The sequence below is a fragment of the Pelobates fuscus genome, chromosome 1 (genome assembly GCF_036172605.1).
Source record: "Pelobates fuscus isolate aPelFus1 chromosome 1, aPelFus1.pri, whole genome shotgun sequence".
In the NCBI taxonomy this organism is placed as follows: domain Eukaryota; kingdom Metazoa; phylum Chordata; class Amphibia; order Anura; family Pelobatidae; genus Pelobates; species Pelobates fuscus.
The window spans coordinates 4,865,519-5,004,252 of NC_086317.1; the positions used below are offsets into that span (position 1 = coordinate 4,865,519).

General features: G+C 47.1%; 1 protein-coding gene across 1 annotated transcript; it reads left to right on the forward strand.

The window, feature by feature from the left end:
- The first annotated feature begins 40,892 nt into the window (after nucleotides 1-40,892).
- IGSF3 (immunoglobulin superfamily member 3) lies at nucleotides 40,893-112,781 on the forward strand. The gene is made up of 11 exons (XM_063445883.1): nucleotides 40,893-40,988; nucleotides 43,706-43,842; nucleotides 74,254-74,634; nucleotides 81,900-82,307; nucleotides 84,497-84,886; nucleotides 90,210-90,611; nucleotides 99,166-99,570; nucleotides 106,614-107,015; nucleotides 108,127-108,549; nucleotides 110,330-110,728; nucleotides 111,380-112,781. The coding sequence occupies exons 2-11, from the start codon at nucleotides 43,794-43,796 to the stop codon at nucleotides 111,628-111,630; spliced, it is 3,510 nt and encodes a 1,169-aa protein (XP_063301953.1). The 5' UTR covers nucleotides 40,893-40,988; nucleotides 43,706-43,793; the 3' UTR covers nucleotides 111,631-112,781.
- The last annotated feature ends 25,953 nt before the right edge of the window (nucleotides 112,782-138,734 follow it).

Here is a 138,734-nt window from a genome sequence, read left to right on the forward strand (position 1 = left end):
TGAACTGATACATCAACACAAACAAACCTTTCATGTTTTATTTATTTGCCTTTTTTGTTCCTTTAATGTTATGCTCCACTGTGGACTACACACTCCCCATACACTTTAACGCCCTTCACACTGGGCGCAGTACTGATAGGCCCTAGGAGGCTTCAATGGCATACCACGAGCTCTTACCAGCCACGCGAGCGCCACAAGCACTCACGAGCTCCATAACCACTGCATGCGGTTGTTGAAGTTGTTGTGATTGAAGTATTCTTTTAAAGGCATACACTGGACCCATAAAGCAGTTTAGAGGGGGGAGGGGCAACAGAGCACTCATGGCTCCATAGCCACTGCATGCGGTTGTTGAAGTTGTTGTGATTGAAGTATTCTTTTAAAGGCATACACTGGACCCATAAAGCAGTTTAGATTTTGTTTAATAGAAATGTACACTTTTATAAATTAACCTGGTAACACCCCCCTAGCTGTCATTCAAACACCCAGTCCTGTTACTTCCTGGTTTGGTTAGTTCAGTGCCCAGAGCACCTGCCTTGTAAAGACTTCTCATTGAGCTCCATTGGGAAGTCTGTGATTGGACAGCCATAGAAAGACTGGGTGGGGATAGAAGGCGAGAGCTTGTAAAGGCTGCAGACAAGAGATTTTCAGCTTTTGTAAGCTGTTTTTAGATATAACTCCAATAAAAAAAATGAATAATTAAAAGGACACTATTGTCACCTGAACAACTACAGCTTATTGTACAGTATACAGCTTATTGTACAGTATACAGCTTATTGCATTTGTTCTGGTGAGTAGAATCATTCCCTTCAGGCTTTTTGCAATAAACACGTTTTTTTCAGAGAAAATGCAGTGTTTACATTACAGCCTATAGATACCTCCACTGGCCACTCCTCGGATAGCTGTTAGGGGCAGTGCTTCCTGAGGCAGTGCTGCACAGTGTGACAGACATTCAGTGTCTCCACCCTCTGCATGCAGACACTGAATTGATTCAATGTATCTCTATAAGGAGATACTGATTGGCTAGGGCTGTGGTTGACTTGTGCTGGCTCTGCCCCTGATCTGCTTCCTTGTCAGTCTCAGTCAAGCCTATAGGGAAGCATTGTGATTGGCTCAGACAACCACTTCTGATGATGTCAGCCAGGCAAGCAGGTCAGGGGCAGATAGAGGCAGAACCAGAAGCTGCAGAGTTGAATTCAGGGAGGCTAGATGGTGGTTTTAACACTACAGGGTAAAGAATACATGTTTGTGTTCCTGATCCTATAGTGTCCCTTTAAATACATGCACAGTTTCATTGGAGCTATATCTATATAATATATCTGAAAGGCCTCCATATTTCAGAGGTAGAAAAATAGAAGTAAACAGAACATGTGACTGGTGAATAAGGCAATTTAAAAACTTACAGAGCTATTCACTATCGTGAGAATTCAAAATTAATTTGAAACAATTCTCACTGCCCGCTGTACATTCAGTTCGGCTACTTCGGCCTTGAATTTGAAATGTACTTTGAATTCTCATTTTAGTAAATAGGCCTGCTAGCAATCTGTTGTGAGCTGGGAAAATGATAAAAAAATGAGAATTAGGCCACAAAAGAAACAGACAAAAATAATCCAACTGATTTAATAAATGGTACAGAAACACCCTCCCCGACAAATCGCCCAAAACTGTGCCAAACATTCTGTAACACTTTGATAGATGTCCCACTTTGTGTCCAAAACAAACGATGATTAATCTCATCTAGATGGTGGATGAAGAGGAAAGAAATCTCGCGCATGGATCTGAGGGTTCTGGAGGAGATTGCAATAAAGGGGTTAGCGCGCACAAACTGCGATCTCTACATTTAATGAGTGAACGCCGACTACACCCCTGGGGCTTTAAAGACAAGAGAGAGACCAAAGCCTGCGCTCAGTGTTTGATAATCTCTGACACTGACATTTCCCAGCAATGTCTAACCGGCAAAGTTTCCGATTTCCCCCACTCTGAAATTTCCTAATGATGAAAACGCAATCCGCTGGGGAGAGAGCTCAGAAACAGGGGGGAGGGAAGAGAGAGACGGGAGATGAGAGCATTTCAAGCAGAAGAAAGGGAGGGGGAGATATCTAAATAAGCAAAAGGAACTGGAGACCTCAAGCAGGATGCAAGAAAAGAGTTAGACATGAGGGGAAAGACAGACAGAAAGAACAAGAGGGGATACAGACAGAGAGGAGAAGAGAGAGGACATAGACAGAGAGAGATGACACAGACAGAGAGAGGATACAGACAGAGAGAGGGGATACATAGAGGGGATACAGAGAGAGAGAGAGAGAGATACAGACAGAGAGAGGATACAGACAGAGAGGAGACGAGAGAGGACATAGACAGAGAGAGATGACACAGACAGAGAGAGGATACAGACAGAGAGAGGGGATACAGACAGACAGAGGGATACAGACAGACAGATGATACAGACAGGGTATACAGACAGAGAGAGAAGATACATAGAGGGGATACAGAGAGAGAGAGAGGGAGATACAGACAGAGAGAGGATACAGACAGACAGAGGGATACAGACAGACAGAGGGATACAGACAGACAGAGGGATACAGACAGACAGAGGATACAGACAGAGAGGAGACGAGAGAGGACATAGACACAGAGAGAGGATACAGACAGAGAGAGGATACAGACAGAGAGAGGATACAGACAGACAGAGGGATACAGACAGAGAGAGGGATACAGACAGACAGAGTAGGGGATACAGACAGAGAGAGAGAAGATACATAGAGGGGATACAGAGAGAGAGGGGGGGGATACAGACAGAGAGAGAAGATACATAGAGGGGATACAGAGAGAGAGAGAGAGATACAGACAGAGAGAGGAAACAGCGAGAGAGAGGATACAGACAGCGAGAGGATACAGACAGCGAGAGGAGATACCTAGAGGGGATACAGATAGAGAGGGCGGATACACACAGAGAGAGACTACAGATAGAGAGAGGATACAGACAGCAAGAGGATACAGACAGCGAGAGGATACAGTCACAGACAGCGAGAGGAGATACCTAGAGGGGATACAGATAGAGAGGGCGGATACAGACAGAGAAAGGATTCAGACAGTGAGAGGAGATACAGACAGAGAGAGGGAAAGAGAGTATACAGACAGAGAGAGGATACAGACAGAGAGAGACTACAGATAGAGAGAAGATACAGACAGAGAGAGGGGATACAGAGAGAGAGAGAGGGGATACAGAGAGAGAGAGAGAGATACAGACAGAGAGAGTATACAGACAGAGAGAGGGAGAGGGAGTATACAGACAGAGAGAGGATACAGACAGAGAGAGGATACAGATAGAGAGCGGACACAGACAGAGAGAGGATACACACAAAGAATGAAATGTTGCCATGTTTTTATTAAACAAACTATGTAAACATTCACAGTGCAGGTGGAAAAAGTATGTGAACCCTTGGATTTAATAACTGGTTGAACCTCCTTTGGCAGCAATAACTTCAACCAAACGTTTCCTGTAGTTGCAGATCAGACGTGCACAACGGTCAGGAGTCATTCTTGACCATTCCACTTTACAGAACTGTTTCAGTTCAACAATATTCTTGGGATGTCTGGTGTGAATCACCGTCTTGAGGTAATGCCACAGCATCTCAATCGGGTTGAGGTCAGGACTCTGACTGGGCCACTTCAGAAGGCGTATTTTCTTCTGTTTAAGCCATTCTGTTGATTTACTTCTATGCTTTGGGTCATTGTCCTGTTGCAACACCCATCTTCTGTTGAGCTTCAGCTGGTAGACAGATGGCCTTAAGTTCTCCTGCAAAATGTCTTGATAAACTTGGGAATTCATTTTTCCTTCGATGATAGCAATCCGTCCAGGCCCTGACGCAGCAAAGCAGCCCCACACCATGATGCCCTCACCACCATACTTCACAATTGGGATGAGGTTTTGATGTTGGTGTGCTGTGCCTCTTTTTCTTCCAAACATAGAATGTGACGGCAGATAAGAACCATTCGGCCCATCTAGTCTGCCCAGTTTTCTAAATACTTTCATTAGTCCCTGGCCTTATCTTATAGTTAGGATAGCCTTATGCCTATCCCACGCATGCTTAAACTCCTTTACTGTGTTAACCTCTACCACTTCAGCTGGAAGGCTATTCCATGCATCCACTACCCTCTCAGTAAAGTAATACTTCCTGATATTATTTGTAACCCTTTGCCCCTCTAATTTAGACTATGTCCTCTTGTTGTGGTAGTTTTTCTTCTTTTAAATATAGTCTCCTCCTTTACTGTGTTGATTCCCTTTATGTATTTAAATGTTTCTATCATATCTCCCCTGTCTCGTCTTTCCTCCAAGCTATACATGTTAAGATCCTTTAACCTTTCCTGGTAAGTTTTATCCTGTAATCCATGAACCAGTTTAATAGCCCTTCTTTGAACTCTCTCTAAAGTATCGATATCCTTCTGAAGATATGGTCTCCAGTACTGTGTACAGTACTCCAAGTGAGGTCTCACCAGTGTTCTGTACAATGGCATGAGCACTTCCCTCTTTCTACTGCTAATACCTCTCCCTATACAACCAAGCATTCTGCTAGCATTTCCTGCTGCTCTATTACATTGTCTGCCTACCTTTAAGTCATCTGAAATAATCACCCCTAAATCCCTTTCCTCAGATGTTGAGGTTAGGACTCTATCAAATATTCTGTACTCTGCCCTTGGGTTTTTACGTCCAAGATGCATTATCTTGCACTTATCCACATTAAATGTCAGTTGCCACAACTCTGACCATTTTTCTAGTTTACCTAAATCATTAGCCATTTCAGCGGCGGCCGGACGGGATGCTGGAGGTGCGCGCCCGGCGCGGGCCAGGAGGCCCCCGAGGCGCTTAAGCCCAGGAGATGTGCCGGAGGTCAGAGGCACTGGCGGGCTGGAGGCGGCTAGGGAAGGCCGCAGCAGGCTCAGAGGTTGCCTGGTCAAGGCTCCGCCTCCCAGTGTGCGGCCGGGGACTCGGCGCGGTGAGGCTCGACGGGCGGCTGCCCAGGATGTCGCCGGCGCACCCCCCAAGCTGGATGGGGTCGTGCGCGGAGCAGGAGCCAAGATGGCGGCGGGACGGCCCGGTGCGGAGCCCGGCGGGGCGGGGTCACGGCCCAGGAGGGCGCCCCCATCGGTGGTGGCAGTGGACGGCGGCACACGGACCAGGACGGTCCAGGACACAGCAGGCAAGTGCAGGGGGCCCTTCTGGGGGCCCTCTTGGCGAGGGGGTCGGAGGGGGAGCGCGGTCCAGGTCGGTTGAGCGGGTGGAGAGGGGGGAGGGCAGGCGAGTTTCCCATGGAGAGCAAGGGTCGGGTAGGGGGGTCCCAGGAGGGGTGCCAGATGCCTCACAGGGGTTCAAAAGGGGTGCAGAGGGGTCAGGCTTCGGTGGGGGGGGCCTGGGGTCACCGGGTAGTTCCCAAGGGGTGCAGGGGGGGCGCAGGGGTGGCGTTGGGTGGTAAGGATAAGGCCCCGCGTTCCGGTCGGGCAGTCGTAGCCACCTCTGGGAGCGGGGTGCCGCAGTCTGAGGCTTTAAGGGGTTCTGGGGGCCGCGTCCCTGGTCTGGGTGGCGGGCGTGGGGAGGCCGGGTTGGGTAGGCCGGATTGGTTCTGGGGGCGGGCGGGCTGCTAGGTGGGGAGCTAGGGGAGGGCAGGCCCCGGGGGTGGGTACGGTTCGGAGTCTAGTAGCGTCAGCCCTTCGCCGGTTAGGGTCCCGAGGGCACGCAGAATCCATAGGAGGTCCCAGCGCAGGCGCTCAACTTCGGGCAGTTCGGCGGGGGCGAGGTCAGGGTCCCCCAGGCTGCATCGACGGGGGATGGCATCTAGGGTCGACGGTAGGAGCCGTAGTCCGTGGGCGGGGCTATCCAGGCCTTGGGGGCGCGACAGCGGGGCGACACACGACGGGAGGCCTTGGCGGATGGCAGGCGCTCCCCGGGTCGGGACGGGAAGGTGGTTGGGGGAACAGTATGCCTTGCCCAGGACTTCTTCTCCTCTTTTCAGGTCCCCCGAGCCGCTCCTCTTCAGTGTTTTCAAGGCACCAGGTGGGCTCCCTGGTTGGCGGGATGTCGGCGGATGTCGCTCATCCTGGACATGCAGTGATGGACAGCGCAGCCCTGGGTATCTCCGGTTCGAGGGGCTTGGCCGGTGAGTCTACTGAATCGCTACAGTCCAGTGCGTTAGTGCAAAAACTGCAATCCCTACTCCACTCACTGGGAGCGGGGGGTGGTACACAGGGTAGCGTAGGGCCGGTGTGGGCGCAGGGGGCGGCGGAAGCGGGGTCCGGTCTAGGGTCCCCGGCGGCGGCTGCGGGCGGGGAGCGAGCGGGCGGAGTTGACGGGAGGGGTGCCGGACGTGACGAGGCAGCATGCGTATGTGTCGTTCGCGGGCCCGCTGGGGGTGCACCTCAAACAGGAGGTGAAAGAAAAAATCTGGAAAGGGGAATTTTGTGAGATTTTTTCCCTTCTTCCTTTGGAGGACTTTATTGACCTCAAGGACGAGGACAAGAAGGACGACAAAAAGGAGGAGGAAGAGAAACGGCGGCGGTATCGCAAGATACCGAAGTCTTTTGGTAACTGGCTGAGGGCATTCTGCGTCCTGGCCAGCGTGATCGGGGAGAAATCACCGGGCTCCTGCTCATCCCTGTTTTGCTACTTGGACGGCATATGGGAGGCATACCGCACCTATGGCGGATTGGCATGGTGGCGGTATGATGAGCAGTTCCGGCAGCGATTAGCGGCTAATCCGGGTATGAGGTGGGACCAAATGGACCTGCCTCTCTGGATGAAGCTCATGATGGCGCAGAAGGTGCAGCCCTTTCAGCACGCGGCTGGCGCTAAGGGTCAGTCCACCTCGTCGGCCACCTCGCTGGCTCTTTAATGAAGGTCAGTGCAAGTGGGGTGCGGCCTGCCGCTTTAAGCATGAGTGCTCGGGCTACGGAGGGGCACACGGGCTCCAACGATGTTTCAAGAAGGGGAAGTCTGGGGGGGCAGGAGCGCCTGCCGCGGTCGGCGGCGGGACTTCCGTTGCCCCAGGGCCTAACTCCGGTGAAGCTAGACGCGATGGAGCCCTGGCTAAGCTGTTACGGTAACAGGGCGGATGCGGAGCTGCTTCAGGCGGGGTTTGGGCAAGGGTTCGTCATTCCTTTTTTGGGAAAGGGACGGTACGGCGTGTCCTCGTAATCTCAAGTCTGTAGCAGAATTTCCGGGGGTGGTTCGGGAGAAGCTTGACAAGGAGGTGCTGTTAGGTAGGATGGCGGGACCGTTCTTGGCGCCGCCACTGGAGGGCCTCAGGGTTTCCCCTCTCGGGGTGGTCCCCAAGAACGAATCAGGAAAGTTTCGGCTCATTCACCACCTTTCCTATCCCAAAGGGGAGTCGATGAACGACGACATCGATAGGGACTTGTGCTCGGTCTCGTATGCATCATTTGACCAGCGCGTCGAGCTGGTAAAGAGAGCCGGGCGTGGGGCCTTACTGGCCATGGTAGATATCGAAGCCGCTTTTCGGTTGCTCCCGGTGCACCCGGCATGTCACCACCTGTTGGGGTGCTTCTTCGAAGGGGGCTACTTCGTGGACTTGTGCCTCCCCAAGGGGTGTTCCATTTTGTGCTCCTACTTCGAGAAGTTTAGTTCGTTTCTCGAATGGGTGGTGCGGGTTGAGGCGGGGAATAGAGCGGTGGTGCACTACCTGGATGACTTTCTGTGTGTGGGGCCCGCCAGCTCTCCCGCGTGCCAGCACCTGTTGAGGACCATTGAATGGGTGGCGGGCCAATTTGGGGTGCCGCTAGCGGCTGATAAGACGGAGGGCCCGACCGAGTGCCTCAGTTTCTTGGGTCTGGAAATCGATTCAGTGCGGGGGGAATGCCGGCTGCCACTGGCAAAACTAGAGGGGCTGCGCTGTGTGGTGGCCGAGGTGCGGCGGGCGCAGAAAGTAACCCTGCGCCGCCTGCAGTCGCTGATTGGGATGCTCAATTTCGTTTGTAGGGTGATACCCATGGGTAGGGTGTTTAGCCCGGTGTTCTTTCGGCAGGGGGTCGTGTCGACGGCTGAGCTGGAGCTGTTCACCGACGCGTCGGGTAGCGTGGGCTTCGGGGCCTACTTCAGCGGGAACTGGTGCGCGGAAAAGTGGCCAGAGGCGTGGGGGCAGAGCCCTCTCATGCGTAACCTGGCTTTTCTAGAATTGTTCCCGTTGGTGGTGGCGTTGGCTCTGTGGGGAGATCGGCTGAGGGACCGGAAGGTAGTCTTCTTCTCGGACAACATGTCTGTGGTGCACGCAGTCAATAACCAATCAGCGGCGTCTAAACCGGTGGTGGCACTGCTGCGTCACTTTGTTTTGTTGTGCATGTCCCTGAATGTAGTCTTTCGCGTGTGCCATGTGCCAGGGTATTTGAACGAGGTATACTAACGAGGTATCCGGGTATACCCCTGCCGTGGTTACTTATGGTTGGCACTTATTCGGTTCAAGTTGGAGAGGTTGGAAACTGTCATTATATATTTGTATTAGTTATGTTGGGGTCATTGCCCTTTATTAAAAGAAGGATACGGATGCAAGGGGCGGAAGGTGGGGGCAATGACCCATGTTTATATGTTAATTTATATGTTAATTTATTGCTATCATTATTATGATTGTTATTATTAAGCAGTACTATCGTTATATTATTATATTTGTTTAATAAATCTGTGGACAAATTTTCCCATATACCATAGTGTCAGTGTGTTATTGGGTTAGGTATGTGGGGGTTCTGTCCAAGGTTCCGACAGCCCATATGTCGACTATACACCGGTTTAGTTTAGTGTTTTACGTATTGTAGATTCGCTAACAGGGATGTTAGCATTTGCCAGTGACTTTTGTAAGTCTTTAGCTGACACTCTAGGATTCTTCTTCACCTCATTGAGCAGTCTGCGCTGTGCTCTTGCAGTCATCTTTACAGGACGGCCACTCCTAGGGAGAGTAGCAGCAGTGCTGAACTTTCTCCATTTATAGACAATTTGTCTTACCGTGGACTGATGAACAGCAAGGCTTTTGGAGATACTTTTATAACCCTTTCCAGCTTTATGCAAGTCAACAATTCTTAATCGTAGGTCTTCTGAGAGCTCTTTTGTGCGAGGCATCATTCACATGACACCTTTAATTCTCTTCTTCGCCCTGCTGTGGCCACCCCCAAAACTAACCTTACTTCTGATAACTTTGCATGTTACTTCACTGACAAGATTGAACAGCTAAGGAAAGAATTCTCCCCTCCTTGCCTTTCTGTTTCTCAATCACACATAGATCATGCCTTTCCTACCTTTCAGACATTCTCCCCAGCTACTGACCAAGAGGTGGCTGCTCTTCTTTGCTCCTCTCGCCCCACCACTTGCCCGCTCGATCCTGTCCCATCTCACCTTATCAGATCTCTCTCCACTTGTCTCGTGCCTTCTCTAACACACATCTTCAACTGCTCGCTCTCTTCTGGCATCATCCCTGCTGACCTTAAACATGCCACTGTAGTACCTATACTAAAAAAAACATCCCTCGACCCATCCACCCTCTCTAACTACCGTCCCATATCCCTGCTCCCTTTTTCCTCAAAGCTTCTGGAAAGACTTGTCTTTACCCGTGTGTCTCATTTCCTCAATTCCAACTCTCTCCTTGACCCCCTTCAATCTGGCTTCCGCCCTCTCCCCTCTACAGAGACTGCCCTTATCAAAGTCACTAATGACCTAATCGCAGCTAAATCTAAAGGCCACTACTCCATACTAATTCTTCTTGACCTCTCAGCGGCCTTTGACACCGTTGATAATGCTCTCCTTCTTCAAACTCTTCAATCGCTTGGTCTCTGTGACTCTGTCCTCTCATCTCTCCCAACGCTCATTCAGTGTCTCCTTTTCTAATGATACCTCCTCCCCTCGCCCTGTCTCAGTTGGAGTCCCCCAAGGCTCCGTCCTTGGTCCCCTTCTATTTTCTCTTTATACTGCCTCTCTTGGCAAACTTATTACCTCTTTTGGATTCCACTACCACCTGTACGCTGATGACACCCAGCTATACCTCTCCTCCCCGGACCTCTCCCCTGCCGTCCTGCAACGTGTCACTGCTTGCCTTTCTTCCATCTCTGACTGGATGTCCTCCCGCTTTCTGAAACTCAATCTCTCTAAAACTGAGCTCCTTGTCTTTCCTCCTCCTAATACTGATCCTCCTCTTTTGCTCTCCCTTCAAGTTTGTGGTACCAACATCAGTCCATCCTTGCAAGCGCGCTGTCTTGGCGTCATACTTGACTCTGGTCTCACCTTTGAGCCTCACATCCAGCATGTTGCCAAATCCTGTAGATTCCATCTTAAAAACATAGCCCGCATCCGCCCCTTTCTTGCACCAGATACTACCAAGGAGCTTGTCCATGCTCTAGTAATTTCCCACATGGATTACTGTAACCCTCTCCTGATTGGTCTTCCCAAAAGCCGTACTGCACCCCTACAGTCCGTAATGAACGCTGCTGCTAGACTGATTTTCCTCTCTAGTCGTTTCTCTCACACCTCACCCCTCTGCCAGTCCTTACATTGGCTTCCTGTATGCTATAGGAGTCAATTCAATGTACTAACTCACACCTATAAAGCACTGAACAACTCTAGCCCCTCTTATATCTCCTCACAGATCCATAGGTATGTCCCTTCTCGGTCTCTCCGCTCTGCCCGTCACCACCTCCTGTCCGTTGTCCGCACTCGTACGGCCAACTCGCGCTTGCAGGACTTCTCGCGGGCGTCTCCCTTCCTATAGAATAGCCTGCCTACCGCCATCAGACTCTCCCCTAGTCTTGCATCTTTTAAGAAGTGCCTTAAAACCCATCTCTTTAGGAAAGCTTATGGCCTCCAAGACTAACCAATACCTCACATACCTGTCTCTTGCCCTCTCCTAAAGGGCAGTCCACCTTATTTGATTGCAAATTCCTGTCCTAATGTGTTTTACACCCCACCTCCTATAGAATGTAAGCTCGATCGAGCAGGGTCCTCTTCAACCTATTGTTCCTGTAAGTTTATTTGTAATTGTCCTATTTATAGTTAAATCCCCTCTCATAATATTGTAAAGCGCCACGGAATCTGTTGGCGCTATATAAATTGCAATAGTAATAATAATAATAACATCAGACAATCAGGCAATGCTTCTTGTGAAAAGCAAACCAAGAACTGGTGTGTGTTTTTTCTAGGGCATGGCAGCTGTAATCAACACCTCCAATCTCATCTCATTGATTGGACTCCAGTTGGCTGACATCTCACTCCAATTAGTTCTTGGAGATGTCATTAGTCTAGGGGTTCACATACTTTTTCCACCCGCACTGTGAATGTTTACATGGTGTGTTCAATAAAAACATGGCAGCATTTCATTCTTTGTGTGTTATTAGTTTAAGCAGACTGTGATTGTCTATTGTTGTGACTTAGATCAGATCACATTTTATGACCAATTTGTGCAGAAATCCATATAATTCCAAAGGGTTCACATACTTTTTCTTGCAACTGTATATTTTCTGAGTACAGAATGGGCCCTGTAGCAGAGCCCTAGTCCTGCCCTGGACACCATCTGAGAGGAAATAAATTGCATTCTGCTCAAAAATACGGTGCCGAACCGTAAGACCCCCGATACCCACTACAAATTTGGAAACCGCTTATTAACCTTTATCCTGCAGCGCTCAATGGCCCTTTGATCGCGCGCGCACCTCCAATAGTTACGGGCCACCATTTCAAAACAAACCACACAGACCCATGGGTATATAACCAGCAAGCGCGCTAAATCCCGCTTAATTAAATCCCCAAGGCCGCACGCTGGCCGCGCTCCCAGATCATTGCCCCCGAGGTGTATGACCAAGATGTCCGGGGGCCCCAATAGAGTAGAAAGCTGTACAAGTTCCCAGAAGAAGCCATCGCATGCCCTGGATTCCAAACCAACAGACATCTGCTGACTCCACCGAAAGGCCGAGACGGATCCCTCCAGGTCGTACCCCTGCCCTTAGATGGGCCCAATAAATGTAGGAATGGCCGATCAACCAGACCCCTAGGGCGGACCCTGTGGAGAGAGCGCAGGGGAAAAAAGGGCGCGCAGGTGGGAACCTCCCCGATTCCCACCTACCAATCCTATGAATAGCTTGCTCAGATAAACCCAGCCAGGAAGCTTCAGTCGCTGCCCCAATCCGGAAGGAGTGACCCCCGAAATCCTTACCGGAATGCCCAATTGCTCCAGGGCCTTCCGAAAGACCCGAATGAACTGGAATCTAGACAGATAACTCCCATCCCTGTGAATCAACAGCGGGCCCACAGCCCATGGGCAAACCAAACAATAACCTTGAAAGCACGAAGCGGGACACGCCACTGACCCCTCGATAGCCCAAATGGCAACCCAAAACCCCCGGCCGCAGACATCGGTCTTTGAGTGACGCAGGAGGAATCAAACCACCCCATCCGAGTTTGAGACATACGCAAATAGAATCCCCCCCGGTATCCGTTTACTGGGGTTAACCAATGCCCCGATCCTTAGAGCCCCAAAAAAGACAAACGTAAAGGCTACCTTGAACAGCATCACCTCAAACTCCGACAGACAGAGCTGAGGAAGGACCGACAAGAGTCCCAGCAGCCATGCCCCTGAAACCGGCCTGCGAGAATCACAGAACCTCATAGCGAGAACCTCAACTATGGTGACGTCTGGCACTCTGACCCGACAATTTGCCCGAAACGAACACCGGGGAGGACCCCATGGCCTCCCAAAACCAGAGCAGGCGGAGAAGACCCTGGACCCGGGCCTCGACAGAGCCAAAAACCCCAAACTCCTGTTCCATGGCCTGTCAGTTTCCCTACGCCTTACCATACCGGGACCAGGTTGCATCCGACACCGATGACAAATCCACGCACTTACTCGTTCAGACCAAGGGACCACAGCTCCGCTGGGCAAGGGACACTCTCCGTATTGGCTTCCTGAGCAGCCGCCTGAAACGCCTGCCACTGTGAACGATAAAGAGCATCCGCTGGAATATATTTTACGCCCAGAATGTGCACAGCTCACCAAGCCAGACCACCAGCGGGGAGGAGGCTGTTAGATTGTTAATGGCTAACACTACCCCCAGATTGTCGCAATGGAAAACGACCCGCCGGTCCCTAAGAACTGTCCCCTACAGCTGGAGAGCTAAAACAATCATGAACAGCTCAAGGAACACTAGGTTACTTGTCAGACCAGCAGAATGCCATGTGTCCAGCCAGGGCTCTGCACACCAATGCGTATCAAGTATGGCACCAAACCCCACCGACCCAGCCGCATCTGTGAACAGATTAAGCACTGAGTTCAGAACTTCCGGCTGCTGCCAGTAGGACCTCCCATTGTACCCGCTGAGGAAAACATCCCATACTGTAAGGTCTTCCTTAAGGCCCGAGTAAGGCGCACAAAGTGATGGGGCTTTGTAATCTCAGCCGCGGTCGCAGTCAACCGGCGATTGAAAACCCTTCCCAAAGGCATAATCCGGCACGCAAAGTTCAGTTTGCCTAAGAGAGATTGTAACTTCTGGAGCTTTATTTTTCGAAGGCCCTTTGCTTCCTCAACCGCCCTTCGCATGTCCCGCACCTTATCCAAGGCCCACAGTTTTGTCGGGGGCCAAGGGGACCCCAAAGGAACAAGCCACATCCGCAACAGATTGCAGGACCTGAGCACACACTGGAGACCAGGCAGGCCCTACACACAAAAAAATCATCAAGGTAGTGAAGAACGGACTTGTGCCCCGACTCCACTCTCACCACCCATTCCAAAAAGGAACTGAAGTATTCAAATTAAAAACACAAAATTGCGCACCCCATAGGTAGGCACATGTCCATGTAGAAGTTCCCTTCAAAGGTACAACCCTGGAAGTGATGACACTCCGGGTGAACCGGTAGGAGTCGGAACACTGATTCCAGATTGTCGCAGCACTCACCCTTGGTCCGTCGCCGCCCGCGGTCCCCTCTCCCCTTACCTGTCAGCGAGCGGCGTCCTCTCCTCCTCCCAGCGGCAGCATGTATAACGTTGCACGCTGGGAGCCGGCACTAATATCTGAACGCCGGGGTCACTCATGTGACCCGGCGTTAAAGCTACAGCACACTAATCACGGTGGGAGGTATAGATACACCCCACGTGTGATTGTTAATTCTGATTGGAAGTTATCCAATCAGAATTAAGCACAGGATTTAAATACTTACCTTTTCTTGTCTCTCTATGCCCTGTTGTGGTCTTTGATACCTGTATTGCTTTTTGCTCGTGTGTCTCTCTGGTTACCGTATTTTTGGCTTGTTATTCCGATTCTCCTGCTTTCTCCATTCCTTTGACCTCGGCTTGTTTCTCATTCTCCTGTTTTCTGGCTCCCTTTACTTGGCTTGTCTCCTGACTATTCTTAGCGTGCTTAACCCGGACATTCTAAGGACCGGTATTGCACCCTTTACTATCTGTGACCTGTTAGCGTGTTAGGTTCCCGAATCGTAACACAGATCGGTTTTAGCCATCAGTGCCACTGCGGCTCTCACCATCCTAACTACCGCATCGAACGATGCATATGACACCCTGCAGAGCTCCGCTGCGATGTCATCATTCACCGAACCCCCATGAGGATGCGACAAATGATGGATCAACCGAAACTTGCCCGGTTCCTTCTTGGGCACCACGACCAGGGGTGAAACCCGGAGATTCTAGAAGGGCGGCTCCGGAAAGGGGCCCGCCATGCGTTTGTTTTTCCCACACTACTGGCGGGTGATCCCTCACTGACTGGAGGTTACGACAAGAACGGGTCCCCTCTCGTTGCCGGTGTGGGATCCAAAACCCGACCCTGAAACCCTCGAGCAGCAATAAAGGCTTAGACAAGGGGGCATTGAGACGTCGCCCACTGGCGTCCTCGCCCTTAGTTCCCAAGGCTTCCCCTTTGTCACCAGTCCTGCTCCGCTTAAAGCAGCAGGAAGCAGGGTGGGACCCTCCTCACCCCGAGCACTCATGTTTAACCCCTTAAGGACCAAGCTTCTGGAATAAAAGGGAATCATGACGTGTCAGACACGTCATGTGTCCTTAAGGGGTTAAATTTACAACTGTGGTGGAATCTCGGTAAAAATAAATTTAGTAGGCCGAGATTGCCACGTGGTATGTGCACGTGCATATGCTGATGTATCGGTCGGTTGGTTGCACGTGGCAACGATACAATCAGTAGTGTAAGGAGCATGTGCAGGAATACAGGATATACGAGTATTACCCTCCTCCATTGTGCTGGGCAAGCCAAGTGGTCAAACAGGAAAGTTAGTATTTATTCTGTTGATTGGGTTAGAGTACATGTAGGTGGAACTGATTATAGGAGGAGCTATATGTCAATATAAGTGTCAGGGCTCCGCGGGCAGCGGTGAGGGGAGGCTGCAATCCTCTCGCAGCACTCACCCTCGGTCTGTCGCTGCCTGCGGCCCCCCCTCCTCTTACCGGTCGGCGAGCGGCGTCCTCTCCCCTTGACACGCCGCTCGCGTCCTCTCCTCCTCCTCCCAGCGGCAGCATGTCTAACGCTGCACGCTGGGAGCCAGCACTGATATCAGTACGCCGGGGTCGCTCACGTGACCCGGCGTTAAAGCGACAGTGCAACAATCACAGTGGGGGGTATAGATATCCCCCACGTGTGTTTGTTAATTCTGATTGGAAGTTATCCAATCAGAATTAAGGCAAGGATATATATACTTACCTTTCCTGTCTCTCAGTGCCCTGTTGTGGTCTTTACTTTATAGTATTGATACTGAACATGTGCTTTCTGGTTACGTACTCTCTGGCTTGTTATACTGACTTTGTGACTTTCTCCTACCCTTTGACCTCGGCTTGTTTCTCGTTATTCTGTTTTCTGGTTCCCCTTACTCGGTTTGTCTCCTGACTATTCTGTGTGTGCTTAGCCCGGCCACTCTAAGGTCCGGTACTGCACACTTTCTGTGTGTGTGTCTGTGTGTGTGTTAGCGTGTTGGGTTCCACCTACACTGTACGACCAGGACTCAGATTTTAGCTGTTTTTGGTGACATTAGTCCCTCTGAGTCCCGGTCGGTGAATCGAATAAAGAATCTCTTCCTTCCTGAAGAAACCTGTGTCCATCTCTCTGTGCTTGGCTTCTGTCAGTTTCTCCGGTATCATTTGGTGCATTGGCCGGGAATCTCATGGTTCAACGGTAGCTGAGAAACAGAGGTGTGAGACGGTCTATCTTTGCCCACGATCTCTACGGCTGCACCCCTGAACTTTTGCGTGGACCTCCCTTCGTCTCGGCGCCACTGGTCTGTTGTCCAGGAGATCATCGGCCTCTACGTAGTAAGTGCTGGGGTGCCCCCGTCGATGAGTGTGAACTCAGGTTCAGGAATGAGGAGGTAAGACGACTACTGTTTTAGACGTTGGACCCACTAGGGGTATTGGATACCGATTGTGCGGTAGGCCCATAAGGGGTTTGTATCTGGAATTGTGTATGGAATTGGCCCCCTCAGTAGAGGGAAGGAGTGAAGGCGCACCGCTCGTAATTAAACGCCCTGTAGTCAGCTCGTTTAATCTTGGTTTGGAGTCAGGCTGGGTGCTGTGTAAATAGCCCAAGCTGGACACCGGTGTCTTGTCTAGACTAGCGTATCTAGGGTGTATATTTCGTTCGTTAGGTCAGAGGGACCGGGAGACTAAGCGGAGCATGTTGTATATTCTGTCCGCTAGATCTCAACCTATCTTGGCTAAGTGGGAAGGCGTGTAAATTTGGAACCCACTAGACTATTGATAGAGTAGATAGATCAAGAGGGTTCTGTTGTAAATTCCGCCCTCTAGTTCGCTATATGTGGTGCTTGGGCAGCGACGGCTAACCAAAATGGATGTAAATAGTTTTAGGTAGTCCCTTCGAGGTACTGGCCAATAGATTAGTTGGGAAACTGTAAATATGTTAAAAATTATTGTAGTAGAGTGTATATCTTGCTAGATAACGTGAGCTCTGCCGTCTGGCGAGAGTGTGAATAGTGTGTAACTGTATCATAGCGCACGGTACCATAACCATGTATAATTACTGATGCTGTAAATAACCACTAATAACTGTCGTTCATGTTGTATGTTAAACATCATAACCACTACTAACTGAACTGTGACTTTAAAAATTGTACTTTAACCAATTCTAACCGTACTATAACTACTGTTTGTAAAGACGATGTTACTAGTGCATGTTATAGACGGGTAATTTAAATATTGAGAATTATAACGTGGGTGACTGTATAGTTTCGCCAAAAGATACAGTAATAGTTATTTAGTGACTGGTGTAACAGCTGTGTGTGTACGGGAATTCCCCGAGTGTTTTGTTGTGTGCGTTTGGCCTAGTAACCGTACCACGTGGTGCTGTTGCCAAGGGGAACGGGTGTGACTGTTGGAAGTGTGTTTATTTGCTTCTGTTGGACACGACGCTCTGTTGCTAAGTATGGGTGTGTCGGATTCAAAGATCATTGATCCCTTAGAATGCATGTTAAATGTCAGGGTACCTGCTGTCTCTACCTCTGTGGAGGTGAGACACTTGGACGTTCTTCCTCGCAAAAGGGTTGAATCACTCGTTCCTCGCGGTTCCCTCGGTCGTTTACACGCCGGCCGCGAGGGATCCACTTCCTTTTATGACGCGGCGTTCAGTAGCTGACGTCATGACGACAACCCAACCCGATCTGTCAATCAAGCCCCAAGCACGAATGAGGATTCGTCGGGGGCGTGATTACCTGTTTGAATCAGGGTATAAAAGAGGGCTTTCTACGTTTGTTCATTGCCCTGTCGTGGTTCTAGCTTGTCTAGTCACTCAGTGCTCTTGTATTCTGTTAGTTTCTTTGGTTTTGACCCGGCTTGTCTGTTCTACCTCGTTTACCTCTATTACCCTTTGACTCGGCTTGTCTCTCGTTTACCTGCTCTCTTGTTCCCTCGACCTCGGCTTGTCTCTAGACCATTCTTTACTACTACTTACGTTAGTCCGGCCATTCTAAGGTCCGGTATACGTACCCTGTACCTGTTTGTACTCTGCGTGTTGGATCCCTGTCCCGATCCTGACATTACGACAGGGCCATGGATCCTGCAGGTACAAACACTCAGGTTGGTTCTTCCGATTCTAGATTTGATGCCATGGATTACAGAATAGACCAGATGGCTCTAGCGCTGCAAGCTTTATTATCTCGATCTAGTAATCCACCGGAGGAGATGCGAGCTACGTCCATCCCTCCTGTAAGTTCAGGTCTAGAAGTAGCCACTGTAGGTGCTTCTTCCCGTATTACACCTCCTGTACGTTATGGTGGTTCTCCGGAGAAGTGCCGTGGTTTCTTAAACCAAATTGGTATTCATTTTGAATTACAACCTCGCTCTTACCCTACAGATAGGGCAAAGGTTGGATTCATTATCACACTCCTCATTGATAAGGCTCTGAGATGGGCCAATCCTCTGTGGGAGAATGAGAACCCGTTAGTCTATAACTATAATGCCTTTGTCGCTGCTTTTAGAAGAACTTTTGACCCTCCAGGTAGAAAGGTCAATGCAGCTAGATTACTATTGCGCCTTAGACAAGATGACCAAACCCTTGTGGATTATGCACTAGAGTTCAGGTCTTTGGCGGCAGAAGTTAAGTGGAATGAACAGGCCTATATAGACGTATTTGTAAACTGATTATCTGATGTAATCCTAGACGAGGTGGCTACTAGAGAGCTCCCTGAAAATTTGGAGGATTTAATTTCTTTTATTTCTCGTATTGCCGAACATTTAAGAGAGAGACAGAACACTCGTGATAATATTCGTAGACCTTCCTTTAAACTAGCGCCTTTATTTCAAAGTCCTCAAACCACTATCCCAGTTTTTTCTGAACCTATGCAAATAGGCAATACTCGCCTCTCAGAAGAGGAGAGACAGTACAGAAGAAAGGAGGGATTGTGTATGTATTGTGGAGTAAGAGGGCACCTTCGCCTAAATTGTCCTAATCATCCGGGAAACGCTCGCACCTAAGTTTCTCTAGAGGACAGGCCTTGGGTGTTTCTATTTTGTCCTCTATACACAATTATAAAGATCACAGGCTTCTACTACCTGTTTCCTTAGCTTGGGAGAAGGGAGTACTAAAAACTATGGCATTGATAGATTCCGGAGCTGCTGAGAGCTTTATCGACCAAGTTTTTGTTTCTAAACACTCTATCCCATCTCAGCTAAGAGATACTCCCTTGGCCGTTGAGGCCATAGATGGTAGACCATTATCTGAACCTATGATTTCTCATGAGACTATACCTGTTATTTTGACTGTTGGTATCTTACACGAGGAGGATATATCCCTTATGCTTATCTCTTCCCCTTCTGTTCCTATAGTTCTGGGGTATCCATGGTTAAAGAAACATAACCCTATTATTGATTGGGAGCTAGGGGAGATAACTTCATGGGGTCAGGGTTGCTAGGACAGGTGTTTACAGAAAGTCTCACCACTTTGCGTAGGTAATACACCGGTTAACTCCACCCAGTCTACAGACTTACAAACACCGTCTCGATACATAGATTTAAAGGCAGTCTTTGACAAGAAGAATGCTGATACTTTACCCCCACACAGGTCCTTTGATTGCATGATTAATCTCCTACCTGGTACTATGCCTCCGAGGGGCAATGTATATCCTTTATCCACTAAGGAGAACTTAGTCTTAGAGGAGTATATCCGTGAGAATCTAGACAAGGGATTCATTAGGAGATCATCCTCGCCTGCCGGGGCCGGTTTTTTTTTTGTGAATAAAAAGGATGGCACGTTAAGGCCTTTCATTGATTACCGAGGTTTGAATAAAATAACTATCAGAAATGCATACCCAATTCCCTTGATTACTGAGCTCTTTGATCGTTTAAAGGGTTCCAAGATTTTCACCAAGTTAGATCTCAGAGGGGCGTATAACTTGGTGAGAATTCAGCAGGGAGAAGAGTGGAAAACAGCGTTCAATTCTCGATATGGGCACTATGAGTACACGGTAATGCCTTTTGGGCTCTGTAATGCACCGGCAGTATTTCAGGATCTGATCAATGAAGTTCTTAGGGAATTTCAACAGGATTGTGTTATTGTATATTTAGATGATATACTAATACACTCTAGAGAAATTGAGACCCATCACAGACAAGTCAGAAGGGTATTGCGCAAACTCCTACAACATGGGTTGTACTGCAAATTGGAGAAATGTAGTTTTGATCAATCTCAGATACACTTTCTTGGTTACGTGATTTCTGGGGAAGGCTTTAAAATGGATCCGGATAAACTCCAGTCTATTTTAGATTGGCCATTACCTAGGGGTCTCAAGGCCATTCAGAGGTTTATTGGATTCTCCAATTATTATAGGCGCTTCATTAAAGGATACTCTTCCATTATTGCTCCTATTACCAATATGACCAGACAGGGGGCTGACACTAAGACTTGGTCTACTGAAGCTCTCGTTGCCTTCAAGACACTTAAGGAACTTTTTGCTTCTGCACCAATTTTAGTTCACCCCGATACAACTTTACCTTTCCTACTCGAGGTAGACGCCTCAGAGACAGGTATAGGTGCCATCTTGTCTCAAAGGTTAGGCGTGGATAAACCATTACATCCATGTGTTTTTTTTTCCAAGAAACTATCTGGGACTGAAAGCAGATATGATATTGGTGACTGGGAACTACTAGCTGTTATCATGGCCTTAAATGAGTGGAGACATTTATTGGAGGGGACCTTGCATCCTGTTACTATCCTGACGGATCACAAGAACTTGTCTTATATTGGGGAGGCCAAGCGCTTATCCGCCAGACAAGCTCGTTGGTCCTTGTTCCTCACCCATTTCAATTACGTGCTCACTTATAGACCTGGTTCTAAGAACTCTAAGGCCGATGCTTTGTCTCGCCAACATGAACCTTCTACTATATCTGAGACGGTTTTCTCTTCTATAGTTCCCAAGTGCAATATTATCGCCAACACTAGCCTCAGGATTCATTCTCCGTTGCTTGCCGAGATTATGAAGCTACAACATCTGGCTCCTAGACAGAGTCCTGAGTCACGGCATTTTGTTCCTGTTGAACTCCAACTAGAACTGCTACAGTGCTTTCACAATAGTAAGGTGGCTGGGCATCCTGGCATTCGTAAGACATGTTCCCTAATAGCCAAAGATTTCTGGTGGCCCACCTTACGTAAAGATGTTAGGGATTTCGTCGAAGCATGTGAGGTCTGTATGAAGACTAAACGACCTCAGACGCTTCCATGTGGGCTTTTGCATCCCTTGGAAATTCCCGAGAAACCATGGACCTGTTTGGCTATGGACTTCATTGTCGATTTACCTGTTTCTAAAAGACAGACTGTGATTCTCACGGTGGTTGACAGGTTTACTAAGATGGCTCATTTCGTGCCCTTACCTAAACTTCCATCTTCCCCTGAACTGGCTGAGATATTCGCTAAAGAGATATTTCGTTTACATGGGATACCTTCCGAAATTGTTTCTGATAGAGGTTCCCAATTTGTTTCCCGTTTTTGGAAGTCATTCTGCTCTCAAATGGGTATCAAATTGAATTTCTCTTCTGCCTAACATCCCCAGTCTAACGGAGCTGCTGAACGCACTAATCAGAAGATCGAACAATATTTGCGTTGTTTCGTTTCCGAACACCAGGACGATTGGGTTGGTCTGATTCCTTGGGCAGAGTTCGCACACAACAATCTCGTTTGTGATTCTACTCGTTCTAGCCCCTTTTTCATGAATTATGGCTTTCATCCCTCCATTCTTCCCTCGGTTTCTCCTTCCCAAGGAGTACCGTCGGTTGATGTTCATGTTGCCAATCTGAGGAAGTTGTGGGATCAGACTCGACAAATTCTTCTGCATAATTCCATGTTGTTCAAGAAACACGTTGATAAACACAGAAGGTCGGCTCCAGTCTTTGTTCCAGGGGACAGGGTATGGTTGAGTACCAAAAACATTCGCTTGAAGGTTCCTTCTATGAAATTCGCTCCTCGTTACATTGGACCTTACAGGGTCCTGACTCGTATTAACCCAGTTGCGTATCGTCTGGCTCTTCCATCTGCCTTACGCATTCCTAACTCCTTTCATGTTTCCTTGTTGAAACCCCTAATATGTAACAAGTTTTCCACCACTGCATCCTCTCCTCGCTCTGTTCAGGTTGAGGGACAAGAGGAGTATGAAATCAACTCCATCATCGATTCTCGTATCTCCCGGGGGAGGTTACAATATTTGGTTGATTGGAAGGGATATGGTCCTGAGGAGAGGTCTTGGATACCTCAGGAGGATGTGCATGCGCCTCGCCTCCGCAGGGCTTTTCACTCCCGTTTTCCATCTCGTCCCGGTTCCTTCCGCCCGGTGGGCGTTTCTGAGGGGGGGGGTTCTGTCAGGGTACCTGCTGTCTCTACCTCTGTGGAGGTGAGACACTTGGACGTTCTTCCTCGCAAAAGGGTTGAATCACTCGTTCCTCGCGGTTCCCTCGGTCGTTTACACGCCGGCCGCGAGGGATCCACTTCCTTTTATGACGCGGCGTTCAATAGCCGACGTCATGACGACAACCCAACCCGATCTGTCAATCAAGCACCAAGCACGAATGAGGATTCGTCGGGGGCGTGATTACCTGTTTGAATCAGGGTATAAAAGAGGGCTTTCTACGTTTGTTCATTGCCCTGTCGTGGTTCTAGCTTGTCTAGTCACTCAGTGCTCTTGTATTCTGTTAGTTTCTTTGGTTTTGACCCGGCTTGTCTGTTCTACCTCGTTTACCTCTATTACCCTTTGACTCGGCTTGTCTCTCGTTTACCTGCTCTCTTGTTCCCTCGACCTCGGCTTGTCTCTAGACCATTCTTTACTACTACTTACGTTAGTCCGGCCATTCTAAGGTCCGGTATACGTACCCTGTACCTGTTTGTACTCTGCGTGTTGGATCCCTGTCCCGATCCTGACATTAAAGAACTTTAAAAAGGGATACAATGTACATGATTTTGGAATAAAGATGTCCCCAACATGCCTGACTACTTTATGTAGTAGGGAATGGCCTACCCTGGTGGCTGCATGGCCTCCACGTGGTAGTCTTGATCCTAATCTGGTGCAGCGCGTACACGTGGCTGTATCAGGTAGGCCTGAAATTTACGGCCAGTTTCCGTATATTGATTGTTGGAAGCGGGCCGTAGATGACTTGCCAAAATGGATCAGGGTATGCAACGAGGAGCAATGTCGCCTCCTGTTGGCCAGAACTCATTTGTCCACCAAGGCCGTGATTACGCCCATTCTGGACACGACCCCTGAGTCAGAGATCCCCTTGCCACCCCCTTACTCCTCCTCTACAGAAAGAGGAAGAGGAGGCACTGCTAGTAATACTACTCCCCTTGCTCCGTTGTCTCCACCTACCCCCTCCTCTAGCTCAGAGTCTACCCCACTTGCTTTAAACCCTCCCCTTCCGGTGCCTACCCCTATTAACCCCACCTATCCAGATTTGGCGTCATTTCTGATTCCTGGTCAGGCTCCTCCCAGCCCAGCCCGGAATATTCTACTTACTGATCTTCCCTTCAGTAAAGAAAAAGCGACCGGAACCCATAACTGACCTTCCTCAACGAAGCCCCATACTAACCCGACAACTGACCGGTACCCTCCAACCCCGACATTATCAAATGCCTCTCCGACTGACACTGGGCCCGACACATATTAATGGTGAGGGCCAGTTACAACATGCTGATCCCTGTCTATGTTCCCTTTACCACTACCGATTTATTCAACTGGAAAACCCATAACTCCTCCTACACAGATAAACCTCAAGCCATGACAGATTTGATTACCTCTATAATCCAGACGCATAATCCCACTTGGGCTGATTGCCAGCAATTACTTATGACATTGTTTAATAACGAGGAAAGAACTCGGATAAATCAGGCGGCAATTAAAGCGCTTGAAGAAGTGGCCGTACTCAAAATCAGGCCAACCCGGCAGCATGGGCCGCAGCCCATTATCCAAACACAGATCCGAATTGGAATGTTAATGGCGCAGATATGGCCCGTTTAAGAGCTTACAGGGACGCCATTATTGCTGGCATGAAAGCCGGAGGAAAAAGGGCGATCAATATGTCAAGGACGGCTGAGGTATTGCAGAAATGTGATGAGTCGCCCAGTGCCTTTTATGATCGATTATTGGAGGCATACAGGTTGTATACCCCCTTTAATCCAGAGGCTCCTGAGAATTCCCGGATGGTTAACTCTGCCTTTGTCAGCCAGGCCTATGGAGATATAAAGAGAAAATTAAAAAAGTTAGAAGGGTTTGTAGGGATGTCTATAACTCAACTAATAGAGATAGCAAATAAGGTTTATATGAATAGGGAGACAGAGACGAAAAAGGAAGAGGAGCGAAAGATGAGAAGGAAAGCAGACATATTAGCAGTAGCTATCGCGGGTGTAGATAGAAGGGAAAAGGAAGTGTATAGGGGAACTGAGAAAAGCAAGAATAAGTGGAATAGGGAGCCTTTAAGTAGGAACCAATGCGCATACTGTAAGGAAGAAGGGCATTGGAGAAGTGAGTGTCCATTGAGGGAACAATATGAGAGAGATAGAACAAGGGCAGGATATAGTAATAATTATAGAGGCAGAGCGAGAGGAAGAGGAGGCCCTGGAGGAAATGGTGGGAATAATAGAGGAAGCGTTCATGGGGATAGGTATTACCCAGCAGCGCAGAGACCCCGAGAAAGAGAAGATAGAGACTTCTTGGGTTTGGCTGACACTGTCATGGAGGACTATTGATACCGACCGGGCTCCATCCCCCTTGGCCGAGTGGAGTCTATGGTCGATGTAGCAATAGGGGGGAAAAGGAGTTCTTTCATGATCGACACTGGTGCTGAACATTCTGTGGTGACTAACCTAGTCGCTCCTCCTTCAGGAAGAACTATCACTGTAATAGGAGCAACTGGGAGGAGTGCTGCTAAACCGGTTCTTAAAAGTCGACTCTGTACACTGGGAGGCCACATAGTAAAACATCAGTTCCTTTACATGCCTGAATGTCCAGTCCAACTTCTAGGACGAGATTTGTTATCGAAGTTACAAGCACAGATAACATTTCTGCCTAACGGAACGATATCCTTGAAGTTTAATGGACCCTCAGGTATAATGTCAATATCAATACCGAAAGAAGAAGAGTGGCGACTTTATACAGTGTTGACCAGCCAAAACCCTAGGAGTGATGAATCCTTGTTTAACCCCTTAACACCGCAGCCAAATGTACAAGTTGTGAACGAAACAAAATGTAAACAAAACCTGGCATTTGCGCTATATGTCTGTCAAACCGTAATTCACCTCTTTCATATTAAATGCACCCCCCCTTATTATATATCATTTTATTCAGGGGAAACAGGGCTTTCATTTAATATCAAATATTTAGCTATGAAACATAATTTAATATGAAAAACATGGGAGAAAATAAGATTTTTTTTTATTTTTTTAGTTCTACATGACATTTTAACTGTCAATGTCATAATACTGTTTGCTTTAACTGCAATAAAATACACATATTTGTATTCAGCAAAGTCTCACGTGTAAAACAGTACCCCCTATGTACAGGTTTTATGGTGTTTTGGGAAGTTACAGGGTCAAATATAGCGTGTTACATTTGAAATTGAAATTTGTCAGATTGGTTACGTTGCCTTTGAGACTGTATAGTAGCCCAGGAAATAAATTTACACCCATAATGGCATACCATTTGCAATAGTAGACGACCCAAGGTATTGCAAATGGGGTATGTCCAGTCTTTTTTAGTAGCCATTTGGTCACAAACACTGGCCAAAGTTAGCGTTAGTATTTGTTTGTGTGTGAAAAATGCAAAAAACGCCAATTTTGGCCAGTGTTTGTGACTAAGTGGCTACTAAAAAAGACTGGACATACCCCATTTGCAATACCTTGGGTTGTCTACTATTGCAAATAGTATGTCATCATAGGGGTAATCTTCATTCTTGGGCTACCATAGGGTCATAAAGGCAACGTAAGCAATCTGGCGAATTTTAATGTGAAAAAAATGAAACACAAGCCTTATATTTGACGCTGTAATTTTTGAAAACACCATAAAACCTGTACATGAGGGGTACTGTTGTACTCGGGAGACTTCGCTGAACACAAATATTTGTGTTTCAAAACAGTAAAAAGTATTGCAGCAGTAATATCGTCCGTGTAAGTGCTGTTTGTGCGTGAAAAATGCAAAAAACGTCACTTTTACTGGCGATATCATCGTTGTAATACATTTTACTGTTTTGAAACACTAATATTTGTGTTCAGCGAAGTCTCCCGAGTAAAACAGTACCCCCCATGTACAGGTTTTATGGTGTCTTGGAAAGTTATAGGGTTAAATATAGTGCTAGCAAATTAAATTCCTTATACTTTCGGCATGGGTTGTCAGGCAGGTCCCGCTAATTGTAATTAATTAGGATACCTAATTATGTAAAATTATTACATAAATATATGTGTAGAATTAATATATGTATATATATACATATGTGTATATATACGTATATATATATATATATATATTTTTTTTAATATTTTTATTTATATATAGGTATATATATAGTGATATATACGTATATATTTATGTATATAGATATATATATTGTTTCGTTCTACGTGTATTTTGATATAAATATATATATATTAATATCACAATACAGTTAGAACGAAATAAAACACATCTATATATTTTTTTATATTTTATTTTTAATTATTTTTTTTATTTAATTTTTTTACGTATTTACATATTTATTTATTTTATATTATTTATAAATATATATATATAACAATAATTATATATATATTTAATCAGTATCAGTCTACGTGTAATTTGATATTAATATATATAATTATATATATATTAAAATACACCTAGACGGTGTATGTGTATGTGTGTATATATAGGAAAAGGGGAAAAGGGACTGTCCCTAAATAGCGAAAGGTATCAAAAAAATTACTTTAATAAATTGAGATAAAAACACACACACCAAAGACTAACAAAGTAGCTGTACACTACTGCCTCAATAATGGATAATTGGGGCAGACGAGGTGACTGTAACTACATTTGCTGGGTGTACATAGACGGAAAGACAGTGAACAATCAAAAAGGACACACATATATATAAAAACATGAGCTGATATCCCCCTCGGGAAAAACCCTGTGTTAAAGAGTGTGTGTGTATAGAACAGGGTCCCAATGGGTATATAGTAGGATATAGCTCAACAAACAGCACGTTGCTTACACGAGAAGGGTATGTTAACGGTCTAAACAATACCCATAATGAAGTTAGCTTATATGGCTCGTATGTGCCTTGGTGAGCACTTCGCTAGAATAGCGATAAAGTTGTACAGTTGCTAGTATCAATGGCTGCAAGGGCTAACAACCCCCTAGGTAATTTCCCTGCGTAACAATAAAGTGCAGCAGGGTCCCCAATGGGTATACAGGAGGGTAGAGCCAAAAAATAATAATAAGTAAGCAGCTACTATTCTAGCGAAGTGCTCACCAAGGCACATACCAGCCATATAAGCTAACTTCATTATGGGTATTGTTTAGACCGTTAACATACCCTTCTCGTGTAAGCAACGTGCTGTTTGTTGAGCTATATCCTACTATATACCCATTGGGACCCTGTTCTATACACACACACTTTAACACAGGGTTTTTCCCGAGGGGGATATCAGCTCATGTTTTTATATATATGTGTGTCCTTTTTGATTGTTCACTGTCTTTCCGTCTATGTACACCCAGCAAATGTAGTTACAGTCACCTCGTCTGCCCCAATTATCCATTATTGAGGCAGTAGTGTACAGCTACTTTGTTAGTCTTTGGTGTGTGTGTTTTTATCTCAATTTATTAAAGTAATTTTTTTGATACCTTTCGCTATTTAGGGACAGTCCCTTTTCCCCTTTTCCTTTTTGCTTGCATTCTTTACGTAGGGTTATCCCCTGTACTGTCCCGTTATTATACAATTGATTACTAAAGGGCTTTTTTCTTATGTGTGTATATATATACTTAGATCATATATATATAATATATATATATATGATCTAAGTATATATATATATATATATATATTTTTTTTTTACACTTTTAACTTTATTTTATTTTATTTTCAGCCAGCAGGGGGACCAACTGTCATTACAGTTGGTCCCCCTGCTGGCAATGCCTGAGCCAGCTATACCGGCCATGTGATTGTGAGGTCCTCGCAAGGACCTCACTCTCACATGACCGGGAGGGACCGGAGGAGGCAGATCTGCCGCGGGGGGGCTCCCTGGGAGTCCCCCCCAACCGCGATCGCCGGCGTGGGACCACCGGCGACCAGGTAAGTTAAAAAAAAAGGCGGGCGTATATTTACGTCCTGCGGCGTTTAGAGCCGCTTTTAAAAGGACGTAAATATACGTCCGCCGGACTTAAGGGGTTAATATACCAGGAGTGTGGGCAGAGAGTAACCCACCAGGACTTGCTCGCAATATCCCACCTATACGGATTGAACTAAAACTTGGGGTTTATCCAGTGAGCCTAAGACAATACCATATTCCCCAAAAAGCAAAGAAGAACATACAGTCTTATTTGGATAAGTTCATAAGGTATGGTATCCTAAAATTCTGTACTTCCCCCTGGAACACCCCATTGTTGCCTGTTGAAAAGCCTGGGACAGATGAGTATCGCCCTGTGCAGGACTTAAGAGCAGTCAATGATGCGGTAGTAAGTATACATCCAGTTGTGCCCAATCCATATAACCTGCTTGCCTTAATTCCAGGTGGGGCTACTTACTTTACAGTTTTGGACCTTAAAGATGCCTTCTTTTGCCTACGAATTGCTACAGAAAGCCAGTGTATCTTTGCATTCCAATGGGAAAATTCTGTAACGGGCTCGAAACGCCAGATGACTTGGACAAGATTGCCCCAAGGGTTTAAAAATTCACCTACCCTATTTGGATCAGCATTAAGTCAGGACTTACTAGACTTCAAGTCCATCCCAGGAGAATGTGTATTACTACAATACGTAGATGATTTGTTGATAGCGGCAGTTACAAAAGAGATATGCCAGCAAGCAACACATGATTTACTGCACATTCTTTGGAAGGCAGGATACAAGGTGTCCAGGAAGAAAGCTCAGTTGTGTCAGCCAACTGTCAAGTATCTGGGATTCCATATCTCTGAAGGTCAAAGGATAATGGGGTCTGAGAGAAAAGAAGCTGTATGCCAAATACCAACACCCAAGAATAGAAGACAAGTGCGAGAGTTCTTGGGGCAGCAGGCTTCTGCAGGATATGGATTCCCAGTAATGCGATATTGGCGAAACCCCTTTATGCAGCTATAAAAGTCACAGAACACGATCCCTTCCTGTGGACCATCGAACAGCAGAAGGCAATTGAGGATGTTAAGAAGGCATTGATGAGCGCCCCAGCATTAGGTCTACCTGATCATACACGTCCATTCTACTTATATGTACACGAGCAAAGAAGGATGGCTGTGGGAGTACTGACACAGTACTTGGGATCATGGCAACGACCTGTTGCATATATGTCTAAACAACTGGATGCAGTGGCCAGTGGTCTTCCACCTTGTCTAAGAGCCGTAGCTGCCGCCGCCCTGCTGGTAGCCGAAGCTGACAAGCTCACTCTGGGTCAGGAACTCTACGTGCGAGTCCCGCACGCAGTACAGACGTTGCTAGACTATAAAGGCAATCATTGGTTTAGCAATAGCCGTACGACCAAGTATCAAGCCATGTTATGTGAGAACCCGAGAGTGCATCTTGAAACTGTCAATACCTTGAACCCAGCTTCCCTTTTGCCACAACCTACTGAGAGTCAACATGATTGCCTGGAGGTGATGGATGAAGTGTTCTCAAGCAGACCGGACCTTTGTGATTTTCCCATCCAGAACCCCGATGTCCAGTACTATACGGACGGCAGTAGTTACGTGAAAGAAGGGATTCGCTACGCAGGATACGCAGTGACAACCATAGACAAGGTGATAGAAGCTCGGCCATTGTCAAAAGGAACATTGGCATAGAAGGCAGAATTAATCGCACTCACACGAGCGTTACAATTGGCTGAAGGATTGAGGGTAAACATCTATACAGACTCAAAGTATGCATTTTTAACCACTCATGCCCATGGAGCCTTGTATAAAGAAAGAGGACTACTGAACTCAGAGGGTAAATAAATCAAGTACGCAGCTGAGATGTTACAACTATTGGAAGCCGTAATGTGGTGGAATCTCGGTAAAAATAAATTCAGTAGGCCGAGATTACCACGTGGCATGTGTACGTGCATATACTGGTGTATCGGTCGGTTGGTTGCACGTGGCAAAGATACGATCAGTAATATATGGAGCATGTGCGAGAATACAGGATGTAGTATTCCCCTCCTCCATTGTGCTGGACAAGCCATGCGGTCAAGCAGGAAGTTAGTTCTTGTTCGTTTTGATTGGTTATGAGAATGTGCGGGTGGAGCTTAATATGGGAGGAGTTATGTGCCTATATAAGGAGCCTGCACTATTGTCCGGGGCTCAGAACTTGTTGTATTTTGGTGACACTAGTCCCTCTGAGTCCCGATCGGTGAACCGAATAAAGAATCTCTTCCTTCCTGAAGAAACCTGTGTCCATCTCTCTGTGCTTGGCTTCCGTCAGTTTCTCCGGTATCAGTATGGGAGCCGAAGGAAGTTTGTATCATACATTGTCGAGCGCATCTGAAAGGTGATGGTGATGTGGTGAAAGGAAATCGGATGGCAGATAATGCAGCCAAGCGTGCCGCTGAATCGGGACAACAGGAATATGTGGAGTGTATAGCTGCTCTCATACCGACCCCTCTGTCTCAGTGGACTCCAGTTTATACAGCTCAAGAAGAAGAGTGGTTAAAGACTGAAGCTGGAAAATACTTGGAGAATAATTGGTATCTGTTAGAAGATGGAAGGATAGTTATTCCAGCATTGCTAGCTGTAGAAATTGTCCAGAACTATCACAATGGGACACATTCCGGGAGAGATAGTATGGAAGAATCTCTTAGGAAGCATTTTTACATACCAAGATTGTCCAACTTGACTCAAGCCATTGTACGAAGATGTGTTATGTGCTCCCTATGTCCGATCTCCAAATAGACTACACGGTAATGCCTAAATCCGGCGGACATTGTTACCTACTAGTAGCTGTGTGCACCTACTCAGGATGGGTAGAAGCATGTCCCACTCGAACAGAGAAAGCAGGAGAAGTTGTGCGATTTCTGTTGCGGGAAATAATACCCCGATATGGACTACCATGTTCTATGGGATCAGATAATGGTCCAGCCTTTGTTCACCAGTGCCTACAACAACTGACTCATATGCTTGGTATTAAGTGGAAACTTCATACGGCATATAGGCCTCAGAGTTCTGGGAAAGTGGAAAGGATGAACAGAACTATTAAGAGCCAATTGGCAAAAATGTGTCAAGAAACCCAACTCAAGTGGAATGTTCTTTTGCCAATAGCTCTGTTGCGCATTCGTAGTACACCTACCAGAAGGATGGGTCTTTCACCTTTTGAAATTATGTATGGGCGTCCACCTCCCGTACTTAGTAACTTAAGGGGGGATTTGAGTCAGTTGGGAGAAGGAATTACCCGGCAGCAGGTTGTAGAGTTGGGTAAGACTATGGAGGAGGTACAGAAATGGGTACAAGATAGGTTACCTGTGAATATTTATCCACCTGTCCCTTCTTATCATCCAGGAGACCAAGTTTGGATAAAGGAGTGGAACAGTGTACCGTTGGGGCCAAAGTGGAGGGGTCCTTATGTTGTTCTTTTGTCTACCCCAAAAGCTATAAAAGGTGGCCAAAGTGATTCCATGGATTCATCACTCCAGGGTTAAAACCAGCAGCAGCAGATTCTTGGCAGGCTACACCAGATCCTGAGAATCCCTGCAAGATCCGGTTGAAGAGAGTGACACAGTTGGATTGAAAGTGATTTTTGAGAAGAGTTCTGTTACAAGGGAACATCAACAAAAATCTACAAGTAGGTGTTTTGACGGCCACAATAAAGCCTGACCACCTGCCTACGTTTCATAGCCAGAGTGTCTTGAAGGGATCTCTGTGAAGGAAAGTGAGGATCAGAAGGACTCCATTCCCTGCAGCCCTCACATCCTGGAAGCTGAGGTGCCATCGCACGGTCGAAGAGTTAGGAAGAAGATGTCAGGAGTGATATGTTTGATAATGTATTTATGTGTGTTTTTAATTATTCAGGAAGGTACCGACACACCAGGCTGTGAGGTTTGCATTAAGACTACGAAAACCGGCAATCACATCTCTCAGACCCTTATTTGGCATTCCCAGTATGAGTGTAAAGGACATGTATCTAAGTGTAGATACTTAGGCATAGATTATAGTGTATGCCATTTAGAAGCAGGAGAACCTAAGTGTTTTAGCCCTGAGTATCAACCCCGTACAATTTGGTTGACTATTCGGAATGGAGACTCACAGGGGACCCTGATAAATAAGACCATACTAGAAACCGTACATTCTCCAGGTGTTTTGCTATTTGATGCACGTAAGGCGATATCAGGTGGTAGAAAACCGTGGAATGTATGTGGTGATCTTAAATGGGAAAGAACGTATGGGTCTAATGATAAGTATATTTGCCCCAGTAGTAAGTATAAATATATAGATCCAAAATGCCCAAATAAAGAATACAATTATTGTCCGTATTGGTCCTGTGTGGGGTGGGCAACCTGGGGACAGACAGTAGATAAGGATATGATCATCACTAAGTTGCCTACCAAACCATATTGTAAGTCTAGAGAGTGTAACCCAGTCCATATACTTATCAATGACCCAGAACTATTCATAGATAGGTTTGGGAACTTATTTGGGTTCCAGATATATGGAACAGGTTTGGATCCTGGGACAATATTATTTATAGGAATAGAGACCGATACTGTGGCAACCCAGACTCATCAGGTCTTTCATTCCTTCTATGAGGAGATGAGTGTGGAAAATAAGATCCCCCATAATGCTAAGAACCTGTTTATTGATCTAGCCGAAAGCATTGCTGGTAGTCTTAATGTAACCAACTGCTATGTGTGTGGAGGTACTAATATGGGAGACCAATGGCCATGGGAAGCAAAGGAGGTAATGTATTCCGGTTCTGAGACAGTTGAACAGTTAATATCTTCTCAAACTGATTATCAAGTGAGTGTTAGAGGTAAATCTGAGTGGCGATTAAAGACCTCCATTATAGGTTATGTTTGCATAGCAAGGAAAGGAATAATGTTTAATACATCTGTAGGAGAATTGACTTGTCTAGGGAAAAAGGCTTATAATGATGATACAAAAGATACAACTTGGTGGTCAGCTTCAAATGTCTCAGAACCACCTAATCCGTTTGCAATTTATACCAGTTTAAAGGATGTGTGGTTTGACTTATCTGCTACATCTAGTTGGAAAGCCCCAGCAAATTTGTACTGGATCTGTGGTAAGAAAGCCTATTCGGAGTTACCACAGGACTGGGAAGGGGCATGTGTATTAGGTATGCTCAAGCCATCCTTCTTCTTGTTGCCAATTGAAACAGGAGAGACTTTGGGAGTTAAGGTATATGATGTAAATCATAGAAAGAAAAGGGGACCCCTAGAGATAGGTACCTGGGAAGATAATGAGTGGCCTCCCCAGCGTATTATAGATTATTATGGGCCAGCTACGTGGGCAGAGGATGGTACTTATGGATACAGAACCCCAATATACATGCTTAACCGTATCATAAGATTACAGGCAGTGGTTGAGATAATTACCAATGAAACATCACAAGCGCTTAATCTCCTAGCAAAGCATAACACTAGGATGAGGACAGCCGTCTACCAGAATAGATTAGCCTTGGATTACCTATTGGCAGTAGAGGGAGGTGTATGTGGGAAGTTTAATCCAAGCAATTGTTGTCTTCAAATAGATGATGAAGGGCAAGCAATAGCTGAGCTTACTAGCCATATGGTTAAACTAGCACATGTGCCTACTCAAGTATGGAAAGGGTATAATCTGAGTAGTTGGTTTGGTAATTAGTACGAGCAGCTTGGAGGACTCAAGGCACTGGTAGGTGGAGTCATGCTAATCTTGATGCTATGCCTCCTCCTGCCGTGTCTGATTCCTTTGGTAGTTAGGTCTGTGCAGAGCATTATAGAGAATATAGCAGAGAGAAAGGCTGCTGCACAGATAATGGCTGTTTGCAGGTACAAGGCTTTAACACGTACAGGAAGAGGAATGCTGAGGGGTTCGTATCTCTAGAGAGTCGCAAAGTCTAGTCTGGTTTATGGCAACTTGAGGTGTAAGCAAACCCTGATTAAGTGATGCATCTGGGTTTATGAAATATCTGAAGCATCAAAGGGGGGAATGTGGTGGAATCTCGGTAAAAATAAATTTAGTAGGCCGAGATTGCCACGTGGTATGTGCACGTGCATATGCTGATGTATCGGTCGGTTGGTTGCACGTGGCAACGATACGATCAGTAGTGTACGGAGCATGTGCGAGAATACAGGATGTAGTATTCCCCTCCTCCATTGTGCTGGACAAGCCATGCGGTCAAGCAGGAAGTTAGTTCTTGTTCGTTTTGATTGGTTATGAGAATGTGCGGGTGGGCTTAATATGGGAGGAGTTATGTGCCTATATAAGGAGCCTGCACTATTGTCCGGGGCTCAGAACTTGTTGTATTTTGGTGACACTAGTCCCTCTGAGTCCCGATCGGTGAACCGAATAAAGAATCTCTTCCTTCCTGAAGAAACCTGTGTCCATCTCTCTATCTACACTACACTACAATCAGTAGTGTAAGGAGCATGTGCAGGAATACAGGATATACGAGTATTCCCCTCCTCCATTGTGCTGGGCAAGCCAAGTGGTCAAACAGGAAAGTTAGTCTTTATTCTGTTGATTGGGTTAGAGTACATGTAGGTGGAACTGATTATAGGAGGAGCTATATGTCTATATAAGGGACCTACACTGTACGATCAGGACTCAGATTTTAGCTGTTTTTGGTGACATTAGTCCCTCTGAGTCCCGGTCGGTGAATCGAATAAAGATCTCTCCCTTCCTGAAGAAACCTGTGTCCATCTCTCTGTGCTTGGCTTCCGTCAGTTTCTCCGGTATCACAACCAGTGCCGAACTTGCATTGGTTATCGTTGTATTGCCAACAGCATCCCGCTCTGCGTTGACTAGCCAACGCTGCGGGCGAAGTCCCCACGCCGGCTCCCCCAAGAAAGGACGAGAGTCCCCCTTGATGCGAAGCCAGGCGAGTCATGATCGCCAGCCACAGGCCGATGCCCATTTGATCCCAGCCCGGGGCAGGCCGGACCGCCAACCGTTGGCGGAACTGCTCGTCGTACCTCCACCATTCCAGCCCCCCATAAACCCGACATGTGTTCCAAATAAGGTCTTGGTAGCAGAAAAGGGAAGAGCATTTTTCTGGTGCCCGTTCCCCGATCACGCTGGCCAAAATGGAAAAAGCCGTAATCCAGTTTCCAAAGGTTTTCGGTATCTTTCTATCCAGGAAACACTCCTTCTCCTTGTCAGCCCCCTTGGCATCCTTATCCACCTGAGGCAAGTGGATAAGGAGGGAGGGAATATATCTCCATAAACTCACCTTTCCAAATCTTTTCCTGTACTTTAAGTGCAGGCCCAGTGGGCCGGACCAGCACATGTAAGCCGCAAGTGGAGGGTGGCCCCACCACCACAGGATCCACAGCCGCTACCACAGGATCCGCGGCTGCCATTACAGGAACCTCAGGCAACAAAACTCGCGATGTGGGCGCTGGGCCCAGCGAGGCCCCATTACCAGGGGATGGGGGTCGACATACCGACCACCGATTGCTCCCCAACCAAACCGGACAGGATCTACAGAGGATGGCAAGGGGGCGCAGCCCGAGTGTTACAGTCCCACGCATCCAGAAAACCCTGCATACTCTTAAGAAAGATACCCCAGTTTTAAGACCCCTCAGCGCTTGCGCCCCCAAGACCGACCCCACCCTGCTGGAATACTCACCGACAGTTGGAGGAAACGTAGGCAAAAGAGGAACCGAACCAGACGCCTCTAGCGGAGCTGGCTCCACGGGAACCGCAACCACGAGAAGAACCGCGCCAGTCACAGTGTCGTAGGAACGGGCGCTAAAGGGGTCATGTTCGTTTCCCAGGCACCTCGTGTGCTCATGGCCGTAAAGCGTCCAGCCCTGGTGAACTTGGGGGTCGTGGAGGCAGAGCTACTCCACGTAGCCGGGCCGCGTGGCATTTAGCCCGCGAGCCTGAGGCAGGGCTCCTGCTCCTTCCTTGGGCCCGACCCTCACGAGAGGGGCTGAAGCGGGCTGGGGGCCCCGCCGAGTGGCACGGGAGACCGTGAACGTTGTCGAGAGACCATGACAGCACCCTGCAACCTCGCCAGCTGGACCTGCAAGTGCCGGCCACCGTCCTGGAGGGCCTCAGCCCTGATGGCAGCAAGGATGCTATCAATATCCATGCCCTGGCTGTGTAGCAAGCTCTGGTAACACAAAACCTGAGACAGGGACCTGGGAAGCTGTTATCAAAGCTGTTATTTTAAGATGGCTTAAGTCAGGAGGCAAAATGACTACCTATTGCTATATGACTTCCTATCCCTTATCCATTTCCTATATCACTACCCCAGATTACACCTACACTCACCACAACCACACACGCCTCTTATCCGGCTAGCATTCAGCCAATAAATAGCCAAGTAAATAGCCCACCTCCTCCCCAGTAACTGGCCGACACACAGGTTTATCTGCCACGCATGGATTAGAGGGAGAGGGAGAGGTGGGCAGTCTGTGAGAGAGAGAGAGAGAGAGAGAGAGGTGGGCAGTCTGTGTGAGAGAGAGGTGGGCAGTCTGTGTGAGAGAGAGAGGTGGGCAGTCTGTGTGAGAGAGAGAGGTGGGCAGTCTGTGTGAGAGAGAGAGGTGGGCAGTCTGTGTGAGAGAGAGAGGTGGGCAGTCTGTGTGAGAGAGAGAGGTGGGCAGTCTGTGAGAGAGAGAGAGGTGGGCAGTCTGTGTGAGAGAGAGAGAGAGAGAGGTGGGCAGTCTGTGTGAGAGAGAGGTGGGCAGTCTGTGTGAGAGAGAGGTGGGCAGTCTGTGTGTGAGAGAGGTGGGCAGTCTGTGTGAGAGAGAGGTGGGCAGTCTGTGTGAGAGAGAGGTGGGCAGTCTGTGTGAGAGAGAGGTGGGCAGTCTGTGTGAGAGAGAGGTGGGCAGTCTGTGTGAGAGAGAGGTGGGCAGTCTGTGTGAGAGAGAGAGGTGGGCAGTCTGTGTGAGAGAGAGAGGTGGGCAGTCTGTGTGAGAGAGAGAGGTGGGCAGTCTGTGTGAGAGAGAGAGGTGGGCAGTCTGTGTGAGAGAGAGAGGTGGGCAGTCTGTGTGAGAGAGAGAGGTGGGCAGTCTGTGTGAGAGAGAGAGGTGGGCAGTCTGTGTGAGAGAGAGAGAGGTGGGCAGTCTGTGTGAGAGAGAGAGAGGTGGGCAGTCTGTGTGTGAGAGAGAGAGAGGTGGGCAGTCTGTGTGTGAGAGAGAGAGAGGTGGGCAGTCTGTGTGTGAGAGAGAGAGGTGGGCAGTCTGTGTGTGAGAGAGAGAGGTGGGCAGTCTGTGTGTGTGAGAGAGAGAGAGGTGGGCAGTCTGTGTGTGAGAGAGAGAGAGGTGGGCAGTCTGTGTGAGAGAGAGAGGCGGGCAGTCTGTGTGAGAGAGAGAGAGGTGGGCAGTCTGTGTGAGAGAGAGAGGTGGGCAGTCTGTGTGAGAGAGAGAGGTGGGCAGTCTGTGTGAGAGAGAGAGGTGGGCAGTCTGTGTGAGAGAGAGAGGTGGGCAGTCTGTGTGAGAGAGAGAGAGGTGGGCAGTCTGTGTGAGAGAGAGAGAGGTGGGCAGTCTGTGAGAGAGAGATGGGCAGTATGTGAGAGAGAAAGAGAGAGGTGGGCAGTCTGTGAGAGAGAGAGGTGGGCAGTCTGTGTGAGAGAGAGAGGTGGGCAGTCTGTGTGAGAGAGAGAGGTGGGCAGTCTGTGTGAGAGAGAGAGGTGGGCAGTCTGTGTGAGAGAGAGAGAGAGGTGGGCAGTCTGTGTGAGAGAGAGAGAGAGGTGGGCAGTCTGTGTGAGAGAGAGAGAGGTGGGCAGTCTGTGTGAGAGAGAGAGAGGTGGGCAGTCTGTGTGTGAGAGAGAGAGAGGTGGGCAGTCTGTGTGTGAGAGAGAGAGAGGTGGGCAGTCTGTGTGTGAGAGAGAGAGGTGGGCAGTCTGTGTGTGAGAGAGAGAGGTGGGCAGTCTGTGTGAGAGAGAGAGGTGGGCAGTCTGTGTGAGAGAGAGAGGTGGGCAGTCTGTGTGAGAGAGAGAGGTGGGCAGTCTGTGTGAGAGAGAGAGGTGGGCAGTCTGTGTGAGAGAGAGAGGTGGGCAGTCTGTGTGAGAGAGAGAGAGGTGGGCAGTCTGTGTGAGAGAGAGAGAGAGGTGGGCAGTCTGTGTGTGTGAGAGAGAGGTGGGCAGTCTGTGTGTGAGAGAGAGGTGGGCAGTCTGTGTGAGAGAGAGGTGGGCAGTCTGTGAGAGAGAGAGGCGGGCAGTCTGTGAGAGAGAGGTGGGCAGTCTGTGAGAGAGAGGTGGACAGTCTGTGAGAGAGAGGTGGGCAGTCTGTGTGAGAGAGAGGTGGGCAGTCTGTGTGAGAGAGAGAGAGAGGTGGGCAGTCTGTGTGAGAGAGAGAGAGGTGGGCAGTCTGTGTGAGAGAGAGAGGTGGGCAGTCTGTGTGAGAGAGAGAGAGGTGGGCAGTCTGTGAGAGAGAGATGGGCAGTATGTGAGAGAGAAAGAGAGAGGTGGGCAGTCTGTGAGAGAGAGAGGTGGGCAGTCTGTGAGAGAGAGGTGGGCAGTCTGTGAGAGAGAGGTGGGCAGTCTGTGAGAGAGAGGTGGGCAGTCTGTGAGAGAGAGAGAGAGAGAGGTGGGCAGTCTGTGAGTGAGAGAGAGAGAGGTGGGCAGTCTGTGAGAGAGAGAGAGAGAGGTGGGCAGTCTGTGAGAGAGAGAGAGAGAGAGAGAGGTGGGCAGTCTGTGAGTGAGAGAGAGAGGTGGGCAGTCTGTGAGTGAGAGAGAGGTGGGCAGTCTGTTAGTGAGAGAGAGGTGGGCAGTCTGTGAGTGAGAGAGAGGTGGGCAGTCTGTGAGTGAGAGAGAAAGGTGGGCAGTCTGTGAGTGAGAGAGAGGTGGGCAGTCTGTGAGTGAGAGAGAAAGGTGGGCAGTCTGTGAGTGAGAGAGAGGTGGGCAGTCTGTGAGTGAGAGAGAAAGGTGGGCAGTCTGTGAGTGAGAGAGAGAGAGAGGTGGGCAGTCTGTGAGTGAGAGAGAGAGAGAGGTGGGCAGTCTGTGAGTGAGAGAGAGGTGGGCAGTCTGTGAGAGAGAGAGAGGTGGGCAGTCTGTGACAGAGAGAGAGGTGGGCAGTCTGTGAGAGAGAGAGAGGTGGGCAGTCTGTGAGAGAGAGAGAGAGAGAGGTGGGCAGTGTGTGTGAGAGAGAGGTGGGCAGTCTGTGTGTGAGAGAGAGAGAGAGGTGGGCAGTCTGTGTGTGAGAGAGAGAGAGGTGGGCAGTCTGTGTGTGAGAGAGAGAGAGGTGGGCAGTCTGTGTGTGAGAGAGAGAGAGAGGTGGGCAGTCTGTGAGAGAGAGAGAGAGGTGGGCAGTCTGTGAGTGAGAGAGAGAGGGCAGTCTGTGTGAGAGAGAGAGGTGGGCAGTCTGTGAGAGAGAGAGAGAGAGAGAGGTGGGCAGTCTGTGAGAGAGAGAGAAAGAGAGAGAGGTGGGCAGTATGTGAGAGAGAGGTGGGCAGTCTGTGAGAGAGAGGTGGGCAGTCTGAGAGAGAGAGAGAGAGGTGGGCAGTCTGTGAGAGAGAGAGAAAGAGAGAGAGGTGGGCATTATGTGAGAGAGAGGTGGGCAGTCTGTGAGAGAGGTGGGCAGTCTGTGTGTGTGTGAGAGAGAGAGAGGTGGGCAGTCTGTGTGTGTGTGAGAGAGAGAGAGGTGGGCAGTCTCGGTGAATTGAGGGTGTGTCTCTTTTTGAGAGAGGTGGGCAGTCTCTGTGAATTGGGGTGTGTCTCTTTTTGAGAGAGCTGGGCAGTCTCGGTGAATTGAGGGTGTGTCTCTTTTTGAGAGAGGTGGGCAGTCTCGGTGAATTGAGGGTGTGTCTCTTTTTGAGAGAGGTGGACAGTCTCTGTGAATTGGGGTGTGTCTCTTTTTGAGAGAGGTGGGCAGTCTCTGTGAATTGAGGGTGTGTCTCTTTTTGAGAGTGCTGGGCAGTCTCGTTGAATTGAGGGTGTGTCTCTTTTGAGATAGGTGGGCAGTCTCGGTGAATTGAGGGGGTGTCTATTTTTGAGAGAGGTGGGCAGTCTGTGAATTGGGGGTGTGTCTCTTTGAGAGAGGTGGGCAGTCTCTGTGAATTGGGGTGTGTCTCTTTTCGAGATAGGTGGGCAGTCTCTGTGAATTGGGGGGGTGTCTCTTTTTGAGAGAGCTGGGCAGTCTCTGTGAATTGGGGTGTGTCTTTTTGAGAGGTGGGCAGTCTCTGTGAATTGGGGTGTGTCTCTTTTTGAGATAGGTGGGCAGTCTCTGTGAATTGGGGGGTGTCTCTTTTTGAGAGAGCTGGGCAGTCTCTGTGAATTGGGGTGTGTTTTTGAGAGAGGTGGGCAGTCTGTGAATTGGGGTGTGTCTCTTTGAGAGAGGTGGGCAGTCTCTGTGAATTGGGGTGTGTCTCTTTTTGAGATAGGTGGGCAGTCTCTGTGAGTTGGGGGGGGTGTCTCTTTTTGAGAGAGCTGGGCAGTCTCTGTGAATTGGGGTGTGTCTTTTTGAGAGAGGTGGGCAGTCTCTGTGAATTGGGGTGTGTCTCTTTTTGAGAGAGGTGGGCAGTCTCGGTGAATTGAGGGTGTGTCTCTTTTTGAGAGAGGTGGGCAGTCTCTGTGAATTGGGGTGTGTCTCTTTTTGAGAGAGGTGGGCAGTCTCTGTTGAGAGGTGGATCTGGGCTTGGCTAGCGATTCATTGTGAGTTGTGGAGCTGGGAGCTCTGGGTGTGGAGCTCTGTTGCTTCAGGCATTATCAGGTATTGTTACTGTGTGTTACTCTCAGAGCTGTATGTGTGTATAGAACTGTGTGTTACTCTCAGAGCTGTGTGTGTTTGTAGCACTGTGTGTTACTCTCAGAGATGTGTGTTTGTAGCACTGTGTGTGTGTGTGTGTGTATAGCACTGTGTGTTACTCTCAGAGCTGTGTGTGTAGCACTGTGTGTTATTCTCAGCACTGTGTGTGTGTGTTTGCAGCACTGTGTGTTCTCAGAGCTGTGTGTGTAGCACTGTGTGTTACTCTCAGAGCTGTGTGTGTAGCACTGTGTGTGTGTGTAGCACTGTGTGTTACTCTCAGAGCTGTGTGTTTGTAGCACTGTGTGTTACTCTCAGAGCTGTGTGTGTGTATAGCACTGTGTGTTACTCTCAGAGCTGTGGGTTTGTAGCACTGTGTGTGTGTGTGTGTTTGTAGCACTGTGTGTGTGTGTTTGTAGCACTGTGTGTGTGTGTTACTCTCAGAGCTGTGTGTGTAGCACTGTTTGTTATTCTCAGCACTGTGTGTGTGTGTTATTCTCAGAGCTGTGTGTGTAGCACTGTGTGTTATTCTCAGCACTGTGTGTGTGTGTTTGTAGCACTGTGTGTTATTCTCAGAGCTGTGTGTGTGTTTGTAGCACTGTGTGTTATTCTCAGAGCTGTGTGTGTGTTTGTAGCACTGTGTGTTATTCTCAGAGCTGTGTGTGTGTTTGTAGCACTGTGTGTTACTCTCAGAGCTGTGTGTGTGTTTGTAGCACTGTGTGTTACTCTCAGAGCTGTGTGTGTGTGTGTAGCACTGTGTGTTACTCTCAGAGCTGTGTTATTCTCAGAGCTGTGTGTGTGTGTAGCACTGTGTGTTACTCTCAGAGCTGTGTTATTCTCAGAGCTGTGTGTGTGTGTGTAGCACTGTGTTACTCTCAGAGCTGTGTGTGTGTGTAGCACTGTGTTACTCTCAGAGCTGTGTGTGTGTGTAGCACTGTGTGTTACTCTCAGAGCTGTGTGTGTGTAGCACTGTGTGTTACTCTCAGAGCTGTGTTACTCTCAGAGCTGTGTTACTCTCAGAGCTGTGTGTAGCACTGTGTGTTACTCTCAGAGCTGTTACTCTCAGAGCTGTGTGTGTGTGTGTGTAGCACTGTGTGTTACTCTCAGAGCTGTGTTACTCTCAGAGCTGTGTGTGTGTGTGTGTAGCACTGTGCGTTACTCTCAGAGCTGTGTTACTCTCAGAACTGTGTGTGTGTAGCACTGTGTGTTACTCTCAGAGCTGTGTGTGTGTAGCACTGTGCGTTACTCTCAGAGCTGTGTTATTCTCAGAGCTGTGTGTGTGTAGCACTGTGTGTTACTCTCAGAGCTGTGTGTGTGTAGCACTGTGTGTTACTCTCAGAGCTGTGTGTGTGTGTGTGTGTAGCACTGTGTGTGTGTGTAGCACTGTGTGTTACTCTCAGAGCTGTGTGTGTGTGTGTGTGTGTGTGTGTGTGTGTAGCACTGTGTGTGTGTGTAGCACTGTGTGTTACTCTCAGAGCTGTGTGTTTGTAGCACTGTGTGTTACTCTCAGAGTTGTGTGTGTCACATAGTACAAGCAGAATTAATCTACACATCCTGATCTGTATCTTTTAATAATCACTATTCCTAAACAGTGGTTTTATTTGTGTTTGTACTCGGTATGTAACACTGTGTGTCCTGTGTTTAGTATGGTGTTTGTGTGTTTCTATGTACTCGGTATGTAACACTGTATGTCTGTGTTTTAGTATGCTGTGTGTGTATTTGTGTCCTCTGTGTGCTTAGTGTATTTTTAACTCTGTTAGTCCTTTGTTTTAATATGGTGTGTGTCTCTAGTTGTTAACGTTGGATATATGTGTAATAAAATGCATTGTTTTAGCATGTCTGTGTGTGGATATAAATGTTTAGCGTATGTGATTTATTGTGTGTAGTTCTGTGCATGTTTGTGATCTGTGTTGTTGTAGTTTGTTTGACTTGTGGTGTGTGATGTAGTGCATAATTGGATTAGTGTTGGTAATGATTGTCTATCATGTAGATAATGCCAGTAATTGGGGAGTGTGGGAAATGTACCTTTACTGAGATTAGTGTGTGTATGTGAAGCAGGGACCAGTCTGTGTGGTGGGCATTGTAACATGCTGATTGATGTGTGTACCGGTGATCAGTCTGTGGGTTAGATAATATTATATTGTCCTGTAGTTTGTTTTTACATTTTGCCTCTATTTTTGGATTTGTGTGTGTGTGTGTGTGTATGTATGATGGATCAGTCTGTGGGTTAGATAATATAATATTGTCCTGTAGTTTGTTTTTACATTTTGCCTCTATTTTTGGATTTGTGTGTGTGTGTGTGTGTGTGTGTGTGTGTGTATGATGGATCAGTCTGTGGGTTAGATAATATAATATTGTCCTGTAGTTTGTTTTTACATTTTGCCTCTATTTTTGGATTTGTGTGTGTGTGTGTGTGTGTATGATGGATCAGTCTGTGGGTTAGATAATATAATATTGTCCTGTAGTGTGTTTTAACAAGTTTCGTCTATTTTTAATTAATTATTAATTTGTATTTGTGTGTACCAGTGATCAGTCGGTGGGGAAGACTATATAATATAGTACACGTTGTGCCTACTTTTGATTAGTGAACCATGCTGTGTATGTCCCTTCTTGTTTTTGTCTCTCCTGTCCCCTGCCCCAGTCCCTGCTGAAGGGACTATTTTAACTTATGTCTCTCTGTATAGGAATAAGAGCAGCGAAGGAGAGTGGAAACCTCACTGCATCTGGACACTCGCCCAATTGGCATACATGGCACAGTGATCCACAGACACCATGGGCGCAGCTGGCATTGCAGTAATCCTCTCTGGGATTCTTGTAGTGGGTGAGTGATTACACTGGGAGTATTATCTGGGGTCTCTGGGGCACTCAACTTCATTATATGGCTGTGCACTGATTGTCTTCTTAGGATGGCGATGTTTGCTCTGTATGGAGGATCAGGTGGTGACGGTTTCCCTTAGTGGAGGACCCGTTGCCCTGTGTTTGGAGGACGGGATGGTGACGGTCGCCCTGTGTGTGGAGGACTGGGTGGTGATGGTCGCCCTGTGTGTGGAGGACTGGGTGGTGACGGTCGCCCTGTGTGTGGAGGACTGGGTGGTGACGGTCGCCCTGTGTGTGGAGGACTGGGTGGTGATGGTCGCCCTGTGTGTGGAGGACTGGGTGGTGACGGTCGCCCTGTGTGTGGAGGACTGGGTGGTGATGGTCGCCCTGTGTGTGGAGGACTGGGTGGTGATGGTCGCCCTGTGTGTGGAGGACTGGGTGGTGATGGTCGCCCTGTGTGTGGAGGACTGGGTGGTGACGGTCGCCCTGTGTGTGTGGAGGACTGGGTGGTGACGGTCGCCCTGTGTGTGGAGGACTGGGTGGTGACGGTCGCCCTGTGTGTGGAGGACTGGGTGGTGACGGTCGCCCTGTGTGTGGAGGACTGGGTGGTGACGGTCGCCCTGTGTGTGGAGGACTGGGTGGTGACGGTCGCCCTGTGTGTGGAGGACTGGGTGGTGACGGTCGCCCTGTGTGTGGAGGACTGGGTGGTGACGGTCGCCCTGTGTGTGGAGGACTGGGTGGTGACGGTCGCCCTGTGTGTGGAGGACTGGGTGGTGACGGTCGCCCTGTGTGTGGAGGACTGGGTGGTGACGGTCGCCCTGTGTGTGGAGGACTGGGTGGTGACGGTCGCCCTGTGTGTGGAGGACTGGGTGGTGACGGTCGCCCTGTGTGTGGAGGACTGGGTGGTGACGGTCGCCCTGTGTGTGGAGGACTGGGTGGTGACGGTCGCCCTGTGTGTGGAGGACTGGGTGGTGACGGTCGCCCTGTGTGTGGAGGACTGGGTGGTGATGGTTGTAACGGCTACCCAGGTAGTAAGGGGGGTATCAGCCGTTGGAGACGTCCTTTTCCTGACAAGCTGCTGTGTAGTAATGGAGCTCTCAATCCCATCCACGAAATCCAAGGGCAGAGTCAGGCATAGCTGTAAACTGGAACAGCGTAACGGTACAATAAATCCCCTCCAAGAACGAGACGTTTTGAAAGGTCAAGCAGAACTGATGTTTATTGACGGATCTCTTTTTTTTTATGCAATACTGCCCTGGAAAGGGCTACACCTACATAATTACCACAATAACCAATCACATGCATGGTACAACCCCCATGTCTCCTCATGTTAACACGCACACAATTTTACCCAAGTTCTGGATGTACCCCAAAAACAGGAGGTACATCTTTAAATTCGGTATCCTCAGATAGTCCTGGTTCAGGGGAACAACATATCCAAAATCCGGCTCAATCAGTTAAAGGGTTCGGGAGTTATGGCTCTTTGAAGTTTTGACCGACCGCACAGATTTTCTAGCCGAAAAGAGTTCCACAAGTTTTGGCCTTGCAGCCGTTCTCCGTTCGTGCGTTAAAACCCCACGAAACCCTTGCCATCCACAGCTATCTCGGGGTTCGCCGGAATCCCCATGTAAGGTTTAGTCTTTCTACCGAACGGCCGGTCGGTCGGTAGTTCCAGCACGAATCTACGTTGTCCTAGAGGTCTCAGCGGTGTTCGCCTGTTTGCGTATCCGTTTTTAGTTCCAGGTGATTGCTGGCAAACACCGCTGTTCGTGCGTAAGATGGCCGCGAACACGTGTAAAGTCCCGAAATGGCGGCCACCTATGCTTAACACAAAGGATTCGTGCTGAACCATGCGGACGGCTGAAATAGAGCTGGGAGGTGAAATATCACTTAATTGCACACCAGGGTGGTCCGGTGTTCGGTGGTTTGGATTCATTCTTTGGTAATAGTGGTTCACATGTAACAAGCAATTCGGTCTTTTGTATGTCCAGAATTCATAGTTCCGTCACAACGGTTGCCCTGTGTGTGGAGGACTGGGTGGTGACGGTTGCCCTGTGTGTGGAGGACCGGGTGGTGACGGTCGCCCTGTGTGTGGAGGACCGGGTGGTGACGGTCGCCCTGTGTGTGGAGGACCGGGTGGTGACGGTCGCCCTGTGTGTGGAGGACCGGGTGGTGACGGTCGCCCTGTGTGTGGAGGACCGGGTGGTGACGGTCGCCCTGTGTGTGGAGGACTGGGTGGTGACGGTCGCCCTGTGTGTGGAGGACTGGGTGGTGACGGTCGCCCTGTGTGTGGAGGACTGGGTGGTGACGGTCGCCCTGTGTGTGGAGGACTGGGTGGTGACGGTCGCCCTGTGTGTGGAGGACTGGGTGGTGACGGTCGCCCTGTGTGTGGAGGACTGGGTGGTGACGGTCGCCCTGTGTGTGTGGAGGACTGGGTGGTGACGGTCGCCCTGTGTGTGTGTGTGTGTGTGGAGGACCGGGTGGTGACGGTCGCCCTGTGTGTGTGTGGAGGACCGGGTGGTGACGGTCGCCCTGTGTGTGGAGGACCGAGTGGTGACGGTTGCCCTGTGTGTGGAGGACTGGGTGGCAATGTAAATTTAAAAAAATGTTTTGGATATATTAGAAAGACAAGATTGATGTTTTAACCACGGAGTGAATGGTTAATCTGGTTGGTGATGGAATATTGATAATTAGTCTTGCAGCTCTCCGGAAAGGTAAGGATTATTGTTAATAATGATGTATTCTCTTTAAGTCTGGCAGGGATGGGGTTAGTGAGAGAGGCGCTTTGTGTTCCAGCAAGGCAGGGAAGGGATTACTGAGGTTAGTGAGAGAGGCACTCTGGAGTTTTGTGGCAGGTAAGAGGTTAATGTGGTTCCTGGCATTAATGCCGGCATGTCTGTGGAAGGGAAGAGGTTACGGTGATTCTTGAGACGGATATGTTGTGTACCTCTCTGACACGGAATTGGTTACTGTGGGTCTTACGAGGCATATTCTGTGGGACTGTGGCAGTGAAGGGGTTACTGTAAATCCTGAGAGGCATACTCTGCAGGTCTGTGGCAGTGAAGAGGTTACTGTGGGTCCTGAGAGGCATAATCTGCAGGTCTGTGGCAGTGAAAAGGTTACTGTAGATCCTGAGAGGCATACTCTGCAGGTCTGTGGCAGTGAAGAGGTTACTGTGGGTACTGAGAGGCATACTCTGCAGGTCTGTGGCAGTGAAGAGGTTACTGTGGGTCCTGAGAGGCATGTTATCTACATGTCGTCTCTGGCATAGAAGTGGTTACTTTGACCCAGGGGGTTGATGATTTACAGGTCTGGCAGTGAAGGTGTTACTGTGGTCTCTGGCAGGGAGATCCGAGGGGTTAATCTGCATGACCTTGGCTGTAAAAGGGTTTCAGGAAGGAGGAATTGTGCAGATCTCTGGTGGTGAACGGGTTGCATGATGGGGAATTACTCAGACTCCGTACGATGATTATCTCAGTGAGTCAGGGGTCGGACAGGGCTCCAGGTGCCATTCCTCGCCCACTCCTGCCCTGTGGGCACATTGACTCCACATGTTCAGCGATGCATGGCTCAGTCAGTTTGTTCCCATTGATATAACAATTATCTGATATTAAATAACCTGGGAATCTCCATCCAGAAGACCCAGCATTTTCACAGGCTGGTTCTTCTGTTGAACCAGGGATATTGTGCAAATAGGGTCTTTCTTTACCAGTAAAATATAAATCTCTGACCAGTTAACAATGTAATCTGTTACTGTGGGAAATATAATTAAGGGGGTGGAGATGGGTGGGGGGGGCGTAGCAGGAGGTAGTAGGGGTGGGGGGGGCGTAGCAGGAGGTAGTAGTGGTGGGGGGGGCGTAGCAGGAGGTAGTAGTGGTGGGGGGGGCGTAGCAGGAGGTAGTAGTGGTGGGGGGGGCGTAGCAGGAGGTAGTAGTGGTGGGGGGGCGTAGCAGGAGGTAGTAGTGGTGGGGGGGGCGTAGCAGGAGGTAGTAGTGGTGGGGGGGGCGTAGCAGGAGGTAGTAGTGGTGGGGGGGGCGTAGCAGGAGGTAGTGGTGGGGGGGGCGTAGCAGGAGGTAGTAGTGGTGGGGGGGGCGTAGCAGGAGGTAGTAGTGGTGGGGGGGGCGTAGCAGGAGGTAGTAGTGGTGGGGGGGGCGTAGCAGGAGGTAGTAGTGGTGGGGGGGGCGTAGCAGGAGGTAGTAGTGGTGGGGGGGGCGTAGCAGGAGGTAGTAGTGGTGGGGGGGGCGTAGCAGGAGGTAGTAGTGGTGGGGGGGCGTAGCAGGAGGTAGTAGTGGTGGGGGGGGCGTAGCAGGAGGTAGTAGTGGTGGGGGGGGCGTAGCAGGAGGTAGTGGTGGGGGGAGGCGTAGCAGGAGGTAGTGGTGGGGGGGGCGTAGCAGGAGGTAGTAGTGGTGGGGGGGCGTAGCAGGAGGTAGTAGTGGTGGGGGGGGCGTAGCAGGAGGTAGTAGTGGTGGGGGGGGCGTAGCAGGAGGTAGTGGTGGGGGGGGCGTAGCAGGAGGTAGTGGTGGGGGGGGCGTAGCAGGAGGTAGTAGTGGTGGGGGGGGCGTAGCAGGAGGTAGTAGTGGTGGGGGGGCGTAGCAGGAGGTAGTAGTGGTGGGGGGGCGTAGCAGGAGGTAGTAGTGGTGGGGGGGGGCGTAGCAGGAGGTAGTAGTGGTGGGGGGGGCGTAGCAGGAGGTAGTAGTGGTGGGGGGGCGTAGCAGGAGGTAGTAGGGGTGGGGGGCGTAGCAGGAGGTAGTAGTGGTGGGTGGGCGTAGCAGGAGGTAGTGGTGGTGGGGCGTAGCAGGAGGTAGTAGTGGTGGGGGGGGCGTAGCAGGAGGTAGTAGTGGTGGGGGGGGCATAGCAGGAGGTAGTAGTGGTGGGGGGGGCGTAGCAGGAGGTAGTGGTGGTGGTGGGGGCGTAGCAGGAGGTGGTGGTGGTGGGGGCGTAGCAGGAGGTGGTGGTGGGGGGGCGTAGCAGGAGGTAGTGGTGGTGGGGGGGGCGTAGCAGGAGGTGGTGGTGGGGGGCGTAGCAGGTGGTGGTGGGGGGGCGTAGCAGGAGGTGGTGGTGGGGGGGGCGTAGCAGGAGGTAGCGGTGGTGGTGGGCGTAGCAGGAGGTGGTGGTGGTGGGCGTAGCAGATGGTAGTAGTGGTGGGGTTGGGGGGGGGCGTAGCAGGAGATGGTGGTGGTGGGGGGGGGCCGTATCAGGAGATGGTGGTGGTGGTGGGGGCCGTAGCAGGAGATATATATAGTATATATGGGGGAGATAAGAGATGGGTATGTGTAGACACTTACTCACAGACGTTCATGTTTTTTCTTTGAAAGGCTGGTTGTGTGTTTAATGTGGTTTTTACCTGTCTGGACACAGCTGAGTCAATTAACCTGAGTCTGCTTATCTTTGTGCACCCCAGCTGTTCCCAGTGTCTTCTCCTACCAGTAATCCCTGTGAGTTTGGGATTTACAGAGGGTTACTGTACATTTACCCAGTGTGCCCTGCTCTATATTACGTCTTACATTAAATCTGATATGTTTTATGTGGGGTTGAAATATCACGTTATCCAATTTTAAGAACAAGTCTTTCCATTTCTTTGAAGCTGTGTCTCTGGAGAGTTTATAATTGTTCGCTCTCTGGGCCAGACTAGCAGAAATTTATGGGAAACCAAATGCTGAAAGACATTAATTCACCCCTTTCCTGGGGTAAAAAAAACATGTAGCGCACACTACAGTAAAGAGGAGAGTAATGGATCATTGCATGCAATATAAACACAGTGGAGCATGGCGTCCCCTCTGTTGGCTGACGAGCTTGGCACAGCGTCCCCTGTGTTGACTTGGCACTGTGTTGGCTGACCTGGCTTGGCACAGTGTCCTCTCTTGACTTGGCACTGTGTTGGGCTGACTAAGATTGGTATGACATCCCCTGGGGTTGCTTTGCAAGGAGTCCCCTTTTTTGGTTGACCTGGCCTAGCACGGCATCCCCTGGGGTTGCTTTGCAAGGAGTCCACTTTTTGGTTGACCTGGTCTAGCACGGCATCCGCTGTGTTTGCTTGGAACGGAGTCCCCTTTTTGGCTGACCTGGCTTGGCACGGAGTCCCCTGTGGTTGCTTGGCTGTCACGGCTTGGTACCGCATCTCTTGTGTCCGGCAGTGTGGCTGGGCACTGGGATCAAGTATTCTATAACGCTGTCTTGGACGTTCTCGTCTTGCACTATTCCATATTGGGTAGTTAGGGCGTATTGACTTGTGCTGCTATGATATGATGCTACTATGGCAACTTCACATTGGGGATGTTACGTTGCTATAGTAAGTTATGTGATAATATACATCTCTGTTTCTAGTCACATGACGTTACAAACAGAGCAGTTTGGGAGATCTATTATATTAATGTAATAAAATGGACTCTGTGAGTGGTACATGGATAGAAAAGCATATTCCCACATACACACACAGACCCAAGTTTGTGCCCCAACTCTACTTCTGCGTTAGCAGGAAAAAGTTTAATATCTAAATTTGTTTGTTGATAACCACTTACGTTACAGGTGCATAATAGTGATAATTAGTTAGGGTAGATTTAAACTCGCCTTTCTAAATTCACTGGGTTTGGTTTTCCAGCCACATCCACTGCAAAAAGGTATAGGAAATGAGGTGTACAGTCAGGTACTCTCCATAGACAGACACTGGCAGTAATATCCCCCGGGTACTCTCCATAGACAGACACTGGCGGTAATACCCCCAGGGTACTCTCCATAGACAGACACTGGCGGTAATACCCCCCGGGTACTCTCCATAGACAGACACTGGCGGTAATACCCCCCGGGTACTCTCCATAGACAGACACTGGCGGTAATATCCCCCGGGTACTCTCCATAGACAGACACTGGCGGTAATATCCCCCGGGTACTCTCCATAGACAGACACTGGCGGTAATATCCCCCGGGTACTCTCCATAGACAGACACTGGCGGTAATACCCCCCGGGTACTCTCCATAGACAGACACTGGCGGTAATACCCCCCGGGTACTCTCCATAGACAGACACTGGCGGTAATACCCCCCGGGTACTCTCCATAGACAGACACTGGCGGTAATATCCCCCCGGGTACTCTCCATAGACAGACACTGGCGGTAATATCCCCCGGGTACTCTCCATAGACAGACACTGGCGGTAATACCCCCCGGGTACTCTCCATAGACAGACACTGGCGGTAATACCCCCCGGGTACTCTCCATAGACAGACACTGGCGGTAATACCCCCCGGGTACTCTCCATAGACAGACACTGGCGGTAATACCCCCCGGGTACTCTCCATAGACAGACACTGGCGGTAATACCCCCCGGGTACTCTCCATAGACAGACACTGGCGGTAATATCCCCCGGGTACTCTCCATAGACAGACACTGGCGGTAATACCCCCCGGGTACTCTCCATAGACAGACACTGGCGGTAATACCCCCCGGGTACTCTCCATAGACAGACACTGGCGGTAATACCCCCCGGGTACTCTCCATAGACAGACACTGGCGGTAATACCCCCCGGGTACTCTCCATAGACAGACACATGGCGGTAATACCCCCCGGGTACTCTCCATAGACAGACACTGGCGGTAATACCCCCCGGGTACTCTCCATAGACAGACACTGGCGGTAATATCCCCCGGGTACTCTCCATAGACAGACACTGGCGGTAATATCCCCCGGGTACTCTCCATAGACAGACACTGGCGGTAATATCCCCCGGGTACTCTCCATAGACAGACACTGGCGGTTATATCCCCCGGGTACTCTCCATAGACAGACACTGGCGGTAATATCCCCCGGGTACTCTCCATAGACAGGTCATGGGGTCGTGCCTGCCTTGTTCAAACAATGACCTCCTGCTCAAAGTGAAGTCAGTAGAGATATATATCTGGAAGATTTTTTTTGCTCAGAGCCTGGATCAAACCCCTCCAGGATAAACCACTTGTAATCTTCCAGCATGAATCATCAACTCCCCTCTGAACCGAAGCAAATGCCCTGCAGCAGTGCTTCAGGATGGACTGGCGAGCATGGCCTGGAGTGTGGAGGCTGTGATACGTCATAATGTGAGGATCCCACAAGCGGGCCCTGGATTGCTCTGTCTGTATACGGTGCGCGTGGTGCATTCGGTGCGCGTGGTGCATTCGGTGCGCGTGGTGCATTCGGTGCGCGTGGTGCATTCGGTGCGCGTGGTGTACATGGTGCATACGGTGTATGTGACACTAGTTGTATTCATGTTTTATGCATTTTTTTCTTGGTGCTTTTCCCAGTTGTACCTATTTATTCCCGTTTTTTTTCTTTATATTTGTTTTTATTCCCTGACAAGTTTATTTAGTAAAGTGAGAATTCAATGTGAATTTCAAATTTAAGACCAAAGTGACAGCAAATATATTCTAAACGTAAATGTAATATTCACTTTGAAATCTAAGTGTGTGTGTGTGTTCTATCTCTATCCAAATAGGTACAGATAGCATTCAAAGACTTCCAGATAATGAAATAAAACTTTGCTTTTATTGCTCAAAGTTTAAAAAAATCAACGTTTCAGTTTGCACTCTTTTCATCAGGATTCCCATGTGAAAAAAAATTCATGTGAAAAAAGAATCCTACACTTTGATGTGATAAAGACCTTATACAAATATTAATATTTTATTTATTTAATTTTTTTCTTTTTTCATATATATATATATATATATATATATATATATATATAGAGAGAGAGAGAGATGTGGTAAAGATGAATAATTTTTGCGCATTAAAGAATAGGCACCATAGCATTCAGGGTTGAGTAATAGTTTTAGAAAATGTTACATGTATGGACCTGAGAGTGGATGCCACATTCTATACACCCTGTACATTGTGTTTATATATTAGTGTTTTCATTCAGTGCTCCCAGATTCATGTACCAGTCTCCCCTCCAGCAGTGTGACGTTCAATCTAATTTAATAAAGTATTCTGGGTGTAATATGCTTTATTGGATACGTGCCCTGCTGGCTCACAGACTAGCTTTGACGTGGTACTACCCCTCTAGCGCCCGTGGCATTCCGTGGAGTGTTGAGTTCGAGATGAAAGGAGTCCGATTAGATGAATGCGATATGATCAAATATTTTATGGGGAGGGGAGAAAATCATCAAATGTTTTCCGATTGAAACTCTCTGACTATTGATGGATAATGCTTCAGATGACTTTCTGGGTGTTGTGGGAATTGCTAGGGATGGATTATATTATCAAAGTAGAGCAATCACTATGGTAACTGTTGGGATGTTCCTAATGATTGCACTAGTTTCCACGGCGACTGCCCCACTTCGAGTACTGTGCTCTAGTTTTCTATTACTGCCATTATTTATAAATGTGTGGTGTTTTGTTTTGTAGTCTGGGAGCGGATTGTAATCCCATATGCAGTAATATGTGCGTGTTCAGTAAATGATTTGTCTAATGATCTCGATCTGCGCGGCTCCATGCTGTGTGCTTTCTAGATCTGCTGTTTGTATTTCAGCTTCTTTTTAATGGCTGTTTTATTGCCTGTTTTCCACATTCAGGTCTCTCTGATTTGTGTCCTTTTTGTTGCGTCTCTGGTCAGAATTTCGGTGGGACCTGAAATGGTCATTTCTGGGTGATCTAAAAAGGAAATGCTAAATCGTCAGCTTCCAAGAACGTCTGAATTTATCCCGACACTCTCTTTATGGATTGTGGATCCTTTAAGACATGTATTATAACAAGTTGTTAGTTTATACCTCCTGCGGTTACAGCTCTGATATAAACACTATATATTACTGTCTGGTGTCATGTCAGCTATGTAAACACGTAATCTCTGGCCTCCATTTAATAAACTGGGGGATTAGCTGTAATTTCCTGTTACTTGTGGTAGCTATGGCTGCCGCGTATCAGTATAGTAAATATGGGCAGATTTACAGAACGTATTTAATGGCAGCTTGTCCTCTGGGTCCCAACCTTCATGACTGTTCAATCAGTTAATGGACGTGGGATTACCCCAGTCCGTGTCCTCAGTTTAGCTGGAATATATCATCACCCTTTGCCATGGGCAAATTGTCCTCAGTCTGTGTGCGATATCGGACCTTGAGTGACTGACAGTCACACTTTGTGTTCACGCTTTAAAACCTTTAACAATCAGGTTCGTCCTAATGCAGAATCTGTTCAAATCTGGAGAAGAATGACATGGCCAATTCCTGTCTAAAGAGACTGGCCGTCTGCTGTAAAATGTCCATTGTTTTGTGGTCACCCAGCTGCTGGTCTTGCTGCCGTTTGGGATAGTCTATAAATATAATGTTGATCTGAAAGTTAGTTTTGTGGTGGTTGTGGTGCGTTTGTATTGACTGGCGCTGTAGACTGTGGTATGAAGGGCAGACTTCTTCCGCTTGGTTTGCCTGTCCTAGAGGTGTCCTGGGGACTTTCAGTAATAGAGAGATGGGGCAGTGATGTCCTTGCAGTGAGCGGTTTTGTTTATTTTGCTATAAACGCAGTGCGTGTAAATCGATGGCGTTCTGTTCACTGAATGAATATTTAATGCGGTCTAATGTACCGCGGAGTCCAGAATTTACTCACCTTTTCTTTTGTGTTTTAACCCTGCACTCGCCTGTCTTGTTAGCCGTGCTGTAACTGTTGTAAAAGCTTAATAACCTACAAATGATCTACCGTAGCTTTCAGCTCTGCCACCCTAAACACATCTATAGGGATCTTCCACCCGCCTGCCACCCTAAACACATCTATAGGGATCTTCCATCCGCCTGCCACCCTAGACACATCTATAGGGATCTTCCATCCGCCTGCCACCCTAAACACATCTATAGGGATCTTCCATCCGCCTGCCACCCTAAACACATCTATAGGGATCTTCCACCCGCCTGCCACCCTAAACACATCTATAGGGATCTTCCATCCGCCTGCCACCCTAGACACATCTATAGGGATCTTCCATCCGCCTGCCACCCTAAACACATCTATAGGGATCTTCCATCCGCCTGCCACCCTAAACACATCGATGGGGATCTTCCACTCGCCTGCCACCTTAAACACATCGATGGGGATCTTCCACCCGCCTGCCACCCTAAACACATCTATAGGGATCTTCCACCCACCTGCCACCCTAAACACATCTATAGGGATCTTCCACCCGCCTGCCACCCTAAACACATCTATAGGGATCTTCCACCCGCCTGCCACCCTAAACACATCTATAGGGATCTTCCACCCGCCTGCCACCCTAAACACATCTATAGGGATCTTCCACCCGCCTGCCACCCTAAACACATCTATAGGGATCTTCCACCCGCCTGCCACCCTAAACACATCTATAGGGATCTTCCACCCGCCTGCCACCCTAAACACATCTATAGGGATCTTCCACCCGCCTGCTACCCTAAACACATCTATAGGGATCTTCCACCCGCCTGCCACCCTAAACACATCTATAGGGATCTTCCACCCGCCTGCCACCCTAAACACATCTATAGGGATCTTCCACCCGCCTGCCACCCTAAACACATCTATAGGGATCTTCCACCCGCCTGCTACCCTAAACACATCTATAGGGATCTTCCACCCGCCTGCTACCCTAAACACATCTATAGGGATCTTCCACCCGCCTGCTACCCTAAACACATCTATAGGGATCTTCCACCCGCCTGCTACCCTAAACACATCTATAGGGATCTTCCACCCGCCTGCCACCCTAAACACATCTATAGGGATCTTCCACCCGCCTGCCACCCTAAACACATCTATAGGGATCTTCCACCCGCCTGCCACCCTAAACACATCTATAGGGATCTTCCACCCGCCTGCTACCCTAAACACATCTATAGGGATCTTCCACCCGCCTGCTACCCTAAACACATCTATAGGGATCTTCCACCCGCCTGCTACCCTAAACACATCTATAGGGATCTTCCACCCGCCTGCTACCCTAAACACATCTATAGGGATCTTCCACCCGCCTGCCACCCTAAACACATCTATAGGGATCTTCCACCCGCCTGCCACCCTAAACACATCTATAGGGATCTTCCACCCGCCTGCCACCCTAAACACATCTATAGGGATCTTCCACCCGCCTGCCACCCTAAAGACATCGATGGGGATCTTCCACCCGCCTGCTACCCTAAACACATCTATAGGGATCTTCCACCCGCCTGCCACCCTAAACACATCTATAGGGATCTTCCACCCGCCTGCTACCCTAAACACATCGATGGGGATCTTCCACCCGCCTGCCACCCTAAACACATCTATAGGGATCTTCCACCCGCCTGCCACCCTAAACACATCTATAGGGATCTTCCACCCGCCTGCCACCCTAAACACATCTATAGGGATCTTCCACCCGCCTGCCACCCTAAACACATCTATAGGGATCTTCCACCCGCCTGCCACCCTAAACACATCTATAGGGATCTTCCACCCGCCTGCCACCCTAAACACATCTATAGGGATCTTCCACCCGCCTGCCACCCTAAACACATCTATAGGGATCTTCCACCCGCCTGCCACCCTAAACACATCTATAGGGATCTTCCACCCGCCTGCCACCCTAAACACATCTATAGGGATCTTCCACCCGCCTGCCACCCTAAACACATCTATAGGGATCTTCCACCCGCCTGCCACCCTAAACACATCTATAGGGATCTTCCACCCGCCTGCCACCCTAAACACATCTATAGGGATCTTCCACCCGCCTGCCACCCTAAACACATCTATAGGGATCTTCCACCCGCCTGCCACCCTAAACACATCTATAGGGATCTTCCACCCGCCTGCCACCCTAAACACACCTATAGGGATCTTCCACCCGCCTGCCACCCTAAACACACCTATAGGGATCTTCCACCCGCCTGCCACCCTAAACACATCTATAGGGATCTTCCACCCGCCTGCCACCCTAAACACATCTATAGGGATCTTCCACCCGCCTGCCACCCTAAAAACATCTATAGGGATCTTCCACCCGCCTGCCACCCTAAATACATCTATAGGGACCTTCCACCCGCCTGCCACCCTAAATACATCTATAGGGTAAAAAAGGGGGGTAAGGTTAGCGCTAATAATATATTAAACAGGCAGCGACCTTTAGAGGGTAACCCTCTAACCCTCTATATAAGAGATATACAGTAAAGGAAAAAAAAGGTTGCGCCAAAGATAAAATGGATCAAATAAAAGTAAAAACAACAATACAATAAAAATATAAATAGGTATAGTCCAAAATGGTTTGTCAGTTCCAATAGGTGTCTTGAGGTAAAGTAGGTATAGTCACTAATTCCGCTGTGGGGGTAGATTCTCTTGTTGTAGTATTTTCTACCGTCTCGTAATATGGAAGACACAAGGTGAAAAAGACTAATCGTGCGGAGTGTATACACTTAATGTGATAGTATAAAAATGATATATGTTACACTCACATTTAGTTGAGCTATAGCCAGCTCGGGGTTTGTAGGCATACAGCGGTATAATCCCCGCTGATGGGATATATTGTTGCTTGTCCTCCAAGGGGTACGTCCAACTCTCAGGGGAAGAGGGAAATAAAAACAGCAGATAGTGCTCTCCGATTGATTGATTAAAAGGTGGTGAATAAAATAAGATAAAATATACTCACCAATAAAGTGCAGATCACACTGCACTCAGGTAATAGCGTTAGTGGTATAATCCCCACTTCAGGACATGTAGAATAAAAATGCCAGGAAAAAAATAAATAAAATAAAATAATAGTAATAATTGTGTATATAAAATGATAGTGGTACACTAATTAGACCAAAAAATCATTTATTATAAAATAACACAATATAAATAACCATTTAACGCGTTTCACCGCTGGGGCTTTATCAAAAATGGAATAACATATTACCTGGCACATAAAGAATTTATATAGGTACTGGTACTTTAAAAAATGGCGCCAAGATGACATCATTGTTCGGCAGCCAGTTAAAATCATACAATTAACATTTCACATAAAATAAGTAAAAGCTTTAAATAAGAATATGCATCATATTCCTTAATGTACCTTATCCTTGTGGGTTACATTCTGTTCAAAACCGAAGTCTTAAAACATAGATTTGAATAACTTTTAAAAATTGCGCGTCACGTGACTCGCACAGCATCTTGGGGAATGTAGTGTGCTGTCTAGTAGACAGCCACTAGAGGTGGAGTTAACCCTGCAATGTAATTATTGCAGTTTATGAAAAACTGCAATAATTACACTTGCAGGGTTAAGGGTAGTGGGAGTTGGCACCCAGACCACTCCAATGGGCAGAAGTGGTCTGGGTGCCTACAGTGTCCCTTTAAGTCATCAGAAATAATCACCCCTAAATCCCTTTCCTCAGATATTGAGGTTAGGACTCTATCAAATATTCTGTACTCTGCCCTTGGGTTTTTACGTCCAAGATGCATTATCTTGCACTTATCCACATTAAATGTCAGTTGCCACAACTCTGACCTTTTTTCTAGTTTACCTAAATCATTTGCCATTTGGCTTATCCCTCCTGGAACATCAACCCTGTTACATATCTTAGTATCATCAGCAAAAAGGCAATAAAATGTGAGCAGGATATTGTTTTGCTGCACAGTGATATAGATAGATTGGGCAACTGGGCACTAAAAAGGCAGATGACATTTAATATAGAGAAATGCAAAGTTATGCACTTCGGGGTTAAGAATGCACAAGCAACTTACACCCTAAATGGTAGTGAACTAGGGATAACCACACACGAGAAGGATTTGGGAATTGTTATAGACAACAAATTAGGTAGCAATATGCAATGTCAATCTGCCGTTGCTGAGGCCAGTAAGGTTTTGTCATGTATAAATAGGGGCATAAATTCTCGAGATGAAAATATAATTTTGCCTCCTTATAAATCGCTGGTAAGACCACACCTTGAATATGCTGTGCAATTTTGGGCATCTGTTTTAAAGAAGGATATCATGGCACTAGAAAAAGTGCAGAGACGAGCTACAAAATTGATAAAAGGAATGGAGCATTTTAGTTACCAAGAAAGGTTAAAAAATTTAAATCTCCTTAGTTTGGAAAAACGACGCCTCAGAGGGGATATGATAACATTATACAAATATATTCGGGGCCAGTACAAACCATTGTCTGGAAATCTATTCATAAACAGGGCTATACATAGGACACGGGGTCACACATTTAGGCTGGAAGAAAGGAGATTTCATCTAAGGCAAAGAAAAGGGTTTTTTACAGTAAGAGCATTAAGGATATGGAATTCTCTGCCGGAAGAGGTGTTTTTGTCAGAGTCTTTACAGATGTTTAAACTGCAATTGGATAAATCTTACAAAAACATAACATACAGGGATATAATTTCTAATTAGTGGGGTAATAGCTGCTTGATCCAAGGAGACATCTGACTGCTATTTTGGGGTCAAGAAGGAATTTTCTTCTATTTTGTTGCAAAATTGGAAGCGCTTCAGACTGGGTTTTTTGCCTTCTTTTGGATCAACAGCAAAAACATATGTGAGGAAGGCTGAACTTGATGGACGCAAGTCTCTTTTCAGCTATGTAAGATATGCGACCTGCCACATTAAACACATCTATAGAGATCTGCCACCTGCCGCCTGTCACCCTAAACACATCAATAGATATTCCGCCCACCACAATAAACACAGGGATACTGGGTAATAACTCGCCTTACCCCATAATCACACAGTATACAGAGCGCCCCCTGCAGCCAGGGATTCTGGGTAATAACTCGCCTTACCCCATAATCACACAGTATACAGAGCGCCCCCTGCAGCCAGGGATTCTGGGTAATAACTCGCCTTACCCCATAATCACACAGTATACAGAGCTCCCCTGCAGCCAGGGATTCTGGGTAATAACTCGCCTTACCCCATAATCACACAGTATACAGAGCTACCCCTGCAGCCAGGGATTCAGGGTAATAACTCGCCTTACCCCATTATCACACGGTATACAGAGCGCCCCCTGCAGCCAGGGATTCTGGGTAATAACTCGCCTTACCCCATAATCACACAGTATACAGAGCTACCCCTGCAGCCAGAGATTCTGGGTAATAACCCGCCTTACCCCATAATCACACAGTATACAGAGCTACCCCTGCAGCCAGGGATTCTGGGTAATAACCTGCCTTACCCCATAATCACACAGTATACAGAGCCCCCCTGCAGCCAGGGATTCTGGGTAATAACCTGCCTTACCCCATAATCACACAGTATACAGAGCTCCCCCTGCAGCCAGGGATTCTGGGTAATAACCCGCCTTACCTCATAATCACACAGTATACAGAGCGCCCTCTGCAGCCAGGGATTCTGGGTAATAACTCGCCTTACCCCATAATCACACAGTATACAGAGCTACCCCTGCAGCCAGGGATTCAGGGTAATAACTCGCCTTACCCCATAATCACACGGTATACAGAGCCCCCCTGCAGCCAGGGATTCAGGGTAATAACCCGCCTTACCCCATAATCACACAGTAAGCAGAGCTCCCCCTGCAGCCAGGGATTCTGGGTAATAACCCGCCTTACCCCATAATCACACAGTATACAGAGCTCCCCCTGCAGCCAGGGATTCTGGGTAATAACCCGCCTTACCCCATAATCACACAGTATACAGAGCGCCCCCTGCAGCCAGGGATTCTGGGTAATAACCCGCCTTACCCCATAATCACACAGTATACAGAGCTCCCCCTGCAGCCAGGGATTCAGGGTAATAACCCGCCTTACCCCATAATCACACAGTATACAGAGCTCCCCCTGCAGCCAGGGATTCAGGGTAATAACTCGCCTTACCCCATAATCACACAGTATACAGAGCGCCCCCTGCAGCCAGGGATTCAGGGTAATAACCCGCCTTACCCCATAATCACACAGTATACAGAGCGCCCCCTGCAGCCAGGGATTCTGGGTAATAACCCGCCTTACCCCATAATCACACAGTATACAGAGCTACCCCTGCAGCCAGGGATTCAGGGTAATAACCCGCCTTACCCCATAATCACACAGTATACAGAGCGCGCTCTGCAGCCAGGGATTCTGGGTAATAACTCGCCTTACCCTATAATTACACAGTATACAGAGCTCCCCCTGCAGCCAGGGATTCAGGGTAATAACTCGCCTTACCCCATAATCACACAGTATACAGAGCGCCCCCTGCAGCCAGGGATTCAGGGTAATAACCCGCCTTACCCCATAATCACACAGTATACAGAGCGCCCCCTGCAGCCAGGGATTCTGGGTAATAACCCGCCTTACCCCATAATCACACAGTATACAGAGCTACCCCTGCAGCCAGGGATTCAGGGTAATAACCCGCCTTACCCCATAATCACACAGTATACAGAGCGCGCTCTGCAGCCAGGGATTCTGGGTAATAACTCGCCTTACCCTATAATTACACAGTATACAGAGCTCCCCCTGCAGCCAGGGATTCTGGGTAATAACCAACCTTACCCCATAATCACACAGTATACAGAGCTCCCCCCTGCAGCCACGGGTTCTGGGTAATAACCCGCCTTAACCCATAATCACACGGTATACAGAGCTCCCGCCTGCAGCAAGGGATTCTGGGTAATAACCCGCCTTACCCCATAATCACACAGTATACAGAGCTCCCCCTGCAGCCAGGGATTCTGGGTAATAACCCACCTTACCCCATAATCACACGGTATACAGAGCGCCCCTTGCAGCCAGGGATTCTGGGTAATAACCCGCCTTACCCCATAATTACACAGTATACAGAGCGCCCCCTGCAGCCAGGGATTCTGGGTAATAACTTGCCTTACCCCATAATCACACGGTATAGAGAGCGCCCCCTGCAGCCAGGGATTCTGGGTAATAACCCGCCTTACCCCATAATCACACAGTATACAGAGCTCCCCCTGCAGCCAGGGATTCTGGGTAATAACTCGCCTTACCCCATAATCACACAGTATACAGAGCCCCCCTGCAGCCAGGGATTCTGGGTAATAACCTGCCTTACCCCATAATCACACACTATACAGAGCTCCCCCTGCAGCCAGGGATTCTGGGTAATAACCCGCCTTACCCTATAATCACACAGTATACAGAGCTCCCCCCTGCAGCCAGGGATTCTGGGTAATAACCCGCCTTACCCCATAATCACACAGTATACAGAGCTCCCCCTGCAGCCAGGGATTCTGGGTAATAACTCGCCTTACCCCATAATCACACAGTATACAGAGCCCCCCTGCAGCCAGGGATTCTGGGTAATAACCTGCCTTACCCCATAATCACACACTATACAGAGCTCCCCCTGCAGCCAGGGATTCTGGGTAATAACCCGCCTTACCCCATAATCACACAGTATTCTGAGCTCCCCCTGCAGCCAGGGATTCTGTGTAATAACCCGCCTTACCCCATAATCACACAGTATACAGAGCTCCCCCTGCAGCCAGGGATTCTGGGTAATAACCCGCCTTACCCTATAATCACACAGTATACAGAGCTCCCCCCTGCAGCCAGGGATTCTGGGTAATAACCCGCCTTACCCCATAATCACACAGTATACAGAGCTCCCCCTGCAGCCAGGGATTCTGGGTAATAACTCGCCTTACCCCATAATCACACAGTATACAGAGCCCCCCTGCAGCCAGGGATTCTGGGTAATAACCTGCCTTACCCCATAATCACACACTATACAGAGCTCCCCCTGCAGCCAGGGATTCTGGGTAATAACCCGCCTTACCCCATAATCACACAGTATACAGAGCTCCCCCTGCAGCCAGGGATTCTGTGTAATAACCCGCCTTACCCCATAATCACACAGTATACAGAGCTCCCCCTGCAGCCAGGGATTCTGGGTAATAACCCGCCTTACCCCATAATCACACAGTATACAGAGCTCCCCCTGCAGCCAGGGATTCTGGGTAATAACCCGCCTTACCCTATAATCACACAGTATACAGAGCTCTCCTGCAGCCAGGGATTCTGGGTAATAACCCGCTTTACCCCATAATCACACAGTATACAGAGCTCCCCCTGCAGCCAGGGATTCTGGGTAATAACCCGCCTTACCCCATAATCACACAGTATACAGAGCTCCCCCTGCAGCCAGGGATTCTGGGTAATAACCCGCCTTACCCTATAATCACACGGTATACAGAGCTCTCCTGCAGCCAGGGATTCTGGGTAATAACTTGCCTTACCCTATAATCACACAGTATACAGAGCTCCCCCTGCAGCCAGGGATTCTGGGTAATAACCTGCCTTACCCCATAATCACACAGTATACAGAGCTCCCCCTGCAGCCAGGGATTCTGGGTAATAACCCGCCTTACCCCGTAATCACACAGTATACAGAGCTCCCCCTGCAGCCAGGGATTCTGGGTAATAACCCGCCTTACCCCATAATCACACAGTATACAGAGCTCCCCCTGCAGCCAGGGATTCTGGGTAATAACCCGCCTTACCCCATAATCACACTGTATACAGAGCTCCCCCTGCAGCCAGGGATTCTGGGTAATAACCCGCCTTACCCTATAATCACACGGTATACAGAGCTCCCCCTGCAGCCAGGGATTCTGGGTAATAACCCGCCTTACCCCATAATCACACAGTATACAGAGCGCCCCCTGCAGCCAGGGATTCTGGGTAATAACCCGCCTTACCCCATAATCACACGGTATACAGAGCTCCCCCTGCAGCCAGAGATTCTGGGTAATAACCCGCCTTACCCCATAATCACACAGTATACAGAGCTCCCCCTGCAGCCAGGGATTCTGGGTAATAACCCGCCTTACCCCATAATCACACAGTATACAGAGCTCCCCCTGCAGCCAGGGATTCTGGGTAATAACCCGCCTTACCCCATAATCACACAGTATACAGAGCGCCCCCTGCAGCCAGGGATTCTGGGTAATAACCGCCTTACCCCATAATCACACAGTATACAGAGCGCCCCCTGCAGCCAGGGATTCTGGGTAATAACCTGCCTTACCCCATAATCACACAGTATACAGAGCTCCCCCTGCAGCCAGGGATTCTGGGTAATAACCTGCCTTACCCCATAATCACACAGTATACAGAGCGCCCCTTGCAGCCAGGGATTCTGGGTAATAACCCACCTTACCCCATAATCACACAGTATACAGAGCTCCCCCTGCAGCCAGGGATTCTGGGTAATAACCCGCCTTACCCCATAATCACACAGTATACAGAGCTCCCCCTGCAGCCAGGGATTCTGGGTAATAACCCGCCTTACCCCATAATCACACAGTATACAGAGCTCCCCTGCAGCCAGGGATTCTGGGTAATAACCTGCCTTACCCCATAATCACACAGTATACAGAGCTCCCCTGCAGCCAGGGATTCTGGGTAATAACCTGCCTTACCCCATAATCACACAGTATACAGAGCTCCCCCTGCAGCCAGGGATTCTGGGTAATAACCCGCCTTACCCCATAATCACACAGTATACAGAGCTCCCCTGCAGCCAGGGATTCTGGGTAATAACCCGCCTTACCCTATAATCACACAGTGTACAGAGCTCCCCCTGCAGCCAGGGATTCTGGGTAATAACCCGCCTTACCCCATAATCACACAGTATACAGAGCTCCCCCTGCAGCCAGGGATTCTGGGTAATAACCCGCCTTACCCCATAATCACACAGTATACAGAGCGCCCCCTGCAGCCAGGGATTCTGGGTAATAACCGCCTTACCCCATAATCACACAGTATACAGAGCGCCCCCTGCAGCCAGGGATTCTGGGTAATAACCTGCCTTACCCCATAATCACACAGTATACAGAGCGCCCCCTGCAGCCAGGGATTCTGGGTAATAACCAGCCTTACCCCATAATCACACAGTATACAGAGCTCCCCTGCAGCCAGGGATTCTGGGTAATAACCCGCCTTACCCTATAATCACACAGTATACAGAGCCCCCCCTGCAGCCAGGGATTCTGGGTAATAACCCACCTTACCCCATAATCACACAGTATACAGAGCTCCCCCTGCAGCCAGGGATTCTGGGTAATAACCTGCCTTACCCCATAATCACACAGTATACAGAGCGCCCCTTGCAGCCAGGGTTTCTGGGTAATAACCCGCCTTACCCCATAATCACACAGTATACAGAGCGCCCCCTGCAGCCAGGGATTCTGGGTAATAACCCACCTTACCCCATAATCACACAGTATACAGAGCTCCCCCTGCAGCCAGGGATTCTGGGTAATAACCTGCCTTACCCCATAATCACACAGTATACAGAGCGCCCCTTGCAGCCAGGGTTTCTGGGTAATAACCCGCCTTACCCCATAATCACACAGTATACAGAGCGCCCCCTGCAGCCAGGGATTCTGGGTAATAACCGCCTTACCCTGTACAGTAATTAGACTACTGAGCGAGTTGGAGAATTAGAGCTTGAATGAGGCTCTATAACCTCTCAATAACCCTACCCCAAAGGCCAACTAATATCCCTGTCATTTAAGGCTTCCGTTGAATAAACATTAAAGTTTACATTAAACACCCCCATTTTTCAAGGAGCAGATGTAGTGATGGCTTTTATCTTCTAGCCAAGCCTACTAATGAGTCAGTTTTGTGGAAAAACGGGTCAGACTGGAGTTTGTCATCACAGTAATGGCTGTCACTTTCTGTTTGTCTCTCCCCTGCCTGCTGCATCATGTCTTCTGCCTTATCGGATGCACGTATTGCTGAATGTCTGCGTACTAAGCTGTTCATGCGTTCCTTATACCATCCATGACTTATTATAATTATTATTTGTATAGCACCGATATTGCTGAAGAGAAATTCGAAGCATTTTGATTTCACCCTACCTATGTGTTTCAGATAGCGGTGTTAAATGATTTATTTTTGCAGCATCTTATTGAAAACTCTTGTCGTCTGTCATCTCTCTCGGCTCAGTCACACTCGCTGCCCGTTAGACCTCTTAGAAGACTGCCAGCTGCCCTCCCCGTGTTAGCAGGTGCCAGCCTGGCAGCTGCAGGAGTAGCCCAAATCATTTCCTTCCAAACCATTTCTCTCAAACAGCCCCCTCCATCCAGCCTCAAACCTGCTGTGGGCGGAATGTATAAAAACACTAAAATACCCAAATACTGCGTGGATATACAAACCGTGGCTTCTCCTGGAATGTCAACGTATAGAGCGATGTCACTTCATCACCATAGAAATCTGATTATAGATGAAATGCGCAAGCCTTTCATTCCCTGGTAGATTTTACCATTTCTAGATGAGCAAAGAGAGATGGAGATTTTCCTTTGTTACTTTACATTGCTGCCTCCCCCGTTGTTAATGGACCACTCTAGGCACCCAGACCACTTCAGGTTAATGAGGTGGTCTTGGTGCCAGGTCCAGCTAGCTTTTACCCTTTTTTTTTTTTTTTTATAAACATAGCAGTTTCAGAGAAACTGCTATGTTTATACTGAGGGTTAAGCCAGCCTCCAGAGCCTCTAGTGGCTGTCTCACTGACAGCCGCTAGAGGCGCTTGCGTGCTTCTCACTGTGAAAATCACAGTGAGAGCACGCAAGCGTCCATAGGAAAGCATTGTAAATGCTTTTCTATGCGACCGGCTGAATGCGAGCGCGGCTCCTGCCGCGCATGCGCATTCAGCCGATGACGTCGCGAGGAAGAAGAGGAGGAGGAGGAAAGCTCCCCGCCCGGCGCTGGAGAAAGAGGTAAGTTTAACCCCTTCCTCCCCCCAGAGCCCGGCGGGAGTGGGTCCCTGAGGGTGGGGGCACCCTCAGGGCACTCTAGTGCCAGGAAAACGAGTATGTTTTCCTGGCACTAGAGTGGTCCTTTAAAATATTAAAGGTATAAAAAGCTAAAAAGCTCGTGATTGACGTGCTTCCCAACTAACCCCTTCATATAGAGAAGCATTGAGGGGACACTGAGCATGCTCGGCAATCACCGAGCTTCCCAACTAACCCCTTCCTATAGAGAAGCATTGAGGGCACACTGAGCATGCTCAGCAATCACTGAGCTTCCCAACTATCCACTTCCTATAGAGAAGCATTGAGGGCACACTGAGCATGCTCAGCAATCACTGGGCTTCCCAACTAATCCCTTCCTATAGAGAAGCATTGAGGGCACACTGAGCATGCTCAGCAATCACTGTGCTTCCCAACTAATCCCTTCCTATAGAGAAGCATTGAGGGATACTGAGCATGCTCAGCAATCACCGTGCTTCCCAACAAACCCCTTCCTATAGAGAAGCATTGAGGGCACACTGAGCATGCTCAGCAATCACCGTGCTTCCCAACTAATCCCTTCCTATAGAGAAGCATTGAGGGCACACTGAGCATGCTCAGCAATCACTGAGCTTCCCAACTATCCGCTTCCTATAGAGAAGCATTGAGGGCACACTGAGCATGCTCAGCAATCACTGAGCTTCCCAACTAATCCCTTCCTATAGAGAAGCATTGAGGGCACACTGAGCATGCTCAGCAATCACTGTGTTTCCCAACTAATCCCTTCCTATAGAGAAGCATTGAGGGCACACTGAGCATGCTCAGCAATCACTGAGCTTCCCAACTATCCGCTTCCTATAGAGAAGCATTGAGGGCACACTGAGCATGCTCAGCAATCACTGAGCTTCCCAACTAATCCCTTCCTATAGAGAAGCATTGAGGGCACACTGAGCATGCTCAGCAATCACCGTGCTTCCCAACTATCCGCTTCCAATAGAGAAGCATTGAGGGCACACTGAGCATGCTCAGCAATCACCGTGTTTCCCAACTAACCCCTTCCTATAGAGAAGCACTGAGGGGACACTGAGCATGTTCAGCAATCACCGTGCTTCCCAACTAACCCCTTCCTATAGAGAAGCATTGAGGGGACACTGAGCATGCTCAGCAATCACCGTGCTTCCCAACTAACCCCTTCCTATAGAGAAGCATTGAGGGACACTGAGCATGCTCAGCAATCACCGTGCTTCCCAACTAACCCCTTCCTATAGAGAAGCATTGAGGGACACTGAGCATGCTCAGCAATCACCGTGCTTCCCAACTAACCCCTTCCTATAGAGAAGCATTGAGGGGACACTGAGCATGCTCAGCAATCACCGTGCTTCCCAACTAACCCCTTCCTATAGAGAAGCATTGAGGGGACACTGAGCATGCTCAGCAATCACCGTGCTTCCCAACTAACCCCTTCCTATAGAGAAGCATTGAGGGACACTGAGCATGCTCAGCAATCACCGTGCTTCCCAACTAACCCCTTCCTATAGAGAAGCATTGAGGGGACACTGAGCATGCTCAGCAATCACCGTGCTTCCCAACTAACCCCTTCCTATAGAGAAGCATTGAGGGACACTGAGCATGCTCAGCAATCACCGTGCTTCCCAACTAACCCCTTCCTATAGAGAAGCATTGAGGGCACACTGAGCATGCTCAGCAATCACCGACCTTCCCAACTATCCGCTTCCTATAGAGAAGCATTGAGGGCACACTGAGCATGCTCAGCAATCACTGTGCTTCCCAACTAACCCCTTCCTATGGAGAAGCATTGAGGGCACACTGAGCATGCTCAGCAATCACTGAGCTTCCCAACTATCCGCTTCCTATAGAGAAGCATTGAGGGCACACTGAGCATGCTCAGCAATCACCGAGCTTCCCAACTATCCGCTTCCTATAGAGAAGCATTGAGGGCACACTGAGCATGCTCAGCAATCACTGTGCTTCCCAACTAACCCCTTCCTATGGAGAAGCATTGAGGGCACACTGAGCATGCTCAGCAATCACTGTGCTTCCCAACTATCCGCTTCCTATAGAGAAGCATTGAGGGCACACTGAGCATGCTCAGCAATCACCGAGCTTCCCAACTATCCGCTTCCTATAGAGAAGCATTGAGGGCACACTGAGCATGCTCAGCAATCACTGTGCTTCCCAACTAACCCCTTCCTATAGAGAAGCATTGAGGGATACTGAGCATGCTCAGCAATCACTGAGCTTCCTATAGAGAAGCATTGAGGGCACACTGAGCATGCTCAGCAATCACTGTGCTTCCCAACTAATCCCTTCCTATAGAGAAGCATTGAGGGATACTGAGCATGCTCAGCAATCACCGTGCTTCCCAACAAACCCCTTCCTATAGAGAAGCATTGAGGGCACACTGAGCATGCTCAGCAATCACTGTGTTTCCCAACTAATCCCTTCCTATAGAGAAGCATTGAGGGCACACTGAGCATGCTCAGCAATCACTGAGCTTCCCAACTATCCACTTCCTATAGAGAAGCATTGAGGGCACACTGAGCATGCTCAGCAATCACTGGGCTTCCCAACTAATCCCTTCCTATAGAGAAGCATTGAGGGCACACTGAGCATGCTCAGCAATCACTGTGCTTCCCAACTAATCCCTTCCTATAGAGAAGCATTGAGGGATACTGAGCATGCTCAGCAATCACCGTGCTTCCCAACAAACCCCTTCCTATAGAGAAGCATTGAGGGCACACTGAGCATGCTCAGCAATCACCGTGCTTCCCAACTAATCCCTTCCTATAGAGAAGCATTGAGGGCACACTGAGCATGCTCAGCAATCACTGAGCTTCCCAACTATCCGCTTCCTATAGAGAAGCATTGAGGGCACACTGAGCATGCTCAGCAATCACTGAGCTTCCCAACTAATCCCTTCCTATAGAGAAGCATTGAGGGCACACTGAGCATGCTCAGCAATCACTGTGTTTCCCAACTAATCCCTTCCTATAGAGAAGCATTGAGGGCACACTGAGCATGCTCAGCAATCACTGAGCTTCCCAACTATCCGCTTCCTATAGAGAAGCATTGAGGGCACACTGAGCATGCTCAGCAATCACTGAGCTTCCCAACTAATCCCTTCCTATAGAGAAGCATTGAGGGCACACTGAGCATGCTCAGCAATCACCGTGCTTCCCAACTATCCGCTTCCAATAGAGAAGCATTGAAGGCACACTGAGCATGCTCAGCAATCACCGTGTTTCCCAACTAACCCCTTCCTATAGAGAAGCACTGAGGGGACACTGAGCATGTTCAGCAATCACCGTGCTTCCCAACTAACCCCTTCCTATAGAGAAGCATTGAGGGGACACTGAGCATGCTCAGCAATCACCGTGCTTCCCAACTAACCCCTTCCTATAGAGAAGCATTGAGGGACACTGAGCATGCTCAGCAATCACCGTGCTTCCCAACTAACCCCTTCCTATAGAGAAGCATTGAGGGACACTGAGCATGCTCAGCAATCACCGTGCTTCCCAACTAACCCCTTCCTATAGAGAAGCATTGAGGGCACACTGAGCATGCTCAGCAATCACTGTGCTTCCCAACTAACCCCTTCCTATGGAGAAGCATTGAGGGGACACTGAGCATGTTCAGCAATCACCGTGCTTCCCAACTAACCCCTTCCTATAGAGAAGCATTGAGGGCACACTGAGCATGCTCAGCAATCACTGTGCTTCCCAACTAACCCCTTCCTATGGAGAGGCATTGAGGGGACACTGAGCATGTTCAGCAATCACCGTGCTTCCCAACTAACCCCTTCCTATAGAGAAGCATTGAGGGCACACTGAGCATGCTCAGCAATCACCGTGCTTCCCAACTAACCCCTTCCTATGGAGAGGCATTGAGGGGACACTGAGCATGTTCAGCAATCACCGTGCTTCCCAACTAACCCCTTCCTATAGAGAAGCATGTGTTTTTTTCTGCCTAGAGTGCCCCTTTAATCTGGTTTTCTGTTATTAATTGTCATTTCCTGTCTCCAGTGCTCTGATAACCTCACTTTATTTACTGGCATGATTTGTACAGCACCTACACTGGGGGACAGGCGTCAGTTATCAACTTTAACACCTCTCTGTTGCTGACGTTGATCCAAACGGATCATGAAAACTCACATTTGAAGTGTAATTACTTGTCCCTTGAGATGACCTTATGTCCTCTGTAAAGCTCTATTTGCTCCCAAGAGAATTCTCTGTATTGACTTTAGAAAAACATTTCTTATCCATTAAAACTGGCTTTTCCTGTCTCCACCGTTATCCACCCCCACCCCTCTGAACAGGCTATCTATTGCTTTTATTTTCCCGGAGAGATGGCGTTTCCCATTGGATTCTTCGAGTTCTACTGAAACAACCAACTAGGGTCTTCCATGATTTACCAGCTTCTTATTGATGTTTCTTGTCTTTCTGTCTGAGGACCATCCACTGCTAGCCATTAACCATTTCTCCATGACACTGCCCTTTCACGGTTCTCTCTGCTCTTACAGAGTCTCTCGAACGTTACATTTCCTGCAGGGTTCTGTTCTGGAGCTCCTGACAGGTGGCCTTTGTTGTCTCCTGACATCCATCTTGCATTGGATGGAGGTCCTCTGTCTCTGGCTGTGTACAACCTGCACCCTGACTTTCACTATCCTTTAACTCTTGTTTTGGTCAACGATGATGCCATTGGAAGCTGATAATGTTTGTATTTCCACCTCTCCTGTGCAGTTCCTCCTGGGTTCCAGCTATCTGCATCCTAAAATATAGCAAATCCCCCACTTCATTCTAATACGAGGTCAGCTGAGGTTTTATTTATTGCAGCCTGCCGTAAAATGCTTTCACACTTGCCCGTCTCGCCAAGTTACAAAATGCTGCAGCCTATATTTTCTTTTACGTCACTCTTTAACCCTTCACCCCTCAGTCCCCTCTGCCGCTCTTTAACCCTTCACCCCTCAGTCCCCTCAGCCGCTCTTTAACCCTTCAACCCCTCGGCCGCTCTTTAACCCTTCGACCCCTCGGCCGCTCTTTAACACTTCGACCCCTCGGCCGCTCTTTAACCCTTCACCCCTCGGCCGCTCTTTAACCCTTCACCCCTCAGTCCCCTCAGCCGCTCTTTAACCCTTCGACCCCTCGGCCGCTCTTTAACCCTTCGACCCCTCGGCCGCTCTTTAACACTTCGACCCCTCGGCCGCTCTTTAACCCTTCACCCCTCGGCCGCTCTTTAACCCTTCACCCCTCAGTCCCCTCAGTGTTTATAGTTTGTCTGAAACTTAATGCAAAAAAACCTGTCCTGTCCCATCAGATGCTCCTGAGCTTCCAATCTAATTCCCAGTCCCGCGTCGTATTCTACGGTCATAGACTGGGATGGATCCTGACTGATATTTACTGTATATGAACGGGAATCTTTTTCGTTTTCCTCAGGAATGTCATTTTTCCGGCTGTATATTTTCTCTTTCCCTCTCGGGGTGTACTGTGCAATCTGACGAACCCTCCCTGTTAGAGCGAAGTCCCTGGCGTCTAATTCCTCTGTGACACACCGCTCACTCTTCATGATAAATTTGTCCCTTTTGTTTTTCTGACGAGCAGGGGCACAGTGACAAGGACACACAATGGCAGCGAGCGTCACGTTAATTGTACACTTATTATAACAAGGTGGCCAGAAATAGAAGCAGCCATTATTGGGGAGGAACTCAGCCATTACCAGGCAGCCACACAGGAACAGCTGGCTCTGTGCAGCCTGAAGACAGCTCCTATCACCCTCAGGCACCCACTGAGAATCACAGGGTCTTCAGTCACCTGTTGTGTGAAGACCCCCTGCTATATTGTACACACTTTGTGCATGTTGCGTATATTCAGTGTTTTTCTTTTGATCCTATCGCTATATTTATTATTTTTACATTATTTGGGGTTCTCTCCTCCCTCTGCCCCCTTTATAGCTGCAGCAGGGTTTCCTGCCATGGTTATAGGCTGCATTGCTATGCTGTATTTATGCAGATTTTAAAACTGATAATATTTAATTAAATACAAAATCTGCTTTGCTGACAGACAGCTTGTAACACACCTCTGGCCTCGAGCGCGCGGCCTCTGATACCTGGCCCCTAGTGCGCGCCCACTAACTTGCAGTAGTTTATGTACCAACACTCACTCTCTATTTGGGGCAAAGTAGGACTAATCCAGAAAGTGTACATGGGGGCTTGTAGATAATTAATCGGTGAGGGCATTAAAAAAGTGAAAGTCTAGGTAAAATAATTATTCTTATTGTATATATGTTTTGACACACGCACAAAGCGAACATTGTTTTTGTGCTTAGTGTCTATTTAACGCAATATAAAATATATATTTCAGAAATGTGCACCTATTTTTTTTTTCAATGTCTGCAGAATTGCTGCCCCTTTTGCTTTATTATAGATGGGACCTGGCGGCCTCCCCTCCTTTATTTTAGGGAGTCTGGCCTTCCACCTTCTCATCTTCTAGGCTCACACCTTATTATAGAGGGATCAATGCTGCCCCCTTCCTACCTTATTAAAGGTGGATTCATGGTGCTCCTGTCACCTTATTATAGAGGGATGCATACTGCCCCCATCCCACCTTTTTATAGATGGGTCCATTCTGCCCCCAACCCACCTTAATAAAGAGGAGTCCATTCTGCCCCCAACCCACCTTAATAAAGAGGAGTCCATTCTGCCCCCAACCCACCTTAATAAAGAGGAGTCCATTCTGCCCCCAACCCACCTTAATAAAGAGGAGTCCATTCTGCCCCCAACCCACCTTAATAAAGAGGAGTCCATTCTGCCCCCAACCCACCTTAATAAAGAGGAGTCCATTCTGCCCCCAACCCACCTTAATAAAGAGGAGTCCATTCTGCTCCCAACCCACCTTAATAAAGAGGAGTCCATTCTGCCCCCAACCCACCTTAATAAAGAGGAGTCCATTCTGCCCCCAACCCACCTTAATAAAGAGGAGTCCATTCTGCCCCCAACCCACCTTAATAAAGAGGAGTCCATTCTGCCCCCAACCCACCTTAATAAAGAGGAGTCCATTCTGCCCCCAACCCACCTTAATAAAGAGGAGTCCATTCTGCCCCCAACCCACCTTAATAAAGAGGAGTCCATTCTGCCCCCAACCCACCTTAATAAAGAGGAGTCCATTCTGCCCCCAACCCACCTTAATAAAGAGGAGTCCATTCTGCCCCCAACCCACCTTAATAAAGAGGAGTCCATTCTGCCCCCAACCCACCTTAATAAAGAGGAGTCCATTCTGCCCCCAACCCACCTTAATAAAGAGGAGTCCATTCTGCCCCCAACCCACCTTAATAAAGAGGAGTCCATTCTGCCCCCAACCCACCTTAATAAAGAGGAGTCCATTCTGCCCCCAACCCACCTTAATAAAGAGGAGTCCATTCTGCCCCCAACCCACCTTAATAAAGAGGAGTCCATTCTGCCCCCAACCCACCTTAATAAAGAGGAGTCCATTCTGCCCCCAACCCACCTTAATAAAGAGGAGTCCATTCTGCCCCCAACCCACCTTAATAAAGAGGAGTCCATTCTGCCCCATCCTACATTAAGAAAGAAGAATCCATTCTGCCCCATCCAATGTTATTATAGAGGGCTCCGTGCCTTTATAGAGTGATCTATTCTACCCCCATCCAACCCTGTTATAGAGAGGTCCATTCTTCTAGCCCATCCTACCTTATTATAATGCATTTAATACTTTGATTTTTTTTTTTTTTTTTTAAACAGGTGTGTCTTGGGCCCAACGAGAGGTGGCCATCCAGCCAGGGCCCCTATACCGCACTATGGGCTCCCAGATCAGTATCTGGTGTAAGGTGCGTGGCTACCAAGGCCCCAGCCAGCAGAATTTCAGATGGTCTGTATACCTGCCCTCTGCTCCAGACCGGGAGGTACAGGTGGTCACCACTGAAGAGGATCCTTCTTTCTCCTACGCCATCTACAGCCAGCGTGTTCGGAGTGGAGACATCTACGTGGAGAGACTGTCGGGTGACCATAGCCTCTTACAAATCCGTCAGCTGCAGGAACGAGACACTGGAGAGTATGAGTGCCACACACCAAACACCGATCCATCATTCCACGGGAGCTACAGTGCCAAGGTCAACCTTGTAGGTAAGTCATTACCACAAGTGAGTCCAGGTCTTTACCTAGGAATGTAAAATAAATGTTATGTGATTATTTAGTAACCTTCCATGAAATTCACGTGTCCTGATACTTACATACCCAAATCCTAGATCAGTGGTTCCCAAACCTGACTTCAATGCACACTATGGGTTGAACAGCACCGTGGGAAAGCCACTTTCTATAACTTGGTCAGAGAACGAAAAGCATAAATTATAAGGAAGTTATAATCATAGTGCAAAAAGTAAAAAACAAATGGTTCGCGGTGCCAGGACACCGTCGTCAGGAGCAATTGCTTAATTACTTTAATTACTTCCTTATAATTTCTGCTTTTGGTTCTCTGACCAAGTTTGGGTAAGTGGCTTGCTCACGGTGCTGAGGTATTTATAGGGAAAGATTTATCGCGGTTCAGGTTGATACTAGTGAGGCTTTTGACCCTCCAACCCTCATCTTTACCTTTTTACCTCCTCCTATACCCCTTAATTTGCTCCAGGGTTCTTTTTATATTGATGTGAAACGTTGAGGTTCCTGCATCTATTCAGTCTCTTGACACTGAATGTGCTTCTATTTTGAGACACTGTTGCCACCGTTCCCTTGAGCATTACTTAGTCTCTCCCGCTTATACCTGTACATATTTGAGGGTTATTCCCTCCATTCAGGAGCTCAACTGTAGGCACTATTATTTTAGAGAATATCCACTAGCCCTTGCGTCTTTTCTGGGCTTTTGGATTATTTTCTTAATTCTGATTCATCCAGTTGTTTGTTTTAAGGAGAATCTTGACCTTGCACAGAAAGTAGTTTGTTTTGTGGTTTGCGTGGCCATATGGTTTTCATTATTTAGATGTGTGGGTGACTTCCTGCTGCACCACTGACCACCAACCCCACCGTCTGGCCTGGAGATGGCTCATTACAAAGACACGTGGTTTGTGGAATCTGTAAACACACTTTATATAAATATTTTTTTACTTAAAGCAATTCTCCTATTCCCCTCCCCCAACTCACCGTTTATTTTAATATCCCCTTCCCTCCCAGCTGCTCCCTCACATATTAATAGTTAATGGGAGATTATCTGGAATATTCTCCTCGAGCGCAGCTGAGTGAACAATCTCAGGGGACCATAAACCGGTGTCTGATGGGGGGGAGCTGCAGACAGCTGGAGAATCCCTCTAGGAACTGATCAACTTAGTGTTCAGGAAATGGCAATAATCTCTCGGCACTATCCCATTCTGGCATTTTAACCAGCTGCGGTCAGGGTGCGGTCTTCGCATGACAGATGGTGGTGGCTTTTAGGACATGCGTTTCTAATTCACTAAAGTGGGAATTGTCTAAGATTGAAAAGAGAATTGCAGATTCGAAGCCTTTAAACCCTGACTTGAAAAATAGCCACATAAATATAAATATATAATAAATAAAAATATATAAATCTTTGTTTTCTTAAAATGTGCAATTTTCAGTTTATTAAATAAATGCACAGGTGTGTCTCTAGGTGAGCTGTGCTGAGATTTTGGGGGTTTTGGTTTGTAGTACAACGAATATGGCACTGTTCTTTGTACTGGTTTGTGGTACGTGATTTGTCTCCTCCAGTGTTCAGAGTCGAGTTAATATTCGTAGCCCTCAATCCCCTCTATGCGGTCAGCTTTGGGGTAAAGGGCTAGTAAGTCCCCGGCCGGAAATTAAAGGCTAATGGCTCCACTGCCTGTTAATGCCCCATTACTTACATGAGGCCGGTGAAATAGCTCAATCTGTTTTAACCCTTGGGTCGCAAGTTCAAATCCCGGCAGGGTTGACTCAGCCCTTCATCCTTCCGAGGTAGATAAAATGAGTACCATTAAATTGGGTGATAGTAACATCCCCAGGATGTGCTTGGAAACCAGAGTAATCTGAATGTACCTTTCCTGGTAAAATACTTTGTTATTATTATTATTATCTTGGGTTAAAGCTTGTAAATGTGAATCCAACCTCATTGCTGCAGTTTTCCAATCTATCAGGTTATTCACTAAAGAAAAATTCTAAATTGATTTCAGATTCTCGGTCAAAGTAGCCAAATCTGGAAACCTACATGACTTTGAGAGTTTCTCCAATTTGACTATTATAGAATTTCCCTTTAAATTCCCACTTTGATGAGTAACCCTGTGTGAACCTGGCTGCAGTGATATGAGTAACCAGCACTACCTTGTTTAAAATATAGTGGTCTCTCCTGATTGTGCCGTGCCACCAGCTTGCTAGTTGCCACTCTAGAAAATTCCTGGTACCAGCCGTCGTGGGAGGAGACAACTTTCATCCTTCAATGTCAAGACGGGCATTTGTGTTTGTTTTTTCTAAAGAAAATCATTATTCACTTTTCCAGTTAAATGAATAATCAATCTTTATATCTTTTTTAACATTGCTTTGTTTTATATTTGCTGCGTTGGATCTTTTGTTCCCGTAATCTTGGCATTCTCCCTCTTCCTGCATTACTAAATTTCATATAAAAATAAATAATATAAATATAGTATAGTTTTATTTAAAAACTCCTAATCTAGACAAAAGCTAATGGGGGTTTAGTTAGAGTATCTGATCATACATTGCATAAGCCTGCCACAACGTCAATGTACCCCATTTTGGGCAGGTCTTACTCTACCAGCCTAATGCCTGCTCTTATGAGATCAATCCACTTACTTGGGAAAAGCATCCTCCCAGGACTCATATATATTTTGTCTGTTTTAATAAGCACTTTATCTTTCTTTTCCATAAAATGGTTTGGTATGGTGAGTAAATATGGTGTCTGGGTAGCATGCCCACTGAGTTCCATCTTTTATCTCAGTCCTTAGCGCCAGGAGTTCCTGACTGACAAAGGGTGATGTTACCAACTATATTTACAAAAAAAATCAGAATAGAACAATCATTATTAAATTGTTGCTTCCAGGTGATAAGGCGCAGACAAACATGGCGCTTTCTGTGTTTTATACTATGCCATCTCTTTGTATACTCTGGTAATGGTGCCAACCGTAACTCTGGCAGGAGTACAGGGACAGGCTATTGGTGTGACTCTGGCAGGAGTACAGGGACCGGCTATTAGTGTGACTCTGGCAGGAGTACAGGGACAGGCTATTAGTGTGACTCTGGCAGGAGTACAGGGACCGGCTATTAGTGTGACTGGCAGGAGTACAGGGACCGGCTATTAGTGTGACTCTGGCAGGAGTACAGGGACCGGCTATTAGTGTGACTCTGGCAGGAGTACAGGGACCGGCTATTAGTGTGACTCTGGCAGGAGTACAGGGACCGGCTATTAGTGTGACTCTGGCAGGAGTACAGGGACCGGCTATTAGTGTGACTCTGGCAGGAGTACAGGGACAGGCTATTAGTGTGACTGGCAGGAGTACAGGGACAGGCTATTAGTGTGACTGGCAGGAGTACAGGGACCGGCTATTAGTGTGACTCTGGCAGGAGTACAGGGACCGGCTATTAGTGTGACTCTGGCAGGAGTACAGGGACCGGCTATTAGTGTGACTGGCAGGAGTACAGGGACCGGCTATTAGTGTGACTCTGGCAGGAGTACAGGGACCGGCTATTAGTGTGACTGGCAGGAGTACAGGGACCGGCTATTAGTGTGACTCTGGCAGGAGTACAGGGACCGGCTATTAGTGTGACTCTGGCAGGAGTACAGGGACCGGCTATTAGTGTGACTCTGGCAGGAGTACAGGGACCGGCTATTAGTGTGACTCTGGCAGGAGTACAGGGACAGGCTATTAGTGTGACTGGCAGGAGTACAGGGACAGGCTATTAGTGTGACTGGCAGGAGTACAGGGACCGGCTATTAGTGTGACTGGCAGGAGTACAGGGACAGGCTATTAGTGTGACTCTGGCAGGAGTACAGGGACCGGCTATTAGTGTGACTCTGGCAGGAGTACAGGGACAGGCTATTAGTGTGACTGGCAGGAGTACAGGGACCGGCTATTAGTGTGACTCTGGCAGGAGTACAGGGACCGGCTATTAGTGTGACTCTGGCAGGAGTACAGGGACCGGCTATTAGTGTGACTCTGGCAGGAGTACAGGGACCGGCTATTAGTGTGACTCTGGCAGGAGTACAGGGACCGGCTATTAGTGTGACTCTGGCAGGAGTACAGGGACAGGCTATTAGTGTGACTCTGGCAGGAGTACAGGGACAGGCTATTAGTGTGACTCTGGCAGGAGTACAGGGACCGGCTATTAGTGTGACTCTGGCAGGAGTACAGGGACCGGCTATTAGTGTGACTCTGGCAGGAGTACAGGGACCGGCTATTAGTGTGACTCTGGCAGGAGTACAGGGACCGGCTATTAGTGTGACTCTGGCAGGAGTACAGGGACCGGCTATTAGTGTGACTCTGGCAGGAGTACAGGGACCGGCTATTAGTGTGACTCTGGCAGGAGTACAGGGACCGGCTATTAGTGTGACTCTGGCAGGAGTACAGGGACAGGCTATTAGTGTGACTCTGGCAGGAGTTAAGGGACCGGCTATTAGTGTGACTCTGGCAGGAGTACAGGGACCGGCTATTAGTGTGACTCTGGCAGGAGTACAGGGACCGGCTATTAGTGTGACTCTGGCAGGAGTACAGGGACCGGCTATTAGTGTGACTCTGGCAGGAGTACAGGGACCGGCTATTAGTGTGACTCTGGCAGGAGTACAGGGACCGGCTATTAGTGTGACTCTGGCAGGAGTACAGGGACCGGCTATTAGTGTGACTCTGGCAGGAGTACAGGGACCGGCTATTAGTGTGACTGGCAGGAGTACAGGGACCGGCTATTAGTGTGACTCTGGCAGGAGTACAGGGACCGGCTATTAGTGTGACTCTGGCAGGAGTACAGGGACCGGCTATTAGTGTGACTCTGGCAGGAGTACAGGGACCGGCTATTAGTGTGACTCTGGCAGGAGTACAGGGACCGGCTATTAGTGTGACTCTGGCAGGAGTACAGGGACAGGCTATTAGTGTGACTCTGGCAGGAGTACAGGGACCGGCTATTAGTGTGACTCTGGCAGGAGTACAGGGACCGGCTATTAGTGTGACTCTGGCAGGAGTACAGGGACCGGCTATTAGTGTGACTCTGGCAGGAGTACAGGGACCGGCTATTAGTGTGACTCTGGCAGGAGTACAGGGACCGGCTATTAGTGTGACTCTGGCAGGAGTACAGGGACCGGCTATTAGTGTGACTGGCAGGAGTACAGGGACCGGCTATTAGTGTGACTCTGGCAGGAGTACAGGGACCGGCTATTAGTGTGACTCTGGCAGGAGTACAGGGACCGGCTATTAGTGTGACTCTGGCAGGAGTACAGGGACCGGCTATTAGTGTGACTCTGGCAGGAGTACAGGGACCGGCTATTAGTGTGACTCTGGCAGGAGTACAGGGACCGGCTATTAGTGTGACTCTGGCAGGAGTACAGGGACAGGCTATTAGTGTGACTCTGGCAGGAGTACAGGGACCGGCTATTAGTGTGACTCTGGCAGGAGTACAGGGACCGGCTATTAGTGTGTGAATGGGGTTAGTGTGTTTTTGGCGGTAGTACTTGTACAAGATCTATTTTGCCCAATCTAGAGAACTCTGGGCACATTTGAGGTTATTTCTATCTAATAATTTGTATTAGATCTTTTTTAATCTTGTTCGAAGCCCAAGTTTAGCCAATGTTACTGATGGAACCCCAGTTCCCTCCTCAGACAGACAGAGTAGATCTTTGTGAGTGCCCGTGTGTCAGGACTTAGCTTAGTGTATCTGCACAGAGAATGATCCTGCCAGCACTGTCTGCCTTTTTTATAAAGCTTTGGAAGTTTGTATTTTCCTATAATGCACCTTTGCTTTCTCGGTGTAATTCTGTTGTTTTTTTAATGGTGTGTGGGATCAGTATTCCCTTTTGTGGCCCTTACTGGACAGAGACCTCCTGCTTATGTGATGTTAATATATCCACCCATTGAACAGCGCTATGGAATTTGCTGGCACTATATAAATAATAATAATTGTTACGGTTACTGCCAGGCTAGCTGGAAGCTGGACCCCTTGGATAGTCTGGATCCCAGTTTAGAGAGAGAGAGAGAAGCCGCTTTGTCTCAATATCCAGAAGGATCCTGTAAGTGTAGAACAATCCCACTAGCTATTTTACAGCTAGGATACTCTTTCCCCACAAAACAAGTCGAGGCTGCGATTTGAAGGTCAAACAAGAACTGATTTTAATGGCACACAGGGATCGGTATTTATGCAAAATCTCAGGTCCAGGGACAGCCCCCTCTGGACCTGATGGGATACAGGGATAACACAAGGGATCAACCAATGAGAATACAATGTATCATTTGAAATTGCTACCGCCCAGCTTGGAGATAATGAATCCAACGGTTACAGTAATACAATTATCTCCAAGCGCCCAAAACCCACGTTTATTTTACACACAGAAAACAGATTAAAAATGCATAACTCTAGCAGTTTAATATATATTTCGGTACTTTCACCACTCATTTGTAGCTCCGGTCTGTGTGCACTAGTTCACTGAATAACGAGTCAAACTCACGAACCCGTTGCTGTATTTCGTCGTGATAATGTCTGTTCGTGTATTTGGTCGCAGGCTGAAAATGGCAGCCATGTTTTTAGGTGCAACAATAGGCAGCGGGACCTCGGCGTCAACTCGTGGAACTAATAACGCCCAGAGTTGTGCCCTAATCCCCGCTCTCTGGCTGTATGTTGTCGCTGTTCGGTATACGAAGTTAGCCCTCCGTGAAGGGGCACTTAACCTGCGGTTAACCGCAACGTTCTACATTCTAATTGAGGCCACATGCCAGATTGAAGGTGGTCCCCGTTCGTGACTCTTTCGGTAGTTTAACCATCGGTAGATAAGGCACGAATGGATATATACTGGGGCTGTCAATTAGCCTGCGGTTAACCCCAAACCGCAACTCCCTGGGTGATCAATTGGTGGCACATGCTCTCAGCCATGTGGTCGACCGTTCGGTAGTTTGAGAGGTGATCGGGGTTAAGTGGCGGCACACGCCAGGAGCTGGGTGGTCGGTTATTCGTTTAACGAACCGTTCTATATATAATCCATTCGGGAGAGGGTGCAGCATTCAAGTACCGAAGCCATAGGATCACAAAATAGTCAACATAATCCGGGTTTGTAACAGTTTGGGAACAATAATAATAATGTGCTCTCCGTTGGTTACTTTGTATCTGGTGTGCTTAATATTACATTCACATTCCTATGATTATATGGATAGAACTCTTATCTAACTGCCAGCATTTTCCCCTGTCTGTCTCCGCAGTGATCCCAGATACCCTGGTGGTCTCCTCGACATCGCAGCACATACAGAAGGTGGAGGGAGGCTCTCTGCAGCTCTCCTGCAACATATCACGCCAGTCTGCTCAGCACACCCACCTCTCTGTGTCCTGGTATCGGAGGGCTGGAGAGCAGACAGATGAGATTGTCTCCCTGACGCGGGATTTCACTCAGCAGCCCGGCCCGTCCTTTGCACAGCGACACTCGGTGGGCGATGTCCGGCTGGACAAACTGGGCAGCGACACCTTCCGTCTCACCCTCTATAACCTACAGACGTCAGACCAAGGGGAATTTTACTGCCAGGGAGCCGAGTGGATTGAGGACCCAGACGGATCATGGTTTGCTATGACGCGAAAGCGGTCTGAAGGCTCGGATGTCACTGTCCAGCCCACAGGTAAAAGCCAGAGTTATCTTGCCAGCATTGTTAATCGGTTAGGTGTGGTACGGTATTAAACATGCAATAAGTTTAAAAATGTTGTGATGTGCTCCTATCCCTAACGCATGGAGTTTCATTGTTCCATCCAAAGCTAATAATGAGTTAGATGCTCACTAACGCTAATCCCAGTGTATACAGCGATAAGTCAGTCAAACTCAATGACCAACTTCAAAGCAAAGCTCCCAAGTCAGTCCCATGGAGATTTCTGTCATAATACCTCACTCTGGTCTGTATTCAGCCCAGATAATCTCTAATAAGACAAGTCTGTAATTTTTTAAACATGTAATACATACATGCGTTCTCTTTAGAGTGTTTCTATGCTTCCTTCTTTTAAAATAATTAAAGGGACACCATAGTCACCAAAACAACTTTAAGTTAATGAAGCAGTATTGGTGTATAGAACATGCCCCTGCAGACTCACTGTTCAACTCTCTGCCATTTAGGAGTTAAATCCCTTTGTTTCTGTTTATGCAGCCCTAGCCACACCTCCCCTGGCTGTGATTGACAGAGCCTGCATGAAAAAAAACTGGTTTCACTTTCAAACAGATGTAACTTACTTTAAAAGTTTTTTTTATCTCCTTCTCTGTCAATTGAACTTTAACCACAAACCAAAGGATCCTGCAGGATCTAGCAAGGTATTAAAAGAGCAGGAAATATGAAATTCTACAATTAACCAAATTTGCAATAAAGGAAGTGTAAACATTAGCTTACTCTTTACAGGAAGTGTTTAGGCGGGCTGTGTAAGTCACATGCAGGGAGGTGTGACTAGGGCTGCATAAACAAAGTGATTTAACTCCTAAATGGCAGAGGATTGAGCAGTGAGACTGCAGGGGCATGTTCTATATACCAAAACTGCTTCATTAAGCTAAAGTTGTTTTGGTGAACAACTTTGGGTGCACTCCAGCTCTGCTCTCTGACAGCTCTGTCACAGAATTTCTGTAAATTCATCTAGGTAAATCTGAGACAAGGAAAAGATAATGGTCTCTGAAATTGAGCAATACAGACGGAAATCCTTAATGTAGGATTAGACAGCTCATGGATCATTTATCCTCCGCTGGGTGAAATTGCACATTCAGCCGATAAACCGAACTCATGGCGCTTTGTGGTTAAATAGCTCACTCCATATTCCACGTCGTGAACGTAGCAGCATAATTACAATTTACAATCTGAATTAGGGACACTGATTAAAGCTCTCTTATACTGGGAAGTGATTGATTGATCTCCTTGTGGTTTGGCTAATGTGTTCTGACTCTGTTAACGTGGACCCCACTTCAGCAGAGTCTACATTATTTAGCGTACGTTCCGAGGGGCCAACCACAGAACCGGGAGAACTGAAAGTTTGATGGGCTTAAAGTACCGTATGTTTACTTTTATCATGGATCCATTAGACAGAGTCCTCCTTAATGAAGGAAGTCTGTTCGGAAGACAAGTTATTTTATTTAATTCTGGAACCGATTGCTGGAGGTTTAGCTGACTCTGGATACAATGCTAAAGCAATTAGATCCAATTAAGGTACTGCTACATGGCCGTTATTACAGACCCAGGATGTTACTTCTCCGTTAAATTGGGGGACTAAGCAAACACGTGGCAGAGTGATTTAATGTTAATACATGCAATGCACTCTTTGACCGGTTCACTAAGAGCACAAGCAAAGTAAAACTGTAATTGCCTGGTTCCAGCCGTTGAGCTAGCTCATGGGAGCTGAAAAAACGTTGACAAAAATTAGTCCGATCCAGGAGTAAATGCAAAATTCTAATTATGTGCAGCTTAAATCCAACATAAGGCATATTTAAAAATGAACATTAGATGCATGGAGTCAGCATTAATCTGAGACAATTCTGTTTAAACTGCTTCGTACATATTGGTTTTGCAAGTAAAGTGTTTGAGATTTTAATATACCCCTGGAACTGCCCTACTAATTCATAGACATTCTCCAGGGGAGCTTTGCTCATTTCCTGTTTAATAATATTCCTGAACAAGGGACATTAAGACTCCTGAAAAGGGCTTTCCCCTAAATCAGCAGAAATGCTTCTTCACAGTAACAATTTATAAAGCATTCACTGCCTAGCCCTACAGGGTCCTGCTGTCCACCTTAATATTTACTTTTAAAGTGTCATAATCCAATAAATTGTATTTCTTTACCGTAGATAAAGAATTTAATGTGCGCTTGGATACTGACCGCCGCACATACAGTGTTGGGGAGACTGCTGAACTCCGATGTATTATTGAGGCGCAGAACCCTGCCGAACGTATGTTCTCTGTATCCTGGGCTTTCAATAGTTCTCTGATCGCCAGTCTTAGTTCTGGGGGAGTACCTGCCCTGACTGGGGAATATGCCCAGCGAGAAAACCGCGGAGAAATGCGCGTGGCAAAGGACACAGACAGTATCTTCTCTCTTAAGATCTTCCGTCTGCGTCAGGAAGATGGTGGAAAGTACAACTGCAGAGTAACAGAACGAGAGAGAACAGCATCAGGGGAGCTGACTGACCGTGAGAGCAAGAGGCCAAAAAACATTCCCATCACCGTGCAGCCGCTGAGTAAGTACAGGGTTAGCGAATTATACATTCTGTCCTTTCTACCCCAAAATCCCATCCCTATCCCAAATCCTATCACAGTAACATGTATAGTACGAGGCACTGTCCCAGTATTCCATCCTTGTAACATGTATAGTACCGTCCCTACCCCAGTATTCCATCCTTGTAACATGTATAGTACCGTCCCTACCCCAGTATTCTATCCTTGTAACATGTATAGTACGAGGCACCGTCCCAGTATTCTATCGTTGTAACATGTATAGTACGAGGCAACGTCCCAGTATTCTATCCTTGTAACATGTATAGTACCGTCCCTACCTCAGTATTCCATCCTTGTAACGTCCCTATCCCAGTATTCCATCCTTGTAACATGTATAGTACGAGGCACCGTCCCAGTATTCTATCCTTGTAACATGTATAGTACGAGGCAACGTCCCAGTATTCCATCCTTGTAACATGTATAGTACCGTCCCTACCCCAGTATTCCATCCTTGTAACATGTATAGTACCGTCCCTACCCCAGTATTCCATCCTTGTAACATGTATAGTACCGTCCCTACCCCAGTATTCTATCCTTGTAACATGTATAGTACGAGGCACCGTCCCAGTATTCTATCGTTGTAACATGTATAGTACGAGGCAACGTCCCAGTATTCTATCCTTGTAACATGTATAGTACCGTCCCTACCTCAGTATTCCATCCTTGTAACGTCCCTATCCCAGTATTCCATCCTTGTAACATGTATAGTACGAGGCACCGTCCCAGTATTCCATCCTTGTAACATGTATAGTACCGTCCCTACCTCAGTATTCCATCCTTGTAACGTCCCTATCCCAGTATTCCATCCTTGTAACATGTATAGTACGAGGCACCGTCCCAGTATTCTATCATTGTAACATGTATAGTACGAGGCACCGTCCCAGTATTCCATCCTTGTAACATGTATAGTACGAGGCACCGTCCCAGTATTCCATCCTTGTAACATGTATAGTACGAGGCACTGTCCCGGTATTCCATCCTTGTAACATGTATAGTACGAGGCACCGTCCCTATCCCAGTATTCCATCCTTGTAACATGTATAGTATGAGGCACCGTCCCAGTATTCTATCGTTGTAACATGTATAGTATGAGGCACCGTTCCAGTATTTTATCCTTGTAACATGTATACACTGCGTGCAGAATTATTAGGCAAATTAGTATTTTGACCACATCATCCTCTTTATGCATGTTGTCTTACTCCAAGCTGTATAGGCTCGAAAGCCTACTACCAATTAAGCATATTAGGTGATGTGCATCTCTGTAATGAGAAGGGGTGTGGTCTAATGACATCAACACCCTATATCAGGTGTGCATAATTATTAGGCAACTTCCTTTCCTTTGGCAAAATGGGTCAAAAGAAGGACTTGACAGGCTCAGAAAAGTCAAAAATAGTGAGATATCTTGCAGAGGGATGCAGCACTCTTAAAATTGCAAAGCTTCTGAAGCGTGATCATCGAACAATCAAGCGTTTCATTCAAAATAGTCAACAGGGTCGCAAGAAGCGTGTGGAGAAACCAAGGCGCAAAATAACTGCCCATGAACTGAGAAAAGTCAAGCGTGCAGCTGCCAAGGTGCCACTTGCCACCAGTTTGGCCATATTTCAGAGCTGCAACATCACTGGAGTGCCCGAAAGCACAAGGTGTGCAATACTCAGAGACATGGCCAAGGTAAGAAAGGCTGAAAGACGACCACCACTGAACAAGACACACAAGCTGAAACGTCAAGACTGGGCCAAGAAATATCTCAAGACTGATTTTTCTAAGGTTTTATGGACTGATGAAATGAGAGTGAGTCTTGATGGGCCAGATGGATGGATTGGTAAAGGGCAGAGAGCTCCAGTCCGACTCAGACGCCAGCAAGGTGGAGGTGGAGTACTGGTTTGGGCTGGTATCATCAAAGATGAGCTTGTGGGGCCTTTTCGGGTTGAGGATGGAGTCAAGCTCAACTCCCAGTTTCTGGAAGACACCTTCTTCAAGCAGTGGTACAGGAAGAAGTCTGCATCCTTCAAGAAAAACATGATTTTCATGCAGGACAATGCTCCATCACACGCGTCCAAGTACTCCACAGCGTGGCTGGCAAGAAAGGGTATAAAAGAAGAAAATCTAATGACATGGCCTCCTTGTTCACCTGATCTGAACCCCATTGAGAACCTGTGGTCCATCATCAAATGTGAGATTTACAAGGAGGGAAAACAGTACACCTCTCTGAACAGTGTCTGGGAGGCTGTGGTTGCTGCTGCACGCAATGTTGATGGTGAACAGATCAAAACACTGACAGAATCCATGGATGGCAGGCTTTTGAGTGTCCTTGCAAAGAAAGGTGGCTATATTGGTCACTGATTTGTTTTTGTATTGTTTTTGAATGTCAGAAATGTATATTTGTGAATGTTGAGATGTTATATTGGTTTCACTGGTAAAAATAAATAATTGAAATGGGTATATATTTGTTTTTTGTTAAGTTGCCTAATAATTATGCACAGTAATAGTCACCTGCACACACAGATATCCCCCTAAAATAGCTATAACTAAAAACAAACTAAAAACTACTTCCAAAAATATTCAGCTTTGATATTAATGAGTTTTTTGGGTTCATTGAGAACATGGTTGTTGTTCAATAATAAAATTATTCCTCAAAAATACAACTTGCCTAATAATTCTGCACTCCCTGTAGTACGAGGCACAGTCCCAGTATTCTATCCTTGTAACATGTATAGTACAAGGCACTGTCCCAGTATTTCATCCTTGTAACATGTATAGTACGAGGCACTGTCCCAGTATTCCATCCTTGTAACATGTATAGTACGAGGCACCGTCCCGGTATTCCATCCTTGTAACATGTATAGTACGAGGCACTGTCCCAGTATTTCATCCTTGTAACATGTATAGTACGAGGCACTGTCCCAGTATTCTATCCTTGTAACATGTATAGTACGAGGCACCGTCCCGGTATTCCATCCTTGTAACATGTATAGTACGAGGCACCGTCCCTGCCCCAGTATTCCATCCTTGTAACATGTATAGTACGAGGCACCGTCCCAGTATTCCATCCTTGTAACATGTATAGTATGAGGCACCGTCCCAGTATTCCATCCTTGTAACATGTATAGTACGAGGCACCGTCCCAGTATTCCATCCTTGTAACATGTATAGTACGAGGCACAGTCCCAGTATTCTATCCTTGTAACATGTATAGTACGAGGCACCGTCCCAGTATTCCATCCTTGTAACATGTAAAGTACGAGGCACCGTCCCAGTATTCTATCCTTGTAACATGTATAGTACGAGGCACAGTCCCAGTATTCCATCCTTGTAACATGTATAGTACAAGGCACCGTCCCGGTATTCCATCCTTGTAACATGTATAGTACGAGGCACAGTCCCAGTATTCTATCCTTGTAACATGTATAGTACGAGGCACCGTCCCAGTATTCCATCCTTGTAACATGTATAGTACGAGGCACCGTCCCAGTATTCCATCCTTGTAACATGTATAGTACGAGGCACCGTCCCAGTATTCCATCCTTGTAACATGTAAAGTACGAGGCACCGTCCCAGTATTCTATCCTTGTAACATGTATAGTACGAGGCACAGTCCCAGTATTCTATCCTTGTAACATGTATAGTACGAGGCACCGTCCCAGTATTCTATCGTTGTAACATGTATAGTATGAGGCACCGTTCCAGTATTTTATCCTTGTAACATGTATAGTACGAGGCACCGTCCCAGTATTTCATCCTTGTAACATGTATAGTACGAGGCACCGTCCCTACCCCAGTATTCTATCCTTGTAACATGTATAGTACGAGGCACCGTCCCGGTATTCTATCCTTGTAACATGTAAAGTACGAGGCACCGTCCCAGTATTCTATCCTTGTAACATGTATAGTACGAGGCACCGTCCCAGTATTTCATCCTTGTAACATGTATAGTACGAGGCACCGTCCCAGTGTTTCATCCTTGTTACATGTATAGTAGGAGGCACCGTCCCAGTATTCCATCCTTGTAACATGTATAGTACGAGGCACCGTCCCTACCCCAGTATTCTATCCTTGTAACATGTATAGTACGAGGCACCGTCCCGGTATTCTATCCTTGTAACATGTAAAGTACGAGGCACCGTCCCAGTATTCTATCCTTGTAACATGTATAGTACGAGGCACCGTCCCAGTATTCTATCCTTGTAACATGTATAGTGTAGAGATCACTAGACCGCTCTGGTTTTGTATGAGCGAGAGGTTAATTTACGGCTGAGACAATATGCTGAGTTAGGGTAATTTTCTTTAGCCCATTGAGCCCAGCTTGGGATAGAATGCATAGTGTGTGTTGCGTTCCACTCACTGCTTTAAATGATGGAGGTGAATATCGGGAATGTGTTTAGTTTGTTCTTCTGACTGGTTTAATAGCTAGCGCTAGTGACTGACAAGGAACCGAAGGGCAACTCATGAAAGAAATTGGCTCTGTTCCCCATTGATACAGCAGTTCGAATTGGGGAAGCTCTGTGCAATTTAATATCATTTATTTTCTGTACTGAGTAATCTGTCCCATTCCCTCGTACTACTTATCAGATTGGTCATAAAGTCCTTTTATTGCCTTTTGATCTGGGATTAATAGGAGGGGTTCCTTGGCACAGAGAATAAGCTATGTTTGTGTATATCTACCCAGAATCCTTCAGTGCATTGCTGGCAGAATCACGCTGTGTGTGTGTGTGTGTGTGTGTGTATATATGTATATGAGTGCGCAATGATTCAATGGTAGGTTCAATCTTTCAATGCATTGCTGGCTGTGTGTGTGTGTGTGTGTGTGTGTGTGTATATATATGTATATATATATATATATATATATATATATATATATATATATATATATATTATTATGGCTGCACTCACTGATTTCCAATAAAATGTAACTTTTATTAAAGTTCTTTAAAATAGATCAACGTTTCAGTCCATCTTGTGGACTTTCATCAGGATGGATGTGTGCCCAATGTGTAGGTTGAATACATGCAGAAGCCTTGGCTTTTTTAATCTGATTGTGTATATCTACCCAGAATCCTTCAGTGCATTGCTGGCAGTATCACGCTGTATATGTGTATATATATTATCGGAGTGCCCAATGTGTAGGTTCAATACATGCACAAGCCTTGGCTATTTAATCTGATTTCCTAGGAACTAATAGATTGTTTGGACAGGGAGATAATCCCATTAGAGCACCAGCCTCGCTAGTGGGAGTGTTGTCTGACATGCTGGCCATGGAGACTGACTGTCATACTCTTCATTTTCCTTCAGGGACATCTCTCACTGTGACCGTGACCGCTAACTCCAGCTCAGTGTTAGAAGGAGCCCGCATCTTCCTCACCTGCTCCGTTGCCTCTCTGTCTGGACCTCACAGTCGTATCTCTGCATCCTGGCATCTGCTGGATAAACAAAACCGCCAAAGAGAAGTGATCCGACAGGAGCGTGATGGTGTCATGTGGGCAAGCGAGCTGTACCGTGAGAGGTCGGCCTCTGGAGGGCTACGGATGGTGCGGACGGGCTCAGACATTTTCACCTTAGAATTGGAGAGCAGCCAGAGATCAGACTCTGGTTCATATGAGTGCCGCGTGGCTGAGTGGGTATCTGTGGCAGAAGGAGAGTGGCAGATGTTGGGTGAAAGGGCAGCGCAGTCAAGCGTGGAGGTGACTGCTCTCGGTGAGTAAATCGTTCTGATCCCAGCGGACGGATGTTTTACAGCTCGTGAGTCTGGGGTACAGACTATATTAAAACTTACTCTTAATTTGTTTTCTTTCAATCATGGGCTTCGTCTCTTAAAGAATACTTGCCTAATCTCCTTCTTCTGCATTTATTCCTTGTCACATATCTTAGCTCTTCTCCTCCCCCTTAACCTGGTATCTTAGAGGTTAAATCACGTCCACGCTTCGCATCGCTATTAACCATGGCTAGGCAGCATTACTAGGACACACCTATGTATTCTGTATTTGTTTTTATTATCTTTTTTGTTCTGAAAGGCAAGGTCTGCTTTACAAAATGCATATATTTTTACTCTTTAAACAACGCAGTTTACATAAAATGCATTAACTAGATTTAAAAAAATATATATTCTCAAACTACCTAAAATGTATATTTTGTCTTAGCTGCAGAACTTCAGCTAAATTGATCTGTCCCTTTTTAACCAACACAAACCTGCTTGTTTGCACTGAGCTATGTCCAATCAAATGTCCCTGACCGAGAAGGATCATGGGCAGAATAGAACATGAAAGAACATTTACTGGAATAGTTTAGTGCATAGACCTCCAACTGATAGGGAAGATAGAAAAACATACATGAAAAAACTTTGATAAAAATAAATGTATGAATAAATCTTTGTTTCTGGAGGCTGTGTGATTGACAGCCAGGAGAGGCGTGGCTAGGGATATATAGATAAAAACTATTAGTTCCTAAGAGACAGCTAATTAAGCAGGGACACTGCAAGCCATGATCTATACACCAAAACACGGAGTATACTGAGGGGAGCACATGCTGTGTACAGGAAGGCATGGGACAAGTCAATAAGTAAGTGAGAAGTGCCTTGGGGAAACTCACACGCTTGGCCAGGAGGTTGGGTTCCATTTACAAGCAACTAGATTGAAACCGGAAAGACCAGACATAGCCAGAGGGAAGGGAGAGGGGACTAGTGACAGCACATGCTTTGTATAAACAGAAAATGTCAATAGGTGGGAGGGAATGCGATAAATACAACTGTCGTTGAAACTGCAGCAGCCAACACTATAAACCAGGTGGGGAGTGAAACGGGAGACCTCCTCCTGATCACAACATCTCCAGATGTAATATTTATTATTCCCAACGTGGTTCCGGTCCGCTTCCCATATGGATGGTGTTATTATACAGCAGCCCGGTGTAAACTTTATCGTTATACATGGTATAAGTTAAAAAACCTAGAATGAGACGGATTGTAAATTGCGGATTGTACTGACCCTGTGTATATTAGTATATCGGAGGAGTCCTCAGTTGCAGTTTCTTTCTAGCCATTCCTCTGGATAATGTTTTCCATCCCCCTTACTAGTTACTAGCTCGCCTCTGAACTATTTCTAGCTCTGCAATATCCTTCTTTGAAACTGAAGCCCGAATCTTTACCATTGATTTGTAAAAAGGTGCACAGCTTGGGGATTAAAGGGCTCCTAGCAGACTCCTGGGCAATATTCTGTTCCCCTGATGGGGTGTGGCCTTTCTTGATCAGGTCGCTTATTCCACTCACAAAGAATGAATAGACACAGCATGGCTGAGCGAGTCTGTAAAAGCCAAAAGCATCACCTTCGTTGAGGCATTAAACCAGTCCTTCACTTAGAATAACACTCCCAATGTCAGCCTCTGTCTGAGTGTGTATGTGTGCTCAGCCATGCTTATAGGGAATAGGAACCCGGGGCCCGAGAATGGAGTGACCGTATAATACAAACACATTTAGCAAATAGGAACCCGGGGCCCGAGGACGGAGTGACCTTATAATACAAACACATTTAGTAAGCAGGAACCCGAGGACGGAGTGACCGTATTATACGAACACATTTGGTAAACAGGAACACGGGGCCTGAGGACGGAGTGACCTTATAATAAAAACACATTTAGTAAACAGGAACCCGGGGCCCGAGGACGGAGTGACCTTATAATACAAACACATTTAGTAAACAGGAACTCGAGGACGGAGTGACCGTATAATAAAAACACATTTAGTAAACAGGAACCCGGGGCCCGAGGACGGAGTGACCTTATAATACAAACACATTTTGTAAATAGGAACCCGGGGCCCGAGGACGGAGTGACCTTATAATACAAACACATTTTGTAAATAGGAACCCGAGGACGGAGTGACCGTATTATACGAACACATTTAGTAAACAGGAACCCGGGGCCCGAGGACGGAGTGACCTTATAATAAAAACACATTTAGTAAACAGGAACCCGGGGCCCGAGGACGGAGTGACCTTATAATACAAACACATTTTGTAAATAGGAACCCGGGGCCCAAGGACGGAGTGACCTTATAATACAAACACATTTTGTAAATAGGAACCCGAGGACGGAGTGACCGTATTATACGAACACATTTAGTAAACAGGAACCCGGGGCCCGAGGACGAAGTGACCTTATAATACAAACACATTTAGTAAATAGGAACCCGGGGCCCGAGGACGGAGTGGCCTTATAATACAAACACATTTAGTAAAAAGGAACCAGAGGACGGAGTGACCGTATAATACAAACACATTTAGTAAATAGGAACCCGGGGCCCGAGGACGAAGTGACCTTATAATACAAACACATTTAGTAAATAAGAACCCGGGGCCCGAGGACGAAGTGACCTTATAATACAAACACATTTAGTAAATAAGAACCCGGGGCCCGAGGATGGAGTGACCTTATAATACAAACACATTTAGTAAATAAGAACCCGGGGCCCGAGGACGAAGTGACCTTATAATACAAACACATTTAGTAAATAAGAACCCGGGGCCCGAGGACGGAGTGACCTTATAATAAAAACACATTTAGTAAACAGGAACCCGGGGCCCGAGGACGGAGTGACCTTATAATACAAACACATTTAGTAAACAGGAACTCGAGGACGGAGTGACCGTATAATAAAAACACATTTAGTAAACAGGAACCCGGGGCCCGAGGACGGAGTGACCTTATAATACAAACACATTTTGTAAATAGGAACCCGGGGCCCGAGGACGGAGTGACCTTATAATACAAACACATTTTGTAAATAGGAACCCGAGGACGGAGTGACCGTATTATACGAACACATTTAGTAAACAGGAACCCGGGGCCCGAGGACGGAGTGACCTTATAATAAAAACACATTTAGTAAACAGGAACCCGGGGCCCGAGGACGGAGTGACCTTATAATACAAACACATTTTGTAAATAGGAACCCGGGGCCCAAGGACGGAGTGACCTTATAATACAAACACATTTTGTAAATAGGAACCCGAGGACGGAGTGACCGTATTATACGAACACATTTAGTAAACAGGAACCCGGGGCCCGAGGACGAAGTGACCTTATAATACAAACACATTTAGTAAATAGGAACCCGGGGCCCGAGGACGGAGTGGCCTTATAATACAAACACATTTAGTAAAAAGGAACCAGAGGACGGAGTGACCGTATAATACAAACACATTTAGTAAATAGGAACCCGGGGCCCGAGGACGAAGTGACCTTATAATACAAACACATTTAGTAAATAAGAACCCGGGGCCCGAGGACGAAGTGACCTTATAATACAAACACATTTAGTAAATAAGAACCCGGGGCCCGAGGATGGAGTGACCTTATAATACAAACACATTTAGTAAATAAGAACCCGGGGCCCGAGGACGAAGTGACCTTATAATACAAACACATTTAGTAAATAAGAACCCGGGGTCCGAGGACGAAGTGACCTTATAATACAAACACATTTAGTAAATAAGAACCCGGGGTCCGAGGACGAAGTGACCTATTAATACAAACACATTTAGTAAATAGGAACCCGGGGCCCGAGGACGGACTGACTGACCGTATAATACAAACACATTTAGTAAATAAGAACCCGGGGTCCGAGGACGAAGTGACCTTATAATACAAACACATTTAGTAAATAAGAACCCGGGGCCCGAGGATGGAGTGACCGTATAATACAAACACATTTAGTAAATAGGAACCCGGGGCCCGAGGACGAAGTGACCTATTAATACAAACACATTTAGTAAATAGGAACCCGGGGCCCGAGGACGGACTGACTGACCGTATAATACAAACACATTTAGTAAATAGGAACCCAGGGCCCGAGGACGAAGTGACCGTATAATACAAACACATTTAGTAAATAGGAACCCGGGGCCGAGGACGAAGTGACCTTATAATACAAACACATTTAGTAAATAGGAACCCGGGGCCCGAGGACGAAGTGACCTTATAATACAAACATAGAAACATAGAAACATAGAATGTGATGGCAGATAAGAACCATTCTGCCCATCTAGTCTGCCCAGTTTTCTAAATACTTTCATTAGTCCCTGGCCTTATATTATAGTTAGGATAGCCTTATGCCTATCCCACGCATGCTTAAACTCCTTTGCTGTGTTAACCTCTACCACTTCAGCTCTTCAGCTGGAAGGCTATTCCATGCATCCACTACCCTCTCAGTAAAGTAATATTTCCTGATATTATTTTTAAACCTTTGTCCCTCTAATTTAAGACTGTCCTCTTGTTGTGGTAACACATTTAGTAAATAGGAACCCGGGGCCCGAGGACGGAGTGATGATGATCACTCCTTCACTGACAATCCATGGTGTCAAATAAATATAGTCCCATGGTCGCATGAACCACAATCTCCAACGCCTCGTGAATCGTCATGCCGCTGATTCTTGCAGCTGTGGGGCCGCGTGATGGGAAATAGAGTAGCGTGACACTGTGTGAATGAATCATCCCTGGTCTGTGTGTCTGAGATCCTAAACCATGTCACTAGGTTCTATCCCCTCTGGCTGCCCAGGGGCCCTAACCAATCTGTGATGTCATCGAGTGCACGTGCTCACTGGCGCTAAATGACGTGCATTGCTTTCTGTCACAAGGCTGGGCTCTGCCGCAGGCAGGGGTTACACTGTGTGACGCTTCAATGAACGATCTGTCTCTTTAGACTCCTAGAATCTGTCTGATCCATCAATCCTGCTTTTGTTTTATGAAATTGAACAGATTGTGGGAATGTGGCGGTAGGAGCTTCAGGCTTTATTGAATAAACTAGGAATCGTGGAGAATTGGAATATTTCGACCAAACTAGCTATTTTCTTTTTGTTTTTTTAGTTATTTTATATGGCCCTTCCTTGGTCAATACGTGCAATTCTGGGTTCATTTAGGGCTGTTTGTTTATGGTGGGAAATATTACAAGGTGATTTGACACTTAATGAATCGCATAGCAGCCACATTGTGTGTAACCTATGCCACGTGTCCCCTGCCCTATGTGTGCAGGTCAATGTTTTATAATGATATAATGATTTATCACTGAGGACCGGACTCTGGTTCAGGGAATCCCAGCGGCTGAGTGGATAGTAAGGGCAGTGGTCTTATAATGATATGATAATATGATTTATTACTGAGGACCGGACTCCGGTTCGGGGAATCCCAGCGGCTGAGTGGATAGTAAGGGCAGTGGTGTTATAATGATATGATAATATGATTTATTACTGAGGACCGGACTCCGGTTCAGGGAATCCCAGCGGCTGAGTGGATAGTAAGGGCAGTGGTATTATAATGATATGATAATAGGATTTATTACTGAGGACCGGACTCCGGTTCGGGGAATCCTAGCGGCTGAGTGGATAGTAAGGGCAGTGGTGTTATAATGATATGATAATATGATTTATTACTGAGGACCGGACTCCGGTTCGGGGAATCCTAGAGGCTGAGTGGATAGTAAGGGCAGTGGTGTTATAATGATATGATAATATGATTTATTACTGAGGACCGGACTCCGGTTCGGGGAATCCCAGCGGCTGAGTGGATAGTAAGGGCAGTGGTGTTATAATGATATGATAATATGATTTATCACTGAGGACCGGACTCCGGTTCGGGGAATCCTAGCGGCTGAGTGGATAGTAAGGGCAGTGGTCTTATAATGATATGATAATATGATTTATTACTGAGGACCGGACTCCGGTTCGGGGAATCCTAGCGGCTGAGTGGATAGTAAGGGCAGTGGTGTTATAATGATATGATAATATGATTTATTACTGAGGACTGGACTCCGGTTCAGGGAATCCTAGCGGCTGAGTGATAGTAAGGGCAGTGGTGTTATAATGATATGATAATGATTTATTACTGAGGACCGGACTCTGGTTCGGGGAATCCCAGCAGCTGAGTGGATAGTAAGGGCAGTGGTCTTATAATGATATTACATAGTTACATAGTTAGATAGCTGAAAAGAGACTTGCGTCCATCAAGTTCAGCCTTCCTCACACCTGTTTTTTGCTGTTGATCCAAAAGAGAAAAAAAACAAAACAAAAAAAACAAAAACCCCAGTTTGAAGCACAATTTTGCAACAAGCTAGGACAAAAAATTCCTTATTGACCCCAGAATGGCAGTCAGATTTATCCTTGAATCAAGCAGTTATTACCCTACATTGAAAGATTATATCCTTGAATATTCTGTCTTTGCAAGTATGCATCTAGTAGCTGTTTGAACATCTGTATGGACTCTGATAAAACCACTTCTTCAGGCAGAGAATTCCACATCCTGATTGTTCTTACAGTAAAAAAACCTTTCCTTTGCCTTAGACGAAATCTTCTTTCTTCCAGTCTAAACGCATGGCCTCGTGTCCTATGTAAAGTCCGGTTTGTGAATAGATTTCCACACAATGGTTTGTATTGGCCCCGAATATATTTGTATAATGTTATCATATCCCCTCTCAGGCGACGTTTTCTAAACTAAATAGGTTTAAATTTGTTAACCTTTCTTCATAGCTGATATGTTCCATTCCTTTTATTAATTTTGTAGCCCGCCTCTGCACTTTTTCTAGTGCCATGATATCCTTCTTTAGAACAGGTGCCCAAAATTGCACAGCATATTCAATATGTGGTCTTACCAGTGATTTATAGAGAGGCAAAATGATATTCTCGTCCCGAGAATGAATGCCCCTATGATATGATAATATGATTTATTACTGAGGACCGGACTCCGGTTCAGGGAATCCTAGCGGCTGAGTGGATAGTAAGGGCAGTGGTGTTATAATGATATGATAATTGGATTTATTACTGAGGACCGGACTCTGGTTCGGGGAATCCTAGCGGCTGAGTGGATACTAAGGGCAGTGGTGTTATAATGATATGATAATATGATTTATTACTGAGGACCGGACTCTGGTTCGGGGAATCCCAGCGGCTGAGTGGATAGTAAGGGCAGTGGTCTTATAATGATATGATAATATGATTTATTACTGAGGACCGGACTCCGGTTCGGGGAATCCTAGCGGCTGAGTGGATAGTAAGGGCAGTGGTGTTATAATGATATGATAATATGATTTATTACTGAGGACCGGACTCCGGTTCGGGGAATCCCAGTGGCTGAGTGGATAGTAAGGGCAGTGGTGTTATAATGATATGATAATATGATTTATCACTGAGGACTGGACTCCGGTTCAGGGAATCCTAGCGGCTGAGTGGATACTAAGGGCAGTGGTGTTATAATGATATGATAATATGATTTATTACTGAGGACCAGACTCTGGTTCGGGGAATCCCAGCGGCTGAGTGGATAGTAAGGGCAGTGGTCTTATAATGATATGATCATATGATTTATTACAGAGGACCGGACTCCGGTTCGGGGAATCCCAGCGGCTGAGTGGATAGTAAGGGCAGTGGTGTTATAATGATATGATAATATGATTTATTACTGAGGACCGGACTCCGGTTTGGGGAATCCTAGCGGCTGAGTGGATAGTAAGGGCAGTGGTGTTATAATGATATGATAATATGATTTATTACTGAGGACCGGACTGTGGTTTGGGGAATCCCAGCGGCTGAGTGGATAGTAAGGGCAGTGGTGTTATAATAACCCATTCGGAGGAAGCTGAATGTGGCTCTGTGACGTGGGATTAATATTTGGCGTACATTTAAACGACAGATGTGCCTCCGCATTCCCACTCACCCCCATTTTCTATTAACATTATTTTTTATTCTTTTCTATTGCTTTCCATCTGTCAGATCTGCGCAGCTCCCCTATTCATGGGATTGATTCAGCCCATCTTCTGATTAACCTGTTAATGCTTTATAAACCTGATTTCAGAAGGTCTGCAGACTCGTCCCTTCTGAGTGAGGACACCTTGCTGGCACCACGTAATCCCCCGTCTGTGTCTGCTGTCATTATATCAGGGTACATCTCGAACCATAGGGTGCGTCCTCATTGGCAACAACGGCAAATATAATCACCTTAATAACCTTCATTGGTTATCCAGGCTTAGGCTTGGAGTGGTGACAGTGGGGGTAGAGAGGACAATATTAAATGGTAAAATGTGGGGCTAAGGGATGGTAAGCCATATTGAACCCCAGGTGTTTCTGACCTGCATTCCCTATGATCCTCAGTTATTTATCCATTTAGCCGTGACTGTTCTAGAATTAGGTTTGATATTGATGCGCGTTGGGGCTGCTGTTTGGTATATTTATGCCTTGCAAGTTTGCTGTGATTAATCTCTTTCCTCTCTCTTTAGAGTCCGGCTTTGCTGTCACCGCTATCTCCCGCACACCTGGAGTCACCTTTTATGACTCCTTTGACCTGCAGTGCATCCTGAAACCACACTACCCAGCCTGGGTGGGCATCGCCATTACATGGCGCTTCCAGCCTGTAGCAGGAGGGGACATCCATGACTTGGTGACCTTTAGCCGGGCTGGTGGAGTCCAGTGGGGAGAACGTGCTGGAAGTTTCCGTGGTCGCAGCATTGTTGAGAAGACAGACTCCAGTCACAACGTGCGCCTGAGTGTCAGCCGTGCCAGTGAGTCAGAAGCCGGCAAGTACCAGTGTGTAGCGGAACTGTATAGGAGAGAGTATAATGCCAGCTGGACAAGGCTTGCTGAACGGGCGTCCAATCTTCTGGAAATCCGAGTCCAGCGTCCAGGTAAGCGTGAAACGGCCATCTGCCATTATAGCATCTTTCATAATCTCTCAGGTGTCTTAACAAGGTATGTTTAGTCTCAAACAATGCCCAGAGCTCTGCCAAGTTCTGTGCCATCCAGCACACGGTCAGCGTTTAGACTTGGTAAGATGGGCAGACTCTGTTAAACCAGAAAAGCCACCTTTCACACGCCCTAAGGCAGGAGACACTCAAAGCATTTTTCAACTCTGTCACTGTGTGTACGTGAGGGGGAGTCTGTCTGTGCTGAACCTGTGCCGTGTATACATGGTGTAGTGGTGTGTTGGGGGAGGCTGGCACTGTCTGTGCTGTGTATACATGGTGTAGTAGTGTGTGTGAGGTGAGTCTGTCTGTGCTGTGCTGTGTATATATAGTGTAGTATTGTATTTGGGGAGGCTGGCATTATGTGTGTGTGCGCAGTACCTGTGCCGTGTATACATGGTGTAGTAGTGTGTTGGGGGAGGCTGGCACTGTCTGTGCTGTACCTGTGCTGTGTATACATGGTGTAGTAGTGTGTTGGGGGAGGCTGGCACTGTCTGTGCTGTACCTGTGCCGTGTATACATGGTGTAGTAGTGTGTTGGGGAGGCTGGCACTGTCTGTGCTGTACCTGTGCTGTGTATACATGGTGTAGCAGTGTGTTGGGGGAGTCTGGCACTGTCTGTGCTGTACCTGTGCTGTGTATGCATGGTGTAGCAGTGTGTTGGGGGAGTCTGGCACTGTCTGTGCTGTACCTGTGCTGTGTATGCATGGTGTAGTAGTGTGTTGGGGGAGGCTGGCACTGTCTGTGCTGTACCTGTGCTGTGTATACATGGTGTAGTAGTGTGTTGGGGAGGCTGGCACTGTCTGTGCTGTACCTGTGCCGTGTATACATGGTGTAGTAGTGTGTTGGGGGAGGCTGGCACTGTCTGTGCTGTACCTGTGCCGTGTATACATGGTGTAGTAGTGTGTTGGGGAGGCTGGCACTGTCTGTGCTGTACCTGTGCTGTGTATACATGGTGTAGTAGTGTGTTGGGGAGGCTGGCACTGTCTGTGTTGTACCTGTGCCGTGTATACATGGTGTAGTAGTGTGTTGGGGGAGTCTGGCACTGTCTGTGCTGTACCTGTGCTGTGTATACATGGTGTAGTAGTGTGTTGGGGGAGGCTGGCACTGTCTGTGCTGTACCTGTGCTGTGTATACATGGTGTAGTAGTGTGTTGGGAGGGCTGGCACTGTCTGTGCTGTACCTGTGCTGTGTATACATGGTGTAGTAGTGTGTTGGGGAGGCTGGCACTGTCTGTGCTGTACCTGTGCCGTGTATACATGGTGTAGTAGTGTGTTGGGGGAGGCTGGCATTGTCTGTGCTGTACCTGTGCTGTGTATACATGGTGTAGTAGTGTGTTGGGAGGCTGGCACTGTCTGTGCTGTACCTGTGCTGTGTATACATGGTGTAGTAGTGTGTTGGGGGAGGCTGGCACTGTCTGTGCTGTACCTGTGCTGTGTATACATGGTGTAGTAGTGTGTTGGGGGAGGCTGGCACTGTCTGTGCTGTACCTGTGCTGTGTATACATGGTGTAGTAGTGTGTTGGGGGAGGCTGGCACTGTCTGTGCTGTACCTGTGCCGTGTATACATGGTGTAGTAGTGTGTTGGGGGAGTCTGGCACTGTCTGTGCTGTACCTGTGCTGTACCTGTGCTGTGTATACATGGTGTAGTAGTGTGTTGGGGGAGGCTGGCACTGTCTGTGCTTTACCTGTGCCGTGTATACATGGTGTAGTAGTGTGTTGGGGGAGGCTGGCACTGTCTGTGCTGTACCTGTGCCGTGTATACATGGTGTAGTAGTGTGTTGGGGGAGGCTGGCATTGTCTGTGCTGTACCTGTGCTGTGTATACATGGTGTAGTAGTGTGTTGGGAGGCTGGCACTGTCTGTGCTGTACCTGTGCTGTGTATACATGGTGTAGTAGTGTGTTGGGGGAGGCTGGCACTGTCTGTGCTGTACCTGTGCTGTGTATACATGGTGTAGTAGTGTGTTGGGGGAGGCTGGCACTGTCTGTGCTGTACCTGTGCCGTGTATACATGGTGTAGTAGTGTGTTGGGGGAGGCTGGCACTGTCTGTGCTGTACCTGTGCCGTGTATACATGGTGTAGTAGTGTGTTGGGGGAGTCTGGCACTGTCTGTGCTGTACCTGTGCTGTACCTGTGCTGTGTATACATGGTGTAGTAGTGTGTTGGGGGAGGCTGGCACTGTCTGTGCTTTACCTGTGCCGTGTATACATGGTGTAGTAGTGTGTTGGGGGAGGCTGGCACTGTCTGTGCTGTACCTGTGCCGTGTATACATGGTGTAGTAGTGTGTTGGGGGAGGCTGGCACGGTCTCTGCTGTACCTGTGCCGTGTATACATGGTGTAGTAGTGTGTTGGGGGAGGCTGGCACTGTCTGTGCTGTACCTGTGCCGTGTATACATGGTGTAGTAGTGTGTTGGGGAGGCTGGCACTGTCTGTGCTGTACCTGTGCCGTGTATACATGGTGTTGGGGGAGGCTGGCACTGTCTGTGCTGTACCTGTGCCGTGTATACATGGTGTAGTAGTGTGTTGGGGGAGGCTGGCACTGTCTGTGCTGTACCTGTGCTGTGTATACATGGTGTAGTAGTGTGTTGGGGGAGGCTGGCACTGTCTGTGCTGTACCTGTGCCGTGTATACATGGTGTAGTAGTGTGTTGGGGAGGCTGGCACTGTCTGTGCTGTACCTGTGCCGTGTATACATGGTGTAGTAGTGTGTTGGGGGAGGCTGGCACTGTCTGTGCTGTACCTGTGCTGTGTATACATGGTGTAGTAGTGTGTTGGGGGAGGCTGGCACTGTCTGTGCTGTACCTGTGCCGTGTATACATGGTGTAGTAGTGTGTTGGGGGAGGCTGGCACGGTCTCTGCTGTACCTGTGCCGTGTATACATGGTGTAGTAGTGTGTTGGGGGAGGCTGGCACTGTCTGTGCTGTACCTGTGCCGTGTATACATGGTGTAGTAGTGTGTTGGGGGAGGCTGGCACTGTCTGTGCTGTACCTGTGCCGTGTATTCATGGAGTAGTAGTGTGTTGGGGAGGCTGGCACTGTCTGTGCTGTACCTGTGCTGTGTATTGATACAGATTTAGTCTCTGCCTGTCTCTTCTCTGTGTCTCTCACTTCCACTGTCTTTTAATCTCATTCTGTCACTCTCTGCCTTGTGTTTGCTGTCTCTCTGCCTTACTCCCCTGTCTTTGTTCTTGTCTCTTGTACTTTCTGTCACTGTCTCACTCTCTTGCCATTATTCTATGTCTCCCGCCCTGGTCTCTCTCTCGCTTCTCCCCAACTTTGTTCTATACATTCGTCGTATGTCATGCTCCGTCTGTGTGTCTCTCTTTCTCTTACACTGCCTCTGTTGTGTCTCACTTTGTCTATCTCTGTCTGATTTACCTTGCCTTTGGTTTGTCTCTCTTTATCTCTCTCTCCCTGCTTTTATTCGATATGTGTCCTGTCTGTTTGTGTCTCTATGTTTTTGTTTCTGTATGTATCTCTCTCTCTCGCTCCCCCTACCTTTGTTCTATATGTCCCCTGTCTGTCTCTCTTTCTCTCTCTCTCTCTCTCTCTCTCTCTCTCTCTCTCTCTCTCTGTTTCTGTCTGTGTGTCTTTCTCGCTCCTCCTGCCTTTCTTCTATATGTCCCCTGTCTGTGTCTCTCTCCGTCTCTGTCTCTGTATGTGTCTCGCTATTTCTCTCTCGTTATTCCTGCCTATGTTCTATGACCCCTGTTTATCGGTGTCTCTCTGTTTCTGTCTGTGTGTGTCTCTCTCTCTCTCGCTCCCTCTGCCTTTGTTCTATATATCCCCTGTCTGTCTGTGTCTCTCTGTCTCTGTGGGTCTCTCTTGTTCCCTTTGCCTTTGTTCTATATATCCCCTGTCTGTCTGTGTCTCTGTTTCTTTCTCTGTGGGTCTCTCTCTCGTTCCCTCTGCCTTAGTTCTATATATCCCCTGTCGTCTGTCTCAGTTTCTGTGTCTGTGGCTCTCTCTCTCTCTTGCTCCCCCTGCCTTTGTTCTATATGCTCCCTGTCTGTCTGTAGGTCTCTCGGTTTCTGTCTCTCTGTGGCTCTCGTTCTTTCTCTCTCGCTCCCCCTGCCTTTGTTCTCTATGTCCCCTGTCTGTTTCTGTCTCTCTCTCTCTCTCTCTCTCTCTCTCTCTCTCTCTCTCTCTCCCCCACCTTGTTCTATCTGCCCCCTGTCTGCCTGATCTCATAAAGTAGAGTCTATTAGTGGTTTTCTCGCAGAATGTCCCAGCTCAGCCCTCACCAAGCAATAAGCGCAAGCTTTATGCCCCAAAGTGTCATTTATGTTTATTAGAAATGTGCAGAGTTACCTCCCCCCTCCTGTCTGCTCACTTGGGGCCCAACAGAGGAGCTACCAGATAAAATAAATCTGTCAGTCCTTCACATAATACAAAACGTTTTCACTGAATTAGTATCCACTGCCCTTGATAAAAGGCTATTCCATGAACCCACTCTATTAATCTCTACCACCCCTGCTGGAAGGCCATTCCATGCACCCACTCTATTAATCTCTACCACCCCTGCTGGAAGGCCATTCCATGCACCCACTCTATTAATCTCTACCACCCCTGCTGGAAGGCCATTCCATACACCCCTGCTGGAAGGCCATTCCATGCACCCACTATTAATCTCTACCACCCCTGCTTTAAGGCCATTCCATACACCCACTGTATTAATCTCTACCACCCCTGCTGGAAGGCCATTCCATACACCCACTGTATTAATCTCTACCACCCCTGCTGGAAGGCCATTCCATACACCCACTGTATTAATCTCTACCACCCTTGCTGGAAGGCCATTCCATGCACTCACTGTATTAATCTCTACCACCCCTGCTGGAAGGCCATTCCATGCACCCACTGTATTAATCTCTACCACGCCTGCTGGAAGGCCATTCCATGCACTCACTGTAATAATCTCTACCACCCCTGCTGGAAGGCCATTCCATACACCCACTGTATTAATCTCTACCACCCCTGCTGGAAGCCCATTCCATGCACCCACTGTATTAATCTCTACCACCCCTGCTGGAAGGCCATTCCATGCACCCAATGTATTAATCTCTACCACCCCTGCTGGAAGGCCATTCCATGCACCCACTGTATTAATCTCTACCACCCCTGCTGGAAGGCCATTCCATGCACCCAATGTATTAATACCTACCACCCCTGCTGGAAGGCCATTCCATGCACCCACTATTAATCTCTACCACCCCTGCTGGAAGGCCATTCCATACACCCACTGTATTAATCTCTACCACCCCTGCTGGAAGGCCATTCCGTACACCCATTGTATTAATCTCTACCACCCCCGCTGGAAGGCCATTCCATGCACCCACTGTATTAATCTCTACCACCCCTGCTGGAAGGCCATTCCATGCACCCACTGTATTAATCTCTACCACCCCTGCTGGAAGGCCATTCCATGCACCCACTGTATTAATCTCTACCACCCCTGCTGGAAGGCCATTCCATGCACCCACTGTATTAATCTCTACCACGCCTGCTGGAAGGCCATTCCATGCACTCACTGTAATAATCTCTACCACCCCTGCTGGAAGGCCATTCCATACACCCAATGTATTAATCTCTACCACCACTGCTGGAAGGACATTCCATGCACCCACTCTATTAATCTCTACCACCCCTGCTGGAAGCCCATTCCATGCACCCACTGTATTAATCTCTACCACCCCTGCTGTAAGGCCATTCCATGCACCCAATGTATTAATCTCTACCACCCCTGCTGGAAGGCCATTCCATGCACCCACTGTATTAATCTCTACCACCCCTGCTGGAAGGCCATTCCATGCACCCAATGTATTAATACCTACCACCCCTGCTGGAAGGCCATTCCATGCACCCACTATTAATCTCTACCACCCCTGCTGGAAGGCCATTCCATACACCCACTGTATTAATCTCTACCACCCCTGCTGGAAGGCCATTGCATACACCCACTGTATTAATCTCTACCACCCCTGCTGGAGGGCCATTCCATGCACCCACTGTATTAATCTCTACCACCCCTGCTGGAAGGCCATTCCATGCACCCACTGTATTAATTTCTACCACCCCTGCTGGAAGGCCATTCCATGCACCCACTGTATTAATCTCTACCACCCCTGCTGGAAGGCCATTCCATGCACCCACTGTATTAATCTCTACCACCCCTGCTGGAAGGCCATTCCATGCACCCACTGTATTAATCTCTACCACCCCTGCTGGAAGGCCATTCCATGCACCCACTGTATTAATCTCTACCACCTCTGCTGGAAGTCTGTTCCATGTTCTCACTGTATGTCTGTACCACTTCTGCTGGAAGGCCATTCCATGCATTTACTGTAGTTTTATTGTACACCAGGTGTGTTGCAGCCTGTAAGGTAGATTCCCAGAGTGGCTGGCCCTGTCAGGGTGACCGGGGGAGCCCAGCACTGGCTGGCCCTGTCAGGGTGACCGGGGAGCCCAGCACGGGCTGGTTCTTTCTTAGTCAGGCTACATTTCTTCCCCATCCCACTTGTTGAACGCCCACTCTTTGGTGCTCTGTACATTTGGTTTCCATGACAACCCACATCTTCTTGGTAACCGTTGCTAAGGAAGGAGGTGATCAGAGTCTGTGGGTACCAGTACCAATTGGGAACAGTAGAACTGGGGCATGAGAAATAGTATGTTAATCAGTGTGTGGGTGGTCTCCTGACAGCAATGGCATCTTTCACTTGTCTTTAGAACTGACAATCCTAGTGAAAAGAATCTGAAAAATCAGCTTTGAACTATTTATGTATTCCTGTGGTTTATAATCGCACACACGTCTACTTGCCATAAGTGACCTTATCAAGTCATGCTTTGCTCTTACCTGAGTTAAAGTTGTTCTGATATGTTACCACCTCAGTAGGGAGTTAGTTCTAAAAGAGTTTCTGTGCTGTACGAACAGTTTTCTCATGTTTTATTTGTTTTTCATTCTGGTATTAATGACCAATTTTCTCCTCTCAGTGTCCCGTCTGCAGGTCAGTAAGGTGAAGCGCACACTAAGCATGCTTGAAGGTTCCTCTGCTTCTCTCACATGTTCTGTGCGAGCACAGACCAGCCCAGACTCACGTTTTTCAGTGTTATGGTTCGCTCACCGCCCTGCGGGTGCTGATGGTAAGCTGATTGTGCGCAGTGCAGCAGGTACAGAGTATGGCATGTATCCAGAGGAAGCCGATTTAAAGAACCGTCTGCAGCTGGAGGTGCCCTCGGCTGGACAGTACACTCTTAACTTGCTAGGAGCGAGGCCTGAGGACAGCGGAAGCTACTATTGCCATGTGCAGGAGTGGCTGATGGATCCGAACCAGGCCTGGTACATTCTGTCAGAGGATGCATCAGGGCTGACGGAACTGAACATAAGAGTACCAGGTAAGTAAGACTGTTTGGTGGCATGGTGGCAGAGGTGTGGTGGGGTTAATAGGAGGTTTAAGCATAGGCCGTGGCTCGACAAATCCCAGGCGCCAGGTCGCCATGGTGACTAGATATTTTGTCCTGGCATCTGCTTGTATGCCCATTCAGCTAAAGATGCCGTCTGAGAATGAATGCGGGCGAGTGAGGGAGCTATAATCTCAGTGCTCTTCTTGCTGGGCTCCCTCGCGCGTTCTGCTGTAATGCCGGGAACCGGAATATGACATCACTGCGACTCGACATCACGAAGCGACGCAAGGGGGGGGCAAAGCAAGAACAGCATGACAATAATCTGAGTGGACCCTCTTGACCCCAGGATCCACTCCAGCTCTCCCAAAAAGGGAGGCTGGGTAGACTTATATAATAATTTGTGAATATATGAGAAAGTGTCTTGATCTCAGGCAATCCAATGATTTCCTATAGAAAATAATTGGGAGGCTGTTCCACGCTTTGCCAATCAGGATCTTCACAGAGACTCATTGAATCAATGCGTCTCTATACGGAACATTGAGCGCCTCCGCACAAAGCGCTGAGATGCTGAATGGAGAAGGACTGGACTAGGAAGCACCTCTAGTGGTTATCTGAGTGACTGTCACTACAGGTGTTACTATGTGGCAGTGTAAACACTACCTTTTCTCTGAAAAGGCAGCGTATACATTAAAATTCCTGCAGGGTCAGACTATATAAACCAGAACCACTACATTAAGACTATAGTGTCACTTTAAGAATTGTATTTTTGTCGTTTAAAAACAAAGATGTTCGTTTTAAAAAATCCTGGCTTCTAGATTCAAAGCAAATTTGTCAAGCCTTGGTCTAGGCTGTGGCTCTGGTAGTGTTTACGGGAAGCATATGCCGTTGAAGTTGGCCAGTAATTGGCTTTAGTGGCAGCAATAGCTTTGAGGAGCATTAGATTCTGAGTGCTGAGGCTGGGGAGGGCAAGACTCCTGGGTAGAGCGGGTATAGAGAGTGAGGCTTCAGAACACTTACAGATTTACATTTTGGGTTCACACACAGAACCTGTCCTCCTGACAGCAGTTCCCAGTTGTACAGACAATCTTCTGTTTGCTCTTAGATATCAACTTGCAGTTGGACCAGGTCATACGGAATATTTCCGTCCTGGAAGGGGAAAGTTTTACTGTGACCTGCCACGTGTTGAATCGGACCCTGCCAGAGTCTCGTTTATCTATTGAGTGGCTGGCCTGGCGTGCCACCGAGCCTGAGAGAAGGACCATTAGTAGGATGACACTTGATGCGGTTACTATGCCTTCGCCAGAAGAGGAAGAGAGTGGTAGTCTGGGCCCCGAACTACTGAAGCGCTTGCAGCTGTCGCAGCCATCCCCTGGGATGTACACCCTCACCCTGCACAGAGCTATGGAACAGGACAGTGGTGCCTACAGCTGCCAAGTACAAGAATGGCTGCAGGATGCAGGAAGGCAGTGGTACAAACGAGCTGAAGACCGATCGGGAGCCACCTACGTCGGTGTGCGTAGACCAGGTGAGAAATCCTGTCCCCTTCCCTTTGCAACTGTCAAAGCTAGATGACTAACTGTGGAGCTATGTTGTTCGACCTTCCATGGGCCACAGCCCTACCCCTGTCTGTTCATTGCATTCTCCCCTCTTTACCTCCTGTCTTTCTATGAGCCCCAGCCATAACCCTGTCTGTTCATTGCATTCTCCCCTCTCTACCTCCAGTCTCTCTGAGCCCCCAGCCATAAACCTGTCTGTTCATTGCGTTCTCCCCTCTCTACCTCCAGTCTCTCTATGAGCCCCACCCATAACCCTGTCTGTTCATTGCATTCTCCCCTCTCTACCTCCAGTCTCTCTATGAGCCCCACCCATAACCCTGTCTGTTCATTGCATTCTCCCCTCTCTACCTCCAGTCTCTCTATGAGCCCCCAGCCATAACCCTGTCTGTTCATTGCATTCTCCCCTCTACCTCCAGTCTCTCTATAGGCCCCAGCCATAAACCTGTCTGTTCATTGCATTCTCCCCTCTCTACCTCCAGTCTCTCTATGAGCCCCACCCATAACCCTGTCTGTTCATTGCATTCTCCCCTCTCTACCTCCAGTCTCTCTATAGGCCCCCAGCCATAATCCTGTCTGTTCATTGCATTCTCCCCTCTCTACCTCCAGTCTCTCTATGAGCCCCCAGCCATAACCCTGTCTGTTCATTGCATTCTCCCCTCTACCTCCAGTCTCTCTATGAGCCCCCAGCCATAACCCTGTCTGTTCATTGCATTATCCCCTCTACCTCCAGTCTCTCTATGAGCCCCAGCCATAACTCTGTCTGTTCATTGCATTCTCCCCTCTACCTCCAGTCTCTCTATGAGCCCCAGCCATAACTCTGTCTGTTCATTGCATTCTCCCCTCTACCTCCAGTCTCTCTATGAGCCCCAGCCATAACTCTGTCTGTTCATTGCATTCTCCCCTCTACCTCCAGTCTCTATAGGCCCCAGCCATAAACCTGTCTGTTCATTGCATTCTCCCCTCTCTACCTCCAGTCTCTCTATGAGCCCCACCCATAACCCTGTCTGTTCATTGCATTCTCCCCTCTCTACCTCCAGTCTCTCTATGAGCCCCCAGCCATAAACCTGTCTGTTCATTGCATTCTCCCCTCTCTCCCTCCAGTCTCTATATGAGGCCCCCAGCCATAACCCTGTCTGTTCATTGCATTCTCCCCTCTCTACCTCCAGTCTCTATATGAGGCCCCCAGCCATAGCCCTGTCTGTTCATTACATGCTCCCCTCTCCCTCCAGTCTCTATATGAGCCCCCAGCCATAGCCCTGCCTGTTCATTACATTCTCCCCTCTACCTCCAGTCTCTATATGAGCACCCAGCCATAACCCTGCCTGTTCATTGCATTCTCCCCCTCTACCTCCAGACTCTCTATGGGCCTCCAGTCCTCCTCTGGATTTTGAACTGAAACCTATCCCTCTTTCAGATCTCCACAGATTATGGAGTCTTTTGAAAATTGGGAATGTCATGAGCTTGTGCAGGACGTCACTGCTGTGTTTTGCACCATGTGCTTTGCCTGGCTTCAGTACAATTCTTCTATACTGCGCATCTAATTATAGCTGATTCTCCATCACAGCCCAGAAGGCTGGCACATGCTCAGTGGGAGTACCAGAGGGCCACAGATTGTCATAGTTTTGTAAATTTGTAAGAAAAAAAAATTGTTACACCAATAAACAGAAATGTTAAATGTAGGAATGTTTCAGCCAATATCATCTACTGTCTGTGTTAAATTGATGAAGATCTGCTCTCTTCTTCCAACAGATCCAGCACTGGGGCTTGATGTAGCGCCCCTCAACATCTCAGTGATGGAAGGCAGTCATTTTGAGTTAGACTGCATTATCTCTTCTCGTTCACGCCCGGACTCCCAGCTTGCGGTCTCATGGACCCTCCTAGGCAAAGCTCGTACGGCTGTACCAGAGACCGTGCTAACAACTGATCGCTCTGGGGTGTGGTCCCCACTTGCTCAGCGCTGGGAGGGACGTCTGCAGCAGGTCCAGCTTTCTCCCACACTTTACCGATTGAGGATTCCCCACGTGGGCTCAGGGGATTCTGGGAATTACTCGTGCTCTGTCCAGGAGTGGCTGCCTGGACCACGTGGCGACTGGTATCTTTTAGCTCAGGAAGAAGCTCTCACAGGCCTGGTCAACGTGCAAAGCAAAGGTGATTGTTGGGAACATTTAAAATTAAGTTGTTTTTCATAATTTTATAGTAAAGACCAACAGTAAACCCATTCAAATGACCAGAATCTTTTAATCCTGAAAAAAAATAAAAAATGTATTGCTCTTTTCCCCAGATGTAAGTCTGTTCGATATTCTGCTGACCTGGCTGTGAAAGTGGTACCTGGCAGAGTACGACAATTATATTCTCATGCAGTGACGTGGGCTGGGATCCCAAAGTAACAACTTGATTAGACAGAGCTGACACCGAGAGCCTGTGAATTACTCACCCTGCCGTGCAGCACTTTCACACTTGGCCGGCAGAACTGGTTTCCTTTCAAAAACAATTAAATTTTGCAGAGAAGCCATATTTTAAATATTTCCCATCATCTACCATTGCTGTGTCTCTTTTATAACCAGGGATGCGTCTACGAACACCATTCTTCAAAGTGCAATATTGTAAAGTCCATTTTATCCATTGTAGCCCTGAAGGATGCAGTCTTTTTCCTGGGCTTTCTTAACAACTGGTGTTTAAACCCAGTGCATGACCTCATAAGGCTGTAGAGATGGCTATAGGGAATTTCTGTTTGGACCTTCCCGTTGGTCCCTTCTTGCCATTTCACATTCTGATTATTCTGTGTCCTCTCTCCCACAGAGTCCACACTGCAGACGGTGATCTGTTCCAACGATGCACTTTTCTACCTGGTCTTCTTTTACCCGTTCCCCATATTTGGAATTCTCATCATAACCATCTTGCTGGTGAGATTCCGTAGCCGGCCATCAAGTAAGACGGGTGAAGGCAAGAATGGAGTTCCCTTACTGTGGATTAAGGAGCCCCACCTTAACTACTCTCCCACCTGCCTGGAACCGCCAGTTCTAAGCATACATCCTGGGACCATTGACTAAAGACAGCAGATTTATGGTGTTTCTTACTGACGTTAATCCCATGATGTGCCAGCTCATTTCAGCCAGCGAGAGACAAATAGTATTGGGTGTAGGAGCCTTCCACCCATCGCTGGCATTATCGCCGTGAGGCATGGTGGCAATTCTCTTGTGCTGCTAAGGATTCTGGGTTATAGGCCATCTTTTTTGGTATACATGAGGCCACTTATTGACAAGGTATCTTCCTTTTTCAGCAGGTGTTAATCCTGCATGTATCACGGACATTCAGCATGTGGCAAGAGGTTCTAGGAGATTTTTCTGATTCCCAACCCCCATCCCCACTCTGGTAGTGGGCAGATTAATTCCTACTGCAGCATGGAGTCACCTAAAACACCTTGTGAACAGACAGTGGGCCCCACTTGGAGTGAATAAAACACATTGGTCATGTCTGTCGGCTTCCCAGCCAAGTGACTGCCTTTTATGTATATATTTAATAGTACTGTACCAACGGTGTGCTTCCTGTCCAATGGAGGTTTTATTTTATTGTTTATTTTTTTTTTTTACTTGCTCAATTTTAACTTTTTATCTTTTATTTGCCTGTGTAAAGTTTTTATGTAAAAACCTTGTTTGTTTTTTTTACCCCAAATTTATTGTGTATATATCGTATGTGTTGCACTGTGGGATTGTGGGTAATGGCTGATCAGCTGATGTCCTGTTCCGATGAGCCAGAAAGCCCAGTTCGGAGCAAGGTGCCTGGATAATGCACTCTAAGAGTGACACGTCTGTTTTCGTAGTCTTCCTTTGGCCTTGACTAGAGGGCGGCCATCTTGAGCCCTGTCAGAACAATAACTTTTTCAGCACATAATATGTGGCGATTCAAGTTCGTACAAATTCACACATTTCATTTTGTGAGATGTATGAAAATATTTATTGAATGGGTATTATTATTATTATTTAAAAAATTTTTTAACTACTAACCAATTATCTACCTGCAATGTCATCACTGCCCTGGTGCTTTTACTGACAAAGAATTTGGTTATAGTTGCCCCCACCCCGCACCATGGCCCATCTTTGAACACTCCGCTACACCCACTAATCCCCCAATTTTGTGATTTGTTGCACTGAGCTTGTTTTATATGAAACATTATTTGAGAACAGTAAAGTTTGTGTCTGTTTCCTTGTTGTGTTCAGCATTTTATATCAAGATGGCGGTGTGTGGTGTGCATCCAATACCTTGTTTGCAGTGTATGGAGCAGGATGTGTTGAGAGTGTGGGTAGATTTATAAAAACAATGCCATCATATCATGTAAGCTGTCTGGGAGGAGGTTAAAACAGATTGAAGAGCAATAACAAAACACAATCTATGAGGGCAATAGAAAGAATCTACGAGGGCCACCAGATTAATCTAGAAACCAACAGAATGGGCGTAGCTTTAATAGGACGCTCGTGCACACATTGTGCATCTGGAAAGTAAATGAACACAATCTGAAACCAAGAGGTGATATTAGAATGGGTTTCAGGTTAGTACGGGTTGGGTTAGTGATGGCAATAAGAGGTGATATTAGAATGGGTTTAGGGTGAGTACAGGTTGGGTTACCCAGGTTTAGTGATGGCAATAGGAGGTGATCTTAGAATGGGTTTCGGGTGAGTATGGGTTGGGTTACACAGGTTTAGTGATGGCAATAAGAGGTGATATTAGAATGGGTTTAGGGTGAGTACAGGTTGGGTTACCCAGGTTTAGTGATGGCAATAGGAGGTGATCTTAGAATGGGTTTCGGGTGAGTATGGGTTGGGTTACACAGGTTTAGTGATGGCAATAAGAGGTGATATTAGAATGGGTTTAGGGTGAGTACAGGTTGGGTTACCCAGGTTTAGTGATGGCAATAGGAGGTGATATTAGAATGGGTTTCGGGTGAGTATGGGTTGGGTTACACAGGTTTAGTGATGGCAATAAGAGGTGATATTAGAATGGGTTTAGGGTGAGTACAGGTTGGGTTACCCAGGTTTAGTGATGGCAATAAGAGGTGATATTAGAATGGGTTTCGGGTGAGTATGGGTTGGGTTACACAGGTTTAGTGATGGCAAGAAGAGGTTGATTAGAATGGGTTTAGGCAGTGGTGGGATTTAGCCGGTTTGCACGAACCTTTTACTAAAATGTTACAAGTTCGCCAAACCGGTGATTAACCTGGCCGACTGAGGCGTCAGCCCTCAGTCCATGACCAAGTAGTCTGCCACTGACTCTGGTCTGCAGCTTTGCTGGGTGTAGAGATATCGCGATCTCCAGCAAAACACAGCGTTGCCCCGGGTTTCCACAGCAACGCTGTGACACATCAAGTGCCGGAGATCTCGAGATCTCTACTCCATGGTCTGCAGCCCGGAGGCAGTGGCAGACTGGATACCTAGCCCGCTGGACCACCAGGGAGGAGAAGACCACCAGGGAATGGATTTCACAAAAAAGGTATTTAAGCCACAGCCTCCACACATGCTAATCCCCCCAGCTGCCACCATCCCTCACACTACCACCACCCCCACTGTCACCACTTCCCACACTGTCACCACCATCACTGTCACCACTTCCCAAAACTGTGAGTACGGGTTGGGTTACACAGGGTTAGTGATGGCAATAAGAGGTGATATTAGAATGGGTTTAGGGTGAGTACGGGTTGGGTTACACAGGTTTAGTGATGGCAATAAGAGGTGATATTAGAATGGGTTTAGAGTGAATACGGGTGGGGTTACACAGGGTTAGTGACGGCAATAAGAGGTGGTATTAGAATGGGTTTAGGGTGAGTACGGGTTGGGTTACACAGGTTTAGTGATGGCAATAAGAGGTGATATTAGAATGGGTTTAGAGTGAATACGGGTGGGGTTACACAGGGTTAGTGACGGCAATAAGAGGTGATATTAGAATGGGTTTAGAGTGAATACGGGTGGGGTTACACAGGGTTAGTGACGGCAATAAGAGGTGATATTAGAATGGGTTTAGGGTGAGTACGGGTTGGGTTACACAGGTTTAGTGATGGCAATAAGAGGTGATATTAGAATGGGTTTAGAGTGAATACGGGTGGGGTTACACAGGGTTAGTGACGGCAATAAGAGGTGATATTAGAATGGGTTTAGGGTGAGTACGGGTTGGGTTACACAGGTTTAGTGATGGCAATAAGAGGTGATATTAGAATGGGTTTAGAGTGAATACGGGTGGGGTTACACAGGGTTAGTGACGGCAATAAGAGGTGATATTAGAATGGGTTTAGGGTGAGTACAGGTTGGGTTACCCAGGTTTAGTGATGGCAATAAGAGGTGATATTAGAATGGGTTTAGGGTGAGTACGGGTTGGGTTACACAGGGTTAGTGAAGGCAGTAAGAGGTAGATTAGAATGGGTTTAGGGTGAGTACGGGTTGGGTTACACAGGGTTAGTGAAGGCAGTAAAAGGTAGATTAGAATGGGTTTAGGGTGAGTACGGGTTGGGTTACACAGGGTTAGTAATGGCAATAAGAGGTGATATTAGATTGGGTTTAGAGTGAATACGGGTTGGGTTACACAGGGTTAGTGACGGCAATAAGAGGTGATATTAGAATGGGTTTAGGGTGAGTACGGGTTGGGTTACACAGGTTTAGTGATGGCAATAAGAGGTGATATTAGAATGGGTTTAGAGTGAATACGGGTGGGGTTACACAGGGTTAGTGACGGCAATAAGAGGTGATATTAGAATGGGTTTAGGGTGAGTACGGGTTGGGTTACACAGGTTTAGTGATGGCAATAAGAGGTGATATTAGAATGGGTTTAGGGTGAGTACGGGTTGGGTTACACAGGGTTAGTGAAGGCAGTAAGAGGTAGATTAGAATGGGTTTAGGGTGAGTACGGGTTGGGTTACACAGGGTTAGTAATGGCAATAAGAGGTGATATTAGATTGGGTTTAGAGTGAATACGGGTTGGGTTACACAGGTTTAGTGATGGCAATAAGAGGTGATATTAGAATGGGTTTAGGGTGAATACGGGTTGGATTACACAGGGTTAGTGATGGTAATAGGAGGTGATATTAGAATGGGTTTAGGGTGAATACGGGTTGGGTTACACAGGGTTAGTGATGGTAATAGGAGGTGATATTAGAATGGGTTTAGGGTGAATACGGGTTGGGTTACACAGGGTTAGTGATGGCAATAAGAGGTAGATTAGAATGGGTTTAGAGTGAGTACGAGTTGGGTTAGTAAAGGCCATAAGAGGTGGAATTAATATTAGCTTGCAGTAGTAACATGGAGGTTAATGCTGGCTGTAAGGGGCGATATTACAATACTTATAGCATGGTTATAGGAATCTCCAGTTTGGAGGATAAGAGACCTAACGGAAGCAAAATGCAATAATTCTCCATGCGTTTTCTGCATGAACATTGCACAATATTCCTAGCATTGAGTTATGTAACCTTGAGAAAGTAATTAGATATAGAGATGTAATGTGCACAGACTGTGGGCCCTGGGGATGTTCCCTGCTCGCACTGACAATGAAATATTAAAATTCACAAACAAAAACCCGTCTTCTTGCATCTCTCTACAACGCGCAGGGAGGGAGCCGTGTGCTCTCTGGCGTTTTATATTAATTATGCAACAGAACAGGCAGAGAAACCAAGAATATTGTCAGGGATTATTCATAAACATGTAGAGACAGGCGTGCACAGAACACCATGCTGGGTGAATGACACCCCTTACCGAGGAGTAAACTGGTCTTAACCCTCTGGAACTCCGATGGCTGGGGACACGATGTATTAAAGGACCACCAATAAAGTCACCCAGGCCACTTCATCTCATTAAAATGGTCCTGTTGTTTTAACCATTTCAGGTAAAACACACCTTCGAGTTAAACACACTGACCGTCATTAGAGGTGCTTCCACTGCAATGACCCAAGTCAGTCACATGGCACGAAGCCCCCAGAGGAAGGCATTGTTTGATCATTTATGGGGAAGCTCGAATGCGTGTGCGCATTACGTCCTCAATGCATTTCTATGAGGTACATTGGATTGAGTCATTACCGGAGGATGCCGCCCCGGGTGCCACTTACTAGGGGGGTGCCCGGGGCAGACTGCAATGCCCCTCCTGCCGCAATCGCCGAGACCGGAGGTCTGCAGCTCTGCACATTGGATCTCGCATGCACTGCCCAATCAGAGCGTTGCCGCGGGTTACCACGGCAACGCTCTGATTGGTTCTTGCAAGATCCAAAAATGAGGGCCACCGGAAATGAGGGCCACCGGACCACCAGGGATTTAAGGTAATTTTTTTAGTCACCCCCCTCCCTCTCACAATCACCCCCCCCTCTCCTCATCACCCCTCTCACAATCACCCCCCCCTCTCCTCATCACCCCCCTCCCTCTCACAATCACCCCCCCCTCTCCTCATCACCCCCCTCCCTCTCACAATCACCCCCCCTCTCCTCATCACCCCCCCTCTCCTCATCACCCCCCTCCCTCTCACAATCACCCCCCCCCCTCTCCTCATCACCCCCCTCCCTCTCACAATCACCCCCCCCTCTCCTCATCACCCCCATCCCTCTCCTCATCACCCCCATCCCTCTCACAATCACCCCCCCTCTCCTCATCACCCCCCCCTCCTCATCACCCCCCTCCCTCTCACAATCACCCCCCCTCTCCTCATCACCCTCTCACAATCACCCCCCCATCTCCTCATCACCCCCTCCCTCTCACAATCACCCCCCCCCATCTCGACTTTTTTTTAATTTATTATCCATGCCACATTTGTTATAAAGGTTAGTACCAATCACAACATGTTTCATTTAACACATTGATATATATCACAGTAATGATGTATTCTATTGTCTCTCATGTAATTTACAAACGTAGAAATGGGAGGTGAAAGGGCTTCATAAGTGGAATAGCCTAGGGCCTCTTTTCATCTAAATCCGGCCCTGGTTGTGGGGTTTTGGGCATGGTGGGGGGACTATTTAAAAGCTGCCTATGCGTAGGGTGAATGTTATCAGTCCGGCTCTATTTTTTTTAAAGGAGATAGGTGGCTCTGGATTTAATTAACACAGGAAGTGCGCAAGCTGCGACTCGTCAATATGACACATGGAGACAGGGCGTGCGCGCTCTGTGTGATATAATATGATTATTATTCACGTAGTACTAACATATTACACAGCAATGTAGAGTAAATCTAACCATCTCAGCAAGTATTGCCTCATTGCGGATTTTATTAGAGACGCCGACTCTAGATATGTCTGTGAAGTTTGCACATTATTTTATGAGACCTCCCCTTATAAAAAGTCTACCCGGCGCCCCGTAATCCACAGCGCCCTGACCAAGGGAACTATATTGACCTGCTTCCTAGTCGATGCCCCCCGGACCCCTGTGAGGGTGTTTAAAGTGGTATATACTCCAGCAGAGGATAGATTTGCTGCGAGAGCCTCTTACTGTATTCTCAGCAAAGCAGCGTTATCTAATTAGCTCGCGCAGTCCCAGTGGTAACGGTATAAATAGCTTATTACATTGTCCCATTCTATGAGAGGAATTTATCTGATGGGAGACGCATGGCAGGCGTTAACTCTATCAGTACTGGCAGAGCCTTACAGTCATGCCTAGGTAATGGTTACATAGGATAGAAAAGACTTGTATCCATCACGTTCCTGCTGTTAGAAGCCCTCCTTCCAACTTCACCCCTACCATAGCATTTCTGCCCCAGGGGGTGGGGGGTAACACCTGTAAAGGGCTGGGTTTGGGACTTACTATAGAGAAAGGCATTATATAGACCGTGCTCTAGGGAGAGGGCATAGGATACGCACCGCAGATTCATAATATATACAATAACCACGGATTCAGTCTGCATGAAATATTCATTTATATTCTACCCTGGAAACTGTGAGCAGACCCCGTAATTAGTCGATGTATTGACTCTTTCACAGTCAGTGTGGTTATATACCAGCTAGAGCTGTCAGATGGATCTGCCCCAAAATGAGCCACCTGTCTTCAAGCAGGAATTTCATCTATTACATTAAAAATAACAATTGTAAGACTCAAAATCATCAGGCTGGAATGAAGAATGCGACCGCTCACCTTGAGAATCCACCCGTGAATATGAAAAATCTGCCACCTGTGTCCCCTTCATTCTGGGAATTAGCCCCTTTACCCTCAGAATCTGCCCCTTTACCCTGAGAGAACCATTCACCCTGGAACTCTGAGAATCTGCCCCTTTACCCCGAGAGAGAACCATTCACCATGGAACTCTGAGAATCTGTCCCTTTACCCCGAGAGAGAACCATTCACCATGGAACTCTGAGAATCTGTCCCTTTACCCCGAGAGAGAACCATTCACCATGGAACTCTGAGAATCTGTCCCTTTACCCCGAGAGAGAACCATTCACCCTGGAACTCTGAGAATCTGTCCCTTTACCCCGAGAGAGAACCATTCACCCTGGAACTCTGAGAATCTGCCCCTTTACCCTGAGAGAGAATCATTCACCCTGGAACTCTGAGAATCTGCCCCTTTACCCTGAGATAGAATCATTCACCCTGGAACTCTGAGAATCTGCCCCTTTACCCCGAGAGAGAATCATTCACCTTAAAAACTCTGGTTCTCTCTTGGGGTAAAGGGGCAGATTCTCAGAGTTCGAGGGTGAATGGTTCTCTCTTGGAGTAACAGTGGTAGATTCTCAGAGTCATGGTGAATAGTTCTCTTTCGGGGGGAAAAGGGGCAGATTCTAAGTGTAACGGCGGCAGATTCTCAGAGTTCCAGGATGAATGGTTCTCTCTCGAGGTAAAGGAGCAGATTCTCATTCACCCTGGTAATTTAAGAATCTACAGCTGTTACCCCAAGAGAGAACCATTCACTCTGGAACTCTGAGAATCTGCCCTTTACCCCAAGAGAACCATTCACTCTGAGAATCTGCCTCATTACCCTGAGAGAGAATCTTTCACCCTGGAACTCTGAGAATCTGCCCCTTTACCCCGAGAGAGAACCATTCACCCTGGAACTCTGAGAATCTGCCCCTTTACCCCGAGAGAGAATCTTTCACCCTGGAACTCTGAGAATCTGCCCCTTTACCCTGAGAGAGAATCATTCACCCTGGAACTCTGAGAATCTGCCCCTTTACCCCGAGAGAGAACCATTCACCCTGGAACTCTGAGAATCTGCCCCTTTACCCCGAGAGAGAATCTTTCACCCTGGAACTCTGAGAATCTGCCCCTTTACCCTGAGAGAGAATCATTCACCCTGGAACTCTGAGAATCTGCCCCTTTACCCCGAGAGAGAACCATTCACCCTGGAACTCTGAGAATCTGCCCCTTAACCCCGAGAGAGAGAATCTTTCACCCTGGAACTCTGAGAATCTGCCCCTTTAATCCGAGAGAGAACCATTTACCTTGGAACTATCTGTCCCTTTAAGAAAATAATTTCATTATGTTTGTCTACAGTGACGCTTGCTTACAATGTGATGCTAGTCCAGTGGGACTTTCTCTGGAAATTGCACAGTTAAATAAAGCATTAAAAATCCCCTCTAGTTTGTGTCACAGGAAGCTTGGTTTTATTTTTTATGTATATTAACACCTTAAGGACACATGACGGAAATATTCCGTCATGATTCCCTTTCATTCCAGAAGTTGTGTATTTAAGGGGTTAAAGGGACACTATAGTCACCCAGACCACTTCAGCTCAATGAAGTGGTCTGGGTGCCAGGTCCCTCAGGTTTTAACCCTTCAGATGCAAGCATAGCAGGGTTAAGCCAGCCTCTAGTTGCTGTCTTCTGGACAGCCACTAGAGGCGCATCTGCGATACTGGAGGCATATTATGCCTCCATCATGCAGAGCGTCCATAGGAAAGCATTGAGAAATGCTTTCCTATTGACAGCTTGATTGCGCGCGCGACACTTGCCGCGCATGCGCATTCAGCTGCGCTGACGTCGGCAGAGGGAACTGACGCTGGCGAGGGGTCAGAGATCACGCGCTGGACTAAGGTAAGTAACTGAAGGGGTTTTACCCCACTCCCTCTAACATGTAAACTCACTGAGCAGGCCCTCAATCCCTCTGTTACTGTCACTATACCCCACTCCCTCTAACATGTAACCTCACTGAGCAGGGCCCTCAATCCCTCTGTTACTGTGTCACTATACCCCATTCCCTCTAACATGTAAACTCACTGAGCAGGGCCCTCAATCCCTCTGTTACTGTGTCATTATACCCCACTCCCTCTAACATGTAAACTCGCTGAGCAGGGCCCTCAATCCCTCTGTTACTGTGTCACTATACCCCACTCCCTCTAACATGTAACCTCACTGAGCAGGGCCCTCAATCCCTCTGTTACTGTGTCACTATACCCCACTCCCTCTAACATGTAAACTCACTGAGCAGGGCCCTCAATCCCTCTGTTACTGTGTCACTATACCCCACTCCCTCTAACATGTAAACTCACTGAGCAGGGCCCTCAATCCCTCTGTTACTGTGTCACTATACCCCATTCCCTCTAACATGTAACCTCACTGAGCAGGGCCCTCAATCCCTCTGTTACTGTGTCACTATATCCCACTCACTCTAACATGTAACCTCACTGAGCAGGGCCCTCAATCCCTCTGTTACTGTGTCACTATACCCCACTCCCTCTAACATGTAAACTCACTGAGCAGGGCCCTCAATCCCTCTGTTACTGTGTCACTATACCCCACTCCCTCTAACATGTAAACTCACTGAGCAGGCCCTCAATCCCTTTGTTACTGTGTCACTATACCCCACTCCCTCTAACATGTAAGCTCACTGAGCAGGACCCTCAATCCCTCTGTTACTGTGTCACTATACCCCATTCCCTCTAACATGTAACCTCACTGAGCAGGGCCCTCAATCCCTCTGTTACTGTGTCACTATATCCCACTCACTCTAACATGTAACCTCACTGAGCAGGGCCCTCAATCCCTCTGTTACTGTGTCACTATACCCCACTCCCTCTAACATGTAAACTCACTGAGCAGGGCCCTCAATCCCTCTGTTACTGTGTCACTATACCCCACTCCCTCTAACATGTAAACTCACTGAGCAGGCCCTCAATCCCTTTGTTACTGTGTCACTATACCCCACTCCCTCTAACATGTAAGGTCACTGAGCAGGACCCTCAATCCCTCTGTTACTGTGTCACTATACCCCACTCCCTCTAACATGTAAACTCACTGAGCAGGCCCTCAATCCCTCTGTTACTGTGTCACTATACCCCACTCCCTCTAACATGTAACCTCACTGAGCAGGGCCCTCAATCCCTCTGTTACTGTGTCACTATACCCCACTCCCTCTAACATGTAACCTCACTGAGCAGGGCCCTCAATCCCTCTGTTACTGTGTCACTATACCCCACTCCCTCTAACATGTAAACTCACTGAGCAGGGCCCTCAATCCCTCTGTTACTGTGTCACTATACCCCACTCCCTCTAACATGTAATCTCAATAAGCAGGGCCCTCAATCCCTCTGTTACTGTGTCACTATACCCCACTCCCTCTAACATGTAAACTCACGGAGCAGGCCCTCAATCCCTTTGTTACTGTGTCACTATACCCCACTCCCTCTAACATGTAAACTCACTGAGCAGGCCCTCAATCCCTCTGTTACTGTGTCACTATACCCCACTCCCTCTAACATGTAACCTCACTGAGCAGGGCCCTCAATCCCTCTGTTACTGTGTCACTATACCCCACTCCCTCTAACATGTAAACTCACTGAGCAGGGCCCTCAATCCCTCTGTTACTGTGTCACTATACCCCACTCCCTCTAACATGTAAACTCACTGAGCAGGCCCTCAATCCCTCTGTTACTGTGTCACTATACCCCACTCCCTCTAACATGTAACCTCACTGAGCAGGGCCCTCAATCCCTCTGTTACTGTGTCACTATACCCCACTACCTCTAACATGTAACCTCACTGAGCAGGGCCCTCAATCCCTCTGTTACTGTGTCACTATACCCCACTCCCTCTAACATGTAAACTCACTGAGCAGGGCCCTCAATCCCTCTGTTACTGTGTCACTATACCCCACTCCCTCTAACATGTAATCTCACTAAGCAGGGCCCTCAATCCCTCTGTTACTGTGTCACTATACCCCACTACCTCTAACATGTAACCTCACTGAGCAGGGCCCTCAATCCCTCTGTTACTGTGTCACTATACCCCACTCCCTCTAACATGTAAACTCACTGAGCAGGGCCCTCAATCCCTCTGTTACTGTGTCACTATACCCCACTCCCTCTAACATGTAAACTCACTAAGCAGGGCCCTCAATCCCTCTGATACTGTGTCACTATACCGCACTCCCTCTAACATGTAAACTCACTGAGCAGGGCCCTCAATCCCTCTGTTACTGTGTCACTATACCCCACTCCCTCTAGCATGTAAACTCACTGAGCAGGCCCTCAATCCCTCTGTTACTGTCACTAGACCCCACTCCCTCTAACATGTAAACTCACTGAGCAGGGCCCTCAATCCCTCTGTTACTGTCACTATGCCCCACTCCCTCTAACATGTAAGCTCACTGAGCAGGGCCTCAATCCCTCTCTTACTGTGTCACTATACCCCACTCCCTCTAACATGTAAACTCACTGAGCAGGGCACTCAATCCCTCTGATACTGTGTCACTATACCGCACTCCCTCTAACATGTAAACTCACTGAGCAGGGCCCTCAATCCCTCTGTTACTGTGTCACTATACCCCACTCCCTCTAGCATGTAAACTCACTGAGCAGGCCCTCAATCCCTCTGTTACTGTGTCACTATACCCCACTCCCTCTAACATGTAAACTCACTGAGCGGGCCTCAATCCCTCTGTTACTGTCACTAGACCCCACTCCCTCTAACATGTAAACTCACTGAGCAGGGCCCTCAATCCCTCTGTTACTGTCACTATACCCCACTCCCTCTAACATGTAACCTCACTGAGCAGGCCCTCAATCCCTCTGTTACTGTGTCACTATACCCCACTCCCTCTAACATGTAACCTCACTGAGCAGGGCCCTCAATCCCTCTGTTACTGTGTCACTATACCCCACTCCCTCTAGCATATAAGCTCACTGAGCAGGCCCTCAATCCCTCTGTTACTGTGTCACTATACCCCACTCCCTCTAACATGTAAACTCACTGAGCAGGCCCTCAATCCCTCTGTTACTGTGTCTCTATACCCCACTCCCTCTAACATGTAAGCTCACTGAGCAGGACCCTCAGTCCCTCTGTTACTGTGTCACTATACCCCACTCCCTCTAACATGTAAGCTCACTGAGCAGGGCCCTCAATCCCTCTGTTACTGTGTCACTATACCCCACTCCCTCTAACATGTAAACTCACTGAGAAGGGCCTCAATCCCTCTGTTACTGTGTCACTATACCCCACTCCCTTTAGCATGTAAACTCACTGAGCATGCCCTCAATCCCTCTGTTACTGTGTTACTATACCCCACTCCCTCTAACATGTAAACTCACTGAGCGGGCCTCAATCCCTCTGTTACTGTCACTAGACCCCACTCCCTCTAACATGTAAACTCACTGAGCAGGGCCCTCAATCCCTCTGTTACTGTCACTATACCCCACTCCCTCTAACATGTAACCTCACTGAGCAGTGCCTCAATCCCTCTGTTACTGTGTCACTATAACCCACTCACTCTAACATGTAACCTCACTGAGCAGGGCCCTCAATCCCTCTGTTACTGTGTCACTATACCCCACTCCCTCTAACATGTAAACTCACTGAGCAGGGCCCTCAATCCCTCTGTTACTGTGTCACTATACCCCACTCCCTCTAACATGTAAACTCACTGAGCAGGCCCTCAATCCCTTTGTTACTGTGTCACTATACCCCACTCCCTCTAACATGTAAACTCACTGAGCAGGACCCTCAATCCCTCTGTTACTGTGTCACTATACCCTACTCCCTCTAACATGTAAATTCACTGAGCAGGCCCTCAATCCCTCTGTTACTGTGTCACTATACCCCACTCCCTCTAACATGTAACCTCACTGAGCAGGGCCCTCAATCCCTCTGTTACTGTGTCACTATACCCCACTCCCTCTAACATGTAACCTCACTGAGCAGGGCCCTCAATCCCTCTGTTACTGTGTCACTATACCCCACTCCCTCTAACATGTAAACTCACTGAGCAGGGCCCTCAATCCCTCTGTTACTGTGTCACTATACCCCACTCCCTCTAACATGTAATCTCACTAAGCAGGGCCCTCAATCCCTCTGTTACTGTGTCACTATACCCCACTCCCTCTAACATGTAAACTCACTGAGCAGGCCCTCAATCCCTTTGTTACTGTGTCACTATACCCCACTCCCTCTAACATGTAAACTCACTGAGCAGGCCCTCAATCCCTCTGTTACTGTGTCACTATACCCCACTCCCTCTAACATGTAACCTCACTGAGCAGGGCCCTCAATCCCTCTGTTACTGTGTCACTATACCCCACTCCCTCTAACATGTAACCTCACTGAGCAGGGCCCTCAATCCCTCTGATACTGTGTCATTATACCGCACTCCCTCTAACATGTAAACTCACTGAGCAGGGCCCTCAATCCCTCTGTTACTGTGTCACTATACCCCACTCCCTCTAGCATGTAAACTCACTGAGCAGGCCCTCAATCCCTCTGTTACTGTCACTAGACCCCACTCCCTCTAACATGTAAACTCACTGAGCAGGGCCCTCAATCCCTCTGTTACTGTCACTATGCCCCACTCCCTCTAACATGTAAGCTCACTGAGCAGGGCCTCAATCCCTCTGTTACTGTGTCACTATACCCCACTCCCTCTAACATGTAAACTCACTGAGCAGGGCCCTCAATCCCTCTGATACTGTGTCACTATACCGCACTCCCTCTAACATGTAAACTCACTGAGCAGGGCCCTCAATCCCTCTGTTACTGTGTCACTATACCCCACTCCCTCTAACATGTAAACTCACTGAGCAGGCCCTCAATCCCTCTGTTACTGTGTCACTATACCCCACTCCCTCTAACATGTAAACTCACTGAGCGGGCCTCAATCCCTCTGTTACTGTCACTAGACCCCACTCCCTCTAACATGTAAACTCACTGAACAGGGCCCTCAATCCCTCTGTTACTGTCACTATACCCCACTCCCTCTAACATGTAACCTCACTGAGCAGGCCCTCAATCCCTCTGTTACTGTGTCACTATACCCCACTCCCTCTAACATGTAACCTCACTGAGCAGGGCCCTCAATCCCTCTGTTACTGTGTCACTGTAACGGATCACCTGGCACCCCGACTTGGTACCTCCGTTAATGGATGCTCCTAGTGCTTCCTGAGGACTTCAAGCACTCTGGCAGACACCATAATCACCGAATCCGAGAAACCTTTTAAATTCTCCCAAGCATATGAACGCTGTAGACCATTGAATAGGAACCATACGAATAGGCTTGTACTCCTAGCAGTCAACTGGAACAGCATGCAATAAATCCTTCCCCCCAATAATGAGACGACACATCACTTTGAGGGTAAAACAGGAACTCTGGACTGGCTCATCCAGCCTGGCTTTTATTTCCAACTCACACATACAGGCCACACCCAGGGGGAGGCATAAAAGAACCAATTACATAGATGTTACCTCCCACACATCCCCTCCCCTTAGTGTGACACATAATCCCATTATGCATACAGAGTAAAATATACTTTTACACAACTTTCATAACTTTAAAACCATACATCACATTCACATAAAAATACATATCCACAATCAATCCATTCAGGGGAACAACATATTAAAAAATGGCATGAATCCGACCAGGGGTTAAAAAGTTACTAAAAGTATCTTTTGTTCCTTTCTGGCTGGCAGAAAAACATCCCCACAATGCACCCTGGTTTCCTCCCTTCTGCCCTGGAGTTAATTGGAGAAGTAATCCAATTACCCAGGACTAAAGGCAGACTCCATTAACCACATGGTTGCAAAACAACATAAAACACTTTAAAATACACAAAGTCACATCTACACATAACACACAGACATTTCACCTATCCCCAGATAGCTGGGATCTGCACGCACAAAACTACCGAATAGCGCGCAGATCCTACTCACACAGTACAATTGCCATGGAGCTAAAGTCTTTCCCATAGTCTTTCATTATATGAATAGGCTCCATGGTATGGCTATCTGGGGTATCACATTCCCATAAAGTCTGGTCCATAGTCCAAAGGCAAGAGGCGGGCAATCAGCCCCCTCCAAGGACACGTGGCGAGGTCGGTTTCGCCACACTTCTCCCCTTTACCCCCCAGACTAACAGGGTACTTGACCTCCTGCCGGTCAGTGCCCTTGTTAGTCCAGCAGCCCACCCACAAGACAGAAACAGCAGAGCAGCCCACCCACAATAAACAGTTACTACACCTGGGTGAGGGAGAATCTTGTCCAGGTTCAGGTGCCTCACCACGGCTGTGTGGGGGACTGGTAGGCTGCCTTGGTAGGTTGCTGAGGGGGCAGAGACCAGCGGTACTCTGTCCTGTTGCCAGCACTACCACGGGCGTAGTCTGGTTGGAGCCTGGTTGCTGGAGACCGACTGTCTCCCCTTTAAATACACCGCTCTGCTGCTGGAGACCGACTGTCTCCCCTTGAGTTACACAGCTCTGCTGCTGGAGACCGACTGTCTCCCCTTTAGTTACACAGCTCTGCTGCTGGAGACAGACTGTCTCCCCTTTAAATACACCGCTCTGCTGCTGGAGACCGACTGTCTCCCCTTGAGTTACACCGCTCTGCTGCTGGAGACCGACTGTCTCCCCTTGAGTTACACAACTCTGCTGCTGGAGACCGACTGTCTCCCCTTTAGTTACACAGCTCTGCTGCTGGAGACAGACTGTCTCCCCTTTGGCTAAACAGCCCTGTTGTGGGGGGGCAGGACCGACCGTCCCTACCCCCTGTGCTGGAAGTGCAGAGACCACGGTCCCATCTGCACAGGTGTGGGGCTTACAGTCTCCCCCTGGTACATTAAGCTGCCGCTGGGGAGAGGTGGTAACCAGCTCCTCTCCCATTAGAACACTCTGCCGCTGGGGAATGGAGACTGGGCTCTCTATTCCCTGTACATTAATGATCCGCCGCTGGGGAGAGGTGGTAACAATCTCCTCTCCCATGCATACTTCCTGTCTCTGCGGAGGGAGACCGACTGTCTCTCCTCCCAGCACAGAGTCCTGCTGTGGGGGAAAGGGGGCTGGGCTCTCTATTCCCTGCTGGATACTCTGCCCCTGGGGAATGGAGACCGGGCTCCCAATTCCCAACAAATCACACTGCCGCTGGGGAGGGAGGACGGCTCCTTCAGCTCCCTGTAACTTGGGCGCAGAGACCACAGTCCCATCTGCGCTGGTGTGGGGCTTACGGTCTCCCCTTGGTGGGTTAGGCTGCCGCTTGAGAGAGGGTGTAACAAACTCCTCTCCCTTACACACTTTCAGCCGCTGGGGAGCAGGGCTGACCCTCTGTACTCCCTGTAGGCAGGGCGCAGAGACCACAGTCCCATCTGCGCTGGTGAGGGGCTTACTGTCTCTCCTTGGTGAGCTGCGCTGCCACTGGGGAGAGGGAATAACAAACTCCTCTCCCTTACACACCTTCAGCCGCGGGGGAGAGGGGATAACAGGCTCCTCTCCCTGCACCGTAGACTTCCGCTGGGGAGCAAGAACGGCACCTTCAGCTCCCTGTAACGCACACTGCCGCTGGGGATCTGGGCCGACTGCCCAGCATCCCTGTAGGGCCGGTAGAGAGACCGCAGTCCCATCTCCACCTGCCATCTGTGGGTCTTCCCAGGACCAATCCGTGAGGCCCCGCAACATTTGTGAGTAAGGGCCCGGTGGAGAGACCTTGGTCCCATCACTACCTGCCTGTTGTGGTTCCTCACAGGACCAGTCTATGAGGACCCCCACTTCGGGTTCCTCCCGCCGCCTCAGGGAAAGACGGCTAACCTCCTCGGATGCAGCCTCTACTCGGCTGCTGTACCGCTCCTGCTGCTGAGCATACTTCCTCTCTTTTGCCAACCGGAATTCTCGGTCCAGCCTTGTGTTTCGCTCAGCCATGACCTGGTTCCAGATCACCCGGCGTGTCTCCATGGGTATATCATCCCCATACTCGGCCACTCGCTGCCTCACCTCGGCCAGCCAATCATCTCCAGAGCCAGAACCTTCCATACTTGTCTGCTCCCAGGGGCGCTGCACGACTGCTAGCGTTGCCCTCAATTTGTAAATCCAAACAGTGTCTCTGAGCTGCTTTACCTCACACTAGGACGCCATCCCACCGCTTGCCACCAATGTAACGGATCACCTGGCACCCCGACTTGGTACCTCCGTTAATGGATGCTCCTAGTGCTTCCTGAGGACTCCAAGCACTCTGGCAGACACCATAATCACCGAATCCGAGAAACCTTTTAAATTCTCCCAAGCATATGAACGCTGTAGACCATTGAATAGGAACCATACGAATAGGCTTGTACTCCTAGCAGTCAACTGGAACAGCATGCAATAAATCCTTCCCCCCAATAATGAGACGACACATCACTTTGAGGGTAAAACAGGAACTCTGGACTGGCTCATCCAGCCTGGCTTTTATTTCCAACTCACACATACAGGCCACACCCAGGGGGAGGCATAAAAGAACCAATTACATAGATGTTACCTCCCACACATCCCCTCCCCTTAGTGTGACACATAATCCCATTATGCATACAGAGTAAAATATACTTTTACACAACTTTCATAACTTTAAAACCATACATCACATTCACATAAAAATACATATCCACAATCAATCCATTCAGGGGAACAACATATTAAAAAATGGCATGAGATTAAGAATGGCTGGTGGCGAGGCGTCATGACGTGCAGACGTGCTGAGGCGTGCTGACGCGCTGACGGCGTGATGACGGAAGAGGAGGGGCGGCCCGCCATGTAATGGTGCGCCCGGCGGGAGACGACCTCGAGAAGCACCAGGTCTCTTTCTCTCCAATATCGTATGCCATCAACTGAAAGGGGTCATCTAGAACTGCAGAAATTTGCAAATATATCGGGGGCAGTTTGACCTCTCGCAGCCTCTAATCACTAGAGGGACAGCCAGCTTCTCAACCATGCTGGATTCCAGGACTCCCGTGTCTCAGCTCTTAATGATCAGCCACGCTGAAAATTGATACGGGACAACCGGATCTTCAGAGACGCTTTACTGTGGTAATATATATCAGCCGCCGAGCTGTCTCAATCTGCTGTTTCAATCTAATCTAATCTAATCTGTAGCCGCAAAAAAAAAAAAAAAAATACAAATCAGCCGCTGAGCTGAGCTGAGCTGTTATAATGTGAGGCTGCAGTTTATTCTACTTTGGAGTGGTACCTGCTGACATAAAATACTGTCATAAAATACTGACATACAACGCTGCAGTTGCAATAATTGGAGGGAAAGGGAAAGGAGAAAAAGAAAAGAACTTTTTTTTTTTTTTTTTTTTATATATTTTTTTTTTTTTTTTTTTTTCGTTTTTCTGATGTGAATTAATACTCTTTTATTATATATTTAGTCCGGTTACTTATCCCAATTGGGGGATATATTTTGTCAAAGTCAGATTATATACTTTTTATTTAAAGTCAGCCTACCTATTACTGGAGTGACTGCAATTTAGCTAATTCCATACTATGGCTGCTAAAAAGGCACAAGACTCAAAATCCTCTATGAGGAAAGAGAAAAAAGATACATCCCAGGACAAATCTCTGTCAACGTATTTCTCGCCTCAACATAAAAGTCTTAAACAGAAGATGAATGATACTGATGCTAGCTTGGAAATCCTTGATTCAGAGGCCAATAAGGAGCCTTTAACAATTACTTTCCTATGCTCTACCCTAAAGGACAATCTGCAACAGATAAAAATGGAACTCGCCGCAACTGCCGCAGAAATAAAATCAGAAATAAAACAAGAAATAAATGTACTAGCGGCAAAAATAGATAAATTTGAAGATCAAATTAAAGATTTGGAATTTAATGTAAAAAATCTAGCAGAAGAATGCCAAAAGGCTCACCATAAGATCGCAGATCTGGAACTTAAAATGAACGATCTCGAAGACCGGTCCAGACGTAAAAACTTGCGCTTTAGGAATATCGCAGAAAAGGGAAGAACGGAAGACCTAAGACAAACCTTGATGGAATATTTTTCAGCTCTGGGTGTGGAGTATAACTCACACAATCAGTATATAGAAAGGTGCCATCGACTATTTAAACCTCAATCCATTCAGAACGAGGCTCCGCGAGACATCATTGTATGTTTTATCACTTATGATTTCAAAGAAAAAATTTGGAAAGCTGCAAGAGAGAATCAGTTAACCTCGGGGTGTTTCCAAAATGTAAAAGTGTTCCAGGACCTATCGTTTGAGACGAGAACAAAAAGGAAATCGTTTAGCGCAGCTACTCAAATTCTTAGACGACATGAAATAAAATACAGGTGGCTCTATCCTCTCAAAATAAGTCTGTCATACGAAGGGAAAAGAGAGCTATTCGAGTCCAATACCAAATTAATAGACTGGCTGAAAAGGAACAATTTGACTTTGTAAATAGATGATCTAAGGGTTAAGGTTGGGGTCGGAGACCAGAATATATATGCATATTTTTTCTTTTTTTTTTTTTTTTTTTTTCTCACGGTGCCCTTCGGGCAACGTGAACGGTCTAGGGCTTATGGGTGTTTGAAAATCTTACATTTCTACCCCTAGAAGAGCCTAATGAAATGGTCACTGAGGATAACAAGCCCTATTATAGCTTTTGAATATTGATGGGTCTATTGATAACTTGGCAAATTCATGTGTGTTAGTAAATGGTTGGTGCATCACAGTTGAATTTAACTTAAAATGACACTACTTTAAAGGAATGCTTGATTTTTAAGATGGGTGTTAGGTTAAAAGGTAAAGAGAAAATGGAAATAGTAAAGGTGCACAAAGAAAATATAAATGACAGGGTGGAATAGGAATAAGATATTGAAGAAAGAAGGGGGAAAGAAACTGTAAATTAGGTGTATAAACGGTCAAATTAATATTAAGATGGCTCCTTTTTTATACCAACACAAATTGATATTTTTTTTTTCTTTTTTTTTTTTTCTCCCCTACAACAGTAACGTGTGTAATGTCACAATTATATAAGTAGTTACTTATTATGTAGTTTAACACTACTGTGGAAGGATACCCACGGGTATATTCGGTTTCACAGTGATAAAATGACACAATATAATATAATAGAGGGACACATTGATAAAACGACATAACACAATATAATATAGCGATATATTTTTTATGAAATAGGATATGTTTGAATATCCTCACGAGGTTAATAAACATTTTTGGCTAATCACGAATAGTATATTTGCTATATAATAGCCTCAATAGTAGAATAATAGCCTTAATAATAGAATAATTTAAGAAATTGGTCACGGTGTAGATTCTGGGGACACACAATGTACAAATTATGATATAAGTTCTGTTTGAAAGATAATTTTTTTTTTTTTTTTTTTTTTTCTCCTCATTTATATATTAGTTATAGTTGACTTTGCTAGGACAGCTCGCTGGGCCTAGTGGCCGGCTTGCCCCTCTTGGTGTAGTGATACTACACTGTTTCCGTTGATCTCTATTACTACCAGAGATCTACGGTTAATTCTTTTTTTTTCTTCCTTTTTTCTGATTTTTTCTCTAGCTATCGGCTGGATGAAGATGATGGATCTGTTTCGATCCAATTTTAACTTGTTTGTGTTTGGTGTAGTCTGGTGTCTTGCTGTGTTGTTTTTTTTCTGTCTGTTTTTTCTTTTTTTAGAGCATATGAATTTTTTGATAAATCCAGGACAACAAAAGATATTAAAATTCCTGCATATGGATACTGGGGGTTTCAACATAAGTATATTCGAATAACTTATTGACAAACAGAAATGTTAAAATTTCTATCTTTAAATGTCCAAGGGTTAAATACCAATAAAAAAAGGAGCAGATTATATGATACTCTTGGGGAACATAACATTCAAGTGGCATTCTTACAGGAAACACATTGGCTGCAGGGTCTTAAGCAAAGATGGGGTGGGGACAAATTTGTTAATATAGTTCATGCTTCCTTAAGAGACAAGAAAAAAAGAGGAGTTGCAGTTGTTTTCAACAGCAATATAGATTTGCAAATTGAATATATCGAATTGGACCCAAAAGCTAGATATATAATTATCGTTTGTGTAATGGATAAACTGTCCTATACTTTAGTAAATGTTTATCTACCGAATGTCGACCCTATGACAAAGTTTCTATCTATAATGGATAGAGTTGATAAAGTATCTAAGGGATATCTAATTATAGCTGGAGATTTTAATTGTGTGGCGAACCCTAAAATGGATAAGACATATACTCCGACTACTTCAATTGATAAAAGAATGGTCAAACAGTCTAAAAAATTTAATAACATTTGTAAACAATATAATTTACATGATATTTGGAGACTATTACATCCACTGGAAAAAGACTACTCCCACCAATCGTGTGTGCATGGCTCATACTCACGTATTAATCTATGTCTATTAGACGCAAATTCGATACCCTTATGTAATTCAATTGAAATTAAAGAGAGTCTATGGTCTGATCATAGACTCATTCTAATAGACTTTGGCAAGAGATCTTCTAGGGTGCGCACTACTTGGAGACTGAATGATGCTCTTATCAATGATACGAAAAATAAAGAAGAATTAACCCAATTATTAAAATTTTTTTGGTTAGAAAACAGCTCCTCTGATACATCGCCGGCAAATAACTGGTGTACACACAAATCAGTTATGCGAGGTTATCTAATTAAATTAGCCCATATAACGAGATCTATGAAGGGTAAGACCCTATCTGATCTGTATATCGAGTTCTATAACTTGTCTAAGTTAAATAAACAAAATCCATCTGCAGAAATGAAAACTAAAATAAATGATGTACAAAAACAAATTTATTTAAAAGTGGAAGAAAAAATTAAATTAAATATTTACAAATTAAGATTAAAAAACTATTGTACAGGTAACAGAGCTAATAAAAATTTGTCAAAAAGACTACAAAATTACCACGCAAAAAATCGAGTAGAACAACTGATAGATGGCCAAAAGGTCTATTCAACACCCGCTGCAATAGGGGAGAGATTCAATCAATTTTATGAAGATCTATATAACCTCAAAATGTCCCCTAATCTAATGGATATTCAAAACTATTTAGCGGACACTCAGATCCCAAAAGTTTCAGCGCATGATCTATTAATTTTAAATAGGATTATTTCGGCTGATGAAGTTAAATTCCAAATAAATAGACTCCCTATTAATAAAACCCCGGGCCCTGACGGTTTTACGAATCTATATTATAAACAGATGCAGTCCTTATTAATCAATCCTTTAACAGACATGTTTAATCAAATAGCTTTAAACAAACTTTTTCCAACTGAATTACTACAGGCTAATATTATTCCGATATTGAAACCTGATAAAATTAGTAACAACCCTAGTAATTATAGACCTATAGCTTTGATTAATGTGGATATGAAGATCTATGCGGCCATAATTGCTGACAGAATTAAGACTATTATTGCGACATTGATTCATCCAGATCAGATAGGGTTTGTCCCGGGTAGGCAAGCATCAAACAACACTAGAAGAATAATTGACACTCTAGACTGGGCTAACAGATATCGGATTCCCTTCCTGGCCCTGTCATTAGATGCCGAAAAAGCATTCGACAGGGTCGGGTGGGGTTATCTTAGCGAACTTCTTATTGCGTTTGGGTTCACTGGATGGATACACGACGCCATTATGGCTCTGTATTCCTCCCCTACAGCGAGAACGGTAGGACCAAATATCACAGCAGGGTGGTTTGCACTTAAAAACGGCACACGACAAGGATGTCCTCTTTCCCCCCTGCTGTATATCTTGTCTATTGAGCCTTTGGCAATCAATATTAGGAATAATCCTTTGATCCAAGGTGTCCATACGAATTCGATGGACGCTAAAATATCATTATACGCGGATGATGCGTTACTCACTCTTACATCCCCAGAGTCTTCTCTAAAATTTCTAATGATCGAAATTAATAAATATTCTACAATTTCTAACTTTAAGCTAAATATAACCAAATCCACAGTAATGTATGTGAATATGAACAATGACCTGGTAAACACTTTAGCCCACGCCTATAAATTCGTATGGACAGACTTGGAATTAAATTATCTAGGACTATATATAACTGCCAAAGTGACAGCTATAATGGAGAGGAATATAATGTTCTTTATGAGAAATATGAATCTCAAACTAAAAAGATGGAAAAATTTAGAAACTTCTTGGCAAGGCAAAATAAATATTATTAATGCGTATATATTGCCTAAATGGCTATACTTATTCTTTATGATTCCACTCAAAGTCCCTGGGCCCTGGCTGGCTATGATTCAATCCAGTTTCAATAATTTTATCTGGAATAATAAAAAACCTAGAATTGCTCAAAAGATATTAACTAGAAAACTGTCTAACGGAGGTTTAAACTTTCCTAGTATTACCTACAGTTATCATGCTAATATTATTAGACATATCTACCTCCTTCAGGACCCTGAGCAGGTCTTAGAATCATGGTATACTATTGAATCTGAAATGGTCCAAACAGACAGACTGCAACACTCGATGTGGATAGTTACAAAGAACTCTCTAATGAATTTGTTTAAGAACTCAACGATACTATTCCAAATCCTAGAAGAGTGGTTAGTAATTAAGAAAAAACTAGCCCTAGGAAATATGATACCCAAATCATGCACAATTGACATACTGCAAATTCTTATAGAAGATCTCTCTTTAAAGAATTGGGCTAACGCTGATAGAATAAAGTTTTCACAAATTATGCAAGGAGATAATATTTTGCCATTTCAGAGCATTATTGATATTTTCCACATTCCACGCAGGGAAATTTTTACTTATCTGCGGATAAAAAACTATATCTATAAAAATGTGCTCAAATCGTCTTCTATCTATGCGAAAAAGTTGGAAGTTATATTTAAGTCTCAACCCATTAAAAAGAGCATGTCTGTCGCCTTATCAATGCTGGAAGTTCTTAAAGAGTCCCCATATAGTTTGATTAAGAAGTGGGAACAAGATTTAGAACTGCAAATTTCTTTAGACGACTGGAACTCCTCTTTGAGTTGGGTGAATAAATATATCCATTGTCTGAACCTGTCGGAATGCCACTTCAAAGTTCTCTATAGATGGTATTATACACCTGCTAGACTAGCTAAAATGTTTCACTCTTCTGATCCAACTTGTTGGAGATGTGGTAGCCATTTAGGTACTTACATACATATCTGGTGGACATGTCCAGCTGTTAAGTCTATCTGGTCTTGGGCGTTTAATATTTTCTCATTAATGACTACAAACAGAATTCCGGAGAATGCTGCTTCGGCTATTTTACATCTGAATTTGTCTTTCGATTCACAAAGAGATTTCTGTTTTGCCATTCATTCTTTGGTTGCGGTTAAAATCATTATCGCAAGACACTGGAAAGTATCTAAGTCGTTTGAAAAAAGACTATTGATAGACCAAATTAGATTCCAATTATCAATGGAATATGAGTTGATCAATAATGCGACTTTTACTTCTAAGAAAAAGAGATGGTATTGTGAATGGTTAGACAAATATAGTATATTATTTGGATAGTTCTCCTATGGCTATAGTAGATATCTGTATAGATAGAGAAAGAAGGGATAAAATTAAAACAGAAGCCAATAACCTCAGTTCATGGAAAGGGAGTTGTTTGTTAGGATGCTCTAAGGAATTTTTTTTTTTTTTTTTTTTCTTTTTTGTTTGTTGTTGTTTTTTCTTTTTTTTTTTCTTTTTTTTTTTTTTCTGTCGTGGTCAATCTATGTTAGTATGCTGCTATGCTGCTATGCTGGTCTATAATTGAATATGCGATTACTGTGTTTGATTATGTACCATCTATCACTTATATATTTGTTTGATACTTGTGTACACTTGTTGATCTGTATTAGTTTCAGCATACTCGTTGTCTATGTTAAATAACAATGAAAAACTTTTTCAATAAAGACATAATTAAAAAAAAAAAAAAAAAAAAAAAAAAATGGCATGAATCCGACCAGGGGTTAAAAAGTTACTAAAAGTATCTTTTGTTCCTTTCTGGCTGGCAGAAAAACATCCCCACAATGCACCCTGGTTTCCTCCCTTCTGCCCTGGAGTTAATTGGAGAAGTAATCCAATTACCCAGGACTAAAGGCAGACTCCATTAACCACATGGTTGCAAAACAACATAAAACACTTTAAAATACATAAAGTCGGGGGGCGGGGCCGGACTGTCATGGAGGGAAGACGTGCCTGCTTGAGGCTCCCTCCTGATCTACGCTACAATTACTAAATGGTCACTCCTGACCCACGAAAAGAGACAAAAATGATCCCAAGCAACGCACTGACCCTTAGTCCATACGGGAAACCGGTGATGCGGCCCGGGAATGGACGACAGATGGCAGGCTACACTCGTGGAGGCATCCGGCCGGGTGTGCAAGGGACGGGAGCGGCGGCCGAGCTCTCAGCCTGGAGCGACCCGCGAGCCGAGTGCTACAAATGGGTACCCCGTAACCCCCCCCCCCGGACCGGTGGGGGTGATCCCGGTCCACCACTGGGAGCACTACCGGCTATGGCAGAAACATGTATGGAACAAATCGGAGCTCAGAGAGACCCACCCAAGATGGCGGCGACCACGCGGTTTACGAGCGGACATGGGATACAACAAGCCCCTGTGTCCAGCCTTGAACTAATATTCACCAACTTCTGGCTTAAGCTTGAGCCCAGACTGAGACAGGGGGCTCTGCTAACGCCCACCTCCAGACACCCGCCAAGCCGCTCACCGCCCGACCCACAGCGTCACACAGCACCCCAGGGGAGGCCCAAACCAGCGAGAAAACAACGGAGAGACAAACAAACCGCTTACTCACACAGGGCGGCGAAACGGAGAACACGAACAAGACGCAGTATGGGCACACCTCAGGCTTCCTCTACCGTAAGGGCAACTCTACCCCAGCTTCCTGAATCACCCAAGCGACATCCCTCACGTCCAATGACCCACCGCATTAAACTGCGACAGCAGGGGCAACCGTGGCAGGGACCAGCACAGCCCCAACGAGGCATCGGCTGAAGAACTTAAAGAGCACTGCATACCTGGGTCCATGACCGAAAGGCTGGCCGCAGCATGCTGCAGATGCCTCATATAGTTCCTATCTGCAAATGCTATAGTTTTTATTGTTTTTCCTGTGGTTTTTCATTTGATATCTCCCTTATACTTTTATGTACCTGCTACAGCCAACGATATGAATCTAGTCACCTAACATAGCATACACTGCAGTGTCAAGCATTACCTGTATTCACTTGTTTAATCTGTCACAAACGTACAAAGTTTGACTATCATGCTATTTTCCTATTATGTATTACAAGAGACCTACAATCTTCACTATGAGCAACAATGCGCTCAATCTATGATTATCAAAGTTAAATGCATAATTATTTTAGCGAGCCATATTGCAAGAATGAGCAAGTTACTCCTAAGCCATGTTTATATCCAACCTGATGTCAAACCATACGTATATATATATAAAAAAAGTGTGCATTGTTTATCTATTCCCCACTGTAACTAATGTCCTGAAACCTGCATATGGATTGCCGTTGGGGTACCATATGTATGCCTGTGATTGATATATGCACTGCAAAAATAAAGAATTAAAAAAAAAAAAAAAAAAATACATAAAGTCACATTTACACATAACACACAGACATTTCACCTATCCCCAGATAGCTGGGATCTGCACGCACAAAACTACTGAATAGCGCGCAGATCCTACTCACACAGTACAATTGCCATGGAGCTAAAGTCTTTCCCATAGTCTTTCATTATATGAATAGGCTCCATGGTATGGCTATCTGGGGTATCACATTCCCATAAAGTCTGGTCCATAGTCCAAAGGCAAGAGGCGGGCAATCAGCCCCCTCCAAGGACACGTGGCGAGGTCGGTTTCGCCACAGTCACTATACCCCACTCCCTCTAGCATGTAAGCTCACTTAGCAGGCCCTCAATCCCTCTTTTACTGTGTCACTATACTCCACTCCCTCTAACATGTAAACTC

Bases quoted from the DNA above. Each gene is read 5' to 3' on its own strand.
- IGSF3 (XM_063445883.1), top strand. From the start codon at position 43,794: ATGGGCGCAGCTGGCATTGCAGTAATCCTCTCTGGGATTCTTGTAGTG. The intron at 74,635-81,899 runs GTAAGTCATTAC...CTGTCTCCGCAG, and splicing joins TGCCAAGGTCAACCTTGTAG to TGATCCCAGATACCCTGGTG. The intron at 82,308-84,496 runs GTAAAAGCCAGA...TCTTTACCGTAG, and splicing joins TGTCACTGTCCAGCCCACAG to ATAAAGAATTTAATGTGCGC.